Source organism: Callorhinus ursinus, unplaced genomic scaffold (assembly GCF_003265705.2).
Source record: "Callorhinus ursinus isolate GAN/ISIS: 27379988/994484 unplaced genomic scaffold, GSC_fseal_2.0 scaffold12, whole genome shotgun sequence".
Classification (NCBI taxonomy): Eukaryota; Metazoa; Chordata; class Mammalia; order Carnivora; family Otariidae; genus Callorhinus; species Callorhinus ursinus.
This window is the reverse complement of record NW_027397074.1, coordinates 18278700-18422878: the sequence shown is the minus strand read 5'-3', so window position 1 is coordinate 18422878 and position 144179 is coordinate 18278700. Positions and strand designations below refer to the sequence as shown.

Genomic DNA, 144179 nt, shown 5'->3' with positions numbered 1-144179 from the left:
AGACTTAGCACAGAAGAGCTAGAGGACCAAACACCCAGAATCACTCTCCATCTGCCCTCAGATCTCCGGAGTTCTCCCCAGTGGGTCTCCCCGTTGGTCAAATCTGTCTGGAATCCCAAGGGCTAGGGTGTTCACTGGTATAATCCACACAAGTCAGTCGCCCAGGGCACAGAGCAGGCTGGAGAAGAATGGGGAAGGGATCCAGGGGAGTAAATAGAATGTATCTGGCACATCCCAGAACACACACGCACACAAGCATGACACAAGTGCACACAACCTTCACTTCTACCCATTAGAGTCTTCAGACTCACACTTCGTAGGTGTGTATCCTCAGACCTCTGAGTCTCAGATTCACCAGTTGCAAAAGAAGACTAAGTAGAGGAACTGCTTAAGAGTTAGTAAGGATTAAATGAGACAACATAAAGTGTTTGGTGCCTGTACACCGGAAGCATCGCTATTATATGCCCCACTATGCACTTAAGTACAGTTTCTATCACAACCTCTCACACTTATTTTGTTCCCATAGCTGTTCAGTGTATGTGTTCTATGTCCCCAGGTACACAGTACAGTCTTTGAAGACAGGCAAGTGCTGGGTCATTTTACTCCTCTGCTATCCCCCAATGCACCTACTTGATAATAGCACTGTATAAACAGGGCAGCAAGATAAATGTTTACTAAAAATCAACAACACACAAAACCCCTCTAATAAAAGTGTAAAGGCTCAATGAATTTATTCACCTGCAGAAAAGAAGTATCACTAATGAAATCACTAGCTGTTTTCCTCTGGTCTATGAAAATGCTCGGTTGATTCATAAGTTAATATAATTATGCTTCCTCCTGCAAAAATTCTCCTTATATAAAATTCAAGTAATTCAGCAGATACACCTTTTCGGCAAGTCCTTCCAATTTTAATATGTACAAACTATAAAGCATTCCCATTGGGGATAATAAGAAAAAGAGAAAACTGGAGTTGGGAGAAGGGGAAGAGAGCAGATAGCAGAGCAGGAGTAAAAAGTCTTGGGAAAGAGAAAAGAAGAGGGAAAATAAGTGCAGGTCCCCAGCTGCCCACCAGTGGGCAGTATTTAGGACAGAGGCTCAAAACGCAGGTGCTCAGGAAGGACCAGGTAGAGCCAAGGACAGAGGATATACTCCCTTGTTCTAGGAATCAATGAAGAAAGTACTGGTTTTAAGCAGATTGAAGGAAACTACTCAGGCATCTCAGGTAACTTGCACCTCTAAGACCACTACGGAAATAAGGAAGCAGGGACTTGATAAAATGAAGTCGACGACTATGAGCACTAAAAATCAGAAAAGCACCAAACATCCGGACAAAAAACAGATGAAGGACAGTGGCCTCTAGCTATGACCTTGCAAGAAAGAAAACTTAACCACAAACAGGTCATAGTAATTACGAAGGATGACTAATCTAGAAACATGAGTAACTCTTTTTTTGTCCGTAGGAATGCAGAAATCTGAGACATTAGGTATTTTATTTTTTTAAAAGATTTTATTTATTTATTTGAGAGACAGCGCACAAGAGGGGGTAGGGTCAGAGGAAGAAGCCAACTCCCCGGTGAGCAGGGACCCCGACGCGGGACTCGATCCCGGGACTCCAGGATCATGACCCGAGCCAAAGGCAGTCGCTTAACCAACTGAGCCACCCAGGCGCCTAGACATTAGGTATCTTAAATGGCAAAGGTTTAATAGAAGAAAGTGATTACATACATGCTGGGAGACTGGACAAGTAAAACGGAAACACAGAGATAACCCCAATATTAGTAACTGCTAGAAGCAGCTACAACCTTGGGACTGAAGAAATAAAAGGGAAGATGTGGGGTTATCAGAACCCGGGTGCTCCAAGGAGGGGCTGGTAAGGGACTACAAGGAGGGTGGAGGGAACAGGACACACAACAGTATAACTGACCCTTGGACCTTGGTTAGGGGCCAAAGTTGGTGTCAAAAATTCCGAAAGAAACTATAGACTTGAGCTATAGCTGGCCACAGGAGAAAGGCTGACAGGAGCTGAAAACAGCAACATCCTTCCTCCGCCTTCCTCCTCCATTTCAATCTTCCAACCAGTGTCTCCTACTGCCAGAAACCAACAGGAATCCGGCTGGGAAGGGAATCTGGGAAGTGGATTTCGCACCCTTCCAAAAAAGAGTAGGAGATGGTGGGCTTGAAGCTGAAAACACAAATAAATAGCCAGCATAGTTTGATATCCGTATTTTCCCCCATTCCATTTCAAGTTCCTTGATGGAGACCTCCCCAGTATGGGCTTTCCAAGAACCTAACCCTGATTTTCGAGAATTAGTTAATGTCATGAAGGTTTTTTGACCAAAAATAAGCTGGAATTTTTCACTAGAACTCCTTTCCTCTGTCAGGATATAAACCTATTTCCTATTTATTTGGGCCAGACTTTTCATAGGATAGTACATACAGAAATACTGGTATAATTGAGAACACTGCCCAAATAACAACAATTTCTTCCAACAAGGAAAAATTCTTAATAGATTCCTAGCACGTCTAAATCTGTTTAAGTGTCTCTTAATTCTCTGACACAAAGAGTTGGCCTCTGTATTGGAATGAGAGTTGGGGCCTCTGAGAGGAGTGTATTTTGTTCTGCAGGTAAGAGAGATGTGAATCTTTGGGGGCCAGAGGGTAGTCATTCTCCAAGAAAGCCGCCAGGGATCCCTGCCTTCTAGTATTCACACTCTTAGTGAATGTGAAATAGAGCTGACCTGCGTACCCAACAGGATATTGCAGAAATGACCATGTGTCACTTCTGAGGTCATAAAAGATGCTACAGCTTCCATCTTGCTTTCTCTTCCATTATTCATTCCAGGAGAAGCCCGCTGCCCGAATCTGAGAACATCCTCTCTAGCTCTACAGAGATGTTCGTGTGGCCAGGAGCTGAGGCCTTCTGCCAACAACCATGTGAGTGAGCCATGGTGCAAGCATACCTTCCAGGCCAGTCAGGCCCTCAGATGCCTGCAGCTGCAGCCAATATCTGGACTACAACCTCCGAGACCCCCACAGCCAGAACCACCCAGCTAGGTGGCTCCCAAATTCCTGACCAACAGGAACTCTAATGTACTCTAATGAAACCTTAGTTAACTTAAATAAACATCTAACAGATATTTATTATTTTAAGGCCTATGTTTCCAGATAACTAACTATGGAGCAACAACATACATGTCCTCAAAAAGCCATCCCTGGTTATATCTTCTCATTCCTCAGTCAAATGGACAAGACTCACTTAACATACATTGCTCCCAGTCCCCTGACTGGGCCTGAAGGAATCTTCTAGCCTCATTAATGTGGTTTCTTTAAAGAGTCCAGCTACTCCCACCCTCTCTATTCCACTACTCTTTTAACCTATCTTGAATTTTCCGTCAACCAAAGCTAGCAGAGGAATTAGATGCCCATGAGGTTTTAAGCCCCCTTAATCCTGGAAGCATTCAAGCAGATGATCAAAGATTACAAAAAATTTTTTATACCTATTGGGAGGTGGAATTACATGACCTCCAAGGTTTCTAGTGACACTAAGAAGGTTCTAAGACACAAGTCTCTGGGTGTTCCCCCGCTAAACTGTGCAGCAATCATCAAGGACAACTAAGTATTGAAAGGAGTCTGGAGTTCACAAGACAAAGAAAAAGAGAAAGGAGAGAGAAAGAGAATTAAAATAGCTTATAAACTTAAGATGCTTAGCCCAACTAATAATTAAAGTGATGCAAATTTAAAACAACTAGTAGAGCATTAATTTTCATGGGCCAGGCTGGAAAAATCAGCAAGTTTCAGGAAACACATCAGGGCAAAGGTGTAAACACAAGTATTGTGGGTGAGAGTGTGGATCTGTGCATACTCTTTGAAAGGTAACTTGGCAATATATATTAAAACTACAACTGTACATAGTCTATGTGACTCAGCACTTCCAGTTGTGAACAAAGCTATTCAGTTACCTCTGTTTGTCGGGATAAAATTCTATAAATGACCGAAATGTTCACCAATTTTAAAAATGGGTAAATAAATTGTAATGCAACAATACAATGAACAGCAAGCAACCTATAAACAAAATGAGTTGGAGCTGCATATGGGCTAATATGAAACACCGTCAGAAGATACTGTTGGGAAGAAAAACAAGATATGCCCCGTTAGTATAAAAAGGAAGGAGGGCATATAAGCCTAGAAAGTGTCAGAAAGGAGTTTTAAAAATGCTGTTCAGGGGCGCCTGGGTGGCTCAGTCATTAAGTGTCTGCCTTCTGCTCAGGTCATGATCCCAGGGCCCTGGGATCGAGCCCCGCATCGGGCTCCTTGCCCCGCGGGAAGCCTGCTTCTCCCTCTCCCACTCCCCTTGCTTGTGTTCCTGCTCACGCTGTCTCTCTGTCAAATGAATAAATAAAGATCTTTAAAAATGCTGTTCATAGTTGCCTCTAGGGAGGAGTACTAGGGACTTGGGAGGAGAAAAACATTTTACTGTATGTTCTTTTGTCCTGCATGCATGTATTTCTAATTTTTTTAAGTATGGGGAAGAGCTTAACATGAAAAAAGAACAGAAAAGAAAAAAATAAAGGTTTAGGTTAGAGTTATTTTTCAACTAATTTTACAATGTAGCCCAAATCGGCCAAGGTCTACCTTTGGGCTTAAGCCACTCGCATGTACATTCAGCCGTTATAAATATATCTCCAGGAGCAAAAAGGTCCTTCACACTGCCAGTGTGCCTCCACTAATTAGGGAATGAAAGCTCTTTTGCCATCTTAATGCAAACCACTAACTCAAGCACTGGAGGCATCCACAAGATCAGCATCCTCCTGCTCTAAGCTTTGTGACTCATGAACTGTGACAGAATTGCCTTTCTCTGAATGTTTAGGCGAAGAGTGGCAAGGTTAAAGAAACAAAGAGAAGTCAGCATTCATCTTACTAACTGGGGGGAGTCAATCCAGAGCACACAACTGCCGTCAAAAAGCTGGCTGCTCCCGCCCACTGGTTCTACCCATAAATGTCAGGTGCGATTTTCTTCTCCACTGACCAAACCCTTTCTGAGACAAAGTGACCACTTCCCAGATCAGTGATCTGCTGAAAGGAAGTCTAGTAAGTAGCTGTTAATTATTCTCAGTGCGTATGACTTAGAAGGAAATTGATGCAGGACAACCTGCTTCTAAAAAGAACAGTCTTTTCTCTTTTGGCCAATATGTTAAAGATGAGAACTTTCTATCTTAAAATGGGCTTGTGTTTGCTAACCGGTGAGGGCACTTTGGTTAATCTCACTAAAAATAAATTACAGCTGTCTAAAAACATTCATTTAAGTGATATCAAATATGTGTTATGACCTATTTATGAAGGAGGAAAATACCCAGAATTTTCCTAAGAAATCACTGTAGCAATGCTAGCATGAGACTAGACAGAAAACCCCTAAACAACCTTGCCAACACTTTCACCCAGATGTTTAGGTTCTTTCTCAATTCATACCTGGCAAATGTCTAGAATTTTAAAACTCCTTTTGAGTCACAGAGAAAAAAAGGGGAGGTGGACTGTAGGACAAGTCTAACCAGTCTCTTTTAGAGATTTTAAATCATTTTAAGGTTGTTAAAAAGGGAAAGAGTTCTTTTAATAATTAGATCTAAGATTTATTTATAGACTGATATACTGTAAACCAAGGACAGGCCCAAAGTTAGTTTCCATAGTCAAAACAGTAGTGCCTGAAAAAACTGAGGACTTACTTATCAAGAAAAGGCCAAGGGCCCAAAGTAATAATGTGTAGAAAACCTTCCAACTATAAAAATTTGTAGGGATATATATAAACATGTTGAAAAGGACACATGTAACCTCTAATCTCCACAACTCTGTACAATGTAAATTTCATGAGCTTGGGACCTTCCTTCTTTCCTATAAAATGCCTGCCACATAGCAGGTACTCACTAAAATCAAAGGAGCTCATTTTTATAAAGGCATCTACTCTCTTTTCCTTAGAGGTAAGATGTCTAAAGTTTTCCTAACTATTTACCTTGAGTTTTTTGCCTAATCTTTATGCAAGAATAAAAGCTAAATTGAACTGAATGTTTTGAAGTAACATGAACAATCTCATTACATTTTTTAAAGATTTATTTATTTATTTGAGAGAGAAAGAGAGTGTATGCAGGGGAGAGGGGCAGAAGGAGAGGGAGAGAGAATCTCAAGCAGACTCTGCGCTGAGCACAGAGCCCCATAAAACCACAACCTGAGCAGAAATGAAGTGTCGGACACCAAACCGACTAACCCCATTACATGTTTTAATTCCATAAATTATAATAAATATCCATCCATGTTCATTGAACATTTGAGTACATTGTAAATTAAACTGGCCTTTGGTGGCCAGTGCAGGAGTCTGATGACCACTCTGAGCTGCATACCCAAATGGGTGTCTAAGAGATGTTGCTCCACAGCAAATCACTGGGGATACCCCTGGGAAGTGATCTGAGAAACATGAGGGTAAATTTAAACAAGTTTCTTCACTGAAGAATTTCTGAAACTTGAGTATTAAATGTGCATCTACCAAGAGAAGGATGTAAGTTTCCCAAGCTTCTTTGAGCAGGAAACACTTTGTAATCTGCACGTGTGGTTATTGGTGAATCTTTATCCCCACTCACTTTGTAAATGAACTACATGGAGCTGTTTCCTCAAATTGGACATAAGCTCAACAGGGATCTATAGATCCCTTCCCAACACTGAGACCTGAAACAAGTCACTTAATCATCAGATTCCTCACTTGTAAAATGGAGATAAAGATATGACTTAACTCATACTTTGCTGAAAAGAAATCCAAAATTAATACATGTTAAGCAGTCAATAATTGCTTTGATTATTATCATTACGCCTGTCTTAGACTGCTTGGGCTGCTGTAACAAAAGACCACAGAGTGGGTGACTTAAACAATAGTTCTGGAAGCTGGAAAGTCCAAGACTAAAATCTGGCAAGATTCAGTTTCTAGTGAGGGCTCCCTTCCTGGCTTCCAGATGACCACCACCTTCTCACTGTGTCCTCACATTGGAGGAAGAGAGGGAGAGAGAGAAAGCTGTCCAGTGTCTCTTCCAATAATAACACTAACCCTATCAGATCAGAGCCTCCTCCCCTTTTGCCTCATTTAACTTTAACTACTTCCACAAAGGCCCTATCTCCAAAAACAGTCACATTGCAGGTTAAGGCTTCAGCACAGGAATTTTGGGGGAAACATAATTTAGTCATAATTCAAGTGCCCTCCCTTTGATTTCTGTTCTCTCACTTCTTAGTATCTACTATATTGCTGAAAGAATAAAAATCTCAGTCTGTTAAGAAGTGAACAAGTTTGTCCCTTCACTGCCGCCATAGAACCGTACAGCATAATACCGTGCGTTTGGCTCTTTGGGTCAAATAAATTAAGCCACTCTACCTTGAGAAGATGGGCAAGTAAAGAGAAATTGGTCTCCTGGCTTCCTGATTCAGCCGTCAGAATAATACCAGGCTGTATTATCCTAAGGGATCAGACAAAAAAAGAACTTGGGTGTGGGAAACAGGGGCTCCACATACATTTCACAACTCTTCTCATCACATGGTGGAAAACCACTTTCAGAAACAGGATTTTGCTACTACTGGATCAGCCAAATCTATAATTTTATGAATTAAGAAATTTCCATATGGTACACATCAAAACAAGTAATTATAATCCTGTGTGATGAGAATGTAAAAGATGAAAAGTAGCTAAAAGAAGAAGTCAAAGAACAGACTAAAATATCTGCCTTAAACATGACAAAGATTAACATTTATATTAATATCTGATGGGACATAAAGAGTGAAAGCATATTAAAACCAACAGCAACTGCATGTACTAGTGAATCAACAGGAAACGCAAGGGAGCTGACAACTTGTCAGCCGGAGGGAACTCTGGGGAATCCTCACGCACTCCACTCAGAACGCCCTCTCTTTGCCCCTTATCTCTCCTCCAGGCAAAGGCTGGTTCATCTTCCAAGCTGCACACACAGATCACCTCGCCTCCTATACTGCCACATCCCCCAAATTCCTTCTCAAACACCTTTTTTATACTTTGATTGAAGCCCTCATTTTACCTACTGTAATTATTTCCCCATGAGATGGAGAATTATTTTGAATGCACAGGCTAAATAAGTCTTTCTCATCTTTGTATCTCCAGTAGCTGGCACAGGTTCTGACACAGAGTGGGTATTCAGAAAGTGCTCATTGAATAAATAAAATGCTCATGATTCATGAGGTAATAATGCGAAACAAACACAGGTTTCAAAACAATTTAGTCAAAGAAATACAATGTAAAGCAACTTTTACTAAACTAGGGAACATTATATATTTAACACAAGAGTAAAATGTTATTTTAAATGACAAAAATTACTTCAACCCTTCCGAAAAGTAGCATGGAAATACCTATCAAAAATCTCGGGCGCCTGGGTGCTCAGTTGGTTAAGCGACTGCCTTCAGCTCAGGTCATGATCCTGGAGTCCTGGGATCGAGTCCCGCATCAGGCTCCCTGCTCAGCAGGGAGTCTGCTTCTCCCTCTGACCCACCCCCCCTCTCATGCTCTATCTCATTCTCTCTCTCAAATAAATAAATAAAATCTTAAAAAAATAAATCTCAGCAATCTATTCATTCCTGAGAGTTAGCTAGGATTGTTTCCAAAGGAAACAGCAAAAAGAAAAAAAAAAATGAAAGTAAAAATAACTAAAATGTCACAGAAATTTTCATTAATTAAAAAATAAAAATAGGGGCGCCTGGGTGGCTCAGTCATTAAGCGTCTGCCTTCGGCTCAGGTCATGATCCCAGGTTCCTGGGATCGAGCCCCGCGTCGGGCTCCCTGCTCAGCGGGAAGCCTGCTTCTCCCTCTCCCACTCCCCCTGCTTGTGTTCCCTCTCTCGCTGTCTCCCTCTGTGTCAAATAAATAAATAAAATCTTTAAAAAAATAAAAGAAAAATAAAAGAAAGTATATAGGGGGAGAATAAGCAAAGTAGCATGCATCAACTCAATGAAATATTATACAACCAAAAAACTGATACTTAAGACTGAAGAAATATTATGCACGATTTTTTTAATTTTTAAGGTTATCTGGAACACTTAATCATAAGTTTATTTAAAGGGGGGGGCACCTGGGTGGCTCAGTCAGTTAAGCATCTGCCTTGTTCCCCAGTTGGAAGACGACTGCATTAGAGGGTCTTCTGCTCCCTGGGATGATTACGCATAATGAATACTTGTCTTATTACACAAAGTCTCTCTTTGCTAACACCTCTTTCTCTACAGGACAGAAAGTGGTACCTTGGGTGGAGAAAGCAGCTTACTTTATCCAAAATTTCATAATAAACTAGGATGGGTCAAAGCAGTCAAGACATTTAAAATAATAAAGAAGGTTTGTATTTCAGCAGTTGGTGAGAAGAGATCTTACTGCTGATAACTTTTATGTCACTTTCTTTTACCCTAAAAGTTTGATGGCTTCAAGTCACTTGCTACACTAGATAGAGATATACAAATAAACCTAATGCAGCTACTTTTAAAATCAGATTTAAACTTGACAAGAGCTTATGACTGGGTTAATATTGCTTATACTCATCCAAATGTCACTTTGACAAACTACATGTTTGTCTTGATGACATCTCCCCCTAGGCATATGGTGCTTCCATTAACTCCGGTGTTAATCTTTGTAGCAGCAGAATATGCCTCATTGTTTTCAGAATATTCATAATTTACAAGGCCTCTCTCTTTGGTCATGATTCATAATTGCTCATAACACTGAGGGGAAAGATCCCTGTGCAGATGCTATCCTCTGTGTGTGTGTGTGTGTGTGTTTAATTATTATTAATTTCAAAGAACAAAGTGTTCTCTTTGAAGCAAATGTTTAATAGTCATGATCCAAATTTTAGATGAAAATGATACCTTATAAAGTATAGCATAAAAAAGATGTTATAACAACCTTGGGCAACACAGAGAAACTTTGCAAATATGAAATCATAGAAGAATATAAATTCCACAATTCCATTCAATAGCATTTATTAAAAAGTTATTTTGCATAAGCCTCTGTGATAGAGATATGGAGGATAAACACACTTCATCCCTTGATTCTATCACCAAACTGGCGTCACAAAATAGACAAAGAATCTGAGGGTTACAAGGGGATTTGTGATCCAAATATTGATCCCCAAACTTAGGTCATTAGAACTCAAAAATATTCTCTGGGGAACTGATGACTTCTAAAATCAGTTCCATAGTCAAATATTCCCCCCAATCTGCTCCTCCTGCCAGTAGCATGAAAATTCATACAGATCAACTACAAATCTTGCAAAATAGATAATATTTCATGAGAATAATGAAAGTGACTTTGGAAAAGACCACAGAAAATGAGGCTCTCAGGATAATTTAATTAACAAAGATGCAAGCAATCTCTAATTCTATCGATGCTCTAAAAGAGAATGAAATGATTACCAAGCTTTTTAAAATCCCTTGAAAAGGGGCACCTGGGCGGCTCAGTCGTTAAGCGTCTGCCTTCGGCTCAGGTCATGATCTCAGGGTTCTGGGATCGAGCCCCGCATCGGGCTCTCTGCTTAGCAGGAAGCCTGCTTCTCCCTCTCCCCACTTCCCCTGCTTGTATTCCCTCTCTTGCTGTCTCTCTCTGTCAAATAAATAAATAAAATCTTTATAAAAAAATAAAATAAATTCCCTTGAAAAAATAAAAATAAACAAAAAGGACTCTTTATGATTATGTTTAAATGTTTATGTTTAAATGATTATGTTTAAATTTGACGGATAGCAAATGTGTTATCATAAAATTTTCAGAATACTCCAAAGAAAACCTTAATTCATTTTTTTTCCTAAAAAGCAGCACAGAGTTGCAAATAAAAACCAGAACAAACTTTATTTTCATGATTATCAGTTCTTTTTCCATAAGAACCAAATCTCAATTAAACCTTGGATGCCTATGAGACGTGAAATGTTGATCTCCATCTTAAGCGGATTCACCTTCGGTGAACTTTTTCCAGTGCCAATTATCCTTGAGCCTCCTACATCTTTCTAGTTCCAATTAATGAGCAACATTCTAGCCAGCTAAGCCTATTGGAATTAGCTGTGTGAGAAGGGGCTTTCTGCTGTGGAACCTACTACTACCATCTTTCCCCAACTCACTCCCCTTTCCTGGCACCACATGTACACTGCGTACTCCCCTCCGCCTTTGTGTCTGGTAGCACATCCAAGCCAACCACTGAGAAAGACACACAAGTCTCCCCGGGCTGTGAGTCTTAATGGATTTTGTTGTAAGTCACTCTCAAACAGACAAATATATAACTGTCCAAAAATTCTTACAATAATGACCCCTAGTCTAAGTATCTGAAATTCTTCTTGGAAAGATAAAACATCATCTACTTCTGTTCACCTGACAAACTTGAACTTTAACTCATTAAAACAGCCCCACCACCACTACCAGCACTCCCTAGACCCCATCCTATGTCGGCATTTGGCAAACCCCTTCCTCCAAGATGGTCTGTTTCCCGAACGGAAAATGCAGGGGAAGCACAGCAGTGAGTCTCAGGTGAGCAGTCTGCCTTTCCCAGGGGCTCTAGGCAGAGTCACCAAGTCAGCTAAGGCATGTCGCTGTGTGTTTAGTCACTCACAAAACACTATCACTTGCATGATGTCCATCACCCAGCGAATTCACAGCTACTCATTGAAGAGCTTGGAGAAATCAGCCAAAGCCAGAATGTAGGAATGTTTGATTCCTTGATGCTCCCGTAAGAACAGGAATTTTCAGCCCTATCAATCAGATCAGTGCCACCTTTTCACAGCAAATGCTTGAAATCCAGAGATAGTGATTACACACATGGAAAGAGAGAGAAAACTGTAATATAGAGGTAAAATAAAGAGAAGTAATTTTTACTGTCTTTCAGATGTGTAAACTGTATGTATATACGTATATATATCTTAATATGCAAATAGACATGACTACAATAAATGATATAATGAGATAATAAGATGCTTACAACTATTTTTAATGAGTAAATATGAATTTAAAAGACAGACATTCACCTGCATATTTTCGATACTCTTTAGTGGATATTTTTAAATAAAGACTGAATGTGTGTGTGTGCGTGCATGTGTATATACATATATGTATATCCATATTCATCACACTGTCCATAAATGTGTGTTGGTACAGTTTAAATACCACAGGCAGCACTGCTTCTAGTGATGGGATTTGCCAAAACGGTGGATATGTCTTTGCAAAGTCTCCAATAAATCAAAGTACAACTCTGATGTACTCAGCAGTTACATTACTGAAAATTTCAGAACATATTAAAATTGGGCCAAAAAAAAAAGTTTTTGTTTCATATGTTAAGCGGGGTTAGATATTTGGCTCAGGTGATTACAAATAGCTTTTTTCACCAACTGAATCTTCAACAGAGACATTCTAAGACTGTGCAGAATGCACAGAATAAGCTTTCATCAGTTGGCTATTTTTCTGTATACCCCAGAATGTCTAGCACCTCTGGTCCTCCACCCATCAAACACCAACGGCATTTGTGGACAACCAAAATTAGTTCCCACGAGTTTCCAAACACTCCCTGAGGAGAGGCAGTACCACTCCCACTAAGACCCACTGAATAAAACTGTCCTAAAAATACCGATTAGGGACTAACAGGATACCAGACCCAGTGCTAGACAGTAGGGACCAAAGCAGTGGGGGGGGGGGGGATATATATATATAAATATATATTTGGCTTAGAGCACAGTGGGGAAAGTGGCATTAAACAACTACCCAAGTAATTATATCAATACAAAATACTGTAAGTGCCAGGAAAGGAAATTATAAACTCCTAATTTAGGTGGTGGTGGCATCAGACTTTAACAGTTTGTGGATTAGTAAAATTATTTTCTTTTATTAACTTGGAGACATAAAAAGGGTTGTCAGCTTTTTAATTTTGCAATGAAAGTTTTTTTTAAATAATAACTACCATTTACAATCACCATGGTAACAAGAAGGCAGAAAAGAAATTATTTCTGAATGTTAAAAAACATAAAGCAAAAATGGTGGAAAACCTCACTCACTACATTATTATTTTCCTCTTTCTGCTGCGGTTTGATAATAACTTATCACAGATTGGCATTTCTGTTACCATAAGATCCTTGTGCTCCAATGTGGTCTGTGGACCAGCAGCATCAGGATCACTGGAGAATTTCTGAAGAAGGCAAACTCGCAGGCCCCACTTCATTCCTGCTGCATCAAAATCTCATTTTAATAAGATCCCCAGGTGATTCTCATCCACATTAAAGTTTGAGAAACATTGTCCTAAAACAGATTATACTGACCCTCCAGTGGCTGAAATCCAGCCATAACCATGTACATTTGAGACTCAGTAATGGTCTTTAACACTCAATAACCATTTTCTCAAAGAAGGTAATTGAGGGGTCCTGGAAAAATGAGGGCACAAGATGAGGCATAAAGCATGGGAGCTAGCATCCTAAACATCAATCACCTTTCACCCTTGAAACCTCATGACCTTGAACGGTACCCGCGGCAGGGAGCGAGGTGTGACAGTGCCGCGTCACTCACGAGCACCATGAGCAGCGCTGCAGCGGCCTTCAGGAGCATGAAACGGACTTCCATGGCTTCTGGGTGAGAGAAGGCATCCAGGGACTGGGCTTAATGCTGAGTCCTGCTCTGACTGCTTCGTGCTTCCAGAAGACAAAGGAATTTTTATCATGAGCAGTCAGTAAGTCAGCCAACTGTTTAGGAGACTTGACACATGCTACTCCGAATTCACGTTTTAGGGTATTTTATCCCAATTAGTTTTCCTAACAAAGGAAAAACCTCTAGGTATGTGTTAATCATGGGCAAAGACATGAGGCACAGACTCATGCCTGTTTTCTAAGCCACTGCGATGGGGACATAATTGCCAGTACAGCGCAATGCTTTTTCAAGACAGAAGAAAAGTTCCAGGATAGATCTGTGGTGACATATGACATATGGCCACATCTGGCTACTGACCACATGAATGGGGTCTGTCCAAACAGAGATACGCTGTGCAGATTTTGAAAACTTAGTACAAACAAGTAGAAAATATATCAATAATAATTTTATATCAATTACATGTCCAAATTATAGTATTTTTATATATTGAGCTAAAAAACACATCATAAAATTAAAATAACCTATTTCTTTTATTTCTGTAATAGTACCACTAGAAAGATTTTAATTGTACATGGTTTGTGTTAATTCTGTTGGACAATGCTGGTCTAGAAGCTCATGAGAATTATGCATGCATCAAGCATAAATTTAAAAAGTTATGTAGATAGGGCACCTGGGTGGCTCAGTTGGTTAAGCAACTGCCTTCGGCTCAGGTCATGATCCTGGAGTCCCGGGATCGAGTCCCGCATCGGGCTCCCTGCTCAGCAGGGAGTCTGCTTCTCCCTCTGACCTTACCCCCTCTCATGAACTCTCTCTCTCTCTCTCATTCTCTCTCTCAAATAAATAAATAAAATCTTTAAAAAAAAAAGTTATGTAGATAGATATATCCTAAATCTTGGAGAACACCTGCAGAAAACATTCAGGCGGTGGCCGAATAAAAAGGGGACAGAAGAGATGTTCGGTAGATTTTTTTTCTTTTTTTTAACAACTGCTGATCAAGGGACCCCTTTCTGAAATGTCTCCATGGGGGTCCCTGAATTTACATCTAAAAAAGAGAGAAACAGCAAGCATTTAATAAAAAGAGACAAAGGGGAGGAGTTAGACTGGAGTGCAATCACAGTGATGATGACTTCTATCAGAGTCTAGGAATGCAGAGGAGTGGAAAAGATAAACAAATTCCATTGACAATAGCCAATAATTTCCTGGCCTAAGCCAGTCAAATAACTAAACCTTCCCACCCCGATGTAAAGCGGGGAAGGTGAAACCACAGTCTCGACACTTGAGTCAGATCCAGAAAGGTGCTACGCTTGGACAACAGCCAGAGGCGGCCCCTATCGATTGGCAGACAAGTAGCTGTAAATTAAAATGAACTCACAGCTCTTCTCCCAGGGTACAAAGAAAAACAGAAAAACTTCCATGGAATTAAAAAATAGACTCAAAAATCATTTTTTAAATATGAAGACCTCCATGCGTCCCAGTGCTAAAACAATATCCCCAACGCTGGCAAATGGGGCTGGATCCATTGGGGAAGGAGACTAGGAACATGAAGCAAGTGGAGGAGCTGAAGCCGTCTCCAGTCTGGGCAGATTGCTCTCATTCCTGGCCCTGGAACAATCCCATCGCTTCGGAGGAAAGCTGGATCTCCGCCAACCCGCTGCTTCGGCGGTCGGCTGGGGGATGGGTGAGGAGGCTGGAAATGTCTGGGCAGCTGGCTTTTATCACAAGGACTTCTCTCTCAGAAAGGCTTATACTGAATTTCCTAGACATGATATAACACAGTATTTTAAGTGATTAACCGTACAAAAAGATCACATTTAAAAAAATAAATGTCTAAGGTGTAAGAGGCCACCAACTACATGAATGAAATCTGATGCAAAACAAAAACATTCTATTCTGGGAGTTTTTAGATTCATTAGGCTTGATCTTAACAAATCTATATAGGAGAGAAAAAAACTCACGTAGTGAGAGCTTAATAGAGGCACCAGGAGATCCCCTACCTTATCCCACTTAAAAATAACTTTTAGTAGAGAATTCACCATGAGCCATTCACAGTTCTAAGGAATTTACATGTATTAAAACTCATGCAATCCTAACAACCCTATGGGGCAGGTATTATTCTTACCCCCCTGCTCCAGATGCATGGGGAGGTTAGGAACCACACAGCCAAGAAGTGCTGGAGCCTGGACACGACTGCAGGCTTAGGACACCCGGCCGCTCGGCTGGAGCACCCTGATTTCTCACCCGGGCCATGAAGCCGCCTCACAGCCTCTCAGAGAAGGGCCCTGAGACACGGGCGCAGAGAGACTGACTGTTCCTCGTGACATAGCTACTAAGTGGCGGAATGTGGATTCGAATCCGTATCTAATGCCAAATTCTTCTCAAAGGCAGCTTCCTGTTTTCGCCAAACTTTTCCCCCAGTTCGTAATGCCGTCCAAAAATGTCATAGTTTCTTCTTATTCTCTAGAGGATCGTTGCTAGCCACACTTCTCCCTTCTTTCCTCTTAGCCAAACTGTCAATATTCGTGCCACAGTTTGAGCTGCTGGCTCTCGAGGCATGTGAAGAATACAAAGCAGGACTTATGTTCTTCACAGGGATGTGAATTTAAGGATTCAGGTCTGTAAGTCTGTCATGGAACATGGAAAATAAAACACATGTGTCTGAATGGACAAGTGGGTAACTCGTATTATTTGTCATTAAAGTACCAAGGAAAGAACTAACATTTTGAAATCCCTGTTTCTGGTGTGTTTAGGTCACACACCTTCCCTAATCTGATCCTGAACACAATGTCCTTAAATCCTGACTTTGTCAGATGAAGCAGAATAATGCGGGGAAGGTAGGAAGACAAGAAACATGGGCTCCAGGCCCAGCTCCACTGTGAGAACAGAAAATTGTGGCCTGGGGCACAGTGCTCACCTTTTCAGAATGCAATTTCCTCTTTTACAAAACAGAGATGAAAATACTTACCCACTACACTTCACAGGGTTGTTGCAAGAATTTTCCGAAATAACATATAAGATTGTTTTGTAAACTTTGAAGCCCTACAAAATCTACTCTGATTATGCAGTGACACTCTTGCCTGGATTAGCCAGCATGCATAGGGGTTTCAGGGCTTGTGATGTTAGCAAAGAGGGAGACGGAGGTCCGTCCCTCTAACACCATATACTCAGTAACTCAACCCTCTAGAGGAAATCATCACTGGATTTTAAGATTCAGCAGCTTTTTTTTTTTAACAATGAGAAATAATAAGCACTGATTTAAATAAAAAGCTTGAAAATCTAGGAAGGCACAATCATCACTGCAAATGCCATCCTAATCAAGTCTCCAAGGGACAGCTGAGGATGCTCTAAAGGAACTTTGACTGCTAGACCTTCCAGTCAAATGCAAGATGGTGGAAATTTTACCTTCAAATCACTTCAAAAAGAATTGATATGCACAATGCTTAGGTGTTTTACTCTTTTTTTAATAAGCTGGAAAAAAAAAGACTTAAAAAAACAAACCTAGGGGCGCCTGGGTGGCTCAGTCATTGAGCGGCTGCCTTTGGATCAGGTCATGATCCCAGGGTCCTGGGATCAAGCCCCGCATCGGGTTCCCTGCTCAGCGGGAAGCCTGCTTCTCCTTCTCCCACTCCCCCTGCTTGTGTTCCCTCTCTCGCTGTGTCTCTCTCTGTCAAATAAATAAATAGAAAACAAACCTAACACCTTAAAATCTAATGTTCAGAACCTTTCAGATTTTCCTTGTCAAATTCTTTTTCCTCCTTTTTTCATGTTATCAACATGCCAGTATCTGGGTCTGCAATCAACTCTGCCAAGGAGATGCATATATGGAGAACAGCCCTTTAAAGAGAGGAGCAAAATAACGAAAGATCTTCAAATTCAACTACAGTAACAGCTGCCCCTCTCTTAAAATAAAAGATGTCTAATTATTAGTATTCATGCAGTCAGACTATACCCTCAGAAGGCACAGATCCACTCTTTCAGTCCACAACAGAAATCCTTTTAAGCCATTCGACATCCTGTACTGTGCAGTTTTAGACCTGCACATATGTCTTGGTTGGGGGCCAGGGACTGATATGATTACAAACTCTAGAAAAAACAAAATTTAAGAAGACAAAGAAAGATGTCAAAACTAAAAAATAAAAGAAACAGAATTTTTTTAAAATTATAGTACAAAGAAGCCAGTAAGCTGACAAATGGCACGCTACTACATTAATAATGGCAACTATGAATATTCATTACACAATAGTCATAAATAGAAAGAAGGAAAACCAGAGTGCAGATGGGGCAAAAATGCAGAAAGCTTTTCAAAGAGAAGAAAAGAAAGAATGAAGGAAGGAAAGAAAACACACACAAGCCTCAGACAATGCTATTTAAGTAAGGGTCCCTGGGTGGAAACTTTGATCGAAGATAAGATAGGACAATAAAGAAGGAATTCCCTTACACAAAGGTAAATAAATAAACTATGAACTACCCAGAGTGACAAGAAGTGCTTTCAGTAAAAACACAGTCAGGGTAGTCTTTGCTTAGGATGTTAAGGATTAGAATAATATATCTCCCAAACCACTGATAAAGTTAGGGAAACTGCACCACCCTCCCAATACCTTCACTCCCCACTTAGAGAAGGGACAGCCCCAGATGAAAACCTAACACACTAGTGTGCAATCTCAAATGCTTGATCTTCATAGATCTCGGGAATGAGGAGGAAAAACCAAAGATACAAAGAGAATTAACCCCAACACATGTGTTCATGGATCACAACTTGATTCTGCCTCCCATTACAAGCGAGAGACGTCTTGAAAAGGTCATCACATTGGATCCACAGTCTTTCTAGAAGATAGTTTCAAGAGAGGCACAGAAAAATCCTTACATTCTAAATAAGTAAAAACACTGCCACACAAACGGACAGTCATTTCACTTTTTTTTTTTAAATGTGCAGATTATTCTAAACTGTTTCCAAACAAACAACTGGGGGGCGGGGGGAAGACGTGGGTACTAAATTATTGACACCGCAAAACATCTGGCCTGTAGTTTTTAATTAGACAAGAAAGACTCCTGAAGGCAAATGCCACAAGACTGATAGAAGTGGAGTGAGCACCTACTCCAAGTAGGAAAATCAATTTATTTGCAGCACTTTCATTTTGTTTCTCAATTAGTCCCACAGCCAAGGACTACCCTAACACACTCCTAGCATTCATTTGCAACTTAAAAGTCACACAATTCAACAGTAAATGTAATTCAGCCATCATTTAAATGCAAGGAACTTTCAAGGCTCCTTTAAAAAGGCCACAGTCCAGGAGGCTCCCCGCACGCCCTGCCCACTTTGGCTTTTGGCCCAGGGGGCTGTCCAGGTCACCTCCAGTTCCAACACCTCACTAGCCCTGCGACCCTGTGTCAGTTGCTTAACTTCTCTAAATCTCAGTTTCCCCATCTGTAAAAGTAGAAATAATAATGCCAATGTTATTGAGAAGATTTAAAAATGTATTCAATTTATTTTATTTATATTTAAGGGTTTTTTTTTTAAGTGTCACCATCAATAAACGATTGGTGAATTTCTACGGCATTCTGAAAAATAAGGACAAAAGAAATCTTATAACTGAATTATAGAAATAAACTCACCGAAAGACCCCAATACTAGTATCCATTTATGCTTTCAAGGAACACTTACTCAGCACATACCAGGTACAAAACACTATGCTGAGCAAATGAGATATAGAAGGAGGTAGAAATGCACCACTACCCCCAAAAACCACATGCTCCCATGGGGAGAAATAAGAGGTGATTGTTAAGGATGCAAATATCTGTTCAGACAACAGGTCCCAAGATCATGATAATAAATGTATGAGAGGAGAACATCCTGATGGAGAAAATCTCCCATTTCATCAACTCATGGACACAGAATAGAGAATCGGGACTTAAGGGCTCCCCTTGCCAAGACAATGAATAGGTTCCCGTTAAAAGGCTGGTAACCAAGAAAGAGAACCACATGGACATCATCAGAGATGACGGGGGAGGCAGCCACCCAGAAGTGGGAAAACAGGGGAAGATTTTCCTCCCTCTGTAAACAGGGTAATCATCACAGATCTTCCTGGAAATTCCTGTCACCAAATGCACATTATTAGATGGGATGGATGTGAGCACTGTTCCCTACTAAGGCATTGGTTAAGAATGTTCACACAGAGCTCCTGAGTGTCTTCTGGGATATAAAATCCCATCCACCGAAGCCCATCTAGCTGACAAACCCACAAGTGGACACTGCTTTCTGCCAGATCCAGTCAGCACGTGGTCACGGCAAGGCTACTGTGACAGAGGAGGAGAGGAACAGTGGCAGGAGGAAGCCTAAGTTTGGACTTCCCAGCCTCAGTTTCCCCATCTTTAAAATGAGGAGGTTCCTAAAATTAGATCACTGATGTCCCATGATAAAGCTAGGCAGGCACCACGCAACCCTCAGCTTGTGTGGAAAGGAGGATGACATAAATGTCACCGAGTGTGACGGGGTGCTGTGAGTGGCACAATCAAGTTCTATGAAGAAGTGTACCTGCTATGTCCCAAGACCTATTAAAGAATTTACAAGCATTATCTGATTGATCTTCACAATAACTCTGCCAGGTAGAGATTACGACCCTTGTTGTACAGTTAAAAGGAAAAGGAGGTGCACACAGATTGTCTGCGGGGGGGAAGGGGCAATCCAGCTGGAAGATGGAGCAGCAAGATCCCACGGTGATTTTTACTCACCGCCCTACATCAGAGGGAGCACAGGGTGGAGAGGAATGGGTTCACAGCCCGGGAGAACACAGAGAACACAGTCACAACCAAAGACAGCCAGCGCCAATCAGTTAATCATTCGAAAATAAATCAACTCTCAAAGACAAATACCTAGCCCACCAAACATCGAATCAATAATTCCTGTGACTCACCCCCAAACGGGTGATCCTCGCTGATCCCCGAAATGGTGGTAGATGTCCCACTAAAAGTTCATGCACATTTTTCAGATTTCTAACTGGACAAAAATACTATGCACTAATTGTACCATCTACAGGACACACTTGTGGCTTTCACTACAGAAATATTTAATAGACTTTTAAGAGCAAAGGAATGTCAAACTAAAGGTACTAAAGAGGCATACAGTATCTCCAACATTCCTCAAAACAATCTTCAAATAATTAAACCTAATAATCAGTTCTGCGACACAGGATGTTTTAAAAACTCAGCAAACTTACTCTATCCTTTGGTTATTAAATGTCTAGAGAAGTTGAAATAATCAATATTTTATGTTCATTAAAATTTTTTATGTTGAAAAATATTCATCTGAGACCTAAAGAAAAATAACAGCTTTCACTTAGAAAGTTACAAGCATCAAGAGGAAAAAACTGATAAATACAAGAAAGGAAGAGATTAAAAAATCATTTGCAGATGATATGATTATATACCTAGAAAACCCAAAGGAAGCCCCTGAAAAATCCTGGAACCCATGGAGTTCAGTAAAATAGCAAAATAGAAAATAAATATATAAAATCCTATGGGAACAAGAACAATAAAAATTGATTCTCATTCTTAATTAACTATTTTTTTCAAGTGATGTCTTAAAATAACATTAATGACAAATGAAAAAAGCAAGCCACAAAGATTAAGAAAACTACAATAATGTACTTTATGAAGAGATTTTTATTTAAAAAAGATAAAACATGAACAGCACTGGGACATACCATGTTCCTACACAGGAAAAAAAACTGTAAACTGAAATGATATTCTTTTAAAAGTATTCAAGATAATTCCTTACTAAATATGAAATTTTAATTTTCTAAATTTTCAGATTTTTTATCATCTGTATTTTTTTATCTTTTCATGAGTGACCAGGTATCATTTTATGTTTAAAAATAGGATTCTAATTAAGAACAATAAAAATATCAAAAGTTTTCAAATGTAATCTTTGAGTTTCAAGGCTGTATTTTAATCAAATTTCCAGTTTTCATAAACCCCTGAATGTGTCAACTGAGTTACTGAAAACAAGATTGAGCAGTAAACACAGAGAAACAGAAAAAATCTGACAGCTTCATTTCTTTCCCTTCCTTTACCCTCAAGATAAATGGAATCTGAAGTAAAAAAAAAAATAGGTGTTAAAACCGAGCTCAGCAGCACATCACACATGCCACTGGCCTTGGAGGAAAAATGCCCAAATAGAAGTGGAAACTAGTTAAAGGCTCTCCCACATAAGTTAAATGTTCCCCAAACAAATAAGAGGAAGGGTTGGCAAATACATTCATTTTTAAAGTAAATATTAACTTTAATGAGCTTGGTGACCGGAAAACTGATTCTGCTCTCTTGGTATTTTCACTTCTCTGATCCTTCTCATCAAAAAGAGAAAAAAAAAACCACTAAGAAGGCACAAATTCTCCTGCTTCTGAGCTCAACTTGTATCAGAGAAGAATCTAAAATCACGCTTCATGTTTGTGCCCTCAAATCTTCCCTACTCAACTGGTGGTAAACAAAGAAGACAAATCAAACAATATATGTGCCAGAACCAGTCCCTGAAATGCAGTGGGGAGAATAAGGAAGTTCAAGTCTTTTTTCAGGGGTCATTCTGGTCATTGTCGTACAGGGGCCAATTACTATAAAACATTGGCATCCCCTGCCTGCTTTTGTGTTCTTCTTCCCTTGCCCAGTCACGAACCAGAACAGAATGATCTCGGGCACAGTGGAAGGATGGCACAGGCAGCTCACAGGTCATCAGGAGCCTGGACCCACTGCCTGGGCTGTGAAGGGGCTCAGGGCGAGAGAAGCATCGTGCAGGCGGCTGAGCCATCTGCTTCAGACAAGCTGGAGCTCACTGTCCCCACCAAAACCAAGCAGTTTGCAGGGGGTAAAAAAGGAAAGAAGAAACCCCAGCGATGTCAGAAGTATAGGAAGAAGAGAAAGAAAAAACTGGTCTGTTTCTTTTCTCAGCTCCCAGGTTACCAATGAAAAGGAATACAAAGTAGTCAACGTCTCTCTCCATGCCCACCTAAAATCTTTCTTTTTCGGCTAAGGTGTAAATATTAAAAATATCTGCCTTTTTCTGCTATGTTTTTAACCTTCATAAAGATTTTGGTTGTCACAATATGAAACAAAAATGTAGAGTCACTTCACATGCCCGTGTGTGTGTGTGTGTGTGTGTGTGTGTGTGTGTGTGTGTGTTAGACAGGATTTAAAGAAAAGAACTGAGTTTATCTGACATTTTCTGTTTGATAGTAACTACTTGTCTTTTTTTTTTTTTAAGATTTTATTTATTTATTTGAGAGAGAATGAGATAGAGAGAGAACATGAGAGGGGCGAGGGTCAGAGGGAGAAGCAGACTCTCCGCTGAGCAGGGAGCCCGATGCGGGACTCGATCCCGGGACTCCAGGATCATGACCTGAGCCGAAGGCAGTCGCTCAACCGACTGAGCCACCCAGGCGCCCAGTAACTACTTGTCTTGTTTAAGGAGGCAATTTTACACCCATTGGCAGATCTTCTGACACTGTTTTCTGACCATGCCAGTTAAAACACATGCCAGCATCAGTTCATAATGCCTCCGCTGGAACCAATCTGTAGGCAGGCTGGTGATCCATGGTCCCTAGTCCAATCATCACCCTTCCATAGCCTTCACTGTCTGCAGAGCCCTAAGGAAATCTGTATTCAACTCCTACTACCAGAAGGATCAAGTTTATATCTCAAATAATTCCATCCAATCACCACCCAAATCCAGACAAAAATGGAAATACAAGCACAGTTTTAACATAAGCTTGAAATTGAAATCTAAAATGCAAAGAATAATTCAGACAAGAGGCCTCCTTGATCTCACACTAACCATGTTTCTCTTCAGCAACTTATTTAATCTTCTTGGCCCTGTTCCCTCTCTGTAAAATGAGTGTAACTCAGCTCAAAAATGACACAGATCTACTGCAGGAATCCTTTAAGTTTACTTGCTTTTATTCCTTATTAGGAAAATCACTCATCTACCAAACATCAGGTGCATCCTTGTAAGAACTTTAGGTCCTCCCCCCATCTGTACGCCACAAAGTACACCCACAGGGCCTGTGTTGTTGTTCTTCTCCCTTCTCCTGGTAAGCAGCCCAGGAAAATGCTAAGCACACCCTGGAGTCAGACAGACTGGGCTGCAATCATGGATTAGACCACAGTCTAGCTGAGGGTCTTTGAGCAAGTCACAACTTCAATGAGCCTCAATTTCCGTATTACCCTTTTGTTGTATTTCCTTTTGTCAGATGTTTCCCCCATACAGGGATACGTATGTTTTACAAAGCTGAGATCCTACTCTATATGTAATGGTTGTTTTTACTCAACATTGTAAGCTTTATTTTATGTTTTTTAATATTTAAGAAATTGTCTGTAATGAGCATGATTACTTTCTTAATAGCAAGTATTAAAATTATTGAGTGAAAAATATGCAACTGTGATAAGAAGGAAAAATTCTGAACCTGAAAAAAAGTCCAGGGTGAGTTCGATATACCGTATTACCTAAAAATATATTCAAATGGAGGGAAATGATTGTATATAAATGCATATATATATATATAAATATTATAAGAAAAATGAAGGAAACATTGTAGTTACTAGAAGTCAATTATCCAAAATTGTGGTCATCCAATTAATGTCATTAATATGGGCTTTAAGATTTTTATCTTCCAATAACTGTACAGAAATTAATATAAAGGCAAACCAGTGTATCTTACAAAATATATATTTATCTATTTCTTCCTTTTATGACTAAAGCACCTTTTTGTTGCACATGTAACACATCATTTAGATAAAGTAATGCAAACCTCTTGAGGAAAGTTCTGAGCTCAATTAGGGCGTCTGGGGACAGGCCATATGTTACCAGGCCTTTTGCACACCTGAACCCCAATATCTAATGACCCAAGAATGCTCATTTATAAAATTAAATAGTCTTTCTTTTAAGAGGAGAGAATCAAGCGCTGCAGAACATTCTCCATCATTTCACTTGAAGACGATATAAAGAGAACTACACAACTAAAGATTTAAATAAATGAACACCTATAACACAAAAGAAGTTGTAATTCATGCTTTGAACGATGATTACTAACACAATTTTATCTCATCAATCTTATCTCTTCTTTAACTTTTTAATTAATGAAATTTTCATTAAAACTGAAAAAAATAACTAAGTTATTCTTATTCATTTTTCTCTGTTGTAGACTAACGTCTACTTAGCCTCTTCCTTGTTAAAAAATTCTTGATCACTGTCTTAGTTTTCTTTTGGCTAAAATATCTAGAAAACTGAGATATAAAGAAATACACAATTGTAGAACTAGGACTTTATTTTCTGAGCCAAAAATCAGGATGCATGATCTGAAATCAAGAGCTCTTCAAAAAAATTCAGACCACACATGACCACATTAATGTCCATCTTCAATTCCTTTCTAATAGTTCAATAACAGATACTCAGAAAAGTGGCTCTCAGTTATTTTCATCATCTGAGCATACCTGTGGGAAATGACAGACTCCCAAAAAAGAAGCCTGGCTAGATGCAGCAGCAGTATTCTCAAAATGTGTGATTTTAGTAGGGGAAGTGCACTGAAATCTTTAGGAAGCATTTAGAAACTAACCCTTCACACTCATCACTGTTTTATAGAGCTGGTGCAATCTCCTTTTTTTTCAAAATCCTTTAAAAATAGAACAAATAATGCTCTGAAGTAACCAAGTTATTGTCATAAGCCCAGCTTTAAGGCAAGAAACAGACTAGAGGAACAGACTAGTTTGTATCCACCAAGACAAATGTCATACTTTCATACTTGGCACGTTTCCCATGGGCAAACTCTGGAATATGCCAAATTCCTGGTACTCTAACTGCAACTCAGCCCCTTTCTTTCCCACTCAAGAAAATACATCAAATAACAATTGAGAGACTGACATCAATCTGCTCTACATTTTTTTAAAGGAAATTATGTGCACACTTCAATATTTCAGCTGATAAGAACACAGAGTTGTAACAATGTGTTTGAGGTTGGCTAGACGAGAATACTAATTCCCACACACTGAATATGAAGATACCTTCTAGACATCACACTTTACAGACATCTCAACGTGAGAGTATATATAGATTGAGAAAACACAAATAAGCACACAGAATTGGTGACTCCAAGACTCTGTTCGATTCCAAGTCTCTTTCAATACTTATGAGTCTGATTTGCCAGGTTAGAAAAATGTGTATCAGTGAAAAGTCAACTAAGTACTCTATCTGACAAGACTTAAGCTGAGTATACAATTACATGTTACAACAATTTTTTCTACTTTAGTTGTAAAAGCCTTAAAAAATTTTTGGTCCACATATTCCTTACTCTTGATATAACATTTAATATCATGGAATTTAGGATTTAGAGTCGCTATTTAGAAAGACTTAAACACACACAAAAAACTACTTTTCTGAGCCAAAAATCAGGATGCATGATCTGAAATCAAGAGCTCTTCAAAAAAAATTCAGACCACATGTGACTATATTAATGTCCATCTTCAATTCCTTTCTAATAGTTCAATAACAGATATTCAGAAAGTGGCTCTCAGTCATTTTCATCATCTGAACACACCTTTGGGATATGACAGACTCTCAGAAAAGAAGCATTTTAAATTAAGCACATAATATTGCACAAGACACTGTACTACAGACTACTGCCATATTTTCAGATCATTAAAAAAAAATTTTTTTAAGGAAATCCCCAAACCCATATTTTTAAAACAAAGAAAAGAAAAAAGAAAGGGGTGGAGGGAGGAAGGAAGGAAGAAAGCAGGGAGGGAGGGAAAAGAAAAGAAAGAAAACTTAAAAACTAAACTAAACCAACTTTATATACTGACAACAAAACAGATTCAGAAGGAAAAACTGAATATTCCTTTAATTATTGTCTTTACATAGTGAAAGAGTGCCTTCCAAAAGCCTCATATTGATGCACCCTGGAGGAATCAAGCTTGCAAAATAGAGAGCAATTTTTTTGCTTCCAATTTTTGTAATTGTGCCTTTTGTAAATTTTATGACACAGAGAATAAAAAGAGTTAAGTGTGTTTTAGACTACAAAGAAAAATTAATAAGTGTATCTCTCAGAGAAGGGCCACTTATCTGTCACACTGACCTAAAGGTCAGCACACTCCTGATCAAGTACAGAACATGATTCCAGTCCTCTGAAAACCTTAACCCCTTGGCCTAGCTGATTTCAATTATCATTATGGTGCCTAGAGTAAGTAAGAGGCCATCTCAAATGCAACCAAGCAATTTAAGGATTCGTAGATGATAAATCACTGATTCAAATTTCAGTGAGAAAGAAAATGGGTATAACATACTCCCTGTAACTGGGCCCATTTTGTTCTTGTTGAAGAATATCATGAATACTTAAGTTGTATTAAAAACACTCCCTACACCAAAGGCCAGCTCTCTACAAAAGAATTCAAACATGCAAATCAAAGCACACCCAGTAAGGGAACACCAACTACTCTTACAGGTGAGACTTCTTATAGGTTAACGGGTCTGCCACCAGGATGCACAGAGCTCACGAAGACAAACAGGACCCAACTCATGCTTTCAACTTCTGTAACATTCTATCTTTTGGGAGTTAAGAATATGGAAGTGACTAATTCTCCCAAATGTCATACATTTTACATTGTGTGACATGTTACTTCCTCTCTGAATTTTTACAGCACTACCCAAACATTCTAGCCACTGTCTGGGACTAGACATAATTATTGTAATTATGTCTACCATGATTAGGGAGACAGTAAATGTGATCAAACATTTATAGAAAGGAAAAACTAAAGCACAGAAAGTTTTAAGAATCCAAAAATTTCAACTAAGTTCCAATGACAGAATTAAGGAGGAAGTGAGGTTCTTTTTCAGCCACCCAAAATGTCACATTTGAAAAATTACTATGTACCAGATTACTGGCACAATCAGAGAATAGTCTGTAAATTTCCAGACTTCTTGCACAGTACAGGTTCCAGGGATGTCAGACATGACCACGGTGAAAATAAAAGCGGACATAAAGTCATGTAAAATCTTACTATAAAGAGAGTGAGACTGAATCTGTGCCCAGGCCCAACACGCCATGATGACAGGAGCGGGCCAACAGGTACATGCCAGTGGGATCAAATTCTGTGAGACTTACTAGACTGAGAGTCAGGTTCAGAGCATATCCAGAGGCTGACATAAAAAACACATCAATAAATACTTGCTGCACAAATCTCTGAATCAGGAAGTGTCATGACAAGAAAGACATTTGGGGAAGGGTGGCGGAGAGGAGTGAGAGATGGAACAGTGAGACCAATTAAGAGGCTACTGGGATTAAAAAAAAAAAAGGTAAAAGTGATAAAGTCGGAACTGAGGTGGTGGCAGCTGGAATGATAATGAAGGCATTAAATGATGAGGGTGCAAAGGTGAGCAAAAGATAGATCACAGAAGGCCTTGAATGCCAACTTAAGAATCTGGACTTCAACCTGCAGCCAAGAGGGAGCTTTTAAAATACTAAGCAAGAGAGGGACGCCTAGGTGGCTCAGTCGTTCAGTGTCTGCCTTCAGCTCAGGTCATGGTCCCAGGGTCCTGGGATCGAGCCCCATGTCGGGCTCCCTGCTCGGTGGGAAGCCTGCTTCTCCCTCTCCCACTTCCCCTGCTGTGTTCCCTCTCTCGCTGTGTCTCTCTCTGTCAAATAACGCCTGGGTGGCTCAGTTGGTTGGGTGACTGCCTTCGGCTCAGGTCATGATCCTGGAGTCCCGGGATCGAGTCCCGCATCGGGCTCCCTGCTCGGCGGGGAGTCTGCTTCTCCCTCTGACCCTCTTCCCTCTCGTGCTCTCTCTCATTCTCTCTCTCTCAAATAAATGAATAAAATCTTTAAAAAAAATAAACATATAAATAAAGAAAATAAAATACTAAGCCAGAGAAACGCCATGACTGGCATTTCAGATCTGGTACAGTGCTGGAACAGGAGGCAAGCTGTAGGCAGGGAAGCCATGAGATGCTGACTGCCAGCCCAGGCAAGAGAGGCTGAGGCTCGCGGTGCGCCTCAGCAGGGGGAAGGGAGGTGGCAGGAGGCAACAAGGACCAAGCCAGTGTCAGGATGTAGGGCCTGGAGGGAAGCACAGGTCGGTGTCAGGCTGCTTCTGCCTTGGAAAATCACTGATACGGGAAAGAGAAAAGGCAGAGGTTTAGGAGTATTTTGTACATGCTGAGGTTGAGGTGACATGGAGACACAGAGGGAGAAACATCTAACATCTGGTGTGGAGTTCAGAGCAGAAAGTGAGGTCAGCCAGGTGCGTGTAAGTATAATAAGGGAGTAGCCAAAAGCAAGAGGGGAAAGACTCCTCGGGGGAGCATGACAAAATGATCACGGTGGACGGAGGGCTTCTGCTGCCGCTGAAGAGTTGGGGAAGGCTTGCCCTCACTCAGCACCTCAGCTAAAACACCTGTACAAAGGAAGAGACAGAGTAAGAAAGGATAAGCAGATAAGGAAGGACTCAATTACACACGCTTCTGGAGTGAAAGCAGGGAAAGGAAGGAAGAGGGAAGGGGGAAACTAGCCTGGGACAGCAGAAAAGACACATCCTCCTCTGAGACCAGGAAAAGGGAAGGAAAATTGGAGGTACCCGTGCGGGCAAGGTGCTGACATCTAATAGTACTAAGTGTTCCAAGGAGTTGGAGGGTGTTACGGGTTGGACTGTGTCCACCGGCAAGTCTTATGTTGAAGTCTTCCTCACCCCCCCACCCCCACCCCGTACCTCTGAACGTGATCTTTGGAAATAGGGTCAGTGCAGATGTCATTAGTTAAATTAAGAGGAGGTCATGCCGGAGTCAGGTGGGCCTTTAATTCAATATGACTGGTGTCTTTATATTTTTTCTTTCTTTTTTTTTTAACTTAAATTCAATTAATGAACATACAATGTATTCTTGGTTCCTGAGGTAAAGGTCAGTGATTCACCAGTCTTATATAACACCCAGTGCTCATGACATCACGTGCCCTCCTTCATTGACTGGTGTCTTTATAAAAAGGGGAAAGTTGGATCCACAGACACTCATTAAGGGAAGGTGATGCAAAGACACACGGGGAGAAGAAAGCCATCTGCAAACGAAGGAAGGAGGCCTGGGACATATCCTTCGCTCACAGCCTTCGGAAGGAACCAGCCCAACCCATGCTTTGATTTCAGACTTCTGGTCTTCAGAACTGGGAAACAATTGACTCTTGTTGTTCAAGCCACCCAGTTTGTGGTACTTTTCTATGGCAAGTCTAGCAAACGAATACAGAGGGAAAGTCATCTCCTAAAGGAAGGAGGGATGGAGAAGGGTAGCTAGGAGGTTTGAGGGACACGGAAAGGTTTCAGCAGGAAACAGGCCAGCCACACAGTGCAAGACTGTGCACAGTCGCCTCGGGTTCCAGCGAAGGCCGGAGATGATAAATTTATTTACAGAGTGATTTCCTCAAGCAGCTCTTGGCAGCCAGTGGGTAAGAGAGGAAAAGATGCCAGGTCAGAATCGAGGGCTGGCAGAGTAGATTACCAGCAAAGTACAAAGGGATACGGCCATGGAGGATACTGGCAGGGGAGTGATGTACCATCAGCAAAGAGAGAAGGAAACAGGGGAGGGGGATGGGTTGCAGGCTAAAGAAGGGGATAGGGCAGATGGAGAAGGCGTCATCTGGAAACAAGGAGCCAGCAAAGAGAAGAGAGCGTGAGGAAGCTAACAGGGAAAGACTGTTACTGGGATTTCATATTTTCCATGAGGAAGTCTGGGAAGTTGGAAGCTAGACCGCTGTATACAATGTATACGTTACTCACACACTCTGAGGCCTGAGGTGGTAACAGTAGCTGGGTGGTGAAAAAACAGCAACAGCTCCCACCACCCACAGTGCAGGGACAATAATGCCCAGGGGTATCCCAAAATCATATTTGTACATGATTCCTAGAATTGGGTTCTCAGAAAAATGACTACTGGAAATCCATCCTCTCCGGTATATATTTATACATAATTACGAAGAGGGGTTTGGACTAGAAGCAGAGATCAACGCATACTACCCCATCTAGCGCGCAAAATTATTATATTAAGTAGAGAAGAAGCAAGTTAACCTATAAAAATGTACTTGAGGAAGTGAGAGATCAGATGTAAAAATGTTAAGACATTTCAGACGCTCTGTACACATTTCCTTAGGATACAAGAAATAAAATAGCTGGAAAATGCCAAAACTTGTGTTGGCAGCCCCTTCTACTTTGCAAACAAGGAACAAATGACCAGAGCACAGAAGAATTAGAAAAGTTGTAAGTGATCCTTCATTTTTTTCCAAACAAATAAGTGCTTAATTATCTGGATTATATATGATAAACAAATAAAACTCTTTGTATTTTCAAAGGTTTACTTCAATCACTAGAATTTTTGTATGTCTCACTAAAGAACCAAGCATAGTCAACACTTTGTTCTGGCAATTCATCAGAGCTAAAATAACACAAAGGCATGCAGCAGAACAAAAACTACACAATTTAACCTTTTTCATTTACACACAAGAACAATTCATAAATCGTTGTGGCTTTAGACATTTACAACTCTTTCTACACACGTTTATACTTAGAACTTTTTACTTTCAACGTTCGAAAAGTTTTAGGCGAAGTACTTTTACATTAGAAGAGATTAACTGTATTTTCTGACCTTTTATACTTCAGGTCTCATTTTATTTTATTTTTTTATTTTCATTTTTTAATTAATTTTATTATGTTAGTCACCATACATTACATCATTAGTTTTTGATTCATTTTTTGCATATAACACCCAGTGCTCCATGCAATATGTGCCCTCCTTAATACCCATCACCAGGCTAATCCATCCCCCCACCCTGCTCCCCTCTAGAACCCTCAGTTTGTTTCTCAGAGTCCATTGTCTCTCGTGGTTCGTCTTCCCCTCCGATTCCCCCCCTTCATTTTTCCCTTCCTACTATCTTTTTTTTTTTTTTAACATATAATGTATTATTTGTTTCAGAGGTACAGGTCTGCAATTCATCAGTCTTACACAATTCACAGTGCTCACCATAGCACATACCCTCCCCAATGTACTTTAGGTCTCATTTTAAAACAAATCCCTAAATAAAAAAAATAAGATTCAAAGCCTTCCTTGAAGTCATAGTACGGTTGTTCACTGGCACAGGGAAAATGGGACCGCTCAGGGGACAGGACCTACAACATCTACTGGGGACAAAAGGTGAGAAAATTTTGGAAAGTTCTGCAACTTTATATAAGGATATCAGGATATCCTTATAAATGGTTAGTCTATCCACATGAAATATATAGATTAAACCCGCAGAGCACAAAATGCTTCCTATTTTAATCAGGGCCCAGATACACAATGAATGAAGGCCAAAAGGTAGGTCATCCTCTCCCCAAATATGATGGGCTTCAACAAAATTTCCTACTCCAACAAAATTACCTCTTGTAAACATCCCTCCATACTTAACTTCCAAAGAGCCTCATTCTCTCTCTACAACAACCATTAGCACACTGTTTCTGAATATAATTCCAGGATGCTTATAAAAATTTGCAATCATGGTATTTTAGCCTATTTAAGAATGAATGAATAAATAGGTCTTTCAAATAGGTCCACATTTCTTTTTCTCCTCTCCTCAAGGTCAAACATTTACACAAACCCTAGAGAAATCCTCTGTAGCAATCAGGGAGTAGCAACTAAACTCTATCCGCAAGCTAAGTAGCCCTCCACCTCATAAATACTGAGTAAGAAGAGAGTTGCCACACCTTGATGTATATCTAAGAGCTTACCCAGCCCCCACGTTTGAAGAATCAAATTTTACCTGAATTCCAGCAGACTACAAGAGGAAAAGAAGACCAAGAAATGAGTTCAAGAAAACTTCTAACACTGTAGTTTGAAGACGGTCATTGAACAACTAGGTGATTTTCTGTTTATTTAATCACAGACGCGGTGCTGTTTTCTGATCTTAGTAAAATTGTAAATTCGTAAGATTTCAGCCTACATTTAAAGATAGAAAGCAACTTGAGGATGATCATCTAACTACCTGACTGGTTTTACAAACAAGAAAACTGAATGGCTAGAAACTGGCAAAGGAGAATCCACACTGTCTGACATTTGGTTCAACACTCTCTTTCCTTATTAGCAACAGATATTTACTCATATTCAACAGATATATTTATTGAATGTTAACCACGTGCAAGACACCCGAGGATTACAAAGCTGAATTTTAGAGGAGTATCCGAAAGTAACTCTCTTTATAGCTCTAATTCTTAATTTCGAACTAAATCTTTCCTTCCTCCTTGTAGCCCTTCCAAATACAGAAGGTGATGTCATGGTGAGAACATCGGTAAAGAAATGATGATGATGATGATGATAATGACAAAGACAATGACAATACCAACTGAGACACTTACTATGTGCCCATCACTACCTGTTACCTTTACATACATAGCTTATTTAATCTTCAGAACAATCTTAGGAGGGAGATAAGTATCTCTAATTGATAAAAGGTTTGGAAAAAGTAAGTCAATTGCCCCTGAAAGGGTAGTCAAGTTTGGGTTTACACCCAGGCATGACTTTACTACTACTACTGTCTCCTAGGTGCCTGACCCTGGCACTTCCCATAATTAACTGGAAATTCCCTGGCCCCTCTGGACCTCAATTTCTTCATCAGTGAAATGATGAAGTTGGTCACATGATTTCCAACATCTCTTCCCAGTGTACCATTCTACAATTTTCTAAGTTGAGGTTTTTAACCAATCTCTTGTGGTGCAGAGGAAGGAAAACACTTTGTAAAAGCTAAGGATAATTTTGCCCCAAATGACAAAATCCAGACCTTTGTGCAGAGGTTTCCTGGTAAAGGAGGGTGGGTTGTTACTGGCTTGATATATCCTTAACTTTCATCTAGGTTCCAGCCTCAGATTTTTTTGAAAGCTAATCTCACAGCCACATGACAAAATAACATACAATCATTAACAATGGCATTTAAACTAAATAGGAGGTTTTTCAAATCCCTAATAATGATTAGGAGTCCTCTGTAAAAACATGGAAAAATACCACATTATTGCTTTTATAAGAAAAAAAGCAGGATGCAATATATGGCTTTGTTTGTTTGTTTCTGAACAAGGAGAAAGAAGCAAGTACGTTCAACAGTGGTTGTTAGTAGGTGGTTAGTAGTGGTTAGATAGTAGGGTTGGTAGATTTTTCTTCCTTTTTCCTTATTTTTCTTTTTTATGTAAGCTTAAATTACCTCCATAATTAGAGGGGAGACTTTTCTTTACAAAGAGAGAAAAGGTGTCCAATATTCTCACATTGATTTCTTCTGAGAAGAAAATACTCTCTTAAAAGCATCTCAGTAACACTGCAGACATTCCAGAAATACAGGTTTAGAGGAGAACATCATTATTACCCACTACAGATGAGGAAGAAAATAGTCCTCTATTGCTTCAGGTCTAGAATAACTAAGATTTACAGGATGTTTCAGGACTCCTGGTAGGGGAAGTTGCTTTGGAGTCCAGGGACACGTAGCTCCAGAGAGCTGGGCGCCAGGAAAAAAAAAGAACAGGTGCAAACGACGAAGCAGCAGACGGTGAGAGCCAAACGTCACTGGCCCCATCCAGAAATCCCGATCTGGAGCAGGCTCTCCCTGCGTGGTCCTGCCCCGCACCCGGGCCAACCACATGGTCAAGGGGCCTTTCCCTGAGCACAAATGTCCTCACTTCTCTGAAGCACTACACAGAGGGATGACAGGTAGCATATTTCATGGAATCTGCAATTGAAAAATCACAACCACAACCAAACTAATCTAGGCTCCATTAGGCTGCAGGATAAGCACGTTGTGTGTATACCTCTGTGTTCACATATAAACTTCCAATATATACACACATGTGGCCCAGTTTATAACACAGATCAGTAACCATGGCTTTGGACGGTGACAATGAAACACTTCACTCTATAGCTCTCTTGAGAATATTTTGTAAACACACTGTGTCTCTCGTGATTCCCACTGATACTACACAAAACTCAGGAAAGAATACAATTTAAAAATCACATTCAGAATGCTATTAATTACATAGGAACCCGCGCCTTACTGGAACAGACTTTTTTTTGCTACTTTGTAGCAAGTAGATAAAGACAGATCTGATATACAAAGAATAGAAAAACAAGAACAGGAAAAGTCAGCTTCTCCTCTGGGAGTCTGACAGATAATATGTGGCGTCAACATCACATCACACCCGGAGTCAGAGGAGGGCTGCAGGGAACCGCGATGCCCAACTCCCCAACAAATCCAGACTTGCCCTAAGCATCCACCTCACACTGGGCTTCACCAGCTCTGCCACCATTAAGAAAGCAGCAATACAAAGGCCAGTGGGTATCTTTTATTCATTTAAAAAGACATATTTATGTTGATTGCTACCAAAACTCCTTTGAATGATTACTTAAACCTGAAAATAATGTAACTAGAGAGATGACGTCTTTTTTTTTAAGGCATTTTTTTTCTAAGTGTGAAGTTGGCACCTATTAACTGTACCTGGCGGTAATTAAATACATCTAACATTAGATAAAGAAATTTAACCTACCTCATCAAAGCTGGTGTCCTCTTTCTTCAAAGCTACAAAATAAAAAGGGAAAGGAAACAGTTATTGTGAAACATCTCAAAGAGACTAAGCATCTAAGTTCTAGAAAACAGAAGGAAAACAAAGCAGTATGGTGTTTTCATTTCAGAAAGTAAAACTGTACCCCAACCTGAATAACAATGTTATGATACAAATAGGAAAGCTGCAAATGAGACAGAGAATTGCACAGCATGCATCTTCGTGGAAACACTTTCATAAATATGTAAATGGACGATCCTCCCAAGTATGGAAAAGAAGTATGCATATCTTTCCCCTATCTCTTCTTTAGTAGAAAAACGTTTTAATGAAAGTACGAAAGCATCAAAAAGTAATCTTAAAGAAATTTCCCCCTCAACTCCTGGGTTTTGAGCATATATCATTGGGCACAGTGTGTGATCCTCCCAAACCAATTGTCAGGATGACACCCCCTCTGCACAGTGCCCTAAATGAGATTTTCATGCCAAGAGAAGTTTAAATACGGTGAGAAAAGACTAAGCATGTAAAATAAGCACTGCAGAGACATAATTCAAGCATTTCAACATGATCCATTTTATAACAAAGTATCACCAAAGGAAACAATACATTCAGAATATTTTATAGGAGTTAGCAAATACTTAAAATTTATTTAAATATGCAGCTTCAGAACTGGAATTTTATTACTCTAAAGAGAAAGAGAAGTATTTCATGCATTGTTGGCAAACACCCTAGTTCCTTAAATCCTACAATTACTTAGAATGTTTCATATTAAGGAGAATGCACAAAGGAACTAATTTGGCTGAAAGCACTAGTTGGAGAAATGTTTCCAATTTATAGAATTGTGCATAGGTGTTTACCGGTCTATACTAGACAGTTCTAGTCAGGATAGAAGCACTTGTGTCACTCTTACTTGGAAAGCTATGTTCTGACAAAAGCAATGGAAAGCAAATTATGTTGGCAATTAAGCTCTGAGAGAAGTCATGTGCTTAAACTGAAGTTATCATTTCAGAGCCTGTACTATACAGTCTAGCAATCTTGAAAAGGATATTTTCTGTTTCCTACTATAGATGAGGTTGTGGAGAGTTAAGGTGGATGAGAGCAGATTGAGGGAGATAAAATGTTTTTGAAAGTTTAATTCTTAGTTTTCCTCTTTTTTGCCTAAGAAACTGATCTGTAATATATTTCTCTACTTGCTTTATTAGAAGACAACTTCTTCTGAATGAAAAATTAAGACAGCCCTTTCTCCTAGTCTGAAATGGCTTATCTTGCATTCAATTACTTACACACATTTTATTATGTATTTGCTTTAACTTACATTAAATCCAAAATAAGCTATTTCGATAGAAAGCTATCAAGAAAGCTAAGAGCCTAGATGATCTTTAATTGCTATATTTTAACTTAGAATGTAAAACTTCTAATCTGGAAGGCTTTCTTTAAATATCAACCAACCATGTTCCTAAACTACAACCCTCACTTCCTTCAAACCTAAGGCATGTCCTCTAATCAACATACTTGAGTAGTGATTCCTAGATAAAATATTAATGACCTACATAAATATAGGCAAGTTGTTCCATCTAAAAAAAAGTGTTTTTTTTGGAATAAGAAATGATTAGCTCAGTGATTCCAAATACAAAGTCAATCACTGTACAGCCTCATACCTAGCTCATTTAACAAAGATGAATGAAAAATTATATGGCTGTCATGCAAGATGCAAAGCTAAAGCACCAAACTTATAATTCACAGCACAAACTTCCTATACTTTATATACTTTGGACATAATAAAGTTCCAAAATTTAGCCATGGTTTGTCTTAAGTAAAGCATCAAATAGGAACTGCAGTTGAACTATCTTTCGGGTAACTGCAAACAGAATGAAGACCCTCAAGCTGAGAGAAAGCAAAAAACTAAAATGTCTTTGACATCCAGACGGGGCTCTTTCTTTCTTGCCTCCTGGATAAAGAGGTGGGTCTGAGGGCAAAAGAGAAGGAAGAAATAGAAGAGGAACTGCAGGTAGGTGTTTTCTAAAATATAAGGAGCAGGAAGCTAGATTCTCTCCCCCGCATTCTATTCTCCAGCCCAAGATACCACAGGGGAGAACATTTTAAGACCCCAAAAAAGCCATGGCTTCACTGAAACCCTTTATTGGTAGACTGACAACCTTATACAGTTTCTTATAAATATTGAATCCTTGTCCTGAACAGCAGTTAACAGTAACAACAAAGGCCAATTAAAGATGACTCTGCCAAATATTTATCAGGTCATTGATGAATAAACCCTGACCTAAACAAGCACACAACATCTCATTACTGATTACATTCCCTGATTGTCATTAATCATTCGTGTAAATGTAAACTCACAACTGTCTTGGAAGATATCTTGGAATAGCGAGCATATTACATTTTTATGGGTTAACAAGGTGGTATATATTAAATCATTTAAGATATTCAGATATCCTACTTAGTCCTCTACTCAGACACTGCTTCCTCTAGAAAGCTCTCCATGTTCCCACCAAGACTAAAGTGATGTCCTTCCTATGTTCTCCAACAGCAAATTATGTTAATCTTCCTGGTAAAATCTGTCACTCTATATTGTCAATGCCCATTCACTGGCCTGTATCCTCTTAAAGTCCTTGAGGACCGGTAACAGTGGCCACTGAATCTCAATGTCAGCACAGTATCTAGCACATATGAGGTACTCAATAATTATTTGTTGAATTAATGAGTTCTACTTCAATGGCAAAACAATAGTCTCTTACATTTTGAGACACACTAAAGTTTTGGTATATGAAAACCATATACTATTTTCTCTTATGAAAGGATCATGGATATAAAGTCCATGTCACAGTTCGCAAATTAAAATCTTCTGAAACTACATGGGGAGAGAACTTGGTACTATATTTAAATTCTGTGCCTGAACCTTTACCCTTAAGAACGGACTTATCACATGACAGCTGGACCCCACATTACATACTTACAGCACAAAGTAACAAACCCCAAAATTCAGTGTAACCATAGCCTCTTCCTTCTGTTCAGTTCTCTCACAAACTACATCTTTTAAAGAAATGGTATACATGGGGTTCATTTCCAATATCACAGAGTATAAACTTCCTTTCTCTACAAGTTAATCCAAATAAGCGTGAAGAAATGCATTCAAATGAATATGAAGAAATGCCAGTTTGACCTTAATCTTACGCCAGATATTACAGAAAGCCTTCTTCCTCCTAGGCGATCCTTTAAAAATTGAAAGAAGGAAAGAAAAGAGGAAAAGGATTTTAATATAACCTTTTTAACAACTAAGTTCCCACTTGTCACTTTTTATGCTAACCAAAAAAAAAAACAAAACAAAACAAACAACAACAAAAAACATAAGACAACTACAGTAGTTCCTAAATATGTGAACACACTGACACTATTTAGTAGAAAACGATACTCACCACTGAAATCAGTGAATGCCTTTGAAATTCAATTACACCCATCTTATAAAAGAACTGTAACTGTGTTATAGTCACTTTTTGGCAGATGTCATAAATTAGAGTGCTATGGCTTGAAAGCAAGTGTGTTTTATTAGACCTTATATAATATAGTAATTTCAGATCAGCTGTATTTGGGATGGGTAGTGACAAAGTTGACATGATCACTCATGTGTGAATAAATTAAACATTAGCATTACCACTTTTATAGAGTCAAAACCGTTAATAATAAACATTGACTATCACATACTTTCAAACGTCCTCATTTTCTATCAATGATTAATTTCTCATGGCTAAACAACGATACTGTATATTTTGCCATATAGCAAGCTACACTTTTGAATCATCCTAAAAAAGCAAAATTAAGTCAGTATGTTTATTTCAAAAGCCATCGTAGATTGTTTAAAGGGAATGAAAACGCTGAGATGTTGGATTATTCAACAAGAATAAACCATTCGCTCTTTGATCTCCTCATGAAGTACCAATGAAGACAGGAGGAAGATGGGGGATAAACAGAGAAATGGGAAGGAAGAGTATCAGCCCCCAGTACTGTTCTTCACATGTAACAGATACTGCACTAGATATTTTATGTATCCTACCTGATTTAATCTTCACAACAACCTTGAGAAAATTTATACATGTGAACTCTGGGGTTTAGGGATATTCTGCTAGTTGCCCAAGGCACACAGCAAGCTGGGAAAACAGGGTTCAAACCCAGACCAGACTAACTCCAAAACCCATCCTGTTTTTATACTGTAAAGTCAGTAGCCCCTTCTTCCCCTCACTTCTCTTGCTTCCCACCTAGAAGATCAATTATGTCTATATGATGTAATCACCAATAATGATAATAACATATTATGAATCTTTACTGAGTCTGCACTATGTACCATACAGGACATCATATGCGTTATTTCACTACGTGCCAATAACAAAACTGAGTTGTACATGAAAAACCGAAGCTCAGAAGTGGAGGGACCTGTCCAAGGTCACATAGCTACAAGCAGCAAGATGGGAAATCCCAGTGGTCTGACACACACAGCCCACACCCTGTGGCTATGCACTATATAATTCCATAGTACAAACTCCATTCAATAGCCTCAAGCACCTTAAAATCTTTACATAATCAAATTGATTTTATTGCTTTGTAATTTTGCAAATAAAACATTAAGAAAATACAGATAACAAAGATCATTTTTTCTGTAATCCCATTTCCAATGCATGTGTTGGGTTTGCTTCACAAGCACAACCACGTAAAATCTCTTTATCTCCTTTTACAGTATTCCAGAATGAGAGTTACTATTCAGAATCATGACTCTCCATCACTACAAGAAATAATCAGTTATGTTCACTGCACTGTACTGTTTCTGAAAGGGAGGAAGTAAAATCTACTATATCTTAGAAGATATTTTAAGAAGTGTTGGAATCAAAAGGAGTTTCACATCACTCACTCTCAGTAAGCTAGAAAATCCAATTAACTGTAATACCCCATTTGCCAGCATTGTAGTTAATCCAAATTTTACTGATTGGCGATCAAAATCTTGAAATTGCTTAAACATAAGGAATTTTTGTATTAATGTCCTTGGTTTCTTACTGAGATTCAACTGCAATGAATTATTTAACACAAAACTGGAAGGGCTCCAACAGAGTCATTAGCATTAGTAAATACACAGTTAATGTGTTTTAGAACAGGGCTTAATGGACTCCAGAACCCGCCTCTGTGATGGTTTTAGTCCGGGGCAGAACATTCTCCTTAAAAATGCACACCAACTCAACACCTTGCTCTCTCACATTCTTCTTGGCTTCAATCTTCATTTGCATGTAGGAACTCTTCATATGCATCCCTAAGTAAAAGTGAAACTGCAAATATCCAATACATGTAATAAGTAAAACCAGGATTAAATATTGGTTTCACACGATAACTTTACAGTCATTTTGGGAGAGATTTTGTATACCAATAGGAAATTTTAAGTTAAAGACAACAAAGAAAACTAGGCTAAATTTTGATCCATATTTTCTCTTGCTTGAACAAAGTTTGCATATTTTAGAGTGCACTTATAAAATGATTTTTAAAGGAAGGGATGGAAGGATGACTACAATACTCATATGCACCCCAGGGGTTTATTTTAAGGAATTAAGTACCTTATGCTTAATTTCCATTAACACGTTCATTAACATGGATGACATGTTAAACAAGTGAAACAAAGGCTAGAAGGCTTCTTAGGGAATCTGAGCGGTTATTTTTAGTGCTTGTATGATTCTCTTGCTGAAAACAGTTACCTACATAAATGAAAGTTATAATGTTAGAAGAAGCAGCTACCGTCTTAAGGTTAAAAGGGCTTTCTATGGCCAACCCTAAAAAGGTAACAAACCCATTCCACACAATACTGTTGTCACCCTGTTATAGTCTGTGACATGGATTTATTCTTAAATGTCCTAAACATTTCTCAGTTTTCATTTGTACATCAGTCGGTTGGTTGGCTGGTTTAAAGACAATAGTTCCGGAGCTCTAGTAAATGTGAGAAGTTCGGGAGACTCATTCGTAAACGTTCAGAGAAGTTCACGGCGCGCATTTATTTGCCGCAATGGAAAGATTCAGAGAGCTCGGGACGGAACAGCCAAATCTCGCTTTCGAGGACCCGAAGTACCGAACAAAAGGTCCCAAGGTATCTGTCCTACTTCCCTTTAGGTTGGATGTCTTAAACAATACCAAGGCACAACTCAACGTCTCACCAATTTCCAAAGCTAAATTATTTACGAAACACCCCAGAGCAAAGCCTGCGCGCAATCAATCAATCAATCAATCAATCAATAAATAAATAAATAAAACAAGTGACCCAGGAGGCCGTGCAGCCGGTTGCGCAGCGGGGCCCGGGGCGTCCCATCGCCTGTCCACCGCGGGCGCGAAAGCCCGAGCGCTAGTGGCGAGGAGACGGAACCCAAACTGTAGGCTCAAGATCATCCACAAACGAACCCCCAGATCCTGAGAGAGAGGGGTGTCTCTCCTTTCCATTGTCGCCCTCCCCCCAGCTCCGGGCACTGTTCGGTCCACCGTCCGCTTGCAGCGCACCCCACGCCTGCCCCGGGTGGCCGCTGCCTTGGTGGTGCCAAAAGCGCGGGGAGGGGAGCAGACGACGGGGGCGACCGGCCGGGTGCCCGGGGCAGCGCGCCACTCACCAATGCGGCTGAAACTCTCCGACAAAGTTCTCCGCAACTTCTTCATCTTGCCGATCTTCTCGGCCGGCTGCGGCTCAATGAGGTCGCACATCTGGGCGACACCGGCCTCCGGCAACTTCCCCAAACTGGTCCAGAGCGGAGCGCAGACAACGGCGAGGGCGCGCGGCGAGGAGAAGGCGGCGCCTCCTCCTCCTCTCCTCCTCCTCCACCACCTCCTCCTCCTCCTCCGGCCAGAAGGCGACGCGCTGGGCTCGGGAGGCGAGTGGCTAGCTGTAGGCTCCGCTCGGGCCTGGGCCGCGGCTGGGCGGACGGGGGCGTTCTACGTGGTGCCGGGGGCGGCAGCCATCGCCGCCGCCGCGGTAGCCCCGCGCCGCGCCGCCGCCCGGCTCATTTTCCCTCCTTTGTAACCGAGAGCGGCGCGGCGGGCGGCCGGCAGTGGGGGCGGCGCGGCCGGAGGCGGGGTGGGGGCGGGCTGGGAACAAGGTGCGGGAGCCGGGGGTCGCCGAGTGCACGGGGCACAGGCGGGGAGAAGTTCTCAGCCCCGAGTTTCGGGCATTCGGGAGAAAAGAGCCGTAGAGCGGAACCGCCACCCGCCCCGCCCTCAGCGCCCCTCCCGCCGCCTCCGCCCCGCCTTCCCTGGGCAAAGGACCCCGGGCGCGGGACCCCAGCGGGACCTCGGCTCCCGAGCTCGGAGTCCGCGTCCTCTTCGGGCCTCTCAGCCCGGCTCGCGCCCCCGCGGCGCCCCCTCCCGGCCGCCCCCGCGCGCCTCTCCCTGCCCGGCCCGCCCCGCCCCGGCCGCGCGCTCCAGGACCCGGCCAGCGCGGGGCCTCTAACAGGCAGGGCTGGGAACTGGCAGCGGCGGGCACTCTGTCTCACGCTGTGGGGAGGCCACCCAAAGGGAAGGCTCTGGATCTCGGTCATTTATCTGAGTGGTTTTCTCCTTGCCACGAACGCGTGTGAAAAGAGCGAGGAGTTGGGGGGAGGGGGTGGCCGCGACCACTGCCTCTGAGTCCGGAGAATGGAAAGGCCTGGGGGACCGCTCGGGTGTGACGGTGACTTTTTTTCCCCCCAGTTTTGCCAGAAAGACTGTGAAGTGAAAGATCCAAAGGGAAAGGTGGGCCCGTTTTTTAGGGGAGTCAAGTGCAGAGGTAGAAGCGTCAACTGTAACCCCCCAAGGCCGGGCTAGTGCTGTTTCCTTCACCCCTGTGTCACTCTGAGTGACTGATGGGAATGTAGATGTAGCTAATTGCTGATAGGAACACCCAGTTCCATGATAAATAGCAAACAGAAGTCCTTCGTCTCTACCAGTTTTAGAATATATTTCCAAACTGGAAGGCTGGGAGGCCAAAAAGATTCTGACCTCCTCTCCCCGCCCCCTCAAAAAAAAATTTAAAAAGGAGGGGGTTGGAGGAGGCTTTAATAAAATCCCAGAACAGTTCAGCCAGCAAACACATCGTCTTCATTCTCTTAAAACGTGGTTCAGCGAGCGCTCCAAACGTTAAGTCTCCCAGGGGAGCGAGAAGGAAGATGGGGGAGGGCCTGAATGTTGATTTGCGGCCAGCAAACTCCTTATGAATAGAAATTTAGTAATCTTGAGTCATCTGGCTGTGTAATAAGAGCTTGTGAGCGTGTGACAATGCTGTTTGGTTTAAAGGAAGTTTTGGGGAGTTTGTGTTTTGTTAAAAGATTTTTATCTTAAAACAAAAACTAGCCCCCTGCCTTCCTTAAATTGTGAGGTAGAACACTTCGATTTGTTCTGTTCTGTAATGAGCACATTATTGGGTCTTTGATAGATTGCTCCTGATAAAAGACAGGAAGTCCAGCCAAGTGGGGAGCCAAGGAGGGTGGGGAATTCATCAAGAAAGTCAGTATGAGTTAAAATGCAAGGATGTTGGGTCCTAGTGACCATATTTAGATATTACAGACAGCACCAAGTATGTCCTCAGACAGGAAAAAGTTTTGACTTTTACCACTTCCTTGGGCTAGTTAGGGAGAAAGTTATCAGCAGCTATGAATGAAAAGACAAAAAGCAACCAATCAACATACTGATGGGTTCTATCTACCAGTCAACAAAGATGAAATAGTTACTAATTTAATAAACTTTGCGGGGCGCCTGGGTGGCTCAGTTGGTTAAGTGTCTGCTTTCGGCTCAGGTCATGATCCCAGGGTCCTGGGAGCAAGCCCCAGGTCCATCCTGCTCTCTGCTCAGTGTGGAGCCTGCTTCTCCCTCCCCCTCTGCCTGCCTCTTCCCCTGCTTGTGCTCTCTCTCCCTGTCAAATAAATAAATAAAGTATTTTTTAAAAATTTAAAAATAAACTTTGACTACTATATGTCTGTGGCTATCCTAGTCATTCTGACAGTGACTATATCATATAGGTAAATACACATACAGATATAGATTCTCCTTTTCACCTCCCCAGTATTTAATATTTCCAACTTTTTAAAAGGTCAGCTTCTGCCAGAGTAAATCATGGTATATCCTTACAAAGGTACAGTAGGTAAACATTTTTTAAATGAGATAAATCAGTATGTATTGATGGATAAATATATCTAGGGTAAGTGAATAAAAAGCATATTAATCATTAACACATTTGTGGGAGGAAATATGTTTCTATATGCATAGAAAATTTCTCTTAAAAAAGAACAAAGGGGCACCTGGGTGGCTCAGGGTTAAGCGTCTGATTCTTGATTTCAGCTCTAGCCATGATCTCAGGGTCATGGGATAGAGCCTTGCATAGGGCTCTGCACTCAGCACAAAATCCCATTGAGATTCTCTCTCTCTCTCCCTCTCCTTCTGCCCCTTCCCCCACTTGTGCAAGGCTCTCTCTCTCTCTCTCTCTCTCAAATAAATAAATAAAAATTTAAAAAGAACAAAGAACTGTTAAGTGTGCATACCCAGAATAGAATGTTCCCTTTGCCCTTTATACCTTTAAGTATAATTTGAATGTTTTACCCAAAGAACACATTACTTATAAATACTAATAAAAATACTAATTTAAAACATAAAAATAATATTTACTTCATTTTTATCTACCCCACTCCAAAACTTCAGCTTTCCCACCTCCAACAAGCTTCATCTAATCACAAGAGTATACCTAACAGGAGAGACAGTAATGGACCAAATAAACCTTGTCAAATATGAATAATAAACCCAACTTTCCATTATATGCTTAACAACTTCCTTTGTTGGTTATATATTAAAATGGTTAGTTTTGCAAGAAACCGTGACACAAAGAAGGAAGTTTTTAACTGGATGCTTTTAAAATGTGAACACTTAGAGGATTCAACTCTTGACACAGTTACTTGTTTCACGTATGTCTTCATCCTAGATTGTAAGTTCACTGAGGGCAGGGACCTTAGATACCAAAAGCATGATGTCTATTTCATAGTGGATATAAATTAAATGTCAAATGAATGTGGAATATATTGCTGCCACTGAGAAGTGATGTGTTGTCCTCAGAAACAAAGATGACTATCCAGCATCTGTGTGGCATATGTATTTTCAGTGGGAGGATGGATCTGTGCCAGTTCTCCCTCCGAACTTCAGGTTCACAAGGTTATCGTTTTGGCTGGCCTGAATTAAAGGCAGAATCTGAATACAAACAGATAAGCTTACCTAGAGGCTGAACCCAGCATGGGTTGACCTTAATCAAACTTATCATTTAAAGCATGCATATGTATTAATGAGACCTTGAGTAGTAGCAACAGTGGCTGGAGATCCAACTCTTAAGTGTTGTGTGGCCTTAGATAAGTAAGTGACTTACACACTTTCTTATCTATAAAATGAGGGGCTTGAACTAGATGACCTCTAAGGGCATTCATAGCAGCAAGATTCTGATTTTAAGTTGAATGGTGAAATTTTTCCTCTCCCAGCTTATATACAAGGTAGATATACTAACGAGAAGTGATTAACATGCAAATAAGACAGACGAAGACCATCAACAAAAATTATGTGCAATGGGATACATTATTTCTAGTTCAGTTATACATAAATTATGTTTTTATTATAAATGGATCTTGTCCATATAAGAAAAATAGCAGGCTAATACACTGGCAGTAAATTTTAAGGGAATGAATCCTAATCCAAATAAGATGAAATATAGAGGATTTGATTAGAATCTAGAATCCAGCAAAACCAGAAACAGATTTACTGATCCGAAACAGTATGAAAAGACACTGTCAGTAAAAAAAAATCCACGAAACAAGGATGCCAAGTACGTGGGCCATAGAGTTAGAAAGTGAAGTTAAAGAGAGAAAATGTATGTTTATTAATGTACAACTTTAGAATTTAGCCAAAGGGTAAATATTAAGACATATAAGCAGGTTATAATTATTAAAGTGGCAGAAATTAACATAATTAAATATCCTTTTAGAAAGTCTAAACAGTCACTCTAGTTAATTATTTTTAGGATCAAATATTATCCTCCTTTTTTGAACACATCCAGCAGGAACTTCTCAGGTTAGGTGACTTACACCAAGTTCCCAGTGAGTCATCAGTGAAACTAGTACATGGAATCTGAAACTCTTCTCACCAACTTTTGTGTTCCAATTGTTGGATAATGTCTGGCCTTAAGGGTTCCTGGTTTTTGTTCTTGTTTTTTTTGACATAGAGCAAATTAAAATAAAAAGGGGGAGGAAAATGGAAGTTTGCAGAAACCAGGGTGTTCACACTCATATAAATGGAGCCCCCCAACTTTCCCTCACGCTGTTCTATCAGCCATCCATTGCCTAGTGACTCCTAATTTCAATCCCTTTCACATTTACAGAATCACTCACTGTTTCCACAAACCTCCAAGCTTGTGCAGAAATAAAACCTGTATTTGTCTGATTGTTTTATAGGTAATTCTATATTTGTTCATCATGTATTCAAGAGACCTAGGGACCTAAGTAATTGATCTACTTGCAAATGGCTATAATAAGAACAGAGAAGCTGCCAAAACATCCAAATGATGTCAAGTATAAATTAGCTCAGAACAGTTTTGAAGAAAATTAACTACCAGGGTCAAAGCATGCATCGAAATACTGGTAAATTGCCCTGTCCTATTAAAACCATGCTTAAATAAATGTTAATGTTACCTCATTCCTGCTTTCCATTATTATATAATTTGTACAGTGGAAGTCTATATAAGAAAATACCAACCACCATTTCTAACAAAGATATAAGTCACTTAATTCGGCCCTTTGGTGTTATTTGTGTGTATGATATAGATGTGTCATTAAGAAAGGGCCCCCATTTATGGCTGTCATCCATTTTAATGCACCCTGTTCCACATCCATCAGAATTAAATTTCAGGGACCAGTCCTGTAATTGAACTCTAGATATGGATGTGACAGTGGTCAGAAGCTAATGCTTTAGGGAATCAAAACCTTATGCCTTTTCATCAGTCTAGACAAGTCCTATTAGGGGCAATTAAGTTCAGAAACACAGCTCTTCTATCAAAAACATCCTAATCTTTCTTTCCAAGGCCCTTGACGGTTCATCTGCATTCACATGCCTATTTTTTTTAAGATTTTATTTATTTACTTGAGAGAGAGCCCGAGTGGGAGAGGGCCAGTGGGAGAGGGGCAGAGGGGCAGAGAGAAGCAGACTCCCCACTGGGCAGGGAGCCCGATGCAGGGCTCAATCCCGGGACCCTGGGATCATGACTTGAGCAGAAGGCAGAGGCTCAACCAACTGAGCCACCCAGGTGACCCTCACATGCCTATTCTAATCAAGGACTTATAAGCCAGAAAAAGTGTCCATAGGATAATTACATTGATGGTATCATCAGACATATCATATTCACTAGCTAAACTCACTACTTATTATTTTTAAATGTAATTAAAATACTTATGGTTTTATAATGGGCTATAAATTGATGATCTCATTTTAACCTATACATTATCATTATCATGATGTTACACAAGGAAATGGGCCAAGAGATGCCAAGAGACCATCCCCAAGATCATCACACAGCATCCAGTTTTAGATTGAGACACAGTTTGGTTACGAAAAACTTTTATTTTATAAAAGATTTTTGTAGCATGCTATAGGACATTTTCTTTTTCTTTTGCTATACTTTGGGTATAATTAGGATTGTCCTTATTGTATAGAAAGGAACTATTCTGAAGCAGAGAGAGTTCAAAAAACCAGCCAAACTCAAGCAGGTTAATGGATGGATCAAAGCTCCTAAATCCCAGTGCTGTATTTTGATATTTCCTACCATAAGGGAAATATTAAAAGTACGGTATTGAAAGATAATACAATTGACTTTGAAAAAGAGGCTCCTTTCTACTCTAAGTGGTGTTTGTAAATGAACTAAACATTCTGAAACTATCACTTGTTGAGCCATTGCAGCACGTGTCAGGGTATTGGGTTAATAAAATGCAATTTGGTCATAACCAATATTTAATAAAATATTCTCCACCTATGAGGATGAGTCATATCAAGATTATGTGGTGTCTGGGGCGCCTGGGTGGCTCAGTCAATTGTCTGCCTTCAGCTCAGGTCATGATCTCAGAGTCCTGGGATTGAGCCCTGCATTGCGTTCCCTGCTCAGTGGGAAGCCTGCTTCTCCCTCTCCCACTCCCCCTGCTTGTGTTCCCTCTCTCTGTGTGTCAAATAAATAAATAAAATCTTCAAAAAAATAAAATAAAATCACTTGGTGTCTTAGTCCGTTTGGGCTGCTATAAATGGAATACCATAGACTGGGTGGTTTTTAAACGACAGAAATTTATTTCCCACAATCTGGAGGCTGAAAGTCTGAGGTCAGGAAGCCAGCATGGTAGACTTCAGGTGAGAACTCTCCTCCAGGTTGGAGACTGTCAACTTCTTACTGTGTTCTCACATTTCAGAAGCGGTGAGGGAGCTCCCTGGGACATCTTTTATAAGGGCAGTAATCTCATTCACGAGAGCTTCACCCTCATAACCTAATCATCTCCCAAAGATCCTCCAAATACCATCATATTGGGGATTAAGTTTCAACATATGAATTTTGGGGAGACACAGACATTCAGTCTGTAGCACTAGGGAAGCATTTTCAAAGGATCATTCTAGAACATCTTAGGCAGGGACTGGAGAGGCAGGAGGAGGAAGGGACGCATATAGATTGAAAAAGCCTCCAAGATGATTCCCGTACAACCTCCATCAAGTAAAAATCATTAATTTAGTCCCTTAAGTAACAATATGATGGTAGTTATTTGATGAAAATCAGATAGAGAAGACCAGGTAGAAATATTCATGGAGCATAAAAGACAGTAAGATTGGAGAGGTAACATCCTAGATGTGTTTCAAATGGTAAAAAAGAAAACAGGGTTAGGAGCCAGAAGATACTCTCAGTTCCAGAACCTTCTGTAGTGACCTCTACAGCATCACCAATCCTCTGCTTTCTCAGCTGTAAACAAGAGATAGACAATTATCCTGGTCCTTCCCACCTACAAATTTAAGAGATCATCATCTCCTTTTCCTAACCAAGTATATTTAATTTCTTCTAATTGCAAACCAAGAAAACAGAGATTGGCCGATAGACTTGAACAGAAAGGATTGAGAGAATCGGTTTCCAGCATTATCTCTATTTTCTTATCATAAGCAAGTAATTTCACTTGTTTTCATTTGTATAATTATCAAATGCTTACTTTTTATTTTCTTTTCAAGTTTTTGTTTACATTCCAGTTAGTTAGCATAGGTGTAATATTAGTTTCAGGTGTAGAATTTAGTGATTCATCACTTCCATACATCACCCAGTGCTCATTACACCAAGTGCCCTCCCTTATCCCGTTCGCCTATTTCACCCATCCCGCCGCCCACCTCCCCTCGGGTAACCATCAGTCTGTTCTCTACAGTTTAGAGTCTGTTTCTTGGTCAAATGCATTTTGACACCTACTATGTCCCAGACACTGTGCTAAGAGCAGATATACTGCAATGAAAGGGGGGGAGCATAGTCACACCCCTGCCTGCCCAGGGCTTGCAGACTAGTGAGGGAAAATAAAAGATGACCCATTTTAAAATAAAGGAGGAACTGGGTGCGATCGATACCATGCAACAGGGAGATTTCTCCTTCATCTGAGGATCAGACAAGTCCACCTAGAGCAATCTCAGCTAAACTGAGATCTGAAAGATCTGTAGAGGTAGTTAGGGGGCACGCAGGAGTCCCTGGCAGGCGGATCAGCACTTGGGGCCTGATGAAAAAGGAAGAACATAGTGCATTCAAGAAACTGAAAGGTGGTTTGAGCATAAAATGGATATGAAATGGTCTGGTGAATCTGACAAGGACCAAAAAGTAGACACTTTAGTGATCATACAGTAAAGGCTATCTAAGCACTATTAGAAATGTTAGACAACACTCATGGTACTTTCTGTTCCTCTCGAAAACCCACAAAATCATAGTGAATGGATTTTTTTTTTAAGTGGAGCCCAACATGGGGCTTGAACTCATAACCCTAAGATCAAAACCTGAACTGAGATCAAGAGTCGGACATTTAACTGACTGAACCATGAATAGTTTGAATGGATTTCTTTTTTAAAGCAAAAGTCCACAAGAACATAGATAATAAAAGAAGAAACACCACCTAAACAATTTTGGAAGCCGGAAAAACCATAATTGAGTAGTTACTGACTTGGCAGCCCCAAGAAAGCTTAACCCTAAGCCAGCAGTTGGCAGGGCTCACAGGCAACCTACTGAAGGTTTATAACTGAATGTCAAGATGCCTAACTTTCTTTCCTCATTTTCTTCCCATGATTCTGACCAACTGATTGCCCTCTCGTGAAACCCAGTTTCCAGGCCCAACAATGTAAGTTAACTTTGCCTAAAACTTTTTAGTACCTGTATCCTAGATTTGGGCGGAGAGACAAAAATCTCCAGACAGCTGATGGAATATTTTAATAAGAAAGAGGCCAAAACTAACATAAAAAAGCAGCCAGGAAGGGATGCCTGGGTGGCTCAGTAGGTTAAACATCTGCCTTTGGCTCAGGTCATGATCCCAGAGTCCTGGGATCGAGTCCTGCATTGGGCTCCTTGCTCAGCAGGGAGACTGCTTCTCCCTCTGCCTGCCGCTCCCCCTGCTTGTGCTCTCTCTCTCTCTGACAAATAAATAAATAAAACCTTTAAAAAAGAAAAGAAAAAGAAAAGCAACCAGGCAAAGTTAACTTTATTTATTTGGGGCACATGTGGTCTGGAAGAGGGAGGACTCAAGACTGATAAAGACTATGCAGGAGGCGGAAAAAAAACCTATTATGAATATCTTCAAAGATTCAAAGATAGTGAACTAGTATAAGATATTGTAACCATTAGATAAGAACAGGATGCTACAAATATTTTTTTTAACTTTGTTTTGTTTAAAGATTTATTTATTTGGGGCACATGGGTGGCTCAGTTGTTGAGCGTCTGCCTTCGGCTCAGGTCATGGTCCCAGCGTCCTGGGATCGAGCCCCACGTTGGGCTCCCTGCTCGGCGGGAGGCCTGCTTCTCCCTCTCCCACTCCCCCTGCTTGTGTTCCCTCTCTCGCTGTGTCTCTCTCTGTCAAATAAATAAATAAAATCTTTAAAAAATAAAAAATAAAATAAAGATTTATTTATTTATTTGGGGGGGAAGGGCAGAGGGAGAGAAGCAGACTCCCCACTGAGCGCAGAGCCCAACTCTGGTCTCGAGCTCATGACCCTGCGATCATGATGTGAGCCAAATTCAAGAGTCAGATGCTTAACCGACTAAGTCACCCAGGCAACCCTGGATGTTATAAATATTTTTAAAAGTAGCAGCCAGAGGGCAAAGTGAATTCTTCAATATTAAAAATATCATAGTATAAAAGAAAACTTCAAGTGAAAGCTTAAAATATAAAGATGAGGAACTATCCCAGGAAGTAAAACAAAAAGATGGAAAGAGAAGAGATTTTTTTAAATGAGAAAGGACAAACTAGTCCAGGAAGTTCAATACCAGAATAATAGGAGTTCTAGAAAGTGAAAACAGAGAAAATGGAGAGGGGAAATTATCAAGGAAACAACAATCTGAGAAGATTTCCTGGAATGAAAGGACATGACTTCCCAAATTGAAGCAGCCTTTTGAGCTCCCAAGACAGTGGATGAAAACAAACCTACAGGGAGACACATCATTATGAAATTGGAAAACCTATTGTGGTATTAGAATATTCGAAAAACTGCCAGAAAAGAAAAACAGGATCTAAAAAGAATTAGGGACCAGAATGGCTTCAGACTTCTCAACAGCCACACCGGATGCTAGAAAATAGTAGAAGAAAGTAACTTGTAATGTAGAATTCCCCAGCCAAATTATTAATTAACTGGGAAGACAGAATATATATTTTCAGACATGAAAGATCAAAAATGTTGCTTCATAGGCCCATTTCTCTCAGAGGAAGCTATCAGAGGATTTGTTCAACCAAAATAAGAAAAGAGAAAATGGAATCCAGGAAATGAGATTCCAATACATGAGAAAGATGGGATGATGGTGAAGGGAAAAAAATCTAAGCCCATGGCTCTAACGGAAACTTAGAGACCCACCCATCCGGTGGACTAGAGCAGAGCAGAGGCCCCAGGAGAAAGATCATCAAGAAAATGACACGGATAAAATAACAGGTGTTTAAAGGATGTTGAGGGAAAATTTACAAAACCGAGGGTGTGGGCAGTTTGGGGATGTATTAATGATAAATACGTAGAAAGGAACACATAGATCAGTCTACCCAGAGGTAGGCATGATCACCACTCAGGAATTTATTTGAGTGTCCAGACACATGACCCAATGCACCCACCAGTGAATACAAACGAAGTATATTTAGTACTAACACTAAGCTGGGGGTTCCCAGCAGGGAAAGAGTTCACTCAGGGGTATGGTGAGAGAATGAGCAAAGGGCTAGGAGTGGTCTGGGGCTTTGATTGTGATTAAAGGATAGAGTCATCATGGTGGGGATTCCACTTAACAAGGATTCAGAACCTGCACTATATTTGAAATTCCCATCGACTCTTAGAGGTAAAGGCCTACACAGGTCTTCTTTCTTGGTTGCTCAGATGTGGGGGAGATAAGAAATGAGGGGTAGAGACCGAAAACTGTCAACAAACATCAAAATGGAGTCAAGCCTCTCATTACAAAAACCAAGTTACGGGGCGGGGAGGGGGGGAGGTGGCAGTAATTAACCCAAGAAAAAAAGCAAAAAAATTATACAAGAAAAGATAAATATTCATAGCTTAGTATACACTATGATTTACAAAGCCCTATCAGTGCAAATACTAAATGCAATATAATTAAGTTTTAGCCACATTGAGAAGATGAGGAATGGGAAGTATTCATGCATACAGTAACTATAGGGGTTGGTGAAAATAAGCTGAATCTTCAACTTCTAGAGTTGGAAGTCACTTATTTAAAAAAAAAAAAAGGCAATATAAACATGTTCTTTAGAGGTACAGAAATGACTCCAAAGGAGTCAGGTAAAATAATTGATAGTGGTTGCCTCCTGGGAGCTGAAGCACAAGACATGATGGACACTGACATGGAAGAGGGTCTGCTGAGGACTGCTGTTTTGTTTGTATGTGTGTATAACCTTTGAACATGTATAATTAAATTACCACTAAACTTGACTTTATCCTTAAGGGCAATGAGGAGCTATGTATCACCTTGCAGCTCTAAGCAATGAGGCTCTGGGCGTGATAATGAGACTGAATTTTATTTTATTAAGATTACTCTAGTTATTGGGATGCCTGGGTGGCTCGGTGGTTAAGCATCTGCCTTCAGCTCAGGTCATGATCCCAGGGTCCTGGGATCGAGCCCCGCGTCGGGCTCCCTGCTCGGCGGGAAGCCTGCTTCTCCCTCTGCCACTCCCCCTACTTGTCTTCCCTCTCTCACTGTGTCTCTCCCTGTCAAATAAATAAATAAAATCTTAAAAAAAAAATTACTCTAGTCATTTTGTAGAGAATTAGAGGGAGGAAAGAGTGGATACAGAGGTGGCTATTAGGAAGCTTAGTCTAGCCCGGAATCTAGACAGGAAGTGATGTTGGCCTGGATTCAGGTAGGACAACAGGAGAAGGTAAAAGACAGATTTGTGAGTACTTCATGATTGATTGGACTGTGGTCTGGAAGAGGGAGGACTCAAGACTGATACTGCCTTTTCTGGTTTGGACAAGGGGTGGGTGGGGGCCCTTGATTAAGATAGGACACTTATAAGAGGAGCAGGTTTGGAGGAAATGGAATGATTTCAGTATTGGATATCCAAGCAGAATGGCTACAAGGCCACTGCGGATATGGACCTAGAGCTCAGGAGTGAAAGTTGGGCTGGAAATGCAGATCCGGAATCGGCAGCAGAGAAATGATAATTGAAATCCTAGGAGTGGGTGAGATGGCTCAGGGAGTGGGTGGAGAGTAACCAGCATCAAAAGCAGAGCCTGGAGGAACATAATCAAGGGACTAGGAAGAGGAGTCGGCAAAGGGAAGTGAGAGAGAACAAGCAGAGGAGCAGTAGGAAGGCCTATGTGCTACGGAAGTCAAAAAAAAGTTTGACAGTATCCAGTGGAGTTAAAAGGGTGGCCGAGTTAGAAATGGGAACACATGCATTGCAGAAGCAAAAGGAAAGGAGTGTTAGTATCCTTGTCAAGAGCCATGTCTCTGGAGCACTGGGGTAGGTTGAGGGATGCATGTAAGCCAAAGCACTCATTTTAATCTGTATTTCACAGAAAATAATGGGAAATTTTCTTGAGTCCTTTCTACAGGCCAGATACTGTATTAGGTACTTTATATACTTCATCTCATTTAACCATCAAAACCAAACAATATCATTTCTATGAAATAGATGCCATTATTAACATCCCCATTTTTCAGGTGAGGAAGCTGAAGTTTAAAGTTAAGTAATTACACAAAGGAATAGATAGTAAGCAGACAGCTAGAATTTGACCTCAAGGAGTCTAACTCTAGAATGTACACCCTTAAACATTATACTATACCCTCTAAATGATCTGCCATAAATAACACCATTCACTCATACATTCAACAAACCTACTGTGTGCCAGGCACTATTCCAGGTGCTAGTGATCCAACAGCATACAAAGCGATGCCCCTGACCTCATAGAACTTAACCTTCTATTGGAGGAGATAGTAAACAAATTAAAAAGTGCATGCATATTTTCAGAACTCAGTGTAATGAACACTAAGAAAGGAGGGTAAGTTGCCGGAGAGTGGCTAGAGAAAATTGCTATTTTAGATCGTTGTCTTCCTGAGATGACACTTCGGCTAAAACTTGAATAAATTCATTGACTAAGCCGTGAGAAGTTGCATTCCAGGCTGAAGGAGGAGGAAGTGCCACCATCTGAGGTAGGGTGGAGGCAGGAGTGGGTACAGAAAGATCAAGGGAAAACTGGTAAGCCATAAAATTGGTAAGGGAGGTAGGGCTGCATCATGTTCAGCTTCATAGGTAAGAGGTTAGCTGTTGTTCTAATAGAGATGGGAAGAGACGTCTGGGTGGCTCAGTCAGTTAAGTATCTGCCTTCGGCTCAGGTTGTGATCCCGGGGTCCTGGGATCGAGTCCTGCATCTGGCTCCCTGCTCCGCGGGGAGCCTGCTTCTCCCTCTCCCTCTGCCCCATCCCCCCTCATGCTTGTTCTCTCTCTCTCTCAAATAAATAAGATCTTTAAAAAACAAAACAAAAAAGAGTGATGGGAAGCCTTGGGAGGATTTTGAGCAGGACAGTGATAAACACTTACATTTTATTAGCTTGCAACAGAGCCCAGATTTGAATCCTGTGACCATCATCCTTTCCATTATTCTCTGGAATCGAGACACCATGTGGCACCAAGCACTTGACATGTACCCAGTCCAAACTGATATGTATTCTAAGTGTTAAATACACACCAGATTTCAAAGACTTGGTACCAACAAAAGAATGAAATAGATCTCATAAGCCATTGTTTATATTCAGTCAACATTCACTGTACGTTGAAATGATAATATTTTAGATATATGAGGCTAAATAAAACATAATATTCAGATTAATTTCACCTATTTCTTTTTACCTTTTTAAAAAACGTGCGTACTAGAAAATTTTAAATCTCATACATGGCTTGGGTTATATTTTTATTAGACAGCCCTGGTCTAGACAACTTCCCTTCTGCTCTCAGCTTCATAATGCGATGAAGACAAATGAAATAACTTGTGTAGGGCATTTTGAGTTTTCTTAAGGAAACACATTATGTAACAACAAGATAAATTATTGAGGATGATAGTCAGCCAAAAAAATGTACCATTCTTTATAGGCCAAAGATAACCTTACTGACTCGGTTGTGGTTTTGTGTTGTTTTTCCAACAGCAGTGATGAGTGTGCACAACATCCGTAATGTTTCTCTCCCCACCCATTCCACCCCTCTCTATGCTCCCTTATGACCAAAACAGCAGGTTTTTTAAATACCTGGCACAGGTTAAGAATGCAGTTCTCCGCCATGGAAATTTTTCTCTGTGCAAAGTACTCAGTCCCATATAGGTTTGAACCTCAGCCTATTTCATGTGAAATTCTAATTGTCTGGTCTACTCAGGCAAGCAGCTTCCAAATGTCAGTAATCATATCTATTATCATAATTATAGAATGCTCTTGGTTCTCTTATACTTAATTCAAAATATGGTCAATCAGAATGTACTTTTAGTGAAAAAATTTACACATAGGCTTTGACCAAGAAATTTGTTTTTCTTTGTGAATTTGTATCTGTGAAAAGTCTCACAATGTTATAAATTAAACCATATTTTGATTTACATATGGCAGCATTAAAAATATTATTATAAGACATGGGACTTACCAGGGATGATATAACCATATTACTCTATCCAAGGTCTTGAACACCAGTGAGAAAACAGAAGGACCAAATGGACGCTCCTTCATCTCTGCTCACTTCTGCTCCCACCTCCTTGTTCTGTCCTGACAGGTAGATGACAGGCCCTTCCACTTAATTTTCAGTCTCTACTGTTATGCTCTGGGTTCAATCTCCTCCTCAAGGACCTCACTACTTTGCTTAACCTTTCTCTCCTGCATGTCACCGTCTCCTACCCTACTGGACCATCTCCATCAGCAACAAACAGCTTTAAAATCTCTTGTCTTTAAACACACAGACATACCTCCCTTGTCCCCACATTTCCTTCCCTAAACTTTATAGCTTCTCTACTCCCCTTCATAGCAAAATCTTTCCACAGGGTTGCCCACAACTCTGTTTCCACTTCTTCATCTCCCATTCATTCTTCAATGCACTAGTTAGGTTTCTTTTCCCCGCTGAAATCACTCTTGTCAACAGGGCAAGACCTCCATGGAACCAAACGCAGGAGACCTCTCTGTCCTATCTTAGGGTGTTCTCGGAGTACACATGGTAGAGTTGGCCACTCCCTCCTTGAAATACTCTTTATTTCCATGATGTTATCCTCTGGTTTCCCACCTATCCAATTGGCTACACGTTCTCAATCTCCTTTCTAGCCCTTTTGTTTTTATCAGACCCTTAAATGTTGAGGACCCTCTGATTCCTTGGCCTCTCTCTTTATCTACTCTCTCTGGAGAGCCTTTCAATCATTCCCATAGCTTTAAATGCCATCTAATTGCTGATAATTCCCAAACGTATACCCCAAATGTAAATTCCAAATTCATATATCCATATAGTTGAGTCTCAGCTATGTATCTCAAACTTAACATGTCTACAAATAAAATACTGATGTATTTTTCTCATACTAAGAGTAGTAAGAATAGTAATAAGAAGACAAAAAAGGAGGAGAAGAAGGAAAGGGGAAAAAGGAAGAAAGGAAGGAAGGAAGGAAGGATTACATTTTGCTCTAACCAAAAATCAAGATGCCCCTTACTTCCCATATTTAATCATATTTATAATATAATTAACTATATTTAATCCACGAGCAAACTGTGTCTAGCCTATCTCCAAAATGTCTCAGACTCTTCTCCTTCTGTTCATCTCCACCACTACTACTCTAAATCAGAGCATCATTATCTCTCATTTGGACTATTGCTATATCCTCCCAACCGACCTCCCTGTCTCTGCTCTGGCACCTGCCCAGTTCATTTTCAGAACAGCCAAAGGATTCTTTTTAAACCGTGAAAGTTCATGTCACTCTCCTGACTCTCCTGTTTAAACTGTTCAGTGGTTTGACAACTTCCCGCCACACTCGGAATGAAATCCAAACACCTGACTGTCACTCACAGCTCCACATGGTTCAGCCCCTGCCTAACTCCCCCCACCAACTCTTCCTCACCTTGGGGCCTTTGTACTTGCTGATCTCTCTACCTGGAATGCTCCCTGACTCCAACCTCCTCCTCTCATTTGAATGACAGGCTCCTTTTGATCCCTCAAGTCTCAACTTAAATGTCATCTCAGAGAGCCTTCCAGCTTACCCATTTTAAAGCAACCTCACTCGTTTATTTTTTTACACAAGGCCTTGTTTGTTTCCCTCCCTGTATTTGCCATAATTCTGATTACATATTTTTGTATGTTTGCTTTCTTGACTCTCAGCCCCTGTCCCTCCCTTTTCCTTCCAGATCAGAGGATTGATATGCTGATTGGGATAAGACACTGGATGCTGAAGCCAAGCCCCACCCTGCTTCTCCCTCTTCTTGGAAGCCAGCTTATCTACTGAGCGTGTACTGTCTGCATGCCCTTGTCAGGAGTTTTACAAGAACAGGCCTGTGATGGTTCAGTGTCTGTGGCTGAGTGTGAAGTCCAGTTCAGGCCTAAAGTATTAGGAAGCCCACTATGATGATACAGCTAAGCTATGACCACAGGAGCTCCATCAGTAAGAATGCTGACATTTTGATCTAGATCTCAACATCTTTGGAGATCACATAGAGAAAAGAGAGGTGTTGTACATTGACCCGTACAAATACCAGTTATCTCTTTCCTGAAATGAATGGAAATCTAGGACTGTAGCTTTTCAGTCTTCTTAAACGATGGTATCCTTTCTTTAAACCATGTATATCTTATAGTCCCAATATGTGAAAAAAAATGATTAACAAAAAAAATGCAGAGATATTCTGATTACAGTAGTGATTAAATTAATTACTACTTTTTATGTAGCAAGTAACAGGAAGCTCAATTCAGATTAACATGCAATAAGAAAAATTCACTGATTCACGAAACTGAATATTGGGGAATTTACCCATATCAGGGAGAGGCTGATCCTAGATCAAATGACCATGACCAGTTCCCAGGTTTTTTTTCCTCTCCATTTTTTTGGCTCTGCCAAGAGCTCTGAGAAGCTCAAGATGGAAAAGGAAATTATACTACAAACAAATAATGTTTAAGAGACCTCTGCCCTTGTGGTTCAAAAATGGCTACCAGAGATTCCTGGAGCTACTTCTCTTCACTTGTGTCCAGCAGCAGAGAAAGCATCTCTGTCCGGACCATCTGTCAAAACATATATTTAAAATTTTTTAAATGTTTTCTTTCTCTCAAGAAACATGGGCAAAATCTCTTGGATTGAATTATGTGCTATCTTGAACTAATCAATTCCTACAGCCAGGAACATCAAATTCCAGGTCTTAACCGCAGAGCTGAGATGGCATCAACCACCAAAGCCATGCAACTGAGAAGGAGCTGGAGGTGTTCTTGCTGTGGAAAGTGAGGAGTAGATGTTGAATGGAGGCAACCAATCAATATCTGTGTAAGTCTAAGAGGCTTGAATAACTGTCGCCTGATGTACAGCCCCTCTATACAGGTTCAACCTCTTATAATGTAAAATCCCCTCTGTATCTTCCAGAGTATTTGGGATCTTCCTTCCCTCTCTTTCTTCTTCCTTCCTTTCTTTCTTTCTTTCCTTCTTTCTTTCTTTCTTTCTTTCTTTCTTTCTTTCTTTCTTTCTTTCTTTCTTTCTTTCTTTCTTTTTCTTTCTTTCTTTCTTCTTCCTTCCTTCCTTCCTTCCTTCCTTCCTTCCTTCCTTCCTGCCTTCCTTCCTTCCCTCCTGCCTTCCTTCCCTCCTTTCTTTCTTTCTTTCTTTCTTTCTTTCCAAATGGATTGGCCAGGATAAATATCTGTGCTCATATAGTTGCCCTATTTACAAGGCCCTAAGGGGAGCTCTTTGGAAGAGCTTAAAATTTTAAGAAAGTGTGTACTAAAGGTGGGAAGGAAAAAGACCCATTTCACAGGACACGTAAAAGACTAGCCACAGGGAGCCTAGGTGGTCAGTCAGTTAAGTGTCTTCTTTCAGCTCAGGTCATGATCCCAGGACCCTGGGATGGAGGCCCACATCGGGCTCCTTGCTCAGTGGGGAGTCTGCTTCTCCTTCTTCCTCTGCTCCTCCCTCTGTTCACGCGCTCTCTCTCTCTCTCAAATAAATAAATAAAATTTAAAAAAAAAAGCCAGTCACAGCATTTATCACCAGCGCCAAGTGCTAAAGTGCCAAATGAGCAAAGGCTTGAAAAACAAATGCAAGAGAACAGGATCCACTGGGGGAGGGGAGGTATGTGGTCTTCTGGGGCTGGGGGTGGGAGTGAGGAAGGGAGTAAGTGGCCATGGATTGTTTCAGATAAGCTTTCCTAAAATGGAATGACACAAGAAAGCTCCTATTAGGCTGTCTCTCCTTTCCTCTCTCCTCTGCAGTCACCTTTCTTGTATCACTTGATGATAGAAAGGCATATCTCACACTCCTCCCAAACCTACTAAGTCATTGCCTAGGTTAGAAGAACCTTTAGGGTGCTCAAGAAAGGGGGAATGAATGACTCTAATGATAGGGTAATTAATCCTTTTGCAAGTCAGATGGACTCCAATTCTCCATTTTCCACAAAGGGAAGGATGCCTAATTGAGTTGTCAGATGAGAAATTACTAAAACTAATCTTGATGATAGATTACCATGTAAATTGTGGCATAGAACTGAGAAGAATTCAAAGAATTGAGCCCTATTGCTGTAACAAACCTCTATTGTTCCTATTTACTTATTTAGGTGAAGAGTTTCTCAGCACTTGTTACCTACATATCCTACATTCATCATTAATGCTGAAGCCTGTTATATTTATCCCTGGATATCTGGGGAGAAAGACTTTACCCATCTCATTAAGAACCACAATCCCAATACAATTTTACATTTTATGTCTAGTAATTATTCATCAATACTTGTAATGCATTTATGCTATTTTGAGAGATTGTGTAGAATTTTCTAACACTTAGAGCCTTATGGTCACAAAAACTTTAAAATTATTTCCCTTTATTGACATATTTTCATTGCATACAAGTATGTGATTCATGAAATTTTTTAAGTATAAAGATATATTAGGAAGTGGAATGGAAATATAATTTCAAGAAGAAAAACAAACAAAAGAAAATTTCCTACAGGTAAAGAAGAACTGATTTATGTATACTTACAATGTATGATGGGGCATCAAATTGTTATATTATTTAGATTCTACTAGAGAGTTTTTAAATAGTGATGGACAGCTTATTTTTAAATGTCATTATTGGAATTTATATGTATATTTACAAGTCTTTTAGCATGATAAAGAATCTTAGGCATCAACTTAGAAATGTGGTGAGGAATTTATTGCTTCTTAAAATATTTTAGGAGTACTTGAGTTCAAATGACTGGAGACAATGAAAGGAGAAAATTATGTTAGACAACAAAATGAGCAAGGAAAGAACAGGACTACTGTTGAGACTGATTGTGCAATGAAATATGATGACAAAGGACCTGTCTGCATACATTTGCTTTCGTGTCCTTTATCAAAGTGAAAGATCTAACAAAGAATGATTGAATGGACACTGGTAAAGGGGAAGAGAAGCTGGAGATGGAAAAAGAAATTGTAACAGCGTACCCATCTCCCTTAGGAGCCAACAGACGGTAGTAAGAATAGTAAGGATTGAAATCAGCCAGGATTGACTCAGAATTCTAACCTGCCAGCCCTCATCTATGTGACCATGGGCAAGATGCTTCAGCCACCTTATCTGAATTACGGATATAGGTTAAATTTCATAGGCTGTAGAGTGCTGCCCATAGAGTCAAGCACGGCAATACGTAAATAGTGGCTGTTGTAATGAGGTAGCTGTGGGCTTTGGAGCACCTTATCCTCCTTGAGCTTCACTTCCCTCCTGTCTATCACAGGAATAATAACATCTACCTCTTAGGATTACTACGAGGATTACACGATAATAAAGCTGAGAGCACTTATAATATAAAGAAGGCATTCGATAAAATTAGTTCTTTCCCTACTTCTTCCTTCTCTAGCTTCCTATTGATTTAGACAATTCTATGGACCCCTGATGGGTCATGATGAAAAACGGTCTATTTCCAAATACTAATTTATAAAATTGTATACTACTTTTATTGTATCTACTGGCAAAGAGACTAAATCTGAAATGATTCTTTCTCTTGCTGAGAAAGGAAACCAGGGTCTCATATTACAAATGACTCTATCCTTAGATATGACCTTTCTGCCTTACTAGCAAATCTCATTATTGACAAAATTATTTTCGTGAAATTGTAGAAGACAGATACGTTGCTTATCTATGACCACACAATCAATCCTCTCATAAAAAGGATTCCCTCACAAAGAAAAAATTCTTCCCAAGTGTTTCCTTTTGTCTTAGGAGTGAAAAGATAAAACATTTATTAATTTGTGGGAATAAATGTTGTTGATCAATGTGATTCACTTATTTTAGACAGTGTCAAATGTGTCCCCTCTCTGTAGTATTGTGTACAAAACAAAGGCCAGTTTAAGATGAGCCAGGGTGCCCAGAAAGGAGTTAAGGAACCAAGTTTCACGGAACAGGCAGGGAAGTTGTCTAAAATCACTTCCTCCATTTTAATCAGTGGGATAATGTCCATTCGGTTGTTTTCAGAAATAAGCTGCCAATTTGCTGCTCCCTCTTGAGGAGAGGCTGTAGTGAACAGTCAAAAGGCACAGGAAGGTCCTCCATCAGCCAGGATCCCCACAGGAAACAAATGGCACCCTCCGAAGGAGTGAAAGAAGCACTGTTGAAGCAGGAGAGTAGGTACGTGGGTGTCCATTATCCTCGTCTCTCTCTGTCTATGTTTGACATTGTCCAGAGTGAAATATATAAAAACAAAGAGAAGAGTGTAAAAGAGACTGATGAAAGTTTATTTGCAAAGTTGTGGGCAGGAGTTCAAGGGAAACTAGGGAGTGGCAACAATGGGAAATGCTACCAGCAGCAGGCTTGAAGGCATAAGGGAAAAGGACCAACTCCTGACACCCAGGGAGCCCTGGAGGAGTGGGAAAAGGCCCACCTGTCAGGAATTGCGGCCTTCGGTGGAGTAATGCGGCCACTGGCCACCATGGCCCAGGACATACTGTGTGAGGCTCAGTGCGAACTGAAAAAAGCAAGAAAAAAAATGTTGCTAAAGTCCTACATTATAGGGGCGCCTGGGTGGCTCAGTCGGTTGGGCATCTGCCTTTGGCTCGGGTCGTGATCCTGGGGTCCTGGGATGGAGTCCCACCTCGGGCTCCCTGCTCGGTGGGGAGCCTGCTTCTCCCTCTGCCTGCCACTCCCCCTGCTTGTGCTCTCACACTCTCTCTCTCTGGCAAATAAATAAAGATCTTAAAAAAAAAAAGTCCTACATTATAAAGCTTTAGCTTTTCTTCCACAGTATCTCTTCCCTCTCTCTTGACTGGTCATGTTTTTAAATGCTTCAATTTAACACCATTCTAAATGAAGAAAAAATGAGAAGTTTAAATCATTATCATGAATCTTGCCATTTACAATGTACAATGTTAGTTTGATTTTGTTTTTTAAGTTTATTTATTTATGTATGTATTTAAGTAATCTCTACACTCAGCATGGGGCTTGAACTCATGACCCAGAGATCAAGCGTCGCATGCTCTTCCAACTGAGCCAGCCAGGCACCCCTACAATGTGCAATGTTAGCTTTAGATGCAATATGAGAGCATTTAACACATATGCAAAATCACCAAAATGATACGATGTGTATTTTATAGTTCCCGCATACATATATATATTTTTTTTACTAGAACAGTATAAACACTACACAAAACTAGCTCAATTGTTTATTTCACTTCTTTGCATACACACATTGTACCAACATTCTTTGCCTTTGGCTTACTGATGAGTAAAGAGGAACTAAAAGGAAAAGCGGCTGTGGATTGCCCTATCTTTCCCTTTCCTTCTATGGCATTACTTTTAGTGTAAGTGGTTGGCTAATATAGGGAAGTAACATGAGTAGGAAAGAATATAAGAGTTCTTTGGTTGTTCGTGTTTCTTAGAATGTCATTACCTTTCTTCTGAATTTGAAGCAAATTTTGGTTCAAATGGAAAGAGGCATTTTAGAGTTTAATCAGTCATAGATGTGATATGCTTTACCTTGTACTTGCTTTGAGTCTCACTGAACTCCCACAGATTCACAGGAATCCTGTTATCATGGGGCTCTGGAGATGCTACATGCAAATGGGGCAGCCGGAACTGGCCGACACATACAGTGTGTATCTCCTCTGCTTGTGTATCAGACTTCATTAACAAAATTCACATTCAAAGACAAAATTAAGAATTTCAAAGTTGTGTCAGCAAAGCATTGAGTCAAGTGCAGGGCCCTTCCAAGCGTGGGGCCCTACTGACTACACAGGTTCCAAGCTGGGACCAAAGAAGAAGCCAGGGGCATCAGCCCTTTCCTCCTGTCATCCCACCTCCTGTGGGGGTCCCCACTGGTGGACCCTGACTAAATTGCAAGGGATCCAGGGATGCATTGCAACAGACTAGGGGAGAAAAGTGTGGAGAGGGGGTCTGGAGTGGCAAGCAGAATATCCAGCACAGGCTGCTAGCTCCCCCATCTCTTTCCAAAAAAATCAGTTCCTTTTTAATTCAGCTAAGATAAGAAGGACCAGGCAGGTTCCAGGTGTGGCCTTATGCTGATGCAATTTTATGAGCCCTCTACACACATTAATTAATTAATTAAACAAAATTACAATTATAAATTGAGTACGAACTGGCCATTTATTTAGAATGAGAAAAGAAATCACAGTAAAACACCAGAGCTTGAAAGGTTCACGTCCTTTTTGTCTGAGGTCTCTAGGACATATACCAGAAATGCCTACACAGACATGTTTCCTTTACAGCCTGGCTTCCCTTTCCCACCTAGAACACTCTACCACGTCAAGCAACTCCCGCCACTCCCAGGGGCCTGGGGAAATGAAGAGCCTTGAAGATTAAACTTCATTAGCTTTATGATAAATCTTTCTGTAGGCCCCAAAACCTGGAACATAGAATTAAGTGACTATGGCGCAGCAAGCTTCCTAGTGGGCAAAAATTGTGGGCCCTTGGGCCGTGATGGGACTCCTTTCCCTACCGCACATGTCAAAGGAAGTTAGCCTGGAGTTTGGGCTCTTCTGACCTAGTGCTTTTTCACTATGGTCAGGAAATGCCATTAAATTTCAGATACACCATGTAGGAAACTGAGGAGGTAGTGGATAGTCAAGGCCACTCCTTGGCAGCCTTCATTTCTTATCCATCCCTTGTGTTGTTTGTTGGCTAAGTTGGAATAAGCCAAAGGGAAAACAACCTTAGGACTCATTGTTCTTGGTCACCTTCAAATCCTGACCAGACTTTGTGGCCTAATCAACAGGTTCCTCCGTAGGCAAAAATATTCCTGGGCTTTCCTCATAATAGCTGAGGCAACATGGGGACCCACTTAGATTCAGAAAAAAGAAGGAACAGTTCAGCTAGATAAAAGGGCTGTCCTGGATTGGGTCTGGGGGCCTGAGCAGGAGCCCATGGGAGGACAGAAAAGGGTGGACAAGGACAAAAGAAAGGAATTACAGATATATTTAGGAAAATGGAAAGATGCTGGGGCGCCTGGGTGGCTCAGTTGGTTAAGCAACTGCCTTTGGCTCGGGTCATGATCCTGGAGTCCCGGGATCGAGTCCTGTATTGAGCTCCCTGCTCAGCGGGGAGTCTGCTTCTCCCTCTGACCCTACCCCTTTTGTGCACTCTTTCTCTCACTCTCTCTCAAATAAATAAATATTCTTAAAAAAATGGGGGGGATGGAAAGATGCTAAAGAAAGATTTCAAACTTTGCTAAGGCCCCGGTGTTGGTGAACTCACTATTTGCTTTCGATAAATAAGTATGGGGGAAGCGGCTGATATCTGAATTAAGAACATGTGCCTAACATGAAAGCAGTTGATCTAAAGAAGGTAGTACGTAAGTGCCTAAGTTCAAATCTTGACCTTAGTTCATAAAAGCTATGAGACTTTGGTCAAGAAACTCAATCTCTCTGCCTCAGGCTTCTCATCTATAAGATGAAAGTATATTATGTTTCATTACATTATGTCATGTCACATCACATTCTGTTATGTTATATGGAGCTCTCCTCATAGCATTATGTGAGAATTAGCTAAGTTAATACTTATAAACACCACTTATAATAGTTCTTAGTACATGTGAGATAATAGAAAATATATACATTGGTCTCTGCCTGCAGTTCCTGGCACAGAGCTCCTAGAACCCTGGCAATTTCCTAAGTGACAAGGGCGTTAGGAGCATCTTTGGTTCTCATATTTTGTCTTTGACCACAGTTCCTGACATAGAGCTCCCATATCCCTTAAAATGTCCTGGGTGATGGCAGTGTCTTTTGTTCTAATGAGGTGACTCTTAGCGGGTGCCTGGAGGGGGGCTGGTCACCGGCAGACCAAGTCACAATTAGAAGCTTGGAATTCTCAGCCCACCCTCGGCTCTCCCTAGAAGGGAGAGGTCTAAAAATGATGTTAATGATCGATCATGGCACTGTGATGTAGCCTCCACAAAAATCCCCAAAGGGTGGGGTCTGTAAAAGACTTTAGGTTGGTGAAAACACGGAGGTGCTGGGAGAAGACATGGAAGCCCCGTGTCCTTTCCCACATACCTTTCCCTCCATGTCTCTTGCACCTAGATGCTCCTCTGTATCATTTATCATAGCCTTTAACAAACTGGTAAACATAAGCAAGTGTCTTATTCAAATAAATGAATCCAAGGGGAGGAGGTCATGGGAACCTATGGAATTTGATGCTATCTCTAGGTACATAGTGTCAAAATTGAGTTGACTTCTAGGACACCCAGCTGGTGTCCCAGATCGGTCTGGTGGGGCAAAAACCCCACACATCTGGTGTCAGAAGTGCTGTGAGTGAGGTAATAAGAGTGTGAGAATAAAAGAGATACACAGGAGGAAGAATATGGGTTTTTTCCTACACCCTACACAATTAGTGCTGGGTAAAAGTGAGAAATTATTATTATGAAATGGTTCCAAATATAGCACTTACACACATTTGGGCAATGTTTAAAGCTGTAAGATTTTTGCAACAGATGAAGAATCTAATCCATGTGCTTTTACTATGTATAATTTTATAAAAATTATCATTTTGAATGAATGGATATTTTTATGTTTAATATCTAGCCAAAGATAAGTATTGTGAAATTTTCATTAACCAAACATAGTCCTTTCTTAAAAAAAAAAAAAAGCACAATCATTTCTGAACTTTTCTTACCAAAAAGCAGAGGTATACTTTACCTCTTCATATGTTGTAGGTAATCTTTTCTGGTTCACCATTCCCAAACACTGAGGAAATATTTTGTTTTCTTTTTTTAACTTTAGTCAATTTATATACTGACATAGGGAGATTGGATGGAATACCAGATCCCACTGAGCAAAGAGCTCAGTGGGGTTCTTTCCTCATAAAGGTAACTTTAGGTTAGAATCAAGTCTGAGCAAAATAGACAGTTTAGAAAATGTTAGGGAGGCTTGCTTACCAGTCTTGTTTAGTTCTAGAAGTCAAGTTGAAATAAAATAGAGTCAGACTTTCTGGATTCCTATACACCTCTGAGCAAACACATCACATAATCTCCCTGATTTCATGTCTTTATCCACTGAAGAATAATGGGGCAAGTGTTGCCGAGCTGCACTCCCAAGATTCTTGTGAGGATTAAAAAAAAAATTGTTTAAAAAAAACTGAAAATGGACAACTGCACGCAAAAGAATGAAACTGGACCACTTTCTTACACCATACACAAAAATAAATTCAAAATGGATTAAAGGCCTAAATTTAAGACCCCCAAACCATAAAACACCTAAAAGAAAATATAGGCAGTAATCTCCTGGACATCAGCCTTAGCAACATTTTTTCCAGATTTGTCTCCTCAGGCAAAAGAAAAAAAAGCAAAAATAAACTATTGGGACAGCACCAAACTAAAAAGCTTTTGCACAGCAAAGGAAACCATCAAGAAAACAAAAAGGCAACCTACTAAATGGGGGAAAATATTTGCAAATGACATATCTATAAGGGGTTAATATCCAAGATATACAAACAACTCCTACAGCTCAATACCAAAAAAAACCCAAAAAACCGTAATTAAAAAATGCTCAGGGGCGTCAGGGTGGCTCAGTCGGTTAAGCATCTGCCTTCAACTCAGGTGATGATCTCAAGGTCCCGGGATCAAGCCCCATGTTGGGCTCCCTGTTCAGTGAGGAGCCTGCTTCTCTCTCTTCCTCTGCCCCTCCCCCCCACTCATGCTCACACTCTCTCTCTTAAATAAATAAATAAATAGTCTTTAAAAAAATGCTCAGAGGACCTTAATAGGCATTTCTTTTTAAAAAAATATTTTATTTATTTATTTGAGACCGGGAGAGAGAATGAGTTGGGGGGGGCAGAGGGACAAGCAGACTCCTCACTGAGCAGGGAGCCTGATGCGGGGCTCCATCCCAGGATCCTGAGATCATGACCCGAGCCAAAGTCAGACACTTAACCGACTGAGCCACCCAGGTGTCCCGTTAATAGGCATTTCTCCAAAGAAGACATATTGATAGTCAAACAGACATAAAAAGATGCTCAGCATCACCAGTCATCAGGTAAATGCAAATCAAAACCACAATGATATCACTTCATACCGGTCAGAATGGCTAGTATCAAAAAGACAAAAAATGACAAGTGTTGGGAAGATGTGAAGAAGAGGGAATCCCTATGAACTGTTGGTGGGAATGGAAATTGGTTCAGTACCATGGAAACAGTATGGAGATTCCTCAAAAAATTAAAAATAGAATTACCATATGACCTGCTAATCCTACTGCTGGATATTTATCCAAAGAAAAATAAAACATTAATTTGAAAAGATATATGCACCCCATGTTTATTGCAGCATTATTTGCAATAGCCAAGGTACAAAAGTAACCTAAGCGCCCAATGATAGATGAGTGGAATAATAAGATATGATATACATATATATACAATGGAATATTACTCAGCCAGAAAAAAGAATGAGATCTTGCCATTTGCAACAGCATGGATAGACCTAGAGGGTATCATGCTAAGTAAAAGAAGTCAGACAAAGAAATGTCAGATATATGATTTCACTTATATGTGGAATCTAAAAAATAAAACAAACGAACAAACAAACACAGAAACAGACTCATAAATACAGAGAACCAACTCGTATTGCCAGAGTCGGGTGAGTGGAGAGATGGGCAAAATAGGTGAAAGGTATTAAGAGGTATGAACATCGAGTTGTAAAATAAATAAGTCATGGAGATGAAAAGTTTAGTATCAGGAATATAGTCAATGATATTGTAATAACAATAATACAGGGTAACTACATTTAACATGGTGAGCATTGTGTAATGTATAGAATTATCAAACCCCTATGTTGTACACCTGAAACTAATACAACATTGTATGTCAACTGTATTACAATTAAAAAAAAAAAAACGGGGGGTGCCTGGGTGGCTCAGTCGGTTAAGCGTCTGCCTTCGGCTCAGGTCATGATCTCAGGGTCCTGGGATCGAGACCCACATTGGGCTCCCTGCTCGGCAGAAGCCTGCTTCTCCCTCTCCCACTCCCCCTGCTTGTGTTCCCTCTCTTGCTGTGTCTCTGTCAAATAAATTAAAAAAAATCTTAAAAAAAAACCCTAAAAAACAAAACCACTCTACAAATGCGAGAAGAATTTATTCAAATAACTTTCTTCTTACCCAATTTCTTTTTTGCCTGTCATTCAACAGCAGACAGACTAGATTATCTGTCAGGAGAAACAATCCTGAATTAATTGCATTCACAGTTGATGTTTTCTTTTAAGATTTATTTATTTATTTGAGAGAGAGAGTGTGTAAGTGTGAGCAGGGAGGGGGCAGAGGGAGAGGGAGAGAGAGAGCATCCTTGAGCAGACTCCCTGCTGAGCAGGGAGCCTGATGCAGGGCTTGATCCCAGGACCCTGAGATCATGACCTGAGCCAAAATCAAGAATCCACCACTTAACTGACGAGCCCCCGCCCCATGCTCCCCTTCATGTTTGAAGTGCTCTTACCAGTATCTGTAAGAGAAAAATCAATTTGATTGATCAACTGGAATTCTTTTTGTTTTTTTTTTGTGCCAATTTTAAACAGTTTTATTTAAGACACTGCATTTTCCACTTAATAATACAGTGCTTATAAAGTGCAATGTTATTTCCTTTCCCTGTGCATATATTCCATATCTGAGTATAAAGCATGCCCAGTGTATTTACTATAGCAGCTTGACTTTAAAACTACCATGAGATTTGCACAAACCTGGGTCCTTCAAATGTTTTGTGTAGAACAATGCTAGACCTATTTTCAGGTTGGCTTAATCAACTTCTTCAATGGTGGGCCCAGTGGAGGCACCACCAGATAGAGGAGTTCCACCACCAGGGAAGCCCCCAGGGATTCCTCCTGCACAGTGGTACAGCTTGGTAATGATGGGGTTGCAGACTTTCTCCAGCTCTTTCTGCTGACGTTCAACTTCTTCCTTCTCTGCGGTCTGGTTCTTATCAAGCCAGCTGATGATTTCATTATACTTGTCAAGAATCTTCTGTTTATCCTCATCATTGATTTTGCCCTGAAGATTTCATCTTCAGCAGTTGCTTTCATGTTGAATGCGTAAGATTCAAGCAAGTTTGAACTAACAGGCTATACCTTCTGCCTGCCCCCCCACCTGAGGCGTTCCTTAGATTGAAGTTGCTTTTGATGATGCTAATGCATCTTCAATGTCTCTGCTGTAGATAAGAGAACAAGATTACCATCACTACAGACAAGAGCCACTTGAGCAAGGAAGACATTGAGCACACGCTCCAGGAAGCTGAGAAGTACAAAGCTGAAGATGAGAAGTAGTGGGACAAGGTGCCTTCCAAGCATTCACTTGAATCTTACGGAGTTCTTTATTGTTCATTATAAATGAATGATGCCTGGACAATGACAGGTACTGAATTTTGTTTGATGAATGAAGTCACAAGTGCTATAACTTAAAACATTTGACAAGATTCCACCTCCAAGGCTGTTAAAAGTCAAAACAATGGCTAAAACAACCCAGTTACCAGGGAGATGTAATTTTTGTGGAGAGAGAGTTGAATAACAAGAACCACAGCCATGTGGTAAATGCTCTTCTTCTGGCAAAATCAATCACGTGGTGACTGTCCAGCATGAGTGCATAATATCAACATTATTTACCATGTCTATTAAAAAAAGAGTGCAAGGTAAAGGTAAAAATGTGAAGATGGCGTTAAACTCTTTATTGTTCTACACTACAGCATGATGTTGCACAACAAAACGCACATAGATTCCATAAGCCCTGCGAGAAAGCAGGACATTTGCAACGTGCACAAGCATAGGACAGTGAATCCCTAAGGGAGAGAGGGAGAAATAACCTCAAGTAAAATACTCAAGACCTAGAAAAGGGTCAAAGGAGTCATTATAAATTCAAGATATTGGTAAATGCTAGCCATAATTCATGAAGAAGGTTGAAAGGAACAGACTGGTCCTTTCTTTGAGGTTTTCTTATATCACATTAGCAAAGACTACCTTCTACCATCTGTCTTCAATATTTGTTTCAACATTTTGCAACAACTTGATAGTATTTTTTTCTTAAATAGCTTTATTGAGATGCAATTCTTACATACCACATAATGCATACACTTATAGTGTACAGTTCAATGGGTCTTAGTATATTCAGATTGTGCAATCACTAGCACCATTTAATCCCAGAATATTTTCATCACCCCTCAAAAAAGCTCCTACTTCTTAGCAGTTGCTCCCCATTCTCCCCTTCCCCACAAGACAACCAATAATTTACTTTCTACCTCTATAAATTTGTCTATTCTGGACATTTCACAAAAAAGGACTCATACTGTATGTGATCTTTTGTGATTGGCTTCTTTCACTTAGCATAACATTTTCAAGATTCGTCCTATTATAGCATGTATCCGTATTTTATTTCTTTTTATTGCTGAGCAATATTCTGTTGTATGGACATACCACATTTTGTTTATCCTTCTATAAGTTGATAAGCAGACACTTGGGTTGTTTTCACTTTTATAAATTCTGCTGCCATGAACATTTGTGTACAAGATTTTGTGTGGAGATATATTTGCATTTCTCTTGGGCATATACCTAGAAGTAGAATGACTGGGTCATATAGCAACTTTTTTTTTTAAGATTTATTTATTTATTTTAGAGAGAGAGAAAGGGCCAAGGGAGAGGGAGAGAGTCCCAAGCAGACTCCAAGCTGAGTGCAGAGCCTGACCTGGGGCTCGATCTAATGACCCTGAGATCATGACCTGAACCAAAACCAAGAGTCAGATGCTTAACCAACTAAGCCACTCAGGCACCCCTCTGTGTCAACTTTTATTTTTTTTAATTTTTCTTTTTTTTTATATTTTATTTATTTGACAGAGAGAGACACAGCAAGAGAGGGAACACAAGCAGGGGGAGTGGGAGAAGGAGAAGCAGGCTTCCCACAGAGCAGGGAGCCAAATGTGGGGCTCAATCCCAGGACCCTGGGATCACGACCTGAGCCAAAGGCAGCCGCCTAACTGACTGAGCCACGCAGGCACCCCTGTGTCAACTTTTAAAAACGCTTTTTAAGAATTGCGATTGTAACTCACATACCATAAAATTCACCATTTTAAGTGTATACTTTACTGGGTTTTAGTGTATTCATAAGGCTATGCAAGCATCATCAACATCTAATTTTAGGAAAAATTTTACCACCCCAAATGGAAACCTTGCACCCATTATCCTTGAATTAATGTTGGCTCAATAAGCCTAGAGTCCTCTGTTCTTTCTTCTGCCTTGGGAAAATGATTTAAAACACGTTGTCCTTTTATTCAAATTATCACTTGTACACTTGAAAAATAAGCATAGTGACTTTTAAAAATAATGAATTTATTAAGATATGATTCACATACCATAAAATTCACTCATTTAGAGTGTACAATTTAGTTGGTTTTAGTACATTCACAAAATTGTGCAATCATTACCATTGTCTAATTCCAGAATATTTTCATCATTCCAACAAGCAGCCTTGTACTGTTTAGTAGTTACCCCCATTTTCCCCTCCCCCTAGCCTCTGGTAACCACTAGTGTACTCTCTGTCTCTATGAATTTTCCTATTCTGGACTATGTTTAACTTTTTGAGGAGTAAAAGAGGATTCTTATACCATGTTCATTAACCACTTCTTTAAGCATAAATCATTTGGTTATACACACATGTACATGCACACACATACCTATTGCTTGTGTCATTACTGATATTTTCATACCTTCATGCCACTCTCCTGTACTCATAGATGAGCTCAATACCTGTCAAAATACCAAAGTGGGGAAAATACTGACAGCATATGGCAAATTATTGATATCCTCAATAGAGGGATTTACTGTATCATTTCCCTAGTGATCATATAATTACAAACTAAAATAACATAATTTTTTCAATCAAAAACATTTTTTCAAAAGAGAATTTAAACACTGTAATACCCAGCACTGCTGAGGATGTAAGGAAAGAGGCACTCTTACACACTGTCAGTTGAAATTTAAAGTGTTAACATTCCTCAAGGTCAATTTGGCCAGATGTATCAAAAACCTTTAAAGTAGCATAATTTTTGATCCAGAAATTCCAGTTTAAGGAATTTATTCTAAAGAAATTTTCTTAGGAACACTTAAAGATATATGTATAGGATTGTTCATTATCTTCCTGGTATTTAAAAAGGCAGAAAACAAGAAACAATCTAAATATTGTTTAAAAGAAAGAGGTTAGTTAATTAAGTTTCCAAACAGCCATATGATCAATTACAATGCTGCTGTTAAAAATTGTATGGTGATTAACATAACATAATAAAATAAAATTTAAAAAAATTATACTGAGAGCCATCAATGAACAATGGAATTTAAAATTAAAAACACCGTGTCATTTATGGTAGTATCCCAAAATATGTAAAAGATTTGTATGAGGAAAACTACAAAACTCTTGATGAATGAAATCAGAGAACTAAATAAATGAAGAGATATTCTGTGTTCGTGGATAGGAAGACTCAATATTGCCAAGATGTCAGGTCTTCCCAATTTGATCTATAGATTAGATGCAATCCCAATCAAAATCCCAACAAGTTATTTTGTGGATATCAACAAACTGATTCCAAAGTTTATATGCAGAGGGAAAAGACCCAGAATAGCCAACACAATATTGAGGGAGAAGACGAAGTTGGAGGACTAACATTACCCAACTTCAAGTCTTACTATAAAGTGTAGCAATTAACACAGTGTGATATTGGCAAAAGAACAGACAAATAGATCAGTGGAACAGAATAGAGAGCTTGGAAATAAACCCATGTAAAGGTGATTAAATTAATCTTTGACAAAGGTGCAAAGGCAACACAATGGAGCAAAGATAGTCTTTTCAACAAATGGTACTTGAAACAGCTACACATCCAAATGCAAAATAATGAATCTAGAAATACTTTACACCCTTCACAAAAATTAATGTGAAATGGATCATAGACCTAAATGTAAAATGCAAAATTATAAAACTCCTAGAAGATAACACAGGAGAAAACCTAGATGATGTTGGGTGTGGGTGATGACTTTTTAGATATAACACCAAGGGAACAATCCATGAAAGAAATAATTGATAAGCTGGATTCCACTAACATTAAAAACTTCTGCTGAACAATGATGTTCTCATGAACATGGTCATCTATGAACAATGATGTTAAGAGAATGAGCCACAGACTGGGCAAAAATATTTACAAAAGACACATCTGATAAAGGACTGCTATTCAAAATATACAAAGAATTCTTAAAATGCCAGGAAAACAAACAACCCAATTTTTAAAAATGGGCCAAAGAATTTAACAGACACCTCACCAAAGAAGATATACAGATGACAAGTAAGAATATGAAAAGATGCTTCACATATGTCATCAGGAAAATGCAAATTAAAACAACAATGAAATATCACTATATATCTATTAGAATGGCCAAAATTAACAACACCAAATGCTGACAAAGATGTGGAGCAATAGGAACTCTCATTCATTCCTGGTGGAAATGCAAAATGGTGCAGCCCCTTTAGAAGACAGTTTGGCATTTTCTTACAAAACTAAACCTACTCTGACTATACTATCCAGCAATCATACTTTTTGGTATTTACCTAAAGGAGTTGAAAACAAATGCCCACACAAAAACCTGCACATGGGTGTTTATAGCAACTTTATTCATAATTGCCCAAACTTGGAAGCAATCAAGATGTCCTTCAGTAGGTAAATGGATAAATAAACTGTGGTACATCCAGGCAATAAAATATTACTCAGTGCTAAAAAGTAGTGAGCTACCAAGCCATCAAAAGATGGTGGAGGAATCTTAAGGGCATATTACCAAGTTAAAGAAGCCAATCTGAAAAGGCTACATACTGTGTAATTTCAACTATATGACATTCTGGAAAAGGCAAAACTATAGATACAGTGAGAATCTCAGGGGTTGCCAGGGGTTGGGCTGCAGGGAGAGATGAATAGGTGGAGCACAGAGGACTTTGACGGCAGTGAAAATATTCTGTACAATACTATAATGATGGATACATGTCATTACACACTTGTCCACACCCATAGAATGCACAACATCAAGTGTGAACCCTAAGATAAACTATTGATCTTAGGTGATTATGAGCTGTCAATGTATATCCATCAATTGTAACAAATATGCCACACTGGTGGGAGGATGTTGATAACAGGGCTGTGCATGTGTGGGGGCAAGGAGGTTATAGGAAAGCCCCTCTCAGTTTTGCTGTGAACCTAAAATTACTCCAAAAAATTAAGTCTTTAAAAAAATTACACTAAAGGAAAATATTTGGTGACTTGAAAAGATGTTCACAGTTCTTGACTAAGTGAAAAAAAGAACTGGTTAGACAGTTAAATGTTAACCCAACATTATAAAAATCCGGTGTTATGCATAGCAAAGAGAGAAAAGATAGTAAAAGTGAACATATACAATTCATCTGCAGGTGAGAGAACGTGGGATAAGTTCTGTGTAGGTGTTACAAAATTCAATCACATCTCCGTTATAAAGAAATATTACTTTATTACTTCAGACTGAGCTCCACTTGCTGTGAGATCCCATTTCCAGTGACAGTGAAAACACTTAATCTTGTCAATTATAGGGAGCTTAGTTACTTTCAGCATAAAATTGAGTGCCTTTTGGTAAACATCCAGTCAGAGTTGGCTCACTATTTTATCATTACAAAGTGTGAACTCTTGCCCTCATTTCTCAAAATTTCTTCCATTCCCTCCCTTCTCAGGATCTCTGGGGGATGGGACAGTTCTCAGAACGTAATGGCAGTGGGGGCAGGATGCTGGTTCCCACGGACCACAGGTGAGGGGTGTCTTGTCCCACCCTTACTGCAAGTGCTCTTTGAGTGCCTGGACAGTGTGACTTTCCGTCTCCTCTCTGGGCAAACACTGTTAAGGACCTGTGATTGTCCTTTCTCTTCCCCAACCCCTGACCCTCCTTCCCTACCCCATCACTCTGTCATGCCCTTGATTTGCCTCCCTTCAGCCCACTTGGGGAGGATATCCTTCTGCCACCTAGCCCCCAGCTCTAGGTGATCCCCTTACAGTGACTTCTGGCAGACCACTGGCTTAATCCTTAGCATCCCCAAGCCTCGGGATATGGACATTTGTATCTTCTCTCTGCCTCATGTAGGCTTTGAAGAACTTGGGGGAGAGGTATCTTCTTTAGCCTCTCTTTTTGCCTAAAAATGAAACACTGACAGTTTACTCTATCTCACCTGCCCCACACTGTCTTTGGGCTCTCTGAATGGCATTGTCTTCCCAGATATTCAGATGGAAGGAAGACAAGCCTCTGCTGTTGACGGATGCCAAAAATTTCTAGAAGTTTCTATTCTCACAGTTTTTGAGGAGGAGAGGTGGAAAGTAAACTACAAAAACACTCAGTCTCTCTATTCTCTCTCCCCTCTTCTCATTTTCCTTCCCTTTCCTCCCTGTCCTTTCACTATGGGTAGAAGGTGGCTGTGGATCATCCAGGTGGATACATAAGTCTGAAGTTTTGGGAAACAGTCAGGGCTTAATGTACAAATTTGTAAGGCATCAGCATAGAGATGATGGTTAAGGTTGTGGGGGCTTTTAAGTGAGAAGAGATCATGGTCCAGGGCAGAATCCTAAGATTCATTTTTATTATTAAGAAGCCACAAGAATGACAATGAATTTTCTTCAGAAACTCTGACACACTACAAGACAAATAACATAAATCATGTGAAAGAAGAAAGGCTTCATCTTTTAGTTTGTCAAAAGGTAGTTCTTAACCAGCAACCAGGAGGGAAACAGCATGGTGAGCCCGTACTCTCACCAGGGAACTGGCCAACAAGAAGGAGAGCTGTCAGTCTTGTAAAAAAAAAAAAAAATGAGACTTCCCCTATTGTAAAGATTCCTCAAGCAATTTTATGCATTCTAGAAGGAAGATCTTTGAACTGGGAAATCTTCACTGAGAAAGTTTCTTTTTCAATTACCAAAGAGAAAGGAACTCTTTCTGAAGATTCTCTTTGAGGGTTAGATGTCTGTGTGGATGGATGGGTGTGTGGATGGATGGATGGATGGAGGAATGGATGGATGGATGGATGGATGTGTGGATGGGTGGATGGATGGATGGATGGGTGGGTGTGTGGATGGATAGAGAGAGGTATTGCTGTTGACTATATGGAAACATAGAATAGTCTCCAGAAATGTTAGTCCTTTAAGAATTTACAGTTAATTACTTAATTGAAACAAGTAATTATTGAAAGCCAACCTCCTAGCCACTGTACTTGGCAAGGTCCTTAAAGTACATGTCCTTGACCTCATAGAGTATTTAAACAAGAGGCAGAGACAAAAAGCAAACAGCTGCATACATCAATTATTTAAAATTATGAAAAGTACTTAAAAGAGAATCATCAGTATCATCTTAATTTTCATTTTTAATTCCATTAAATTAGAACAAAACAAATTAGTGGTGTCAATTACTTCTTTCTTAGGAAAAGCACTGGCCACCACAGGGAGGAAAACCTAAGATCACATTTAAAAAATTTTAATATTGGCCAAGTGGCCTGACCTCCTGTCCAATTTAGCTGCGGCCAAAAAAATGGGGGGAGGGGATTTTTTCTCTTTAAATTTTTTTATTGTTATGTTAATCACCATACATTACATCATTAGTTCTTGATGTAGTGTTCCATGATTCATTGTTTGTGCATAACACCCAGTGCTCCACGCAGAACGTGCCCTCTTTAATACCCATCACCAGGCTAACCCATCCCCCCACCCTCCTCCCCTTTAGAACCCTCAGTTTGTTTTTCAGAGTCCATCATCTCTCAACTACCATACTCTTTCAAGTATCCATCACTTTTGTATTAAGCTGCCCTCTGGTGGTTTTCAATTTAGTCAATATCTTTACCTTAGGATCTGATGTATAGAATATTTGCATTACTGTACTTTGTTTAATACTATATTAATTCCTACTTTCTTTATGAACTTATTTGGCAGGGTCTTTGAAATATTCATGTAGTAAAATGGAGACTGGCAGGGTCCCTGGGTGGCTCAGTCGTTAAGCATCTGCCTTCGGCTCAGGTCATGATCCCAGGGTCCTGGGATTGAGCCCCGCATCAGGCTCCCTGCTCAGTGGGAAGCCTGCTTCTCCCTCTCCCACTCCCCCTGCTTGTGTTCCCTCTCTTGCTGTGTCTCTCTCTGTCAAATAAATAAAGTCTTTAAAAAAAAAAAAAAGAATAGAGACTGGCTACTGTCCAGAACAGTGAAAAACAATTAGCAAATTCATGAAGCCAAGTTTGTACGTCCAGTGTAATGAATCATCACTTATTAGCAATATTTCTGTTATTGTTATTATAATACAGGACTGACTGATATGAATCTCAGTCATCAAGTACAGAATGTAACCACTGAAAACCAAAATACACTTATTTAGCGACAGTCCCTCATACATATTACAGGCTTTCACACGATATGAGTATAAAATATTCTCATTAATGAATAGGCTAAATGTTTGTTACTGCCCCAAATAATCTGAAATATAGAGCTATCTTTTAACTTCCTTCCAAAGATAAGCAGGATGTGCCTATTGAAAACAGATACTTCTAGTCAAACCAGTCTCTTGTCTTTTGATAATAAGGAGGAAATTGTCAATCACTTTTATTTTATTTTGTTGAACTTTCTCTAGTATAATGATTGTAATGTATAAAATAACCTTGGTTACGAAAACAATATATTTTTTACCATAAGAGTTTAAAAGTTAAAGTATCATTCAAATTTTCCTATAATTATTCTTTTTCATTAAGGCAAGACCTATTTGAACACATTTAAATTATCTTCTTACATGTATACTCTGAGTTCAGGGGAAGGAAATCCACATTATATGAGATTAAACTTTTTTAGTTCATATATTTATTTAGGCATTTGGGTGCCTTCTGTGTGCCCAACCCTGTGTGGCCTACATTCTAGAAAAGAAGGTCATTCCAGAAACAAAACTCTAAATATATTTTAAGCTGTTTCGTCATCATGGGAATTAGTACTTGAGAGAAAAAGTGCTTCCCTAGTTTAGGAAAGAATTGAGAGCTATGTTAGCTGCGGGGGAAATAACAGCTTCACAGAGGAAATGGCACTTGAACTGTGTGTATTGCATTGGGGGGGATTTTGGTAACAAGGGACAACATGTTGAAGACCTTTCAGATCAGAAGATAAAGATAAACAAAAGCATTGAAAAAAGTGAGTTGAAAACAAATCTACATTTGGTGTAGATGAATACATAAGTTAAAATAAATCTGCAGGTATGTTTAACAAAATTCAGAAGATTCATAGTAACAAGAGTTTTACTTGACTAGACTACACATGTAACTGCTATCCATCACTACCACTGAGTAGTTGACCATTGGTAGAATTAGTAGAATCAATGGATCCATGGTTATAAGAGGCAGAATGCAGTTACTATATTATTTTAAGCTGCTCAAGTTTTAAAATATTGAGATATCACTTAAATAGAAGGAAACACATAGATCTTATGTGTCCAATTCCATTACTTTTTTTTACATCCGCATGATTTATTTATTTTATTTTTTAAAATTTTTTATTGTTATGTTAATCACCATACATTACATCATTAGTTCTTGATGTAGTGTCCCATGATTCACTGTTTGTGCATACACCCAGTGCTCCACGCAGAATGTGCCCTCTTTAATACCCATCACCAGGCTAACCCATCCCCCTACTCTCCTCCCCTCTAGAACCCTCACTTTATTTTTCAGAGTCCATCATCTCTCATGGTTCGTCTCCCCTTCCAACTTACTCCCCTTCATTCTTCCCCTCCTGCTATCTTCTTCTTTTCTTTTTTCTTAACATATGTTGCATTATTTGTTTCAGAACTACAAATCTGTGATTCAACAGTCTTGCACAATTCACAACGCTCACCATAGCACATACCCTACCCAATGTCTATCACCCAGCCACCCCATCCCTCCCACCCCCCACCACTCCAGCAACACTCAGTTTGTTTCCTGAGATTAAGAATTCCTCATATCAGTGAGGTCATATGATACATGTCTTTCTCTGATTGACTTATTTCACTCAGCATAACACCCTCCAGTTCCATCCACGTCGTTGCAAACGGCAAGATCTCATTCCTTTTGATGGCTGCATAATATTCCATTGTGTATATATACCACTTCTTCTTTATCCATTCATCTGTCGATGGACATCTTGGCTCTTTCCACAGTTTGGCTATTGTGGACATTGCTGCTATAAACATTGGGGTGCACGTACCCCTTTGGATCCTTACATTTGTATCCTTGGGGTAAATACCCAGTAGTGCAGTTGCTGGATTGTAGGGTAGCTCTATTTTCAACTGTTTGAGGAACCTCCATACTGTTTCCAGAGTGGCTGCACCAGCTTGCATTCCCACCAACAGTGTAGGAGGGTTCCCCTTTCTCCACATCCCCACCAACATCTGTCGTTTCCTGACTTGTTAATTTTAGCCATTCTGACGGGTGTGAGGTGGTATCTCATTGAGGTTTTGATTTGGATTTCCCTGATGCCGAGCGATGTTGAGCACTTTTTCATGTGCCTGTTGGCCATTTGGATGTCTTCTTTGGAAAAATATCTGTTCATGTCTTCTGCCCACTTCTTGATTGGATTATTTGTTCTTTGGGTGTTGAGTTTGATAAGTTCTTTATAGATTTTGGATACTAGCCCTTTATCTGATATGTCATTTGCAAATATTTTCTCCCATTCTGTCGGTTATCTTTTGGTTTTGTGGACTGTCTCTTTTGCTGTGCAAAAGCTTTTTATCTTGATGAAATCCCAATAGTTCATTTTTGCCCTTGCTTCCCTTGCCTTTGGCGATGTTTCTAGGAAGAAGTTGCTGCGGCTGAGGTCGAAGAGGTTGCTGTCTGTGTTCTCCTTTAGGATTTTGATGGACTCCTGTCTCACGTTTAGGTCTTTCAACCATTTGGAGTCTACTTTTGTGTGTGGTGTAAGGAAATGGTCCAGTTTTATTCTTCTGCATGTGGCTGTCCAATTTTCCCAACACCATTTGTTGAAGAGACTGTCTTTTTTCCACTGGACATTTTTTCCTGCTTTGTCAAAGATTAGTTGACCATAGAGTTGAGGGTCCATTTCTGGGCTCTCTATTCTGTTCCATTGATCTGTGTGTCTGTTTTTGTGCCAGTACCATACTGTCTTGATGATGACAGCTTTGTAATAGAGCTGGAAGTCCGGAATTGTGATGCCGCCAGCTTTGCTTTTCTTTTTCAATATTCCTCTGGCTATTCTGGGTCTCTTCTGGTTCCATACAAATTTTAGGATTATTTGTTCCATTTCTTTGAAAAAAGTGGATGGTATTTTGATGGGGATTGCATTGAATGTGTAGATTGCTCTAGGTAGCATTGACATCTTCACAATGTTTGTTCTTCTAATCCATGAGCATGGGACGTTTTTCCATTTCTTTGTGTCTTCTTCAGTTTCTTTCATGAGTATTTTATAGTTTTCTGAGTACAGATCCTTTGCCTCTTTGGTTAAATTTATTCCTAGGTATCTTATGGTTTTGGGTGCAATTGTAAATGGGATCGACTCCTTGATTTGTCTCTCTTCTGTCTTGTTGTTCGTGTATAGGAATGCCACTGATTTCTGTGCATTGATTTTATATCCTGCCACTTTACTGAATTCCTGTATGAGTTCTAGCAGTTTTGGGGTGGAGTCTTTTGGGTTTTCCACATACAGTATCCTATCATCTGCAAAGAGTGAGAGTTTGACTTCCTCTTTGCCGATTTGGATGCCTTTGATTTCTTGTTGTTGTCTGAGTGCTGTGGCTAGGACCTCTAATACTATGTTGAATAGCAGTGGTGAGAGTGGACATCCCTGCCGCGTTCCTGACCTTAGGGGAAAAGCTCTCAGCTTTTCCCCATTGAGAATGATATTCGCTGTAGGTTTTTCATAGATGGCTTTTATGATATTGAGGTATGTACCCTCTATCCCTATACTCTGAAGAGTTTTGATCAAGAAAGGATGCTGTACTTTGTCAAATGCTTTTTCTGCATCTATTGAGAGGGTCATATGATTCTTGTTCTTTCTTTTGTTAATGTATTGTATCACGTTGATTGATTTGCGGATTTTGAACCAGCCTTGCAGCCCAGGGATAAATCCCACTTGGTCGTGGTGAATAATCCTTTTAATGTACTGTTGGATCCTATTGGCTAGTATTTTGGTGAGAATTTTTGCATCCATGTTCATCAAGGATGTTGGTCTGTAATTCTCCTTTTTGATGGGATCTTTGTCTGGTTTTGGGATCAAGGTAATGGTGGCCACATAAAATGAATTTGGAAGTTTTCCTTCCATTTCTCAATTCCATCACTTTTGACAAAACTCGCACAAGAGATAGAATGTTCTGTCATGGCAGAAAGTTCTCTCAGCCTATTCCCAGTCACTCCCACCACCTCCATCCCCAACTGTTCCGATTTCTGTAACCATAGATCAGTTTTACCTGTTGTTGAACTTCATGTAAGTGAAATCATACAGTATGTATTCTTTTGAGTTTGGCTTCTTTTACTGGGACATAATGCTGTGAGATTGATCCTTGTTGTTACATCAATTGTCAGTTTTATTGCTGAGTTGTATTCTACTCTATGACTATACCCCACTTTGTTGACCCATTCTCCTGTTAATGGATACCTGCGGTGGTTCCAATCTAGCGCTACTAGGAACAAAGCTGCTATGAACATTTGCATATCGGTGTCTGGGCAGTCACCCCTCCATTTCACTGGGGTGTACATTTAGGAGTGGGATAGCTGAACGTATAGTAAGGATATGTTTAACTTTACAAGCAACAGCCAAACAATTTTCCAGAGTGGTTACATCATTTTATACTCCCCCTAGCAATATATGAGAGTTTAGAGTTTTTATTCTCTTTACTTTTAGCCATTCTAGCTAGTGGATGTTGTAGTATCTCATTGTGCTTTAAAGTTATATGAGAACATGATGTCCAGCATCTTTCCAGTGTCTATCGGCCATTGATGTATATTTTTTATGAAGTGTCTGTTCAAATCTTTTCACCTATTTTTAAGATTGGGTTTTTTAAATCATTATTAAGTTGTATGTATTCTTTACATATTTTGGTTGCAAGTGTTTGGTCAGATGTATGTGTTGCAAACATATTCTCCCAGTCTGTGGCTTGTCTATTCTCTCATCAGTGTCCTTTGAATGTGTTTAACTTTCATGAAGTCTGATTTACCAATTCTTGTTTTCTTTTTTGCAGTTAGTGCTTTCTGTGCTTTCCTCGGGAAATCTTTGCCTACCCGAAGATTGCAAAGATATTTTCCTATGACTTCCTCTAGAAACTTTATAGTTTTCCATTTTATGTGTAGGTTTATAATCTATCTTGAATTAATTTTTGTGTATAGTGTGAGGTATAAGTTGAGTTTCATCTTCCCCCCACTGAATATCTGTTTGTTCCCTCACTGCCTGATAAAAAAGACTTTGTGTAAGTTTAATTTCACTGAAATTATGTCAATTAGCAGGAAACTTTTGAAAAATACTGGAAAAAGGAAATGAGGAGTAAAAAACGGGCATTTGACTCATAGTTGAGTCATTCTTTGTAGTCATACAGCAAGCATGCACAAATGACCACTAATATTGTTTAAAAACACAGCCATCACACATGTGACTTTCTGACAGTTGGATCTATCACATGAATGAATGAACAAAACTATTTTATGTGGAAAGGGTGCTCTATCTGCAGGTAGAAGTTTAGCGTTTTTGAAAAACCCTACAGCATCTTTCTATTTCACCAACTGCATCTGAAGGCAAGTAAATTTGTGGGGGGTAGAGGAGTGGTGATTAGAAACCTCCAATGGACCTTTTGACTATGCAAAGATAAAGCCAAAATCTCTTCCAGATTGGAGAGTTTCAAGGACTCCAAGGAGCTAGACTGTAAATGACACCCACGGAGTGGGGCAGGCTTTGCACCAGGACAAAAGGGGAAAACTAGATTTTTCTCTGTGTTCCGGGTAGGTGGTAATTTGGAAGAGGCATAACCATGGGACAGAGGCAGGGGTTGAGGGTGGGGCAGGTGAAGTACATTTTAGCAACAGGTCAAGGAATAAAGTCAAAGGTCAGAATATTCCTTGGGAAGGAGTAGCTGTGAACTCCTGAAGCACTTGTGTGCAGGGACTGGTTTTCTGCAAGTCTCCATTCCATAGATCCCCAAGTCTCTGGTAAAATTATAGCCAGGTCTTGCTTTAGGAAGTTAAGACAGGGGTTATATTTCAGCTTGGAGTAAAATTGAAAACTGTGGCAGGCAGCAACCTCAAAAAGGCAACCTGTGAGGGGCGCCTGGATGGTACAGTTGGGTAAGCTTCCCATTCTTGGTTTTGGCTCAGGTTGTGATCTCAGGGTTGTGATTTCAGGGTCATGAGATCAAGCCCCACGTTGGGCTCCTCATTCAGCGTGGAGTCTGCTTGAGACTCTCTCTTAAAAATAAATAAATCTTAAAATAATAAAAGGCAACCTGTGAAAAGCCTAACAAATCAACTGAAAAACTTTGCAAGTAGAATACAAACCACAGAGAGAATACCAAGTGTTTGGTTTACATACAACATATTCCAATTTATGTGAAACACTGTGTATTTATTGTTAGGGTTTCTATGTTTTCAAGAAGGAAATTTATATCTAGAGGAGGATTAATTAATGAGGCAAAGAGTACGACCACACACATGATTTGACCCCTTTTTTTTAAACCAGTTTGAAAGATGAAAGTTACATGTAGTTATGACAATAATTCTACAGCACAAAAGCCATATTCACAGGGTGAACTTGAAATTGTCTGACTTACACAGGACCATCCAAATGAGAGCTTTAATGCTTCTCAACCTTTAATGTTCATCCCAAAACTACTATAATGTTACATGTCAATTGCACCTCAATAAAAGCGCTTTAATGTTCATATAAACAATGCGAGGATTTTTTTTTAAAATGTAGATTCTGATTTGGTAGTACAAGGATGGGACCTAAGAGTCTGTATTTTCAAGAAGACCAGAGCAGTAGTTCTCAAAGTGTGGTCCCAAGATCAGCAGCATCAGTACCATTTGGGAACTGGCTAGGATGCAGATTCTGAGGCCCCACTTCAGAATTACTGTATTGGAGATTCTAGAGATGAGGCGCAACAATCTGTGACTTAACAGGCCCTCTAGGTAATTGTGATGTACGTGCAAGTTTGTGAGCCACTGCTCCTCTCAGCAAATACAGAACTAACCTTGTCATTAAGTACTACCCTCATCTGCCTTTTTTTTCTTCTACCTTAGCAAATGATATTACTATTTGACCATTCTTGCCTAAACTAGAAAAGTAGTCAGCTTGACTTCCATCTGTCTGTATATGCAATTGTTATCTTTCTCTTTTCTTAATACTTTACAATTCTGTCCACTTCTCTCCATTCACAATGCCACAACCATGGCCAGGACACCATTATTATCTGTTGCCTGGATAACTGTAGCAGCCTTCCAAATGGTTTCCAATTCATTGTTCTTCCTGCAGTCTAAAGAATTATTTCAAAATACTTTAAAAATGTCAGTTCCCTGCCATTTGATATATGTGTTTGGAGCTGAGGAAGGAGCTGGGAATATCAATTTGGGATTCATTAGGAAGTAAGATTGCCCAAGTGGTGTATATAGAGTGAGAAGTACAGACTACCTGGGGCTAAGTCCTGAGAAGCACAAGCTTTTAGGGCAGAGTAAAAAGAGCCTGCAAAAGAGGCTGAAATGGAATGTTCTGAAAGGAGGAAAACCAGGGAGTCTGGTATAATTGATAGGAAGGAAGGAAAACATTTTTCAGAGGAATGAAGTGTACTGAATGTCAAGCAAAATAAGGTCTGAAAATTCCCATTGGATACACTGGAGACATGGGGAAGAGAAGTTTCTGTGGAACCCATGGGGCTAAAGACTACATTGCAGTGGAATGTATAGGGAGTGAATGGAATGGAAAGAAAATGAATGCAAGGGGAATTAAGTACATGTGGATAACTCAAGAAATTTGGCTCTAAAAGGAAGGGAGACATACAGCTGTAGCTGGAAGGGGAATTGGAATTGAAGATTTTCTTTTTTAAAAAATCATTTTACCATGAGCACTTGCTAATTAGAAGGAATGGGTTGAGAGGGAAGATTTGAAGATGTGGAAAAAAGAAGCAGGTGAGGGGCGCCTGGGTGGCTCAGTCATTAAGCGTCTGCCTTCAGCTCAGGTCATGATTTCAGGGTCCTGGGATCGGGCCCTGCATCGGGCTCCCTGCTCCGTGAGAAGCCTGCCTCTCCCTCTCCCACTCCCCCTGCTTGTGTTCCCTCTCTCACTGTGTCTCTCTCTGTCAAATACATAAATAAAATCTTTAAAAAAAAAAGAAGCAGGTGAGAAAGATCCAGAGCATAGATGAAGGTTGTATTAGATATCTATTGCTACATAATAAATTACTCCCAAATTTAGCAGCATAAAACAGCAAATATTTATTATCTCACTGTTCCTATAGGTCAGAAACCAGGGCATGGCTTAACCGGGTTCACCTGGCTAAAGGTCTCTTATGGAGTTGCTGAGAGGCTACTTGCTTGGACTGTGGTCTCATCGGATGACTCAAGAGTGGGGGGAAGGGAGAGGATCTGTTTCTAAACTTGCTCATGTGGGTATTGTGAGCATTCACTTCCTCACAGGCTCTTGGACTAAGAACCTCTGTTCCCTGATGGCTGTCAGCCAGAGGCCTCCCTAGACACATGAACTTCTCCACAGGGCAGCTCACAACATAGCAGCTGGCTTCCTTCAGGGTCAATAAGTGAAAAAACAAGAGAGAACTAAAGAATACCCAAAACAGAGGTTACAACATTTTTAACAAGAAGTGACATTCTATTATTTTCACTATGTTCTATTTGTTGGAATAAGTCACCTATTTCCAACCTTCTTTGGAGAGTCAGGGATGCCACAAGGGCATGAATATCATTAAGTGAGGATCCTTGGGAGCCATCTTTTTTTAAAAGATTTTATTTATTTATTGACTCCGAGAGAGAGAGAGAGAGAGAGAGAGAGAGAGAGCACAAGCAGGGGGAGCAGCAGAGGGAGAGGGAGAAGCAGGCTCTCCACTGAGCAGGGAGCAGGGAACCCAATGTGGGGCTCAATCCCAGGACCCTGCGATCATGACCTGAGCTGAAAGCAGCTGCTTAACTGACTGAGCCACCCAGGTATCCCTCTTGGGATCCATCTTACAGACCGTCTGTTGCAGAGCGATGAACTTTAAGCAGAAGAGGGAGACCTCTTCTATGGTAACAGAAAGAAAGGGGGAAGAGTTGGATCTAGATTAGTTTTGTATAACTGTAGTGAGTGTGAAGAGAGTGTGTTTCAGATGGCTTGTATTTTCTATGCCAAGTAAGTCATACAGTCTTTTCCTGAGAATAAAGAAAGAATTGGAATGTTGGTAGTAGAGGTTTGAAAAAGTTGTTTGAGAATAAGAGAAGAGTTCAGAAACAGAAGATTGACAGGGAATGCTGTGAGCCCAACTGAAGTGGGTATCCACAAATTTATAGAGAAATCAATCTGCCTAACAGGGTGATTTTTCTCCAGCAGCACTTAGTAATAGGCAAGAGGAAGTTCTCCATGGCTACTTTCTGATGATTGCCTACTTTCTCTTAGGGGGACATGGAAAGCATAAAAAATCACTGAGGCTGATAACAAAATTTATTTAACCATAAAACTGAACAATATAGCTGCCAGTTTCAGAGTCTAAAAAAGAAACCTGTCACACAAAGTTTCATTTGCCACAAAACTGAGAATCAAGTTAGCACAAAACAGGCCAGGCTGGAGAGTTACCTGCCATAAAGTTGTCTATTTATCTGCCTTCAGTGGAATTCATGCTTGCTAAAGATAGTTAAATTCATCAGCCACAGGAGAGTGTTGGAAGTTTGTCATTGATTATTTTGGAAAAGATTGTCTTATGAAAAATCCCCCAAAATGAATTTCTGAGAAATAGGTGCACCTGTTTTACTCTACCTTCTGGATAAAATCTAATTAAAGCTCTACTCGGATGCTTTCATTTCTTATGCCTAAAACTTAGCCCTATCCCAGGAAGAATGAAACATTTCCCCAGACTAGAGGCCTGGCTGGTTTCAGAGAGTCTGTGTTACCCTTTTCTCTTAGTTCTCAGCCAAGTGAGTGAATCATATGTCAGCTGCCTGGATGATGCTTGGCCACTGCAGTGGAGGGAAGGCTCCAAAGAAACCTAACATATAGAGTACTGTCTCCCGCCCTTGCGTGTGTGTGTGTGTGTGTGTGTGTGTGTGTGTGTGTGTGTGTGTGTGTTGTTGGATTGGGAAGGTGAAAATGTTTGGGCTCCATAGCCTGACATCACAAAGCCTTGCCTCACCTCTTCCATTATATTTAAGTACCTAGTGAACTAAGGACATCAAAAGACTGGAACGTAAAAAGGCAATCTCAGGCAAAAGGAGATAAAATTTTGTTCCTCTGAAGACAGCTTAAAGCCAAGACACTAACCTGGAGAAGATAAGCAGTTGGATTTCTCTATAGTTGAGATTTTCTCAGAGAGTCTGAAGTATAGAGCAAAGGAAGTTTAGGATTAACCAGTCAGGGTGGTTGGCCCCTTGGTCATGATAGGGTAAGACACAAAACCAGGAGGAGCTGAGAGTCTTGAAGAGAGTAGAATTGTGGCTGGATGGGTGGCGTTGATGAGGCAAAACAGAGGTGTTAACAGTCACTGAACACTGAGCTAGAAGGGGAGATGGTTGTAGCCCTAAAACAGGCTTTGAGTTCATGATCTCTGGGAGTTCTAGAGTGTTATCATGGTAAAAGGGGTTTTGGCTACTTAACTGCTACACATGACGTGATTTATCCGGGAGAATGCTTTACAAATTCCTGTGTTTTGCTGACACTGAATTCACATTTTTTTTTCCCTGTACAGTGGAGACTCCTACCTATCTTTTAAGAGAAATACAACAGCCAAAATAGTCCTGGATAATCACTAGATATGACAATTGGGAAAGCTTAAGTTATGTAACAGGTGAAATCCTTCGTGACACGAGATTGCCCTTCAAGCAACATATTCCTTCCAAATACCTTTTCTTTGCTATAAAAGGGAAGATGCTCACTGTAGAAAACTCAGAAGATTGATTTGTTCATTTATCCATTCAACCAGTGAAACCATAGTGAGCCTTTGTGGCTTTTTTAGAGTCACAGGGGTACAACAATGAATGTGACAGATAATGTTCCCACTTTTGTGGGCCCTCCCTGCTTTCTAGTGAGGTAGACTGCTAAGTAAAAAGCACAGTAATTTTAGTTAAGGAAAAAAATGAGAGGGAGAATGACTGCTGGGTGGGAAGGGGAATGGAGACAGTAGATGAGGTGCTCAGAGAAAGGCCTCTTAAAGGAGGTGACATTTGAGCCGAGAGCTGAATAACGAGAAGGGGTCAGTCAGGATCTGGGAGAAGGGCATGTTAAGCAAAAGTAATAATTGCCAAGCCCTTAAGGCGGGAGAATGTTAGCCTCGGCTAGAAACTGTCCAAAGCCCAGTGGGACTGGAGTTGAATGAGCCAAGCAAAGAGCCATCAGAGATCAACACAAAGGCAGGACCATGAAGGACTTTGCAGACTGTGAGAAGGGTTTGGATTTTGTTCCAGGTGCGCTGGAAAACCATATTGGGATTTGCTTGCTTTGTGACGAATGAATAAGGAAGGGAATAAGAAAGCATAAAGGGAAAGTCAAATCACATATGTTTCCAAAATCATAATTCTAATGCAGATATAATTTTGTGCCTACTTTTTCATTCTATATCATGAGGACACAACCATGTCATTAAAAGGCCATTTGAAATATTTTTTTAAATGAATGTGTGGAAGTCCTTTCTGTGTCTTACCTTAATCTATTTCCCCTATTACTGGAAATTAACTTATTTCTAATTTTGTCTGTGTTAACTATGACAGCCCTGTTATATTTTTATTTAATCTTTGGCTACATTTTTCACTTCATTAGGATCCATTCCTAAGTGTGGAATGGGACTACAAGATCCAAAGATATGGGTGCTGGGTTGTTCTAGTCTCAACTTGGTTACACTGGAAACTATATTACCCAGAATTCCTTACCCTGCACACTTTGAGGTAGAATTGAAGTTTGGGAAAGAGAAGTGAGGCAGCAGCTTGGCTTACTCTTTGAAGATCTTTGTTGTCAGAAACTGAGTTGCTCATCAGGTTCCTGGTTGTCCCCACACTTCTCCTGGTACCTTGGCACCCAGCCTTTCTTCCCGTCCCTTGGCCCTGCTGATGGATAGCGGCCCAAGATCAGCCATCCTGTCTGGCTGGGGATCCTCAAAGGCAATGGCCCCCCAGAGATATTCCCACAAATCCCCTTTTGCATATCTACATCAGTTTCTCAGATTTGCTCTGCCTTGTCTACCCACCCTGGTGCTTGAGTATTGGTTAGTGACTCCTCTGATTCTCAAATCCTCTCCACGCTTTTCCCACAACTAACAGCTCTATTCATATAATAAATCCCATTTTCTGTAACCCTCATCATGGTTCTACCTGCCTGACTCGTACAGTTTATGAGTTTTTTGATGGTTCATATTGCATATTGCTAATTGCTTTCTTGAAAACTCATAGCCAGTTAAACACCCACCAGAAGTTTGTGAAAATGCTTATCTCACCACCTCTTCAACAGTATTAATGTTTTAAATCACTTTCAATTTTATGAGGAAAAGTTGGTATCTAGTTTTTATTTCTCTTTGATTACTGATAAAGTTGAACTATTTTTTCTGTGATACTCTGATATTTCCTCCCTCTGCCCCTCCTTTTTTCTACTGGGGACAATTACCATGTTTGTAAGGATCTTTGAAAACTTTGTAACAGCTCTATTCACACTTCTCTCTTTCCGTCCATCTTTTCATTTGTTGGTATTTCCTGACTAAATTCTTTCATAGGTTGTAAGGTTGTTGTTGTTGTTGGTGGTGGTGGTGGTGTGTATGTGTCTGTGGTTTAGTTTTGAAATCATAGTTCAATGTGGTGAATTTATAAATCAATAGATAGAAGCTGAATCATAGCTTTTAGATAGAAAACAACACAAATCAAGTCTGCTGAATAGAAGGACAATGGAATTATATGAAAACTCATAGAATTTATGCAAATCTCTGGAGGCCTGTGCCTAGATTCAATGAGTAAAGTGCCAGTGCAGGAACAGGTAAATCCTATCAATGTCCGTTTCATTTTTACTCTATTCAAGATTTAGACGCCCAGGCATTAGCTTTAAGTTGACCTAGCTTACATCAAGTGTTAGCCCCCAGCTCCATCTGGTTGTAGAATAAAAGGCTCTGGTAAAAAAAAAAAAAGAGCCTCCAAAGGCCACCTTCTCATCTGTAGTGGCAGGGAAGAGACCTTAACATACCAGTTTACCAGGAGTATTTCCAAAGCAGAAGGAGTAATTTCTCAAAGGAAACTGGGTGCTGTTAAGAAGGAGGAATGAATGCTGGGTAGCCAAAGTCCAAGGACCCATGAGCAAAATCTAGCTGCCTCGGTGCATTTTCACTGACATTGATTAGAGAGTAAATAATTTTGGAATCTCAGATTTCTTTTTATCCAGAAGTATTTATGGATTACCATTTAGAAACCTCTCTAGGAAATAAATAAAGTACATGAATTTCCCTTTTAAACTTTCATATGATCATCTGGGCTTTGTAGCTTTCAACAACCACTGGTAGATCAAAATTTTGACTGAAATATTTTGCATGCATTTATCCTACCACACAGGAAAACCTTATTGCTAAAAAAACTACAATCCTGTGGTAACAATTTCTAATGTGTGTGGCACCTTTTCTAAGAGGACTATTTCTTTTAAAGGATTTTTTCTAAAAAATAGAAGGGTTTAACAGGGTTAGCAAGCCTTGTCAATAACTTTCAGCCTCTTTTATACATTTCTTCTTTTTAAAAAGTACACACCTTCTCTTGTGGTCACATAGTTAAAATACCAGTGTATATAATCAAACAACTGTGAAGCTGACTTTTTTCCTACTTGTCACTATGGCAGTTTTTTTCCAGTTAGAATGAGGACTAAGACATAGTTTTCTGAATTGTTGGTTGAAAGCAAGCACTTGTCTGGCAGGTAAATGGGCATTGTAAATAGGAAGGTCACTCTGGAAAGAAACTAAAACTTGAATTTATAATCAACTTAGAATTAAAAAATAAGGACTAAGAGAGGACCCCACAACGGGTTAGAATCGGGATCTAAAAAGCTGTGGAAACCCAGGCAGCTTCCTTCTCATTGCCCCCTCTCTGGTCTTTGGTCTCTAGTTTCTATCTTTCTGTGCATCTCTGTCTTTTTCCATCTCTTCTTACGACAGCCTTGGCTGCTTCTGTACCCAATGCCCCTTTCTCACTTACTCCATTACATGAAGTCATTGCCTGTTTCTGGCCCCTGTCCCCATTAATTGTCCCCTAATACCCATTTGCCCTTTTATCCGCAGAGAATCATGTTCTAGCTAGGCCCATGACTACTTAGATACGGACATTTTCTTAGCCTTTCTTGAAGCCACCAGTGGATTTATGACTCTCTTTTGACTAGAAGCAACTTCCAGGTCATCTCTTAAAAGGTGGATGCATTCCCCTTTCCTCCTTCCTGCTGGCTGTGATGTGGAGGTGGTGGTGAGAACCAGAGGAACCACCCGTGCCAGACAGAAAGCGAGTGCTGGGACAGCACACAGCCATCCAGTGGGCCTGGGCTGCTCACCTTGGAACTCTAACGTGGGAGAGGAATTCCCACCTATTCTACATCACAGAGGCTTAAACAGCATTCTAAGGAAAAGACACCCCTTGAGATTGGAGCCTTTACGAGGGTAAAGCTGTTCCCAATCTTTAAAATAGCTCATATGAGGGACTCAAAAAATATTGATTAAGTGTTGCTATGTGCTGCACTGTCCTCCCACCCACACCCCAAATTAGGATGTTGAAGTCCTAAGCCTCAAGTACCTCAGAACATGACTGTATTTGGAGATAGGGTAGTTTAAGGAGATGATTCAGGTTAAACAATGTCATTAGGCTGGCCCTCATCCAATACGAAGGGTATCCTTATAAGAAAGGGAAATTTGGACACAGGCACAGAGAAAAGACCATGTGGAGACACAGGGAGAAATACAACCATCTACAAGCCAAAGAGAGAGGCCTCAGGGGAAACCAACCCTGCCGACACCTCAGTCTTGGACTTCCAGCTTCCAGAACTGTGAGAAGATAAATTCCTCTTGTGGAAGCCCCCCAGTCTGTGGTACTTTGTTATGGCAGCCCTAGCAAACCAATACAAATGTTTAAATGATAAGGAGGTTTTTATAGACATTTGTTTTTGTTTTCTGTTTTAAATAAAAGAAGGCATGGGGAATAAATCAAGGTTAGAAAAAAAAAAGAGCAGCTAGAAAACAGTTCTTTTCTTTTACTCAAGGACGTCATTGTGTGCTAGAATCACTGAAATATAGAGTACATAGAGACCATTAAAACCAAGAAGTGAAGGTCAATATCTTCAAGTTTCCTGATGATTTGAGTCACTATGGATTTTAGCAATTGATTAGAGATCTAATTATGGTTCAGAAGTTCAGGGGAAAGATCTTTAAAATTCCATGAACATTGCAAATTACACTATTCACATTATCCACAGTAAAAAGGACTGCTTTAAATAGGACTTTCTTGTTCTTTCTGTTCAAGAGCAAATTCTTGTTTAGACAATAATTGCAGAATTTCAGAATATGCTCAGACCAAAACAAGTCACTCTTGAGATTTTCTTTAAAGTTTAATGAGCTGAAAACCCATGATTGTACACAAATTAGAAGACAAACTTTTATAAACCATATGTTTGTTAAGAATTTCCATTTGAATTGGCAAAAACCTACTGGACCTAGCCTAAAGAGGAAAAAAAATTTTTTTTCTTGGAAGTCTATGGAGAATTTCTCAGAGCTAATAGGCAGGAATCGAAGGTGGACCTCGGATGAGAGTAGAATCAGGAACTGAAAGCTGTCAAGATCCTTGGCCATCACTCTTGCTTTGTGTATGCAAGTCTCTTTGTGGTCTCTCACCTTGGTCTGTCATCTTTGTTTCTTTGCTTATCAACTTTATTCCTGCTCCCATCCCCTTCCTCTCTGTGGCCAAAGGTGAATACAGTGGTGATGAGGCATGTGTATGAATAGAGCAGACATACTTTCCATCTATGGGAGCAGGGGACATTGTTTCTTAGATACCGAGGGATTTGTTGTAGTTGGCTTAATGTCCAGAAAACTTCATGTTGTAATATTCACTTTTAAAGATACACATGTATGACCCCATCTTCAATACTTTTCTTGGTTAAAAAAAAAATCACACACTTCACTGGGGCATGATTTCATGGGGAAAATAGTGATATATCAATTGAAATTGATAAAGTATTTTCTTTCATTCATTTATTCATTCATTCATTATCATGTAGGGTTCTATATGACCTCAGGAAGTTAATTTCTAGGGTTTAGAGTCTCTGTTAGGGGGCCAGAATTCTGAGCTGAGCTTTTATTAACTGGGGCTAACATCAGATGGGCCATTGGAGATGGGAACTAGGAAACAAAAATTTGTACAAAAGTACACATCTTCTTAAATTATGAATGCAACCTGTCAATAAACAGAAGAACCAGTTTTCAAAATAGGAGTATTTATTTCCTTTCTACATGTTTGGACTGTCCTTACTGAGGATGCTGATACTGAAGAATTGATGCTTTCAAGATTACAGTGTTCATTAGGTTGTTTGAGTCTTTTCTTTGTGGTTTATCACATTAAGGCCTATTTTCAGTTGGCTCAACTGTTGGGTGTTATAAATTTAGCAATACTTTAATGAGTGGATTATTGTTTGGCAGTTGAAAGCGGCTTCCCTTTACAAACTAGGAGAATGTAGGTATGAGGCAGGCTGGTCCCTAGGCAAATGAGGCTGACAAAGAAGAGATTGTCAAGACATTGGACATGGAACCCCCTCCCCAACAGGGTATATGGGAGGAGGTAGGGGAACTTTTTCATTTGAGGAGATTGGTTAGATCAAGGTTAACCCCACAGTCTTAGGAAGCAGAACAGCCCAGACATGAGTCATTCACACAACACCATTAAGAAGCCTATATCAGACATAATTCTTTCAGTTGGCAAGTGACAGAAATCTCACCCCAAATTGGCTTAAGCAAAAAAACAAATGAATCAGCTCATAAAATGGATAGTCCCAGGATGAGGTTGGCTTTAGGTGTGGCTTATATGGAGTCTCATGTGATATAAACATAACCCAGTTACCTCCATCTCTTGGTTTGGCTTGTTCTTCTTTGTTATGTTGGATTTATTCTAAGACAGGTTCTACCCTCATGGTTGTGAGATGGTTTCCTGAACCTAAGTGCTACCCTTAGATCCAGGCAAAAGGATCCCCTCCCCTGGACTTTGCACTATAGAGAGTTTTTCTCTGGCTCTCCTCCAGCCATGTCCCCTCCCCATGGTGCAAAGAGCTCTGGAGCCAAAGGCATGTACTCCCCCGGACTCTTTTCATATCCCTCTAGATTATATTCTGGGTACCACAGACCCAAGAATTCTCTGCTAAAAATTTCCAAGCTAATTCTCAGCCCTAGGTAGGCCTCTTCCTTGAGTCTGTCCACCTAAGAGTGAACTAAATTGCCAATTTGCCTACCTTTAGGTCCAAGAGTTAGTTGTTTCCAGAAGATGTGTATAGAGTTCGAATGAACAGTCTGAAGTATTCATACATGGCTTATTAGTCCTCTTGTGGTAAAGAATTGAGGCAGGAGTGAGAAGAGATGAGCCAAACTATGTGTGACCTTTTCGTGTTCCAAATTAGAAATCCAGGTCTGAGAATTTTAACCTGAACTTACAGGTCGTTATGAAAATATATTCATCCAGATAGGAGAAAACAACAATTTGTTATTTCACATTGTGTTTGATTTTATAATTTTTACATATTTAGGCATATGTTTCTACGTTTAGAACATAGACCTCTATTTGTTTAATTGTTCTGTGACCTGTAAATATTAAGGTCAAACTTGCTTCAGTTATAACCTTTCAGGTTCAAATTTAACCAAAGAAGAAAAAGCAACTATCCTACAACTTCTAGGGGAAGTCCTATCATTTTCTCTGCTTGGGTCATTTTAGGTCACATTCCTACCTCTGAATCGATCATTGTGGGAATAGGCTCTCTTGGGTCCCAAACTTCATCCTCTAGGGCTTAGAACAGAGGCCTACCCTGTCTATTTGACTAAAATGGGGGAAAGGTGGATCTCAAACAAAAGTTGGGACTGCTTCTGAAAGGAGGAGGAATAGTGTTTAAGCCAGGAGGCCAGCCATAATACTGGAAAGTATTGTCTGGTGCTCAGTTCTAAGATATCGATGACTTGTTTTGTAGGATGGCCTGGCAGGACCTGGTTGATCCTAGGAAGAGAGGCATTACTCTTAGCTAAGGAAGGTGAGAAAGTAAACAAGGTGACTGAGGCAGGTGCTGTATTCATGGACAAGCCCACCAGGAGAAGGGAGAGAGGAGAAAGGAATCCAAGGCACAGCAGAGACTCCAAGCTTGTTGAAAACAGATGTTTGAGTGAACAGCTCAGAGATTCAGGTCTGGTATGATGAGCTAACTCTGAAAAGCTTGCAGATAGTCTGCGGAATTTATGACTAAACAGAATTATGGGTGGAATTAGGAATAGAGGGCATCCTTGGAATAGAGGGCATCCTTGGAAAAGACAAAGGAGAGGAAATGAGGCAGGGCAATGAACATGGGCTGGCTTTCCCTAACATTACTCCCAAAGAAGACTCTGGTCAGAGAAAACCTGGGGTTTTGACAGTGATATTTGCAATGTTAGAACCATTATGACCAAAAGACAGTTTGAGCACTTTTTAAAAAAAGCATTTGGTGAGAATATCATTAGTTTTAATTTTTTTTTAAGATTTTATTTATTTATTTGAGAGAGAGAATGAGAGATAGAGAGCATGAGAGGGAAGAGGGTCAGAGGGAGAAGCAGACTCCCTGCTGAGCAGGGAGCCGGATGTGGGACTCGATCCTGGGACTCCAGGATCATGACCTGAGCCGAAGGCAGTCGCTTAACCAACTGAGCCACCCAGGCGCCCTATCATTAGTTTTAAGATTCCCAAGTCAAGCTTATATTTGCTCTGCAATAATTCATAACATTTTAAGTCCTTTATAAACAGGTAGCTTTTATTAATAGTCAAAAGCATTCAATGTACTATCATTATATAGATGGGGAACTAAGATACAATTTAATTTAAGCCACAAATTGCAGGATTTTCTACCTACCCCTTCCCACCACTCGCTCTATCACTTGCTTTCTCTGTCCAGGGTTTCTAAGGTGATGTTTACATTTCTATTGGCTTAATTGTCTGGTCCTAACACTTTAACTTTTGCATAAAATAAAAACATAGTACCTTATACATTACAGGTATAAATATTCGATTTATATGGAAGAAAGTAAAATAGCCTTTAGTAATTTCCTAATTCATATGATAATTATTCATAGAAATTTGAGCCTGGAAAAATATTTCAAGAGCCCTCTTTTCCATCTTTTCTAGGAAGAGGAGAAGCCTATCCCAGATGGAGGTTAACTGCCTTATGCAGGCATTTCAAGCACAGATGCTGGACTAATAGGAACATCCCAAGACACCTGAAAATCACTTCTTGGCCTACACATAAGGCAGGCTTTAGATGGATTAAGACTTAAAAACTTCCATTTCTATCAATAACTTGGAAACACTGACAGTTGCTTTTGAAAATAGAAAAAGTTCCATTGGGGAAAATGTTTACTTCTCAGGGATTCTCAAGAATGGGATAGGCCTTGCATTTCATTTAGCTTAAAACCTCATTTGATGTAAAATCCTTTTTTCTTTTAGCCTTGAAAATAAACAGTAAATTCTTGAAAGGTCAGGCAATTCTGAAACATGAACACACCCATATCAAGAGAAAATGGCGTTAGGGGCACCTGGGTGGCTCAGTCGTTAAGCGTCTGCCTTCGGCTCAGGTCATGATCCCAGGGTCCTGGGATCGAGCCCCGCATCGGGCTCCCTGCTCCGCGAGAAGCCTGCTTCTCCCTCTCCCACTCCCCCTGCTTGTGTTCCCTCTCTCGCTGTCTCTCTCTGTCAAATAAGTAAATAAAATCTTTAAAAAAAAAGAGAGAGAGAAAGAGAAAATGGCTTTGAAACATTGGATATTAGTTAAAAGATGGTAGCAGCAACACCACAGAAAGCAGAAGAGATAGAACAGTCCTCGTGACCTCCTGGTGCAAAAGACAATTCCATTTCATCTCATTTAAGCTGAAATTTCAAAATTGTAAAGTCAGAGTAGCGTGAAAGTCACCATGTTACAAAATACCTTAATATGAATGTCTAATGACCCAAAGAAAAATGGGTGAGGTGAGATTGCCTGGCTTAGCCCATCTCTTTTTTTATATTGTGATCGATATAATAACAGGAATGTTGGGAGTTCCAGCCTAGGTTCTGCTTCTCAGCACTTCTTTCAGATTTTTAGCAATTATTTCTTCCATTATGATAACACTGAGCATGTTGTTAGCATGTTATCAGCTTTTGATATTTGGAATGCCTGGAAATCTTTTATAAAGATTTATAAATGCCTATAAATCTTTTAATAGCTTGGCCCTAGGCAACTTTTAAAACTCGTGTTCCTAGAAATGACCCTGAAAAAATCATGTTAGAGTTTCCTGATGTTTGCACTCCCTGGGTTATATATTTTCACCAGCAAGAAGAGTGCAGTAACTTCACTAAACCACTTCACAGTAACTTCCATAAACCATTTCAGGTTTATGGATTTTGAGAACCATGGGATGATAATGGAGCTGAAGGTCCCAGTTGGATCAAGTCAAAAATTCACCTTCCTCATTTTATAGTTGAGGAAACTGAGGCCCAGATCAATCTTCGAGATCATTTGGCTGGTGATTAGTAACCCCAGGGCTGGATAATTTAGTGTCTCAATCACATCATCAAGGGCTTAGGTTCTTTCCAATTTTCAGTTTTGCTCTTCTCTAGGTATCAACTTTTTCCAGACTTGTTTGTCTCATGATAGGAAAGTCATGGAAGCAGCAGCTCTGGGAGTCACATTTAGATAAAATATTGCCCAAATTAAGAAGAGGAAGGTGTCTTTTTTGTGTCTTATCTAAGAGTGAGAAATCCTTTCCTAGAAACTTCCAGCAGATTTCTCATTTGTGATTGGTCAGAATTGGGTCATGTGTCCTTTCTAAAACAATTACTGGCAAGGAAAATGAGAATGCCCTAGACCAATTAGGATTTACCCTCTGGGGCTGGGAATGGGACCAGACTCTCTGAGTAGATGGCCACATGGCAAGCTATTTGAACAAAATCAGGGTCATTTTAACATATGCATATAAGAAAGTAGATATTGAATAGGCAACCCATAGAATCTTCTACACTCTATAAGTAGCTCAGAGCCTCAAGTAACAGCTGAAGATCACTAAAAATGATTTATTTTAGAAACCATCAGAATATTTCTCTGCTGTCTCTTGCTCTACTATGCCTATTTTTTCCTTCTTCCCTATCCACCTTACTACGTTTTCCCTCTCTGCTTCCCCTAAACCGGCTATGAATCAAAATTAGTCTATGCCACTTTGATGGCCTACTGTATGCAAAGCATCATATTAATATAACTTAATCTTTAAGGAGTATATTTATTAAAATGCTATGCCATATTACTTAAAAGGCAGTTTATTATTTTATAATATTAATCAATTTCTAAACTAAATTGCTACTTAATATCAAAGATTTGCTTCTTTTTACCCTGGTAATAAAAAAATATCTTCCACAGAGAAAAGATTTCCACTGAGTTGCTGGCACCACAATACATAAAAATCCATATCAATGCATGGATTTTTTTTCTTCTTAAGTGTTCACTATCTCAAAATGCTGATAAGTATATTACTATCTTCTACTGGTCATTTCACTCTATCTTCAGTATTATATTCTCCACTAATGGGAGGTCTTTTTTTTTTTTTTAATTGACATATAATGTATTATTTGTTTCAGGGGTACAGGTCTGTGATTCAACAGTCTTACACAATTCACAGCACTCACCATAGCACATACCCTCCCCAATGTCCATCACCCAGCTACTTCATCTTTCCCACTCCCCTCCACTCCAGCAGCTCTCAGTTTGTTTCCTGAGATTAGGTCTTTTGTTTTCTTAAAATCCTTTTCTAATACAGCTTCTCGTCCCAAAGACCATATTGGTACCACTGAACTAATTGACAAGAATCAGTTGCTTTGTGTCCCAAAACTTGCTGGAGTATTGAAATGAATGTTATTCTTCGGCTCTGAACAAATCTATTGTGAATGATCATGAATTATGACATAAATATGTAAGGGATGATCATAAATAAGATGATTATTTTTTAACATAATAATCCTTCATTGAAGAGAGACCAGTTCTTTCACTAGCCTGAAAAGCATAGGAAAGCACATAGATTTTTCAGGAAAGAAAAAACTAGCTGAAGTCTCCATGGAAATATTTACTATTTTTGTGGGTTTTTGCAAGTTGTTTGTAAGTCTTAGTTTTCTTTTCTCTAGCATTAAAAAAATAAAAATACAAAGGATAGGGCCATCCTTTAATTTACTTTCCAACTGGAATACTTCCTGCATATTTCCCTCAGGGAATCTTTCAGGCTCTTTTTGGGGGGGGATATTTTGATTGAAGTATAATATATATATATGTATATATATATATATATATATATATATATACAGAAAAGTACACATATTTTAAGTAGATTTTCACAAACTGAATAAATCACAATATGCTACTTAAAAATCTATGAAATCAGCACCCAGACTAAGAAAGAATAATACCCACATTCGAGCTGAAATACCTTTGAGAGTGAAAGGTGGCATTTTAAAAAATGTATAATTGAGGTATAATTGATATATAATAAACTTCACCCATTTAAATGCACACTTTGGTAAGTTTTGGCATATAGTTGTGAAACTCTTGCCACAGTCAAGATGATAAACATATTCACCGTCCCAAAAAGTTTCCCTGTGTCACCTTGTAATCTCTCCTTTCATCCCCCTTTTCTATTCCCAGGAAACCACTGACCTCATTTTGGTCACAAGTTTGCTTTTTTAGAATTTTATATAAACAGAATCATATACTAGGTCCTCTTTTGTTTGATGTCTTTCACATAGAGATTCTTATATGTTGTTTCAATAGTTTTTTCCTATTTGTTTCTGAGTAGTGTTCCACTATACGGCTATACCATAATTTGTTTGTCCATTCTCCTATTGATGAACATTTGGGTTTCCAGTTTAGAGTTATTACAAAGGTGCTATGAACATTCATGTAAAAGTCTTGGTATGGACATATGTATTCATTTTCCACATGTAAACATCTAGGCATAAAATGGCTGGGTGGTATGGTAGGTGTATTTAAGTTTTTAAGAAATTACCAAATAATTTTCCAAAGTGGTTGCACCAGTTTACATTCTTTACAGCAATGTATTAAAAGTATAGTTTCGGGGCACCTGGGTGGCTCAGTCATTAAGCGTCTACCTTCGGTCATGATCCCAGGGTCCTGGGATCGAGCCCCACATCGGGCTCCCTGCTCAGTGGGAAGCCTGCTTCTCCCTCTCCCACTCCCCCTGCTTGTGTTCCCTCTCTCGCTGTGTCTCTCTCTGTCAAATAAATAAATAAAATCTTAAAAAAGAAAGTATAGTTTCTCCACATCTTCATCTTCAGCAACCATTGGTGGTCAGTGATTATTTATAATTTGAGCCATTGAGTGAGTGTGTAGTGATATCTCATTTTGGCTTTGATTTGCATACTCCTAATGACTAACAATGGTGAACATGTTTTCGTGTGCTTATTTGAGGGGGTTCTATTTTTAATTACCCCAAGACAACAGGTATACAGTAGGATGGTCCTGGAAAAATTGGGACATATGGTGACTTAAACAAACATAAATGAAAGACTTGTTTGCAGATATTGAAACATCCTTGCATCCCTGGAATAAGTCCCACTTGATCACAATGTACATGATATAAACATTAACAACATGAAGGATAAAAATCATATGATCATGTCAATAGATGCAAAAAAAGCATTTGACAAAATTTAATATCCATTCATGATAAAAAAAAAACTCTTTCAGAAAACTAGGTATAGAAGGAATGTACCTCAATATAATAATGGCCATTCATGTCAAGCTCTCAGCTAACACCATGTTCAACAATGGTAAGCTGAAAGCTTGTCCTCTAAGATCGGGAACAACACAAGGATGTCCACTTTTGCCACTTTTATTCACCATATTATTAGAAGTCCTAGGCAGAGCAATCAGGCAAAAAGGAGGAAAGAAGGGGGCGCCTGGGTAACTCAGTTGGTTAAGTATCTGCCTTTGGTTCAGGACATGATCCCAGGGTCCTGCAGAATGGGATAACATAATTGCAAATCATATATCCAATAAGGGGTTAATATTTAAAATATATAAAGAACTCATACAACTCAATAGCAAAAGATGAGCAATCCAATAATAAATGAGCTGAGGAACTCAATACACTTTTTCCCAAAGAAGACATACAAAAGGCCAACAGGTAAATGCAAAGGTGTTCAAATTACAAATTACCAGGGATACACAAATCAAAACCACAGTGAACCACCACCTCTCGCCTGTAACATGGCTATTATCCAAAAGATAGGAGATAACAAGGGTGTGGAGAGAAGGGGAACCCTTATGCACTGTTACTAGGAAAGTAAATGTGCAGCTGCTATGGAAAACAGTACGAAGGTTCCTCAAAAAATTAAAAACAGAACTATCATATGATCCAACAATTCCACTTCTGGGTATTTCTTCAAAGAAAATGAAGTCACTCTGTCAAAGAGATATCTGCACCCCTGTGTTCATTGCAGCATTATTTACAACAGCCAAGACATGGAAGCAACCTAAGTGACAGATGAATAGATAAAGAAAATGCAGTGTGTGTGTATATATGTGTATATATAAACAATGCAGCACTATCCAACCATAAAAGAGAAGGAAATCCTGCCACTTGCAACTACATGGATGGACCTTAAGAGCATTATGTTAAGTGAAGTCAGACTGAGAACCACAAATTCTGTATGATCTCACTTATATGAAGAATCTAAAAAACTGAACTCACAGGTACAGAGAACAGATTGGTGGTTCCCAGAATCAGGAAGTGGAAAGTGGGTAAAATAGGTGGAGGTAGTCAAAAGGTAGAAACTTGCAGTTATAAAATAAGTAAGTTCTGGAGATGTAATATAAAGCACAGTGACTGTAGTTAACGATACTATACTCCATATTTGAAAGTTGCTAAGAGAGTAGACCTTAAAAGTTTTCATCACAAGAAAAAAATTGTAACTATGTGAGGTGATGGATGTTAACTGAATTTATTGTGGCAACTGTTTTGCAATATGTACATATATCAAATCATTATGTTGTATACTAATACTAAATGTAACACAAGGTCATATGTCAATTACATCTCAATAAAACTGAGGGAAAAACAAAAAAAAATGAAGAGGTAAAGGGAGAGGAATATGGGGAAAGAAGAAAAAAGCCTCTGGTTGGGTTATAAGATTCTGACAATGCTTTGTTATCATAAAGTTACACAAAATTTTACCCTTGTTATTGCGTAAGTTAATAATAATAATTAAATTGATTCATTTTCTCGCAAAGGAGAACTATGGCAAAATTATGCTCTTGATTAAGGGATCTGAGGGTCAGTATTTTTATAAAAGTTAGCAAAATGTTATGTTTAAAATGTATATATATATATACACACATATTATATACATTTATATATAAATATGTATATATCAAATGACATATACTACATAACACTTCAAAAAGTATATACTAAATAGAATACTGTAATCATCTCCTAACATTGTACTTAATGTGGCTCAATGCCATAGAACACTGTAAGTGGTTCTTTCTCCTGAAGCAATCTAGCCTTTCTTTTTCCCTTAGTACAAATCAAATGTGCAAGATTGTAGAATGATGAGGGCTCTTTTGGAGAAACTTTGCCAGGCATCTTTGAGGAGACAACTGGAGAGAATGAGAGACATTTGATTAAGCATTTTGAAACATGGATGTTTTGTTCTTCTGCCCTCTTTCCGTACCAAAAAAAAAAAAAAAAATCATACTCGCAATTGCAGATGTTTATAACACTCAATTTTTTTTTTTTGGTTGCAATTATCTTTTCAAATGAAATAACCTCCATCTACAACAGTAAGTTTATGCAAGAGGATATGAAAATATCCTTTTAGTTAGAATCTGTATCTACAGTGTATGATATCCAGGGCATTATGTAATATTCTTATATGCAGTGTTGTTATTGAAATTATTCTGAACAACCTATAATGCTTTGTACAGTAGGGTCTCAAATGTTGTTAGAATTAAAAACTCAACATAAATTCATTCCTAAATACAGAACCTGAGTCCTCATGGAATTTGATTTTCAGATGACTAGAAGACTGCCCTTAATATGTTAATCATATGTGCTTTGGGAATTTCACAATGATGAACAAAGAAAACATTTGAGCTGGAAGTCACTGGAAGTGTTTAAACCAAATTAAAGGGTAATAAAAAGTAAACCTATCCTTAATTTTATAACCAAGCATGGATTTTTCTGGTTTACTGGTACACAGTTGAGAAAGCATTTCCTCCAGAATTGTTCAGTTTCATTGACAGGAAGTATTTTTCTAACACAATAACCTCTTTCTTGTGTGATTTTAGACAAACTTAAAGGAAATTTTTTAGCTATAACCTCAGAGAGAAGCAGTTTTCTTTTTTTTAATGATTTATTTATTTATTTTTGAAAGAGAGAGAGAGAGGGAGAAGGGGCAAAGGGAGAGGGAGGGGAATCTCAAGCAGACTCCCTGTTGAGTGCAGAGCCCAAGGAGCTGGATCTCACAACCCGGAGATCATGACCTGAGCCAAAATTAAGAGTCTGACACTCAACCGACTAACCACCCAGGTGCCCCAGAGAAGCAGCTTCCTATGAGACAAAGGCTGTGTCTTTTCAAGCTTAGCTCCACTTCTTAAAGCCAAATGATCTTGGGCAATATATTCTACTGTGTCGAGCTCGTTTTTCAAGTTTTCCTTATCTATACAATTGGGGCACTCTTACCTGTCTGTCTCAAAGGATTCATTAGAAAATGAGAAAAACCATCCTTTTCTTGAAAAAGTCTGTCAAGATCTCAAGTAATTTAGGGTCAGACTAGGTCTCCAAGTCTAAACCTTGGTCTCTTCTTCCAAGCATAACATCAATCTCACGACGTAAGACAAAGAAGTTTGGACAATTAGTATGAAATTTCAGTTGGCAACTGGTATTAAGTTGATCTTTTTTTTTAAGATTTTATTTTATTTATCTTGAGAGAGAGAGAGCACGTGCACACACACTGGGGGTGGGGCAGAGGAGGAGGGAGAGGGAGAGAATCTCAAGCAGACTCCACGTTGAGGAGGGAGTCCAAAGGCGGCGCAATCTCATGACCCTGAGATCATGACCTGAGCGGAAACCAAGAGTCGGAGGCTTAACAGACCGAGCCACCCAGGTGCCCCTAAATTGATCTTTTTTGATCCCTCCCCAGATTGTAGCTTCCTAAGTTGAAAACCACCCCAAGTTCTGGTTAGAATGGAGACTCTCTCTGAATCTAGGAGCCTTTCCCTCTTTTCTAAAATTTGCTTCATTCCTTTTGTCCAAAGCTGACATTTCCTAGAGCCATCTCGACTCAGCACTACCTATGCAAATCTAGAGGTTTCTGAAACTCCACAAAGCCAAGAAGATGTCTCCTCAGTAAGAATCACAGAGGATGGTACAAAAGGGAGAGTAAGGGAGTAAGGTTTTTGGCCTAGAATAAAGAGCCTTAGGAAGAATTAATCAGAGTCCGTTTTAATTTATATGCTGTTCACTTTAAATCCCAATGTGGATATAATGAGCTCAGAATTATAAATGAAAATCATTTAAAACCTCAGAACTTCGTGGGCTGCCAGTATTTCCAAATGATTGCATTCTTTCAAAGCAGTCACCATGAAAAACGCAAAGCTTTTTTCAACTGCTGCAACCATTTTGGATTTTTCTTTACAAATGGCTATCATAGTTGGTCCGCCCCCCGCCACCGTTTTCCTTCCTGCTTTTTCATTTTTTTCCTTTCTTGTGCACATTATAGTCTAAACCTGACTTTGACCAAAAATGGGTTATCTGCAACAATCTGTTACCTGTTCATCACATATGGCTCTGAATGCCTTTCTGCCTTTCAAAAACAAATTCTTTGTTCCCATTCTCAGCCATCCTCAAAGAATGATGACCTGCCACTACTAAAGACGTATTTTAAATGTTTTGCAGGTTTTAAAGGACATTTCAAAGGAAGAGGTCCAAAGACATTTTAAGTAATATCAGCAGCACTGGAAATAAGTGAATAATTTCTGATGGTGCATACTCTTATGGGAGAAAATTAATTTTGGTACTTAATTTTAGTGTTTGTTAAAAAATGAGTAAAAAAAGGGGAGCCTGGGTGGCTCAGCCGTTAAGCGTCTGCCTTCAGCTCAGGTCATGATCCCTGGGATCGAGTCCTGCATCAGGTTCCCTGCTCTGCGGGAAGCCTATTTCTCCCTCTTCCACTCCCCCTGCTCACTAACTCTCTCTCTGTCAAATAAATAAATAAAATCTTTAAAAAAAAAATCTGTTTCAAAAAAATGAGTAAAAAAAAGATCAAATTAAATTTTTGTTATGCTTTATATATGGATACACACTATGCATGCACATGTATGTATATAAACTTAAAATCTCTTACATATTTTTAAAAGAAGAGTTAGAATTGAAAGCCAGTAGCAGCAGAAAAGCCAGCATGTAAAATGCCATGGGAGGGCATACCTGCTGAGAAAATATAAATGTAAAAGAGATCTGACAGACTTCCTTCATAATTTTACCCAAGAAAGCAGTAATAGGAATAAAAATGCCATAAAAAAAAAAAGCATCAGCACTTCAATATTTTGAACATATTTAAAGGTTCTGGTTCCATAGCCAACCTGTCAGGAATCTAAAAACCTTTAAGAACCCTTCGTTTTTTCAATAATCAATTTCAATATGCATTTTATTCCATGATTTTGCTTGTTTGTTTTAATAAGTGAAGTGTTTGGGATAAGTTTGAACTTTATCAACTTTAAATTTTATGTCTTATTGATATACTTGTAAAGACCGCATTTACATTTTATCTAGGTGTTTCATTTGTTATGTACTGTTGAAAATTCAGTAATCACAAATGCAAAAATCTTTTACTCCTATAGCACACACACAGGGTCTTTTCAATAATTCAAAGAGCTTTCTACAATGATGAAGTCATACCGATGAACTCAATAGGAAAATTCTAATACTATTACATATAACTTAAATAATTCACTGTTAGAAACCAGGCGTAATAGAGCAAAAAAAAAGTGCTCTAAGTGCTCAAAATATTTTGCTTTTTCTTATGCCAAGGTATATTTCTTAAATCATAGTGACACTTTTTCCTCTCTTTTGTTGGAGTACATGACAGCTACTCATATACTGGGGCAGGTGCCAGAGATAAATGCTTCTCTACTAAAGTCAAGAATGTCAGCACTCTGTGTTCAATGATGGGCAGCCCTCTATCATTTTTGCATAAGATCTCTCCTGGGAAACCTATCACCAGACCTTATTACTACACTATCAACTTACTCTCATCTCAAATAGTTATTCTTCAAAGACAGCAGCTGAGTAGCACTTTACTTTTTTAGATTCCCTAATAGGTGATGAAAGAAAAAAGTCAAACAGAACACAAGAGAACAAGGTTATTCATAATCTCATTTAACACCAAACAAATACAAAATCACTAATTCTTTAAATATAGTATTTTATGATACATTGATAATTATTCAATCTGATCATATAAAGTAAGAAAAAAATTGAAAAAAGTCAGTAAATAATTTTTTAAAATGTAGAATTATAGTAGATTTTAGAATGAATTAATTAGGGCCATTAATGAAGAGATTAATTGAAAATTCTACTACAATTACAATAAAATAAATAAAGCATGACTTAATATTTTTTATTTCCTTTGGTGTTTATTTATAGAAGTCTTTTTTCAGGTGGTTATAAATCAAGAGCCATACTCAGGTTGTATGATTAAAGGATGATTTTTTTTCACAATTTGTTGGAGATAACATGACATTCTATAGAAAATAGCAGTCCATACTGAATTGTTTTTGAAGTGAGAAATGAAATTGAAATTTGTTATGGTGAAAGGAGAAAAAGATGAAACTCTCCCAAAGACATCAATTAATGAGATTTTGAAAAGTTTGTGAAAACAGCCATATGTAGAGAATTAACACAAAATGGATATATTTTTAACATTCTGAAAGTTAGTATGCTTTTGAGATATGAATCTTCCTAATAAAAAAGATATATTTAAACCTGGGAAATGGTAATCTTATAAACGGGAGAACAAGTACTCCTGGTTATTCTTCAAAATTTTTCTACACCTTTACCTAGAATTATGAGAATAAAGCTTCAGTCTGTAACAAGTTTAATAAAACTTGCATTTCCTGGGCCCTATCTGTCTGCTACCTTAGTACCAGCACTGCGTTTACAACTGAAGAATGAGGCTGATTGGGTTCGCATTGCATATATAAGCCCCGAGAAAGCTACTGAAAAACATATTACCAAAAAAACCCATAAAGGCAAACTGAGAGTTCTATAGGACTATGTATGCTTTTCACAGTGAGGTTCAGTATTCACCCTAAGGGGTGTGTGTGTTTGTGTGTGTGTATGTAACAGTGGAGTATCATTCAGCCATAAGAAAGAAGAAAATCTTGCTATTTGCAACTACATGGGTGAACATGGAAGATACTATGCTAAGTGAAATTAACCTGCCAGAGAAGTACCAACTCTATATTACCTCACTTACAAGTGGGCTCTGGAAAAAAAAAAAAAAGGCCAAGTGCACAGAAACAGAGAATAGAGTGGTGGTTACCAGGCTAGCAGGTGGGGGAATTGGGGAGAAAATGGTCAAATGGTGCAAGCTTGTAGTCATAGGATGAATAAATTCTGGAGATGTGATGTACAGCATGGTAAGGATAGTTAATAATATTGTATCTCACACTTGAACTTTGCTATGAGAGTAGTCTTAAACATTCTTATCACACACACAAAGGTAATTATGTGAGGTGATGGATGTATTAACTAAACTAATTGTGGTAATCATTTTACAATGTATATGTATGTCAAATTGTCACTTTAAATATATATGATTTTACCTGTCAATTATGCCTCAATAAAGCTGAGGAGAAAATAAAATAAGGACAAAGTCCAGGAACTGAGCTGAAGGGGAAAGACATTACCTGAGGCAGACAGGAGAGAGCCTCAATTTACTAGATAGTCTATCACTTCATGGGGGAAAAGACAGAGGAAGTTCTTGGGTTTGGGTGGAACAAGACAAATTACTTATTTCTATATTGCTGCTTCAGTTCTTCAACCAAAGTCAAATTTTCTGCCAAACAAATAAATCAATCTTTGATCCAGCGCAAGATCTGTCTTGCTGGATGTTATGGCCACCTCAACTTAGACAAATTTGGTTTCTCCTAGCTCTAGTAATTCCAGTCTTGATATCTTGGCGGGGGGGGGGGGAGTCTAAATATATAGAATCAAGCTTTATTCATCCTCATTATGACAATGGATCATTTTCTTCACAATTTTTGATATCAGATGATCCTCCCTCCCCTATCAAATTTAACTAAAGCCCATTAGTTTTATATCAAAGTACGGCAAATAGCAACAATATCAAATATAAGTTTATGCTTCATCTTCCAAATTTTGCCTAAAAGGCAGAAGTTAAAAAAAAGTTGGTGAAACACACTTAATAATTAACGTATCAAAACATTACTGAATTTTAATGAAGAAACTACCTGGTATTGGTAGTCTGGCATAATTTTGCTCTATTAAAAAAATCCTCTAGTATTTTCCTTAAATTGTTAAGAGTCTTCACCTTTTTTATTTTAAAGTATCTACAGCATTAAAAATATGTTGTCATTAATCCACCCAAAGTGTCATCAATACAGATACTAATGATATCAATCATTACCTCAGATTTGCTATTCCAGGGAAGATTTTGAATAGTGGAGCAGGGTTTTTTTGGTAATAATAAATATAAACAAAATTAGAATTCAAGTGCTTATTGTCTGGTAACACTGATTAGAAAACAACAACGTCATACGTAATCTTGGGTGTAGCCTCCAATCCCTATGCCATATTTAAATTTACATGTTGGAAGTTTGAACATTCTTTATTTATACCACTTTATGTTCCAAGAAAAGAACATTAAGATTGTAAAACTAGTTAGGAAGGAGATGATTCAGAAGTTTTTAAAAAGTTTTTAAATTAACCATAAAATCTTGTCTCAAGAGCTTTTTCAACCCTTATGATCTCAAATTACTGAACAAGTCATAATGTAAAAGTAATGAAATACTCTACAAAAACGTTCAATATAATTTAAAATTTTAACTTAAGGGAATTTGAAAGTTCAATCATTTTCAAAGAGACTGTAAGGATGATTAAAATCCTGAAGGAAGCCTGAAAGAAAAATGACACAGTCATTATTGAAAATGTAATACAATGTAAATTGTAAATTCTCAGGTTTCATGTTTAGACTAGAAAGCTTAAATTCAAGGCCTTTACACCAATTTTCACAGAAGTGTAATACTTTCCAACTCATGGTCCATCCACTGAAAAGCTGTGCATGGCTAATAATGACTATCAACTCAAGTTAGTCACACACACGGGGGTAAATTGGAACTGAAGAGCCTTCAGTTACCAAAACTAACATAAATGATTTATTTCCTTCTGCGGACATGAAAGGAAAAGAGTTGAATGTTCGTGAAGGAGAGCATTTATGCACCCTGCCCGAGGGTCAGAAAGCTCACTCAGCACAAATATTCCCCGAAAAGGTTCTTCTCAGAAAAGAAACCATCTCTTCCAAAAGGTCACCACGTCAGCTTGACTTTTTGTCTGCTCCGAGAAAGAGCCCGTCAAAGTTGGTTACTGTGAGGCCGTTGCTGTGTTATTTATATACACGTATATATATGTATATATATATTACGTGTATATATATACACATATATATACGTGTATATATATATATACATATATATATACACGTATATATATGTGTGTGTATATATATATATAGCATGATGCCCTCCCAAAGAGAAGCTTCTCATATGCACCAATCAGCTCCTCTTCAGATTATTTCTTGCCTTCCCTGACACCATTCTTCGTCACAATCCCGTGACTTTGCTCTTCCATCTCAAATACCTACTCCCCTACATTAACATAGGCTTATTAAACCCAGCTGAGAATCACACCCTCTCAGTCAAGTCTAGCGCAACCCAAACTCCTTCTAATGGCCTATAAATGCCCACACTATCCGATCCTTGCTCACTCCATCCATGCTGAACTTCAGTTTCTCCAAAATGCCAATCTCTGTCTCATCCCAGTCTCCACCTGGTAATGTTCCTTCCCCCTACCTTGCTCCTGGCTAACTCCCTATCATATTTTGGTCTTTGATTAAAGACCTCTCTCAAGGAGGTCCTTCCTATTTATCTCAAGCAGGTTCCCCACCTCGCCCCCCTCCCTCAAATTTCAGTCCCATCTTTTCTTCCCAGAATTATATTCCTTTGCTCCTCACTTTTTTTGTATCTACGCTGGGATCATTGTCTTTCTTTCTTTTCCCAGTTTTACTGAGATATAATAGACATACAACGCTGTGTAAATTTAAGGTGTGCAGTGTGTTGATTTGATACTCATATATTGCAAAATGATTACCACCAGAGCCTTAGCTAACACCTCCATCAGCTCACATAATTAGCATTTCTTTTTTGTGTGAGAACATTTTAGTTCTACTCTCTTAGCAACTTTCAAGTATATAATACAGTATTATTAGCTATAATCACCATGCCATATATTAGATCCTCAGAATTTATTCATTTCTCTTTTTTTTAAGATTTTATTTATTTGAGAGAGAGAGAGAATGTGCATGTGAGCATGAGTGGGGGTAAAGGGAAAGGGATTCAGAGGGGAAAGGCAACATTTGCTGAAGGGAGTGTGGGAAAATTTGGTTGAAGGTGACATTAAGGTGACATTTGAAAAAAAGTTAGAGTTTTGACAAATGAGTACCAGGAACTGGTGCCAGAGGCCCTTATCAGAAAGAAAATAGAACAAAGATACAAGGCAAAGAGATACTCAGCGTGCACAGGAGATAGAGATAGTAGAGTTTTTACATGTTGTCCCATCCCTTGAGCCCAAATAGGGAAAGCCCTTGCCTTATCACTGAGAATTTATCTGTTGTCCAAAAAGGAATGAAAATATAATTAAGATTTTAAGATGATAATTACTTCGGACCTATTCTCTAAGTTTTTGGTTATCTCCCCACTTCATTATCTATTTCTGGTGGTTATTCTCTCAGCAACTGGATTTTAAGTTTTTTGAGGGCAGGCACCATGTCTTACACTTTTGTCAGAGGGGTTGAAAATAGCAGTGGACACAAGGAAAAGTCAGAGAGGACTAGAGAGCAGCTGGGCACTACACACAAGTGACATCAATGGTTTGGTGATAAAATAGCGCCCTTGCCTTCAAGGGGTTTATATTCTGACACAGAGATGAAATGATTGGTATAGTCTTACAACACAGTAAATACGTTAGAAGAAATACAAGAGGCTATAGAGCACTAGAATTCCGCAAACAAATCATTTTAAAATTAATTCTAGTAGGTATTTAAATTATAATGGTATTTTCCAAGAGTGTTTATGTACAACCTTTTCAAGACTGAGAACAGTAAATTTTAGGGATGAAAGGCACAGCAAAGGGAATAGAGTCAATGGTCCCATAATAGCCTTGTATGATGACAGATGGAGGCTACCCTTTTGGTGAGCACAGCATAATGTATAGATAGAGTCGTCAAATCACTGTGTGGTACACCTAAAACTAATAGCACATTGCTTGTCAACTATACTTCAGTAAAAAATATTTTAGGGGTGCCTGGGTGGCTCAGTTGGTTGGGCGGCTGCCTTAGGCTCAGGTCGTGACCTTGGATCAAGGCCCACACCTGCTCAGTGGGGACTCTGCTTCTCCCTCTCCTCTGCTGCTCCTCCGGCTTGTGCTCTCTCACTTGCGCTCTCTCTCTCAAATAAATAAATGAAATCTTTAAAAAAATTTTTTAAAAATGTTTTAATTAAGAAAAAATAAAATGAATCAATCTATTCTGTATTGGGGTTATTAAAAATAAAATTAACCTAGTGAGTCATTAAAAAAGACAGCAAATTTCTTTGATAAGGAGTACTTATAAAATAGAAGTTTCTCTACATCAGTTATTCACATAGAACAATGGAGAGTATCATCTAAAACTTTATTAATGTGGTTACCATAAATTCCCCTCAGTGAATAATTCAACTCAGCATTTGCTCTTTATGTTCCCTGCCTGTGGTTTTCTATAATCAAAGTCCTTGACTAGAGAAATTTAAATAACCTTTCTTCATCTTACAGTAAAAAGCAATTACTTTCAATTCCCTTTACATAGTCCCACCATACTCCCATTAGAACATTTATCTAAAGTCCCAAACAACTAAAAACACACAGACATACACAGGCACACATACGCACTTCACACTTGCATTAAGTAGTTAAAAGCTGAGTTGAAGGTGTGCAGTCATTCTCCTGTATTCTGCTGAATACACATAATTTTTTTTTCATTTCATTTATTCACTCTAGAAAGCCCAAAATCCAGCTTCATTTTACAAGTCCTAGCACTGGAAAGCTGGGCTACAAAATCATGAAGAGTCATTTGCCTTTTTAATTTTTTTTAGTTGATGCGTATGATAAATGGGGTTCTGAAAACCATAGAAATTTAGAGTTTTCACAATACCTTAGAAAGCATCTAATCAAGAGAAGACCAACTTAGAAACAGTATTCCCTACCCCTTTCAGAGTGGAGATATTGCTAATAGATCTCAGTGTTCTTTCCCACTGAGCCTGCGCATTACTCAGATTCTACATGATGCTCCAGGCAACCTGTATCCTGTCAGATAAACCATTTATTGTGCATGGCCCTTCCCATAGGACAGAAAATGTATCCTGAAATTTAAGGCACTTTAGAAAGCTATAACCTATTTTCAGCTACCATAGAGCCTAGTACTTAGCAAAGTGCTATTCAGTATCCTGAAACATCTTAATAGTATAAAAACATGACTGGAGTTTACAAAACAGACTATGTGTATGGAGACCTCTTGCCTGTGGCATGTATGTGGTGCTTCTGACTGCCCTTATCCTACACCTTAGCATTACTACCTCCTGGTTCGCTCACTGTGTGAGTTGCTCCTCCATCTTCTTGCCACATCCTAGATTAAGGCTGTCCTGAAGGAGCCATCCTTGCCCTTCTGTTCTCTCTTGACACACACCACAGTATTTTCACCCACACCCGTGGCTACATATACACTGTTTCCTCTTTTAGGTCTCCAGCTCAAATTTCCTCCATGCCACACCCATGCTCCCAACTCTCTGTCCTTTTTTTTTTTTAAGTTTTATTTATTTAAGTAATCTCCACACCCAACGTGGGGCTCGAACTCACGACCCTAAGATCGAGAGTCGAGGGCTCCTCTGACTGAGCCAGGCAGATGCTCTCTGCAACCATGCTCTCAACTCTGGAATGTCTACATGCATTAGTAACTTGCTATTACCACAAATTCAACATAAAAACTTCCTCCTTCTCACCAAAACTCACATATAATCTGTCCTTTTTCACTTTCGTGACCATTATTGCACATTCTGCTCCCTCTTCCAAACATTCTCCCCCTAACAAGCTCCAGTCTCTGCCTGTAGATATGCTGCCCACCCTCAAACTCAGCTGAGATGCGACAATGGCCACCATGTAGTACTACTTGATCCTGCAAACACAGGTTCTCTAGACTTTAACTCATCTCTCAGGTACCTATGGACCCCCATTATGGAACCTACTATATTTTATACTATGGAAACTTATACTTATCTCAAGGTCTTATCTTCCTTAAAAGATTTTAAAGTGTCTCAAGTTACCCTCTAAGTTTCCTTTACATGTTCCCAAGTGCCTACAGAACTATAGTGACGTTATAGGCTTATAATATGCAATAATAGAACCCTTTATTGAGTACTTACTAGGTGCCAGGTACTATAAAAAAGTGCTTTACATACAGTATTTAAGTTACTTCTCACACAACTTTCATAGTTTTATTATTTCCCTTTTAGACAGGAAGACTTACTATTTAAATAATTTGCTCAGTATTAACTAGCTAACAGGTGTTGGGCAGAGAATAGAACCCAGGAGCTTGCTGGTTTGGGGATTGGACTCTTTCTACTTGATAGTAGTATGTTGTCTGGCTCTCTCCCCTGCTCAAGAGCTAGCATTTGTTGATTATATATTATATTCCAGGAGCTTTTCCTACATTATTCCTAAGCTTCTTTGCAAAATGATTATTATTATGCATCAAGAAATCAAAGCTCAGAGATGTTAAGCTATTTACCTTAGATCTCACAGCTAATAAATTCCAGATGCAACTTTTAAACCTGACTGCTTAACTCCCCTGCCCCCCCCAACCAAAAAAAAGCACTTGTCATATTTTAGGAGGAGTCCCTTAAGAAAAAAAAAATACTACTGCCTTTCCAATTATAATAATAATAATTATTTTATTAGTCACAGGGTTTCATTTATGTGGTTTTATTTCATTTAGATATCCTTTTGCTAGAACCATCACTGTATACATTTATAGAAAAAATGTTACTCCTGCATTATATTCTGTCAACTTTTTTCTTTACATATTGACTACACAATCTTACGTAATCCTATAAATAACTTGCCCAAAAAAAAAGCTTGTTCTTCCAAGAATTTGATGGAGTTTTACATTAAAATGATCTTGATATCAGAAAGATAAGTTATTGATAGAAAATGATTGCTTATGTAAATAACACTAGGTCAGGAACATGCTGAGGGATCTATATTTAGTACTTGTCTTTATTAATTTCTCCGATCCTTATGTTTTGCTTGGTGCTTCTATTGCATTCAGCTTGGAAGGTCAAGATAAAATACTACACCTAAAGAAATAAGTGGGTACTGATATAAATGCCAAAATGAATCTGAACTAAATGCCATGCACAAAGAGAAGAGAGGGAAAAGGAAATATGCAGTATCAGAATTAACCATTAGATTTTAAAGGAATACAAGAATATAATTTTGGAAAAGGGAAAATTAGGGGATGGTGATTTTACTAGAAATTGCCTGACTTATTTATGAGAAAACAATACTCAATACCAAATTAACATGCATGCAGTAACTACCAAGATAATTAAAAGATATTTAAAATACAGATATTATTTAATGTTACATGACTTGAATGTCATTATTCAATTTTGCCAATGCTACTATTCGATTGGGAAAATCCTATTGGTTTTGAAGGGGGAAAATGCAGGTGAATGTTGAAAATTAATAAAAACAAGATCATCCCAAGCAAAGAAATAACTCCAAAAGAGTATCCATCGTTATAAAAGTACTAGTTTCTAGAGCTCCCAGAGGATTCTGAGTAAAACTAGACACACTTGCAATGCATTATAAATGTGTAATTACCATTTAAATGGAGGGAGAAAAAGGCATTTTCTTACAGCCAACCAGACGCTGGCATTTCAGGCAATGATCATCTCATCTACAGAGTCAGGTTAACAAAGCTATTGTCATTCTGCCACTCACCCTCAGCCTTTTAACTGTCGCTCTCCTCCACCAGAAGGACACCCAGGTTAAGACTTTCTCCTTGATTATCAGTCACAATTTGCTCATTAGGCTCTGGTATGCCTAATATGTAATTCAACAGCATATGTTTCCCAAAAGACAGCTAAGAGACATAAAGCCTTCTGATTCCCCTTTTTAATTACTTGGGCACCGAAATTATAACAGTGAATGAAATTCTGAAGCAGATCTCTACTGCCTGTACAATTGTGATTGTTAGGATCATCTCTTCTCCCCTACAGTCCAACAAAGGCTTTCCTTAATAACATCCCTGTTTGTGGATTTGGCCGGGTGGCTACTTAGATGTGAAAAATACTGCGTTATTCCAAAAAGGCACTGAACATCGTTTTCAAATGATTTTAAAATGTGTCATGTAGATTTCAAAACTCTGGAAAAGAACCAAATGTGTTTTTATCAGATAGCTGCATAATAAAGTATAGGAGGGTAAAAGATTTGTCAAAAATCACACAAATTAAGTGGAAAGATCCCTTCCCTGTCACGTGTATTCCTGAAGTCTAATCTATTCCTTTGGGTTGCTGCTACATTTCTTATCATGAGATTAGCTACTTCTTATGATGTGTTTGTTGAAACCCATTTGGATTTATCAGGGTGGCACATGTTGGTTGGATTAATCATTGCTTCTATCTCAAAAACTGATTATTTCCAAAATAAGCATATAAATGTGAAGCATGAAGAACTTAGGAAATCATGAAGTGAAAGGCTGTGCATAATCAAGCATGTGACAGAAGGGATGGCATTATGAGTTACATGTGGCTACTTTATTCTAGCTTTCTCTTTGTATCTTCCTTTGGCTATTTTATTTGGTATCTTTAAAAAAAAACTGTCACAGTGGTGCATGGGTGGTTCAGTCATTTAAGCATCTGACTCTGACTCTTGATTTTTGGCTCAGGTCATGATCTTATCTCAGGGGTGTGAAGTAGAGCCCCTGTTGGTCTCCACGTTAAGCGTGGAGCCCGCTAAAGATTCTCTCTCTCTCCCTCTCCCCCTTCTCCTGCTAGTGTGCACACTCTCTCTCTCTAAAAAGAAAAAAAAAATATATATATATATATAGTCACAAATCAGTGTAACAAATTAGTCAAACACAGCCATTCAGCGGTCTTTTTTTGTCATCTAAACCAGGGGTTCACAAACGATGACTGAGACCAAATCTGGCCCTCTGCATGTTTTTGTAAATAAAGTTTTATTCGGACACAGTCATGTGTATTCGTTTATGTATTGTCTATGGCTGATTTTGCACAATGACAGCAAAGCTGAGTAGAAGGTAAGACCCCAAAAGCCTAAAATATTTACTATCTGGCCCTTCATAGAAAATGCTATTCTGTCTTCTAAACTGTTGCATCTCTCAATGTTCTAGAAGGAGATTATACTCTCTGGCCACAATCTACTCCCCCAGTTTCGGTCCCTTTAGATCTGCTTGCTTCTACTTCCTCAAGACATCCCATTTTTCAATTACCTTCTTTTTCGAGTAAACCTATCATCATCAGTTTACATATCTTCCCCTTCTCAGTCAGTATCACAACTAATCCCATTCCAAAATTTATCTAACCTGAAAATAAAGCTGGTCACATTGACCCAATCTCTGCATTGGGTCAAATCATCCTCCCCATCATCACCATCATCAATTCAATAACAATGGAAAGATAGAATTAAAAGAAATGTAAATATTTACTTAGGTTGTATAGAAAGCATTTAAGTGGTGAAGGAGGATTGTGCCCTTAATGAGCAATAGAACACTTCAAAATCCTGTCTTCCCAGCATCACTATTCTTAGTATTCCCCCAAACCAATGACAACTGCTGTGGTAGATGCTACTGTGCACTACCCAGCCCACCCTTTCAGGATCAAGGCACTCACTCTTCTAGCTGCCAGGCTCTTTTTGGGTATTGCCTTCAAAGGGAGTCACTTCACTCAACATTAAGCCTCCTTTTATTTATTTATTTATTTTTAAAGATTTTATTTATTTATTTGACAAAGAGACAGCGAGAGAGGGAACACAAGCAGGGGGAGTGGGAGAGGGAGAAGCAGGCTTCCCGCTGAGCAGGGAGCCCGATACAGGGCTCGATCCCAGGATCCCAGGACCATGACCTGAGCCAAAGGCAGACACTTAATGGCTGAGGCACCCAGGTGCCCCTAAGCCTCCTTTTAGAGAGCATCCCACATCTAAGGATGGTTGATTTGGGGTTTGGGCTCCTGTGCTTCAATTAGGGACGCCATCCAGGTTCCAGAGCTCACCATAAGATTGTCCCAGGTAGTGACTGTATGACGATTCAACTCTTCCCCCTGCCCAAGTCTGTTTATCTCTCTTACAAGTGTTACTCCTACAAGTATTCCCCAGTAAAGCCCTGTAGGCCAATCTCTGCCTTGGAGCCTATTTACCAGGGAACCCAGTTTAAGACAGCTGCTTTCTTCAAATGCTTTCTCATCACCCAAACGAAAGCTTCCCCAGTCCCAGTCTTACTCTTTATGTCTCTCTCCTCACAGTCCTGTGTCCTAACAAGCCTGGTCAATTTCTTTTCTCTCAATAGAATTCACTATCTTTTCTTTAAGTTGACTAATTAGATATGAAAAAGAATCTGTAAGTAGTTCTATAATTTGTGCTAGTATGTTTTTAATGTCTTATTCTAAGATTTTAAGGTGTTGCCATATAGAAGTTTTGTCTATTTTTTAAAAGTCTAATTTTTTAAATGTTTCACTGTTTTATTTTTAACATAATATCTAACCAAAAAGCATTAAATATTGCCTTTTATATTATGCACTTAAAGTCTTTATATGATTATCATAGGGTCAACTGTATACTGAAAGCTCTTCTGCAATAATACCCCCACCCTGCAATAGCATTTTGATTCAAAGTGAAATGCTCTGATACAAAAGTTAGACAACAACGTAGCATGAGAAGACATAAAACATTTTAAAACAATCCTATTATCAGCAAGTTCCTCTTTGATGAGTCCGCTTCTGGATGGAAGGAAGGAAGGGAGGAAGGAAGGAAGGAAGGGAGGAAAGAAGGAAGGAAGGAAGGGGAAAGAAAGGAAAGAAAGAAAAAGAGAAAAAGAAAGGGAAAAAGGAAGAAAGACAAGCGAAGGAAGGGGAAGGGTGGGGAGGGGAAGGGAGAGGAGGGGAAAACTAAGGTGAAAGAAAATCAAGAGGAAATCATTGTAAATTCATGAATTACTTTGCATGCAGTATACACACACACACACACACACACCCAAGCCAAATTAGTAACTGTTTCCATCCAAGTGACAGTCCCAAGCTGCTCATCATCCAACAGGCTAGAGATGTTGATAAGAGGGTCCTAGCACTGGATGAGGGTTTGGGCAGGATGACCTTCATACCCTGAGATATAAGTGCCAAGATTCTGTGACTACTCTAGTAACATTGGTGGTAACAGTAGTAACAATGGCGGGGAAAATTCTAAAAATTTTACCTGTAAAATCTCATTTTGTCCTCAGAGCTACCCAATGATTTAGTCACTATTATTAGCTAATATTAACAAATGAGGAAACTAAAGCAGAGACAGATTTAGTTAGTTGTCCAATATGACATACTTAGTCAATGAAGCCCAGATTTCAACGAAGGCAGCCTGACTGAGGAGCTGTTATATCTCCTTTTTCTGCTGCCTTCTATTACATATTTTCAGGCATTGAAAATCATTTACATTTTACAGATTTGGTTTCAACTTTCTTAATTAACTCTGATTACATTTCTTAAAAGTTGCTTAATAGGAGGAGGGAAAAGGCATGCAGACAATTCATACAATACAACTGGGAAGCTTACCATTGAAGAAACCCTCTTTTTCTGTCTGGAAATCTATCTTTTCCAGTTATCTATTCATCATATCCTATGAAAAAAGAAAATCAATTTACCTTTACAAAGTCTTTCTGAAAAGTCAATGATGACTTAGCTGATTTTTAAAATGCTAAACACAAAATATTTGTAAATAACAATATGATCTCTACTCTGAGATTTTAATATTACTGTGATTTTAACATTTAGGGCTCCAAAAGACTTAAGGTCTTAACTGACTTGGGTATGGATTTAACAAAGAGGAAAAGGTCAAATATTTTGTGGTGACCACAAGACTAGTTGTCTCCAGTGACAGAAAACCTGTGGATGATCAATGAATCCATAATCCCAGCAAATCATCTTCTGAGTTCACTTGCTAGAGAAGTATAGACCAAGGACTAAGTGAGGGGATATTACCACCACTCCTGGAAAACAACTGTGGGTGAGGAGCATCATGGTCAAATAATACAGAGTGTATAAGGTTCCTTATTTTCCTCTTCCATAAATCAGAAGTCCGCTTATTCTATGTCTCAAATAAATGCTCATTAGACTATCACATGCAAATAGGTTACCAGTAACTCCCCAATTTGTAAATCCAAAGAACACCCATGAATCTCTCTCCCTCCATATTCAGACCCTCCTTTTTTGATCTCTATGACACCACTATCTCCCATTTTTCCATCTTCAATTCCTTTTGAAGAATCCTGTCTCCTTTACTCAACCCTTTAATACAAGCATTCCCCGCGGGTTTGCAGTTTATTCACTTGGGCGGAAAATAATCCTGCCTTGTTAATTTGATTATATTGTAGTCCCTACAATGAATCTAGTGTAACTAATTGTTCTCAATCTGTGAATAGATAACTGTTTCTACCAAAATAAATACAACCCAACCTTGTGCTCTTTTCAAAACATTTCTCCTAGCCCAGTTTGCTGTGAAGTTTTAAATGGAGGGAGAAAAACTGAAACACAGAGCTATTCTCTGCAGTCCTCCGGTTTGATTTCAACCCCAGGAAACAGCAATCACCCTGAACTTCAGCTCCCCAACTCAAATAGCTTTTTGGAACACCTCATGATCCTGTTTACAAAAAAAAAAAAACAATTTTTACATAAGAAGATCTAGGAGTTGGCAATGGAATGTGTATGTGTTTGACCTTTCATCCTTACCCCTATGAGTTTCACCCTGCTTCTTGTTCAGATTTAGTATTGTGTCCTACAGGGCCAGAGCAGCACAAAAACCTGGATAAACCCCAGAGTTATTTTTAATAGTAATTATGAAGCACTTTGTAGTTGTCTTATTTCAGTTATAAAACACTTTCCTCAGCCATATTCTGACCTAAAATTATTTATGGTCCAATTACCCAGGTGAAAGGAGGTGGGGAGGGTACAGTTCTGACTCCAGTTGGGGTTCTAGGATCCAGGCCTGGGTAGCAGGGGAGTAGGAGGACCTGCCCAGGAGCTATGCATGGTGAGCTGAAGGAAGCCAAGATTTGAATTTTGTAAGGGAACGTTTAAATAATCAAGTTGAGAAGAGTGGATAGAGGGTCCGCCAACTAGGTAAGATGAGTAAATTAATTCCTCAAGGCAAATGTCATCTTTTGTTGAATTGCTTTTGTGGAGTGGGAGTTGGGGGAACTGGGAAATCTATTAATATCCCATTTGGATTGGAAATTTTTACCTCTTCTCTATCAATATTGTGGTTTTACCCATCCTAGACTAACTATTGAGGTTATAAGAATGTGTCTTAGAAATTAGAACAAAGAAATCTGCTATTGTGTTTTCTACCCATACTTTAATTTTGATGCCTAAAAAAAAGTAAGGGCAAGACTTCCATCTGCGGGTTACTGAGGGCCTGGGACATCCCATCAAGTAAATGAAAACACTTGCCAGCAGTAGGCCCACGGTGAATATAAACTGTGCGTAGTCTTCCAGCAACACAGACTTGAGCTCTGTTCAAAATGACGATGAACTTAGAATTAATGAGGTTTATGTCAGAATAGTTAAGGTTATCATTGAAATTACAGTTGACCCTTGAACAGCATGGGAATTAGGGGTGCTAATCACATGGTTGAAAATTCATGTATAACTTTTGACCCCCTCAAACTTAACTACTAAGAACCTACTATTGAGCCTCACTGATAACATAGTTGATTGACACATATTTTGCATGTTATATGTAATATGTACTGTACTCTAACAAAGTAAGCTAAATAAAACATTATTAAGAAAATAAGGAAGAATACATTTACAGTACGGCACTGTATTAATTGAAAACATCTGCATAAAAGCGGATTCACACAGTTCAAATGTGTTGTTCAAGGGTCAACTGTATTTCATTACATTAGACTGCATTTATGCAACTTTTTATTACCATTGGTTTATTAAATTAAATTCTCCTTTTATGTATCCACCATGGGGATTTTAGTGTTTAAGAAAAACACAATTAAAATAAATGGAATATCATTGAAAATATCAATAAGTTAGCAATAGAATTAACGATTGCTTGTTGACTTGTCTGTGTCCCCTTAGTAGAGTATATCCTCACCATGAAGCTAAGGATGTGATCTTTTTTTTTAGTGACAGCAACACTGCCTAGGGCATAATAAATACTCAATAAATATTTGCTGAAATAGATGAGAGTCAAGGAGGCACTAAGTACATTAGCAGTTAAACATTCATATTCTTTAACATTTGGAACTTTTAAAAGTCCTTTAACTTTTAAATCACATCTGCTGAATAAAAAAAATACTAGATCACAGGTAGTCATCAATACTTTGATGCTCCATTAGTCATTCAAAGGTGTTTTTTAAATGAAAGATGACTATTTCTGGAATGCAACCAGGATTTTTGGATTATGGAGTGCAATAAGTCCTTAATATGACAAATTCTTCTGACAGTATACAGTGTTCATTGAATTAACAAGATCTAGATCTCTAAAAGAAACTGAAAAGGATGAGATGGTGGGTGAATAGCAGAGCTAACCAGAACTGAGTGCAATTGTTGGACCGTATTTGCTGAGAGGCTTCAGGGTTTTGCTTTGAAACTACATGCAAAAGAAGCTTCAGTAATGTATATTTGCTCAGGTCCCTACTCTCTTGTGGGCATAATTTGCCACCTTACTCAGCACTATACAAAAAAAGGGATGACACTTTAAAGATACCAGAATCCTGGGAAGAAAATATAAAAAAGGAAAGAACAATGTATTTGCCACATCCTCTTACCACACATGTAATATATACCCTATTGGTTCTTCCTTCTGGATATATTTTTGTTCTAGAGGTAAAGAGTAAGAAATGATCTTCCATCTTACATTTTCTTTTATTCTTGTTTGTTAATAAGGAAAAGATATAAAATCTCAAAGCCAAAAAAAATATGAAGTCCTAGACAAAGTGGAGGTCTCAGGTAAACAAACAGGACATTTAGCTAATCTTTATCTTTTCATAGGGCATATTTTCCTTACAGATGAACCTATTAGTGTGCACCTACCTTATTTATGGGTCTTTCTATCTTGTCTAAGGGTCTTTCTTGGAAAAGGTGTACAATATAAGGAAAAAAAGTAATGCAATGCTGGCTAAAGGAAAATGGAGAAAAATTTCTCAACATGTATGGACTATGGAAACACTTTACATATGTTCTGTGAACTCCTTTTGAAAAAGTTGCTTGAGGAATATTCCAGTAAAAGGGGAAAAAAATTCTAAAAAGAGGAAGATACAGGATCCAAAAAATTGTTTTAGCTCAATAGAGCCCTGAAAAGAAACTAATTTTTATAAATTAGAACAAAAACTCAGATTTTTAGAAGAGTGTCTATAAGATGAAAATGAAAATATTTTTCCAAATACTAAGATGAATGATCACAGTGATAGGAATAAATATATACGACTGTCCTTCTTGACAGGAAATAATAAAGGTAATTTAAAACCCTAGAAAAATGCAAAAGCTGTATAAGAAAGTCACAATGTAAACATGAAACAAAATGAAATGTAGCATGATTTTGAGAAATGGAGAGTAAGAAAAGAGAATCTATTTGATCAGACACTACATAATTCTCTTTCAAGTAATACAGCTAATTACATAGAATCACATTTTCTATTTTCAGTTTGGTCTTTACTGAGCAATAGTTATACAATCATGATTTTAAAAATTATGTTTATTATATTTTTAAAATTTTAGATTCAAACTATAGAGTAAGCATTTCAGGATATAAAGATATAGTTATCAAACAGAAAGTAAACATTATATACTTGATAAGGTCAAATGAGTGAGAGGGCGCCTGGGTGGCTTAGTTGTTAAGTGTCTGCCTTCAGCTCGGGTCGTGATCCCAGGGTCCTGGGATCAAGCCCCGCATCGGGCTCCCTGCTCAGCGGGAAGCCTGCTTCTCCCCCTTCCTCTCCCCCTGCTTGTGTTCCCTCTCTCACTGTGTCTCTCTCTCTCTCTCTCTGTCAAATAAATAAATAAAATCTTTAAAAAAAAAAAGGTCAAATGAGTGAGAAAGCTTACAGAGTTTAGGAGATAGAAGGAGGAAAGAATAGACAGAAGTACAGGGTTCCAAATTTTCTTATTTAAGTAATGGGAGAAGAATTGATTATACAGAGACAGAGCACTAAGCCAATTATTCAAAGTAATCAAGTCAATCAAGTTGAAACAATAACCAATAGAAGAAATATTAGAGATCTTAAGAGCCAAGAATGAAAAATGATAGTTAAAATTCAAAAATCACAAAATGGTAATACCCACTAAGAGCAAAATAACAGAAGACTATGGATAGTGCAAGATAAATTTTCAGCTTTCATTCTGGGGACTCAATAGATAACATCTGAAGTTAATAAATCATGAGATGGAGTCATAACCATATTGTTCAAATATAGGAAGTAACCAAAAGAAGAACTGCATTAGAATCATACTAGAAGGATTACTTCTGGGGAGGAGGTGTAAGAGGTAGAGTGGGGGGTGGGCAAGTTAAATTTTCCTTTTCATTTGATAATCTTCTGTTACCTTCTGAACGTTTTCTCCCCCTATCATATAGATATGTTATTTTTATTACATAAAAAAGGTAAAACATTTCCTGATAACTAGCTTAGCATTCTCTTCAGTGATATTATCCCCAAGTGCATTCTTACTAAGGAGAAAATGAACATACTCCTGCAGGTAATAGTGAAAGATGCAGCAATACCAAATGAGTACTGCAATTAATATTATGATGAGTAGAAGCATCAGGAATCCAAACATGTCAACTGAAATGCATGAAAAGAAATATATTTTAAGTTAATAGAAGAGCAATAATTTCTTATATTTTTATCTTTTCTAGTATCATGCAGTTTGATTCTTAAATACAAATTAACAAGTTATGGAAAAACAGTATAACATACAGCATCATATACTCCAGTAAAACTACCATTAATACAACAGTCACCAATATTAGAAAAGAATCAGCTGCTAAAAGGATGTAGCATTTAATGTCCTTCATCTCCAGACTGGTAAACTCTTAGGCCACTGGCTTATTTCTTTCCCTGTATTTTCCCTCTAAACTCATTCCAGGCAGTATCTCAACAGAAAGGAGCAGATTCCTCAGTCTGCCGTTTCTGTAAAGATGCATGCAGATAGCAGGGGGAGGTTTGTTGAGTTCAGGAGCTCCTTGTCAAAGAGACAACAAATGCTTGCTGGGAGAGCAGAGTTCTAGCATTTGCAGATTCCATCGCCCCCAGTGTACATCCGTAAAATGAAGCTACAAGGACAGAACATGAAATGGAAACCGGGCTTCCCATTCACACTGAATATATGAATCGTTACTTGTTCATAAGCTCTTTGCTACAATCAATTATGATTTAAACATACCTGATAGTACCTGAAAAAACAGGGAATTGAGGGCAAAATTCATGTGTTTTTTTTTCACTTCAATTAAGAAATAAACATAGATTCTAGATTGGGTTTTCTCATATAGTTAGGGTTCACTAGGAAAGCTTTTCATTTCACCTTTTTTGGAAACTTATTATAAGGTTCTAGTACATTTCCCTGCTTTGGTAAGTACCATATAACATACCAAAAAAACACATTACGGATATAAAGATGATTAAAATTTGTTCAGTCCTAGGGAGTCACTGTTCTGAATGGCAACTGTCATTATAGATTATATTAGTTGAGGAAATGTAAGTTAGAGTAATGTTCCTGGGCATATTTCAATATGTCCTCACCCCAAGGCTAGTGTATAAGAAACTCCTGGAGTTCCTAAAACAACATGAAACACCTCCCTTCACTGGGTAATGGTTATCATACATTAGAGTACATTAGAGCTGAAACTTAAAGTAGTCAACAGCTGGTATGGTAAGGTACTCACCAATCAGAATGAATGTTGACCTAGCTTGAACCAACACTGGTTGGAAACAACCAGTATCAGCCTCTATCCAGGGAAACATCAATGAACAGATTTGCTATATTTTTAATAAAGCAAATATAATAATTTATAATCCTCCAAATATGATGAAATACAGTATTTGCAAGTTAACTGGAAAAAAAGTACACAAAAATTCAAATAAGGACAACTCACCTCTACAGTTTGACCAATATATAGAACTGAATTGACACCCAAAATATGGAAAACACATTTTTTTGCAAGCCCCTTCTTCACTGCACCAAAAACACTGTATTTGGAAAGAAAAAAAAATGAAAGCAATGTCCTCATGATTTGAGCTGAAGGCAGACACTTAACCAACTGAGCCATCCAGGCATCCCAAGACTGTATCTTTTCTTGGCTCTTGTCCCTTTCTTGCCCTGAGACTCTTATTCTATAGAATTTTGCTAAAGGCAATCATTCAAGAAATCACATGTACCTGAATCCCTTTCTTAGGCTCTATGTTTAGAGAACTAAACCTGAGACATGATTTCATAAAGTAGTAATAACAACTACAGTAGATAGGGTTTCTCTTTCTCTCTTTCTCTCTCTCTCTCTCTCCCTCTCTCTCACCCCTCAATACTCATTCCCATTCCCCTTGTCTATAACACTCACTCCTTCCTCTGGGGATTCCTCCGTTACATGTGGGCTTGGTGGGGCTGTCAATCAGTCATACCTCATGCCCTTCTCCCTTCTGCTCATTGGGTGTTGAGATAATCATGTGAAAAATAGGAAAAGTGAATTCTAAGTCCCCTGCTGAAGTAAGCAAAAGGAAGGTACAAAGGTGAAAACCATTGCAGGAGATAAGACTAGAATCTGGAAGAGTAAAAAAAAAAAATGAGGACAGAGTGGTAAAAATGTCACTTAAATAGAGCCTACCATGTGACGGGCATCATTCTAAGCCCTTTTATATATTAACTCATTTCATCCTTATGATAACCCTGTGAGCTAAGAAAAATTATGTCCACTTTATAGATGAGGACAATAAGGCACAGAACAGTCAAGTGACTTACATAAGGTCACACAGCTAGTGAACAGAAGAGCTTGGATTCTAACCTAATCAGTCTGGTTCTGTGCAGGTAACCAATCTTATAAGACTGATCCCAGACTCCTCCAAATCACTTCTTGCTGAACATCCTGAGACCAGCAGAGATAATGACTCATTCCAAGTAAAGAACCACCCCTTAGTCACTCCCTGAGAGCAGGAGGTATATCAAAGGCCAGCTTTTCTCTCATGTTAACCAAGACCAGAAGTCAAATGGAGTCACTTAGGTTGAATGGGTCCTATCCTCTCAGACTGTTGCTTAAAGAGTAGAACTGCAAAATCAAAGCCTAGATTCAGATTATAGCCCAGAGATTTCTCACCTTTGTTAAGAGTTCTCAGCATTTCTAGGAATCAAATCCATGCCATCTAGCAGGTTTTTATGGGAGATGAATTGCCAGAAAAACCTGAACCTGTCAGACAGGACCTTGTGGTTACTCAGTGCTAAGCTGATTCCCAGGCCCCAGTAACCAAGTCCAGATCAGGTGAGCTCCTAAAGCAGTGCAGTCCCCAAAGGAGACATTCTCTCCTGTGCCTCTCTCTGACAGAAGCTCAGAGAACAATGGAACAGGGAGTTCCTTCACAGGTTGAGCCTAAGGCAGCCAGATTGGTGACCAATAACTCACTGCTTGGCCAGGGACAGTCAACGGAACATCCACACATCATGCACACTGCTCTGAGATTCCAGACAGAGCTAGAGGGCAATAACTAACTGACTTTGGGGAAGGACAATTTTAGTTGAGGGTTATTTGTATTATTTGCTAGGAGCATTTTTTAAAATGCAGAGATAGGGAAAGTAGGATCTTCACATCCTGAAAAGTTGAAGGGTGAAATACAGTAGACTAAGGTAGTTTTTTTGTTTTTTGTTTTTTATTTTTACTCTTTTGCTCAGCTTGTGTCACCAGCCTTGTCCTTCTGGTAACCACACCTTCTCTCCTTTGTGGCTGTCATCCTTCAGTTCTAAGTGGTTCTGCAGCTGTCAGTCAGCTTTGCTCCACCATTTCTATCCTACTGGAATCATCCAACCCAGTCAGTGGTACTCAGGGTAGCCCATCCCTCTGGCCCAGTAACTAGTGCTGGACTGGACAGAAGACCCAAATAAAGCCAATTAGAATTTTCTTTGAAGTTGTATACAGACATTGGGAGGTATCTGTTGGGAGCCAGGCTCTTTCGAGGTATATGGAAAATGTCCACATTTGCCATAGGACAAAAGGAGGTTCAATACACAGAGGGAGGCGGAGATGAAAGATGAAAAGAGAGGAAATGGGAATAACATCCTTGGAGATTTAGCTGTGCATGATCCCAAGGCCATCCCTGGACTTCCCACTTTTGTGAGTCAGTAAAAATCAGTTTGAGTTGGATTTCTGTTTATTAAATTAGTTTGAGCTGGGCTTCTGTAACATACCACAAAAAGATTTGACTAACACCTTAACTAAGTCTAAAAAGTCTTCAAAGAGCAGAACTTCACATTATCCAGAGGAACAGCATATTGTGCAAGACTGCTGAATCACAGACCTGTACCTCTGAAACAAATAATACATTATATGTTAAAAAAAAAAAGAAAGAAAGAAAGAAGATAGCAGGAGGGGAAGAATGAAGGGGGGGAAATCGGAGGGGTAGACGAACCATGAGAGACAATGGACTCTGAGAAACTAACTGAGGGTTCTAGAGGGGGGGGGGGTGGGGGGATGGGTTAGCCTGGTGATGGGTATTAAGGAGGCCATGTACTGAAGGGAGCACTGGGTGTTATATGCAAACAATAATTCATGGAACACTACATCAAAAACTAATGAAGTACTGTATGGCGACTAACATAACAAAAAAAAAGTTAAAAAAAAAGATGGATCTTGCAGGTATACAGTTCTATTATACCATTTTCTCTGCTTTTATATGTTTGAAAATTTCCATTGTAACAAACAAAGAAATGTGGAAGAATATTTCATTCAAGTGGACAGCCATGAGAATTCACAGGAAGGATGCTTGAAGGAGTCCATAGGAGAGGGCCAATAAGCTGAAGGAAAAATGAGAGATTAAAGGACTAGAAGACAGTCTAGCTGATGCTGAAAAGTAAGTACAGTGTAAGGGGAACGAAAATTTAGGAGCCACTGTAGACTGTGCAGGGTTCAGGGTGTGGTCAGGGAAGTGACTTCTTAATGCAGACCTGAGGAAGTCAGGACCCTGAGGGATCAAGTGTGTCTGGGCCTTCGCCGAGTTTGAAAAGCACACAGGTTGGATAGAGAAGTCCATGAGCCAGAAGCCCAGGTCCTCATTAAATGAAGGACTGGCACTGATGACCATAAGAAGGCACACAGAATCGTGCATCCAAATCACTATGACAGATACCAGTTACTAGGGTATGCTTTTTTCTAATTAGTGATTTCATGTCTCTCTGCCTTTGGTGTTAATTGTCGGTTCTCCAATACTGGTTGAATGGTTTTGTAAGGGTTGCTGCAAAGCTCTCTGTAACACCATACCCCTCAATTCTTATGGCATTCCTCCTTTCTTCCAAATATGAAGTGAAGAACAATGTCAGCTACCTAATCATCAGAGAAGGGAACTTAGCTACATTTTAGTTAAGGAACAATGTGTCCTCCTTTCTAGTTTTGGGATAATAGAGTAGCAAGGAAATTGTCACTGCATCTCAAAGGGCTTATCTTTTCCTTGACTTACAAAAAAAATTTCTTCCTGAAGTATAATTCTTTTCAAGCAAAAAATTTTTTTTTGTTTTTAAAGCGTAATTTTCTAGAAGGAAGTACATTTACAACTGTAAATTATGTGACTTTATAACATTCCCAAGACAATTTTCTCATATATAAGTTAACTTACTTTCTTATCTTCTGTACATAATTGACAATTTTTCTTTACAGCACATGCTATAAAAAATTAAGTGCAAAAATGTAAATGCAAAGACCATTTGTTGCTTAATTTTATATAAAAGTGCATTTCATTTAGTCATTCCTGTTTAATGGCATACTCATCCATACCCCAGTGTGTTATTTCATTATTTTCACATATCTAGACACTTTTCCCATTGGTACTATTTAAATCCTAACTCCCTTATTTTCTACTATTGCTGGGAAAAATGTGAAATGGCATTATCCAACTTTGATTAGCCAAGTTAAGTTCTAAAAAATAACTTCCAAAAACCAATAAATTGGTTTTATTGGAACCATATAAAAAGGAAATAAAGGAAAAACAAATTGGCAATATCACTATATATTTACAACATCATACTTTAAAAACCTCTTTCAGTAATTCCTTTGTTATTCAACATGGTTTTGCTAAGATATTCCTGGCTAATTAGTCCTTAGGGGCAGAGGGAGAGGGACAAGCAGACTCCCCACCGAGTAGGGAGCCCGACGTAGGGCTTGATCCCGGGACCCTGGGATCACGACCTGAGCCAAAGGCAGACGCTTAACCGGCTGAGCCACCCAGGCGCCCCAGGTCTTTAAATATTAAAAAAAAAATTAATTCTTCATTTTGTTGTGCCACAAGTTTTAAAAACTTCTCCCAGATGAGGATTTTCATTCTTCTTATTTCATAAAAAAATAAACAATATAATTTATATTTGAAAGTTCTAGAATAAAAACCATAAGTCTAGAAAAAAAGCATTTTCATGGTTCTTTTTCTTACTCCAACATCTCTGTAAAGTAAGTAGAGCCTGGAATTAATCCCCTAGCTTTCATGTGATGCAATAACAATAAAGTCACTTTATTATTTTGGGGACAGAGTTCATAAGCTCTGTGGGAAAGGTCAGGCCTTTCTATTTAATTTCAAATTGTTTGATTGGATACAGATCTGATTCGGCTGGCCAAAGACTTACGAGAGTTTTTCAAATTAAGCCCTATTGAATATTACTTTTGGAGTAATACCCTACCCTTTTGGAGCCTCCAAAGGGAAGTTGAGTAAAAGGCAAGGTCAATGGGAAAGATTCTACTGCTTCAGCTATGTTGGGGGCAGCCGGCTTCAGGCTTACTTCAGGAGGCAGGAGCAGGGAAACAAAAGGCATGTGACTTAGCCACATGGGCTCTCCAAATTCTACTTGTTTCCCACAGCTTTTTTTCCACAGCTGAAGTTTCTACATTGGAATAATGTTAGATTTACAGAAAAATTTCGTAGATTATACAGAAAGTTCCTGTATACCTCTCACCTGTTTTCCCCATGGCTAACATCTTACACTATCAATGGTACGTTTATCAAAACTAAGGAATTGACACCAATACATTACTTTTAACTAAACTCCAGATTTTACTAGGATTTCACTGTTTTTTATACTACTGCACTTTTTCTGTTCCAAGATCCAGGATCCCACATTGCATTTGGTCATAATGTCTCCTTTAGTCTGTGACAGTGTCTCAGTCTTTCCTTGTTTTTCATGACCTTGACAGTTTTGAAGAGTATTGGCCAAATATTTTGTAGATATCCCTCAATTTGGATTTGTCTTGTTTCTCTCAAGATTAGACTGAAGATATGGGTTTGGGGGAAGAATACTGCAGAGGTGAACTTGCCACATCACATCATACCAGCATGTGCATGATATCAACATGGTTTTCATTTACCTTTTTTATATTATATACATTAGAGAAAGTTGAAGATGTAGGGCTGCTGTTAGCACTAGTTGAAGACAGGGCATCTTTGTGTAAACTAGGAAAAGGTGACTCTCTGAAAGAGCCAACTGGAAAAATGCAAACCCTTTCTGAGCAGCCACAGCCAGCAATCAATCCAGCTTCATGGGAAATATAAATTGGCCTTCACTCTCAGATTATGTGGAATCCTTATTAAGCAATTTATAAACATAAATGCTTATTTGAAAACAATTATAACCAATCTTCACAATCCTGAAAGGTGGTTATTATTAACCTCACTTTATTGATGAAGAAACTGACCTCAGAAAAGTCAATTGACACATTGACGTTCACTTGCTAATAATGACAGAATGTGGGTTTAAGCTGTTTTGACCACCAGTACCTCTCCTTTCTCCTGGGAAATATAACCCATCCTTCCTTGGCAGGACTGCTCCTTCCTCAGCAGTAGACACATGGTACAACTGGTAACTGCTCCCTCCTACACAAACTCCCTGGTCCCAGCCAGGCATGTAAGCCTGCACACCTGAACCAAACGGGGTGAATCCCAGACCACACTGGTCTAGGGAGAGGGAATATGACCAAGTCAGGCCAATGAGAGCCTTCCTCTGACGATTTACAAATGAAAACATGTGGGTTAAGAGGTAGCAGGGAGCCACTTTCTCTTTGTTTGGGAAGTTGAGAAGATGGAGCTGCCAGTGACCATAGAAGCCCTGAGGAGGAAGCTAATAGGAGTGAATGAGGTTGATAAGCAGAGAAAAGGAGAGAAAACAAAGGAGAAATATGGAGATGATGGTGATTCACTCATTTCTGAGGTCCCATACATTTCTTTTGCTTCACTTAAGCAAGACAAATTATGTTTTTCTTATATGTAAAATCTTGGTTTCTTACACTGCATCTAAAAACCTTCCAGTTAGTATAAAGTCCACAGCTTTGTTTCTTTCCACTAAGTTCTGATATTTTCCTTATTTTCATTCCTGATACTTATATTTTTTCCAAAATCAAAACAGGATTATTGTCTTTCTGTAGCTACAAAAATGATACATGTTCAATATAAGAAATATGTACACAGTAAAAACAAACATTGAAATTCCACCATCCAGAAAAACTCTTGATTCTTCATCTTAAGCAGATTATTTCCATAGTCTCAACTTAGATTTTGGCATCATTCTGGATGGCTCCAACCACGAAATCTTAAACTCCAACATTCTATTCTCTAACTGGAATCTTCTTTTCTTTCCTCTCTCACTTGCATTTTGACCTCACTCAAAACTTCACTTTCCTTGACCTTGAACTTCCTTGTTTGCCCCTCATGGCCTCATTTCCCTCTCTTTTAGCTTGACTCTCATGTCAGTGAATGACCTGATGTGGTCCATCTCAGAGGTTTAGACTAAACATTTGTATAACTACCCAGAAATTTTTCCTGTAGTCTTTCCTGCCCTTATTGGAGAACCAGTGAGGACCAGCTAACCTACATGATCATATTTTACATGAAGCAATAGGTTCTTTCTTTCTTTCACTCTATTCATGAAGGAAGAGGTACTAGCTATTTACACAGCTAGGTACCAGATTCTTCCCTTACCCCACAGGCCTGATTTTTGTACATCTACATTCTATCTAGTCACTTCCTTCCTCTTAATTATATTTTTTTTCACAACTTCTGCAGCATCATTCTCTTCTAGTTCTCCTGGAACATCTCTGGCCACTCTTTTTGAATTTCCTTGACTGGTTCCACTTCCTCTACCAAAGTCTAAAATGTTATTGCATAAAGTTCCATCTTTGGTCCTCTTCTCTTCTCCCAGGAGGACCACAATTTGAAACACCTAGAGAAGCTAGGTATCAAAATATATTATACCAGATATCAAAACAAGAACTTTCTTTTTGATTGGCATTGCAATGAATTAATAAGTTAATAATTTAAAAAATAGAACAATTTAATCAGACAAGCTGATTCTAATGTTTACCTGGAAGGAGAATTGTTTTAAGAACAGCTAAGAGGAAAAAAAAAAAAAAACAAAACAAAACAACGGGGGGCCAGATCACAAGGCTTTATATATTATAATTCTCTATACTGTAGCCTTATATTTTATATACTTGATCTGTTGATTTCTGATATAGGCATGTAAAGTGATCCCATGTGGATTTAACTTGTCAAATGCTCTTTCTATTTCTATCAACTTTTGCTGCATCTATTTCAAAACTATGTTGTTTGATGAACAAAGCTTCATATGTCATCTTCATGTACTGTGCTATAATATCAGCATGGACTATCACTTCTACTTAAAGATTTTCTTTTACTTAAATTCTATTTTATCTAATATTAAGATTGCTATACTTGCTTTCTTTTTCAGTGGCATTTTTGAAAGGTATATTTTAGTCCATCAATTTATTCTTTGTTCCTTTATTTCCTCTAGTGGTTTTGAAGCCACACCTCCTGGTTCTATTTACATATAAGCTATTATTTAAAAATTTTTGAGATATATCTTTTATATGCCTTTTTTTTTTTCAGTAGGCTCCATGTGGGGCTTGAACTCACATTCCTGAGATCAAGACCTAAGCTGAAATCATGACTCAGATGCATAAATCCTGAGCCATCCAGGCACCCCTTATATGCCTCTTTATAATCTTTGCCTAATCAGGATCTACATTCTCTACCTATATAAGGATCCTAATATGCTTTTGCTTTCTTCCCTTTCCTCTCCATACCACTTCCCAGGTAGATATAATCAGGAATTCTAATTACTATTAAATACTTATGAATCATTATTAAATTATTATTACATTTAAGTTGCTGTTGACTTAAAATCAAACATTTAAAATTAACTCTAAGTTTTATTGGTCTCTTTGTTTACTACTCTTTCTTGAATGCTACATTTCCCTTTGGTTCATTTTCATTTTTCTAAATAATATCTTGGAGTATAAATTTCAGAGAGGGTCTTGAGTGATAGCAATTACTCTAACTATATATAATATAGGAAACTTAGTACTGGGAATTAGGTGTACAGGTGATGGAAGAAACTGAAAAGTCCATGAGGGGAAAGACAGTGAAACGCCACTTCCTCCCAGATATCAGCACCCCCTAGGCTAGAAGAAGGGGAAGGAGGCAGCTATCAGAGTCCAATATAATATGCATACTTTAGAGTGTAAATGACAAATGTTCTTGGTGTGTTCAACATTAGCAGAAATAAATGGGTACTTAAGGAGAAAACCTGGAAGCCTTGCCTCATGTTCATATTATTTAGCCTTCAATGTATTTCGTCAGAGAAATCTCCCTTTTTACCTCATTCTGATATCTTTACTTTGAGACTCGTTTCATTGAATCTATTTTTTTTTAAGATATTATTTGAGAGGGAATAAGAAAGACAGCGTAAGAGCACAAGATCAAGAGCGCTAGAGCAGGGAGAAGCAGACTCCCTGTTGAGCAGGGAGGCCAGATGTGGGGGCTCGATCCCAGAACCCTGGGATCACGACCTGAGCTGAAGGCAGATGCTTAATCGACTAAGCCACCCAGGTGCCCCTCACTGAATCTATTTCTTATTTGGTGATTCTCTAGCTAAAAGCACTTGTAGGGAAATTTGCATTTGTTCCTTGAATTATGTTTTATTCTAGGGTACATTATTTGTTTTCTACATGCTACCAAACTCCTTAATTTCATTATTTAGTTAGCTATGCAGTGTTTGCATAGTTGCTCTGTGTCTATTTTCATCTTACTAATGCTTGGATTGTTGCATTCAGACCTTCTATTTGTGCTGACATGATGTAGGTGACACCTTGACCACCTAAAACTATCCTTGAGATGTTTTCCTGAGAAACTACAGTTTTATGGTATTTTATGTTCTATTCATTCAGTCGTTCTCAGCATGTGACAAAGGGAAAGAACTCAGGTGAGGCCGTGCCAGAGTTTGTTAGAATATCTGGGCTCTACACTCTTTTAAGACTTTGTCATTTTCCTCTGCCAGGATTCTAGCTAATCGGAGGCATTACCCATTTCCATAAAAGGGACTGTAGATCTGCCCCTAAACCAAGTTTGCAGCCCAGGAACTGACCTTTCCATCCATTGTTCAGGTTTTCTTTTTCCCTTTTTTTCTCCACTGTTACAATTTCCTGTTATTCTTCAGAACGGTAAAGAATAGGATACCCACTCAATTTGCATCTCTCTAGTTCCAGGAGTATTAATGAAAATTCTTGGAATTTAGTTACTCACTAGTGACTTCTAAAGGGTGATAGTGGTATTTGGAGCATTGTCATGCTGTACTATTCTGTTCTGATGCAGAATCTTTCCTTTATTTTTTTCCTTGGTTGCCAGCGGCTTTTTAGACTATGTCCCTTTGTTGTTTGGTTGCTCCTGGTGAAAGAACATCACTACATGTTAGTGTGGTTTTTTACTCTTTCCTTAGATATTGGGGGAAAAGATTCCAAACCCAAAGTTCCAAGTGCAACTGTAATTTCATAGGAAATTGCTTACTGAGCTCTCGGATGTAAGTGAATATCAGGAAATCAAAGCAACCCCCTTTGTGGTAGGTCTCACTTGTTGTGGGATCATTCACAAAGTCCTGTGGGAAAGGCCTATCAATCCGAGTGCTAGGAAGGATGGAGGTGGGGATCATAGTAGGGGTTAGAATCATTTTCTCAGATTTGGAGCTGAAGGAATGATGTCTAAGAAACCAAGTCCCTGTTAGATGGGAAGGTTGAATGCAAGCACAAAGGGGAAATGCCTCAGGCTAGGAAGCAAAAATTGGGGGTGGGGGGAGGTCCAGGACAGGCTGAACTAGGCTTTCCCGCACAAAGGGAAGCTTTCCACAGAAACATTGAACAGGGTTGGCCAGTCCTAGAATTGAGCTACCTAGAAGCAGAACCTTCAGCCTTTGGAGACCAGACTATGTTACCTGTAATTCTTGATTTGTTTGTGTCTTTGTTCACTCCCTTTTAGTTCTTCATCAGCATTTTAATAAAGCCTTTAGAAAAATTCCAGTATGACTCCAAGTTGCTAGGGAACAAAAGGAAGGATTTCTTTCTATGCTTGGCCTATGTTTTTAGGCACTGCTTGTGTGGAGAACATGGTGGGGATGGTACTAGAACACTGTTCCTCTTGGAGTATGTATGGGGATGACCAAGAAGTCAAAAGAGAAAAATCTATGGGAAAGATGAAACCAAAGGAAAGAAGCTAGGCCTTTTGATTCAGCCTCTCCCTACTCTCCATCCTCTCAAAGGGCAGTCTCATTTCAGGACAAAGCTGAGAGTTTTGGGTTCGGTTTTAGTAAGGAAGACCAATTTCCTTATAGATATTAACATTCTTTTAGACTCTAGAAACCAGACAGCAGTAATTCTTATAGTCTTCATACAAATAGCAATCTTTTTACAGGGCATTTTCCAAGTAATTCAAATCCTGTCCTTATTCTTTCTATACAATCTCAATTTAGGATACTAAAAATCTTATTTCCAGGTTCATGAATTCAACTCAGCATGAATTTTAACATTCCAAAATTTCTTCAGTTGGGGAGGAAAACTAAGGGAAATCTCCAGACCAAAGCAATTCTTTCTTAAGACACAAATTAAGCAATGTATTAATTAAAACCTTAAAGCACTAAGACTAGCCATGACTATTGAGCAGAGTCTGATTAGTTAATTTACAGCTTACAGCACAAACTTTATGTGCTTTATAGGTCATGCAAAAAGTGAGGGGGGTGGGGGGCACATGCTTTCCCAAATTTTTAAACTGTTTTAATCCACTCTTCACATTTCTGATAAAGCAAATTAATTCGAGTCCAATTAAATTGGATTTCACCAAAAACATCAAGAGCCCTAAAAAATATCTTCCCACCAACACTAAACAACTTTGAGATGAAAATTTCAGGCTGCCAGAGTGGCACAGTCAAAAGGAAATGTGGTGGCAGTGGCATGTATAGGGCATCAGCCTCTGGGCTTGGAATGGCTCACCATCATCCAAAGACTTTGATCTCTGCTTGCCCCTCTGTCTGGAGATGTGGGAAAAATGATTCTCAGAGAAGCTGATAAGCAGTTGAATGAGAAAGAGAGAGAGGAAAACTGGCAAGAGGATTTGGCCCCATGCCCGCAGCCAGCGCATCACTCCTCCAGCCTGGGTTCTGCCGATTCCAGGCCAGTTGGACCGTAGTGGGCACCAGGTACCAGGTTGGACAGGAGGATCCCTGACGGGACTGTGACCTAACCAAATCACAGCACCTTCCGAGGCAGCCCCTTCTGAGCCCTGGACCCCAGCATAATTCGCAGAACCTTAGAACTTGTAGCGTTCCAGCCAGAACGCAGAATGTTGGTAATGCAATCCCAGCCTGCCCTGGGCTCAGGCTTCCTAGAGCCCTGACCACTAGGGAAAGTTCGCCCACTGGATTTGATGGGTCCCTGCTACCCCATTGCTTTTGGAGCAAGGCCTGGATTCTAATGTCCACCACCCAATGGCATGGAAAGCACTTGTACGTTTCTGTGCTGTTTTCCTCAGATATAAATGAAGCTACCATCCACCCCACCCCATGGGGATTGCTGTGCTGCAGATAAGCAGTGAAACTGACAGCTCTGTAAATCCTTGATCTTCTCCTTGACTGGTCTGTGGACCTAGGGCATGCTTTGATGTCGTTTCCCAAAGTATGGTGTATTCTAAGTGGTATGCAGACGGATATCTTTTACTTTCATAGTTGTGAATTTATTTAATAAAAGATTTATTTATTTATTTTAGAGAGAGTGTAAGGGGGAGGGACAGAGGGAGAGGGAGAGAGAAACTTAAGCAGACTCTGAGCTGAGCATGGAGCTGGACATGGATCTCCATCTCGACCCTGAGATCACTACCTGAGCAGAGACCTGAGCTGAAACCAAGTGGGTGGCTTAACCAGCTGCACAGCCCAGGCGCCCCTGTGAATTTATTTTTAATGTGTATTGGAAAACTGTAACTAGTGGGTATAGTGATATAATGGCAACAACATAAACTTTTAAAATAAATCTATGTTAAAATGCCAAGTTTCAGAAATATAAATAGTAGTACAAAATTTAAAGGAGACAACAAAACTGTTAAGGTGGTTCCAGAATTACTGAAATTTGAGCGAGGATGGGGCATGGAAACTTGTGTTTCACTGGGTCCTATCTTGCTTTGTTTTTCAAAAATGAATGATGCAGTTGTCCCAAGGCCTGGCATATTGATCTAAACTGCCCCCTGAGGCCTGTGATCTAGTACTGATTATAAAGATGAAGATGGGCAAGACATGAGCAGAGTTTCAGGCTTTTTCCTTACCTATCTGCAATGCAGAGGACAGACCAACCGAGCATTATTAGCTATAATATGAAAAATATAAACTGACAAGAAAAGGACAAAAAAAAAAAAAGAAAAACAATGGAAAAATGGACAAAAGATGTAAAGACACTATGTATAGAAAGGTAAATCCAAGTAGCCAATGAATGTATGAAAACATATTTCAAAATATGCTAGTACTAGGAAATTGTAAACTGAAGTAATAATGAGCTAGCATTTTGTATCCATCAGTTTGGCAAAAATATTAAAACAAAGTTAACACATATTGCTGGTGAAGATATGGAGAAAAAGTACCATTTTTTCCTTTTTGGTGGAACTTTGAATTGTTATAATGTCTACGGAAAGCAACCTGGCAATAGTGTTTAAAATTAAAAATACATATATTCTTTATGTGCATGTTTTTGTTTGGGAATCTGCCTTTCACCACTGCTCATTCTCATGGTATGAATGGGGCCCCAAAATCTATCCTGGAAGTGGGGCGTGAAAACTAGACCTGAAAAAAATCAGAACATGCTATTTCCCTGGCCACCATGAGGTAGATAGGTGGGCACATGACCCACACTGGTCCAATCCAAGTTAATCTCAGGGCTTCTGCTAGAAATGCTAGGACAAAGATGTTTATCTTTCTCTGGATTCAAACTTGAAAGGATTTAATCCCTGTAGCTGCTAAAAGCCATGCTTGAAACCATGTAGTGTGTGGCTGTGAAAACGCCCAGTTTAGAGCATAAGTGACTGATGGCCTCGGCTGTTGTCCCTCAGATGTTCCACCATATTCATGCCAAAGCCATGTTTCCTACAGGCTTCTCTCAGCCAAGACTAAACATGGTAAGAACCCTAATCCAGAATGTCTGTAATGGAAGATTTTGGCTTGAGGACTCCGCATCAATCTGGTTGAAATTTTCTTAGAACTAGTCTGTACTCTGAAATCCTTCCAAACAAATCTTCATTCCTTCACCTCACCTTTACAGGTGTCATCCCTGTATCACTGTTTGAAGATTCTCTTCACCTTCACTAGCTCCCTTTCTGTTATCTTTCCCAACTGTTTCCCCAATAAACCTCTTGCACTTCTAGTCGCATCTTGGCAGCTGATCCATGAAGGATACAAATTAATACAAACACTACTAGAAGTTTTGGAGGAAACAAATGGTAAGGTAAAGCTTTGAAACTGGTTCAGTTACTATCCAATGGGCAAAAATGATGCCATCTTGAGCAGTATGTGGAGTATGAATAGTCCCTGGAGAGAGACAACAGCTGAATTGCTAAAAAAATTCACTAGTGGTAAAATATTTTCCATGAAAATGATACGGTGGAGAGGAATGTCCTGGCAGGTGTAATGATTCAATCATTTGAAAGATAAAGGGGAGTGGTGCCTACAAGGACAGCAGAATGGGTTGGTTATAGAGTTGTATTGATGCCCGACAGCGGGGTAATGAGAAACCAAGGGCTACTGACTAGCAGTTAAAGACTAAGTGTGAAAGCCAGAGGACCTCTTTGGTAGCCTTTATCCCCTGTAGTGGGAATGGACACAGCTAAGCAGCGGAATGAGGACCTGATAGTGAGAGTTCCAGAGACATTTATGTGTCGAGCCAGGCAGGTCTCATGCTAAGGCCAGAGTTCTGGCTGGGAAAGCTTGGCTGAAACATGGCTTCTGTGTTTAAGTACCACCACCTGGTCTCTATTACTTTGGAAGCCTCATTAATTCCATGGATATTAATGAGCCCAGTTCTGTGACTATCTCTACTGTCAGTTTTGGTTTATGGAGGAGAGCTACTGAACTTCTTAGTGATGCAGTTCTCTTTTTACCACCATATACCTGATGGCCTTGGTAAATGGATGGATCCTCCTGAGGATGTGATGTTGACTCTGCAGGTCCCCTTGAAACCTCAGAGCTTGTGGAGGTGGACTCCCCTGCTGGGAGTCCCTACTACTCCTTCTCCTGGCTGAAAGGCCAATAACTAGAGTTAAACTCAGTAGAATCCAGATGAGGACACACTGTGGCTGATAAGAGAAGAAAAAAAACTATATTCTATAGTATAACTAGCTTGTATTGAAAGCAGTCAATGAGTACCACTGAAACTGAATTTTGAAGATGCTTATCCAGGCACTAGAATGTTAAACTGGATAAGTGAGATTTCATTGACTTGGGGGTTCTTTCATGGGATTTAATTCCCTAGCAAGACCCCAGGGGATGGGGCAAATTCATTGTTAGGGTGACTTTTAGAATCCTGAAGAAAGTGAGGGCCAACCTGGAGGAAAGTTGTAATGCCTGAGTTGCCTACACAGAAGGAAGAGGAAGGAATAGAAAGGCTGAGAGAATTGGGCTTACTGAAATAGATGTATTATGTGAGGCTAGAAAAACCACCAGATGATTATGTTCCAGGAGAGGGTCCAGAGAAAACATCAATGCCATCAGAAACATGCTGCTAAGAGGGCACTAGTGTTTAGTGATGCAGGCCAAGACTGATAGTAGAAGCAGTCATGGAGCTGGACTTGCTTATAGCCAACGGGAATGATGGAGCTCCCAAAGTAATAATGGTCAAGTGGTGGTATGTAAACACAAGAATTCAGGAAGCCACAATAATCAAAACAACAGCCAAAGTCAGAGGGTCGGCAAATGGGGGCTTGACTCATAGGAGATGGCTAAAAGAACATGGCATTCCTTGGGGTAGAATAGAGGGGCATTAATCAAGGGTGCTGCTTAACATCCACAATCAGAAAAGGGCAGGAATGGAAGAGCAGGAGGCTGAGGTCATAGCTCCAATAAAAAGTCACAATCCCTTCTTCATCATCCAAACTTGAGCCAATTTTCAAATCCAGAACTCATTGACTGAAGAAGTGTCCGGGTTCTAGAAGGGACTCCACGTACAACTGCATCAAAAATATACTATAATGATTCTTCCAGTCCTTCCCCATTCACTACGATTATTTACCAGAGTGGCTGTAAAGTGGAAAAAGAGGAGTACCTGACATTTTGAGGACTTTTAGACACAGGGCTCGAGTTGACATTGATTCATGGAGACCCAAATCATCACCATGTCTAATTCTGTTTCGGCATCTGCTTCTCAAAGGACTCTACTTCATAAGGGAATAGCCAGCATGAGAATGGAGTCATTTCAGAAGAAGAAACAGAATCCTGCTGATCTATCTGGAAATTAGATCAAACAGACCCTGGAGTCAATTTGTTCTATTATCTGAATCAGTAATTCCCCTTTTGCTTAAGCCAGTTTAGCTTATGTTTTCTTATGTCTCTTGAGCATTCCTTCCTTGAAAGCAACATATTAAGATTCCTTAGAGGAAGGAAAAATGATGATAACAGATGTGATTATTGTTCTTACGCAAGGTCCCTGTGCTCTTTCCTAGAGTTGATCTGAATAGCTGCAATGAGGAAGGGAAATATGTAAGTCTACAAATCCAATGTATAAAGCTCCTTTGTTCATAAATCAAGCTTGCTATCTTGCTCTTTCTAGCCATATACGCATTTCCATACAGGTATGTATACTTTTATACACATACTACAAAATGAACAAAAATTATCTGTTTATCCAAATAAATAAAAGATAAAGGGAAACTTTTTTGATATTGTCCCAAATTAAGAAGAGAAGATTGTGATTGTTGCCTGTTACAGAAAA

At 39.2% G+C, this 144179-nt stretch overlaps 2 protein-coding genes and 2 long non-coding RNA genes across 6 annotated transcripts in view; all 4 read right to left on the bottom strand.

Moving 5' to 3' along the window:
• Window positions 1–42560, bottom strand: part of CDK14 (cyclin dependent kinase 14) — a 542651-nt gene extending 500091 nt beyond the window's left edge. For all 3 annotated transcript variants that reach the window (XR_012380203.1, XM_025872847.2, XM_073898783.1), the window contains exons 1-2: window positions 41857–42560; window positions 35204–35235 (exon numbers count right to left, since the gene is read on the bottom strand). Coding sequence is in view for 2 of the 3 variants with exons in the window: in XM_025872847.2 (XP_025728632.1) it covers window positions 35204–35235; window positions 41857–41947 (123 nt within the window). In the remaining variant the exon portion in view is untranslated. The remainder of the gene's footprint in view (window positions 1–35203; window positions 35236–41856) is intronic.
• On the bottom strand, window positions 15070–16639 carry LOC141373853 (uncharacterized). The gene is made up of 3 exons (XR_012380204.1): window positions 16605–16639; window positions 15881–16263; window positions 15070–15398 (listed from the first exon to the last, which is right to left on the bottom strand). It is a non-coding gene; the product is annotated as an uncharacterized lncRNA (long non-coding RNA).
• Window positions 42561–62505: 19945 nt separating the features above from the next.
• Window positions 62506–93307, bottom strand: LOC141373783 (uncharacterized). Its single transcript, XR_012380108.1, has 3 exons — window positions 93124–93307; window positions 63033–63116; window positions 62506–62814 (listed from the first exon to the last, which is right to left on the bottom strand). It is a non-coding gene; the product is annotated as an uncharacterized lncRNA (long non-coding RNA).
• Window positions 93308–111146: 17839 nt separating this feature from the next.
• On the bottom strand, window positions 111147–139494 carry PTTG1IP2 (PTTG1IP family member 2). The gene is made up of 7 exons (XM_073898784.1): window positions 139212–139494; window positions 131518–131564; window positions 127806–127899; window positions 126427–126495; window positions 123152–123211; window positions 121259–121322; window positions 111147–111233 (listed from the first exon to the last, which is right to left on the bottom strand). Exons 1-6 carry the CDS (start codon window positions 139357–139359, stop codon window positions 121309–121311), a joined length of 432 nt encoding a protein of 143 aa, XP_073754885.1. The 5' UTR covers window positions 139360–139494; the 3' UTR covers window positions 111147–111233; window positions 121259–121308.
• Between the last annotated feature and the right edge of the window lie 4685 nt (window positions 139495–144179).

What these genes read in the sequence shown, in the direction of transcription:
- PTTG1IP2 (XM_073898784.1), bottom strand. Translation starts at nt 139,359, where the DNA reads ATGCGCTGGCTGCGGGCATGGGGCCAAATCCTCTTGCCAGTTTTCCTC. An exon ending in ATCAAAGTCTTTGGATGATG is followed by an intron (nt 131,565 to 139,211) that starts GTGAGCCATTCC and finishes AATTTTTTATAG; the next exon opens with CATGTGCTGTAAAGAAAAAT. An exon ending in ATATTGGTCAAACTGTAGAG is followed by an intron (nt 126,496 to 127,805) that starts GTGAGTTGTCCT and finishes CATGCATTTCAG; the next exon opens with TTGACATGTTTGGATTCCTG.